This window comes from Ornithodoros turicata, chromosome 2 (assembly GCF_037126465.1).
Source record: "Ornithodoros turicata isolate Travis chromosome 2, ASM3712646v1, whole genome shotgun sequence".
In the NCBI taxonomy this organism is placed as follows: Eukaryota; Metazoa; Arthropoda; class Arachnida; order Ixodida; family Argasidae; genus Ornithodoros; species Ornithodoros turicata.
Genome location: NC_088202.1, coordinates 74,063,482 through 74,207,660, shown reverse-complemented (window position 1 = coordinate 74,207,660; position 144,179 = coordinate 74,063,482). Strand labels below are relative to the sequence as shown.

The window sequence follows — 144,179 nt, the reverse complement described above, 5'->3', positions numbered from 1 at the left end:
CACCTTTCCCAAGTGCCCGTGCAGACGAAAAACTTTCAAATCATGTTGCAGCAAATGGTTCTGAAACAGTTGCGCAGCATAATTAAAGCGGCCACTGAAAGAGGGCACCGATAGGTCCAAAACTGAAAACACTTTTTTTTTTTGCAATGTGAGTCAAACAATGAAAATTGAAGGACACTGGCGACTTGCAATAGAGGAGCTCTATTTCTCACGCAATCATAAGAATGAGCCTAGAAAAAAAAAAAAAGAAAGACTGCCGAGGCAGTTTCTATGATGGGTCAGTGCAGGTTGAATTTACATTGTGAAACCATCCAACTGCCATTCGAAAACAAGAATAGTTCAATGCTGAATTCGAGCTGGAAATGGGATGCATCCTTGTGGGATGTTCCAGCGACTACGCCAGATAGTGTTAGATTCCTGGCTGTGAAGATAAGCTGGGCTTATATAAAGCGAAAAGAAAATAACTGTCGAAATTAATTGCACTACGTTTACATATTAAATTATGCTCAAATACAATCAAACATATTGATGAAATAATAAAATAAACGAAATAAGAATAATAATTCTAACAATAAATAAATAAGATAATAAAATAAATAAAGACCGAAACGTGTGCAAAGTTATGCACACAACTCCGCGTTCCTGAGTAGGTTGCAAAAAACTGATTGTGCACTGCGACAGCTTTACCCTGCGACGCTTCAGCTTTGCCAGTCTGTCAAAACGAAACTACAGCCCTCGTCGTCGTATGCGACCGAGCGCCATCGGTATCAATTCAGAATATGTTTTGAGCTTGGAAACGTCTGTTGGCGTGTAGGATGATAGGATCTAGGGTGCAGTGATGCAGTCTGGTAAATTAGATGGTGCTTCCTGCCCTTCAGCTCCGCCGACCGTATAAAAATCTGAACGTCTTTGTGTTTGTGTAGTGAGGTCCTCCGTCACGCATTTTGTTCCTGAACCCGTGCACGAGCTCTGTTAGCACAAAGGTAAGCGGCGTGTGTCGGACGCTTGATCCTCAACTCCCAAGCGAACCAAGAGGTGTTCCCTGATATTTATCCATAGTTCTCTGAAGTGCCTTCATGATGTGCCATCATCCCGCTTGCACTAGACGGACTTACTTTGTCGGACAATTTAAATGAGAAGGTGCTACTGGATAAGTGACGTTCGTGATTTCTCATATGCATTATCAGATTTTGCCTGCTTCAAATTGTGTGACACATTATCTCCTTATAGTGTTGTCACTGTTGCTATATGTACACTGGATATTTGTAGTGTATCTGTTTTCATACCTGTTAGTGTGGATCAACTTTGGATAAGAAATTAATGAAGCAGAGTGGCGTTTTCATTGTTTTAGCTTCCTTTTTCATGCACCTTTCTTTCTTTTAAACGAGTTCGCATAGATAGTGTCTTCATTTGCAGCCAAACTGTCTCACATTCTTACAATAAATCTTCCAATTTATTGCTCATTGTCACCTCATAATTTTCTCGGCATATTTCAGCCTTTTCAGCTTCCTCGTGCAACAGTTTAACTTGAATCAGTTGCTTCGACGAGATCTGATGTGTAAGAATACCCTATACATGGGTGAACTTAGAAAAGTAACCAATTCCATTCTGAGGGCTTCCAATAGCTATATTCTCTGAAGTCCTTTGGTGGTTTCGATAAAGAGCTTCGTGGCGTCATTATTCTTCTGCTAATGATGATTATTTTGCAAACATACAGGGTGTTTGTTTTTATTCGCTACAACATTTTTATTAAAAACTAGTAGAGCAAAATAAATGCCATTTTTCAGTTGAGTTATATGGCCATGCGAACATTCGCTCGAAGAAAATCATGCAACTATATATGATCACGAATTACCTAAAGTTCAGTAGCTTTTTAATTAGGGGACTTCTCGCAAAGGCGAAATAACAGAACGGGATCTATTCGGCGTCGAAAGTAATTTCATGTTGAAAACACACAAACGCGCACGTGCGTTGAAATGATTGTCGCGGAATTTCGCTATGCAAATGAGCCGGAACATGAACTAAGCACGTTTCTGGCGCAGAAAAAGCGACATGCAACCCAAGTGGGAGGGCCACGTAATTTGGAGCGATGAAACTGATTGATGTAGGAGCTAATGGCCAGATAGACCGCTCTTCTACCCGGATAAGGCGAAGGTCGCATCGTTCTGCGTTTGCAAACTCCGTATTTCTTGTTTCGGCTCATTGCATAGCGAAATTGAGCGATGAACATTTCAACACAGGTGCGCATATAACACATATTCCCAAGCAGCACAATGTACTGAAAGTCGAGTGCAATAGGGGTGGACGGTATGTGTCTTATCAAATGTTCTTTAGTTTCACGAGTCTGTTCAAGGGCTTCCACCTACGCGTCCACCCCTATTGCACTCAACTTTCAGTACATTGTGCTGCTTGGGTTTCCACATGGAATGTTTTTCGACGAGGAACATATTCCTTTCCGTTTCCTCGCTTTCATGCGAAATCCCATAATTAAAGAGTTAATTAATCATTATTAGGCAATTATTGATCTTGTAATTACATACTTCCTTCCGGAGAATGTTCACCTGTCCATATTACTCAACTGCAAAAACGGCGTCTATTTTGCATTACTAGTTTCTAACTACAATTTATGTGACGAATAAAAGTAAACACCTGCAGAATGCTTCTTTGGCTTCACACAGCCACGTACCTGTGGCAGTCCGTACAACGCCCAAGAACACCGTGTACAAATTCAAAATATGGCATGTTTATTAGTGCAGCTGGTCCTTTATATCCGCAGACATTAGAGGTTGTCCTTTAATGACTGCTGAATCTCTCCCACTGCTGCTTCACCAGTCGATTCTCTTGGGGTGTTAATGGTGATAGGGTCCATGGCTGAGGCATAGTACTCTCCGTCATGGTAGCACCAACTACATCCACAGTACCCGTGAAACCCGACATTGTTTTGCATGGGAGGCAGAGATACGGAGTCGACACAGCAGCATAGTCCAATAAATCTATTGATTTATTGGACTATGCTGGACGAATGTGGACGAATTAATCGTCGGTAGTAGGCGCAAAGGCCAAGGAAGCTTCGAACGTCTTTCACGTTAGAAGGAACTGGGTAATTTGCGATGGCCGCCGTCTTCTCGGGGTCGGGGCGTACGCCGTCGCTGCTCACGAGATGGCCGAGAAATCTGAGTTCCTCGTAGCCGAATCGACACTTCTGAGGCTTCAACGTCAGCCCTGCAGTTCTGATAGCCTCAAGGATTTGCTTCAGCCGTTCAACATGTTCTTCGAGAATTCTTGCGAAGACGACAACATCGTCGAAGTACACGAGGCAGGTTTGCCACTTCAACCCGGCGAGAACTGTATCCATAACTCGCTGGAACGCCGCTGGCGCTGTGCACAGGCCGAAAGGCATAACCTTGAATTCGAAAAGTCCATCCGGAGTGACGAAGGCAGTCTTCTCACGGTCCCGTTCGTCGACTTCGATTTGCCAGTACCCTGTCTTTAGGTCTATCGAAGAGAAAAATTTTGCGTTGTGAAGGCGATCGAGCGTGTCGTCGACGCGCGGTAACTGGTAGACGTCCTCCTTCTTCATCTCATTGAGTTTCCGGTAGTCGGCGCAGAACCCTGAGTGTTCCGTCCTTCTTCACTAGTACCACCGGCGATGCCCACGGACTGGTCGACGGCTGGATAATGTCATCTCTTAGCATCACTTCTACTTGCGTTAGGATCGTTTCTCGCTCTTTGCAGGAGACACGGTATGGCATGCGGTGAATTGGACGGGCCTTTTCTTCGACGATGATGCGATGCTTCGCAATGGGCGTTTGTCTTACTTTCGACGATGCAGCGAAACAGTCACTGAAATCGTTGAGCATCTGGAGAAGGGTTTGCTTTTGAGTTGTATTGAGTTGAGGGTTTACGTCGAAATGTCCGGCCTCGTGTTCCGCGGTGACCGCGATGCGAGAGGCGTCCATCAGGCAAACATCCGTGGTGGTGTATTGGTCTACGATGACGGCTATCTCCGTGCCGTTTGCGAGGTGTTGTGCCTCCGGGCGGAACTTTGTGACCAGGAGTTCGACTGTTCCGTTTCTTACGGGCACAATTCCTCGTTCGAGGAGAAGTTGCGTGTCGCCTTCAGCCAACAAACAGCCAGTTGGTGCTCTGTCGCACGTAGCGGTCACAAGGACTGACGACAAGGGAGGCACGTTGATGTGCTGACTCGTCACGGCGGTTACGTCCGTGCTAGTGCGCGCTTCTCCGGGGTTATTCGTGCCCACCACTTGTCTTCCGCAGTTTCCGGCGTTTTGAGTTTCCGGCGGCGGCCATCGCAAATTACCCTGTTCCTTCTAACGTGAAAGACGTTCGAAGCTTTCTTGGCCTTTGCGCCTACTACCGACGGTTCATTCTGAACTTTTCAAGAATTGCATCACCCCTGAATGCCCTCACGAAGGACGGATCCACGTTTATCTGGAGTGAAGCCCAGCAACAGGCGTTTGATGAATTGAAGACGCGTCTACAGACCGCATCCATGCTTGCCCACTTCGATTCAAACGCCGAAACAGAAATACACACCGACGCAAGCAACGATGGTCTAGGAGCGGTGCTCGTTCAACTTCACGACGGCGTCGAACGTGTCATCGCTTACGCAAGCAGAACGCTAACCAAGGCAGATAAGAACTATTCGACGACCGAAAAAGAGTGCCTTGCACTCATATGGGCCATCACAAAGTTGCGGCCCTACCTGTACGGACTGCCGTTCAAGGTGGTAACAGACCACCATTCTCTGTGCTGGCTGGCTGGTTTAAGGGACCCCTCAGGACGCCTAGCGAGATGGAGCCTCCGATTACAGGAATATGACATAACCATCACTTACAAGTCAGGAAGAAAACACAACGACGCCGACTGCCTGTCCCGAGCACCACTCCAGAGACAGAAAATCGGTCTCGAGGACGACGACGCCTTCCTCGGTCTAATGAGCGCGACTACCATGTCTATCAAGCAGTACAACGACCCCTAATTGAAGACCACTCGTCGACTATCTGCAGGGCCGCGCCGACAATGTTCCTTCCATCTTCAGAAGATCACTCCCAAGTTTTTCCCTACGTAATGGTGTCCTCTACAAAGAAAACCACGCACCACAAGGCGCTACGTGGCTTCTCGTTGTGCCTGGAGACATGCGTCTCGAGATTCTTGAATCCCGCCACGACGAACCGTCATCAGGTCATTTTGGATACAGCCGGACACTGGCCCGTATAAGGGCAAAGTACTACTGGCCAAAACTGGCCAAGACCGTCCACCACTACGTAAGGACGTGCCGGGAATGCCAACGACGAAAACGCCGCCGGTACGACCTTCTGGGTACCTTCAGCCAATCGCACCCCCGTCGGCGCCGTTCGAGCAGATTGGGATGGATCTACTTGGGCCCTTCCCACGTTCGTCTTCCGGAAATCGTTGGATAATCGTCGCCACCGACTACCTGACACGCTATGCCGAGACTAAGGCACTTCCATAGGGCACAGAAACAGAAGTGGCGAAGTTCTTCATCGAGAACATCGTACTACGGCACGGAGCTCCGACGGCCTTAGTCACCGATAGGGGAACGGCATTTACAAGTAGGCTAACACAAGAAATCCTTCGACTCAGCCACACCGCCCACCGGAGGACAACGGCGTACCATCTACCATCGGCTCACCGAACGCCTAAACAAAACCCTTGCCAACATGATTTCGATGTACGTCGACGTCGAGCACAAGACATGGGACGAAATACTGCCTTACGTCACGTTCGCCTATAACACGGCTGTCCAGGAAGCAACGGGTTTCACACCGTTCCGCCTTGCACACGGCCATGACGCATCGACTATGCTGGACGCGATGCTGCCCCACGAACCCAGTGGTGAGGAAAACGACGCTCTGGATTTCACACAGCGAGCAGAAGAAGCCCGCCAGCTGGCCAGACTACGCATTGGTCAACAGCAACGCGTCGATGAAAGGAGATACAATTTGCGCCGTCGAGACGTACGCTTCAGTCCAGGCGACTTGGTATGGGTTTGGACGCCGATTCGACGACGAGGCCTTAGCGAGAAGCTACTCAAGCGCTACTTCGGTCCCTACAAAGTACTTCGACGCATTGGAGACCTAAATTATCAAGTGGTACCCGAGGGCAGCGCTCCGTCTCGACGACCCCCGAGGACTGAAATAGTTCACGTTGTTTGACTCAAGCCGTATACTAGAGCAGGTAGCGCTGTAGACAGGTCGGAAGGAGACAACATGACGGAAAAAAATAACAAAGAACGGCATCGAGACGATGCCACATCTACGGAGGGGGCAATGCCACGAATCATCTTCGAGAAACTTCCAGGACAGGCACGAAACGGTACGGGCCCGGATTCTCGCTCCGCCCTTCATCCCTTCATCCCGGCGCGTGTTGAAGAAGAAGCAAGAAGATTCCAGACACATCGCCTGCCCTCTGGCAAACGCACGTGCAGTTTCTAGACTTTTCGACGCGACGCTTAAAGTGACAGTCCGGTCGAAAACATAGGTCTGGGAAACACCGCCTTATGATTTCTAATACTCCTCACAGCAACTGTGCAAAATATTTCAGAAGAAATCGTATCGCACGATTTATAATCGACTTTTTTCTATGCCGCAGTTGGTCCCGAGTAAAAGCCGCAGCGAGCTCTCGCGTGACGTGCATAAGAGCAATGCCGCACGTGACTTGCGCATTCCTGTTTGCGCGATAGTTGATTATTGCATGCTAGCATTTGTCCATTATGATGTTTTTGAGTAGCAATCACGCGTTATGTAGACTAAAATGCAGAGTAGCGTCAATGTAAACACAGGTATCACGACGTAGCCTTCTGTTCAGTACACTCATAGACAAAAACACCTCTCTGCATTCCCAGCAACGGCGCAGTCCTCCGCTCCACTTTGTCCATTGTGGACGTCATGCTCACGTGACGGCTGACGTACATAGAGGATCGTTGGGGCAAGGAGTATGCGAGGGAGAAAGACGAAACCGGATGTCTTCAGAGGAGTATTTTTTATTCAATATCTCGAAAACCACGCCATTTTGTGAGCTGAAACTTTCCACCCGGCATGTAAGCTTCCGTGGCAGTTGGAAAAAATCAACTTCCGGTTTTCCCGGACTGTCCCTTTAGGGGCTGGAGCATTCACTCTTTGGACTCAGTTGTGTTCAGAGAGCTATCACTCTTGTGTTTCTGCTAACAAGTAAGTTAATAAACCGTTTGCTGTTTATTCGACGACTCGCCTGCCCATTTCGCTTCGTGACATTTCTATTGTTATTATGTTCTACAAATGTATTGATTTATTGGACTATGCTGCTGTGTCGACTCCGTATCTCTGCCTCCCATGCAAAACAATGTCGGGTTTCACGGGTACTGTGGATGTAGTTGGTGCTACCATGACGGAGAGTACTATGCCTCAGCCATGGACTCTATCACCATTAACACCCCAAGAGAATCGACTGGTGAAGCAGCAGTGGGAGAGATTCAGCAGTCATTAAAGGACAACCTCTAATGTCTGCGGATATAAAGGACCAGCTGCACTAATAAACATGCCATATTTTGAATTTGCACACGGTGTTCTTGGGCGTTGTACGGACTGCCACAGGTACGTGGCTGTGTGAAGCCAAAGAAGCATTCTGCAGGTGTTTACTTTTATTCGTCACATAAATTGTAGTTAGAAACTAGCAATGCAAAATAGACGCCGTTTTTGCAGTTGAGTAATATGGACAGGTGAACATTCTCCGGAAGGAAGTATGTAATTACAAGATCAATAATTACCTAATAATGATTAAGTAACTCTTTAATTATGGGATTTCGCATGAAAGCGAGGAAACGGAAAGGAATATGTTCCTCGTTGAAAAACATTCCATGTGGAAATATGTGTTACATGCGCACCTGTGTTGAAATGTTCATGAACAATGCTTCCTGACTTCCATGACTTCAATGTCACATCACTGAAAATATCCTTTGCATCGTCTACAGAAACGAGGAAGGTGTTCATGTCCAGCTTTCCTTTACCACAATCTGCCTCACAGTTCGCGGCAGCTCATTTATCATCACGTGAATTGACCAAGCTGATTTTTGCTAATTTAACTTGTGCTACTTGTGCCTCATCGGTATTAAATGTATAAGAGAAGTTGTCAATTGATGACAGGACCTAACCGGGCTGGGATAATGCTTCATACTTTGCTCCGTCCAAGATACCTTCAAATTTGTTTCTGTACAGTGACTGCCGGCAACCACTTCTCTAGTGTTCGGTTTACACTGCATTGTTGCGCTTTATGAGGTGCTCCCTGGAAAAGAAGCAGGAGTGAAGGAGACTGCGCCTTCAGCTACTGCTAAATGTTAATTACATCTTTTAGATTTTCTATTTCCCACTATCTGATGCACGACAGTATTACTAGCCAAACATTGCGCATTTGTGAAGGCACAGTGCGACTGAGAATATTACACCCAAGCTTAAATATGTGCTGTGATAGAATACAACATGTAGTGCATTGATCCAGTAAATTACCCAAATCACATTGAGTCTAATTCATTTTTGCAGGAATTCATTTATACTCATTGGAAAGCTCTACACATCTAATGTGACTATACCACAACAAACCTACTGGCGAATCGAAATGGAGAACCATTCCAATGAGAAATATCCTGCTGGGGCTCATTGGTTCAGTGAGACATGACGGGGGCATTCAATGAGTTTGAAGCTACCACTTCTCATTACATCTCATTAACACTTCCTGTGACTTCTCATTATATCTCATTAACACTTGCTGCGATTTCTCATTACATCTCATTAACACTTGCTGTGATTTCTCATTACATCTCATTAACACATACTGTGATTTCTCATTAAGACTCATTGAATATGGCACCATTTTCAATGTAATATTTGTCCCAAATCATCTATTGAGGATGAGAATTTTCGCAGTCACTGAATGAGATTTGTGTACATGATATCCAATAGGTTCAATGAGATTTTCATAGGATTTTGAATCAGACGGTTTCCAACAGGGCAGCATATATGCTTCAATACTCTGCATTTCTGGCAGTACGTACTGCCAGAAATGCAGAGTATTGAAGCATACAATATCCCGAGCAATGGCATTCAGCCACAAAAACTTGTTACAGAAGCTAGCTTATGTGCTGCTCGAACTTCACTGTCTCGCTATTTCCATATAGTTACAACAGGAGGAATACTGCGAAAGCAATTTCGGTTGATGATGATGATAACATATGCGGATAGCAACGACAGTTGGAACTGCCGCATGATATCGCGCAGATCGACAATCGTGTGACAAAAATCGTTGCATGGGTCCAGATTAATCATTCAGGGGGTTGATCTAAAGGGGCAATAAACTGCAAAAAATTCTCACTTCGGAATTAAAGATGTCGCTCGCTCCGTAAGTTTTCTCTGGCGTTATCTTGAGACCAACACAAAATGAACTGGATTCATCGGTTGCGTCGTTCGCGATTTATGAGCGAAAGAAACCGCAATTTACACTTTCCTTCTCCCTCTCAAGAAGGCCGACAATGCGGAGCGGCCACTCACTGGTCTCCTCAAATGATTTGTCCAACCATCGTGGGAGATCTTCTGAGGAGATCAATCCGAGAAGAGGCGAAATTTTTACACTTGCCAGCAGCCTGTAATACAATGTATGCTCGTGTGTCCGTGTCCTTTCGGTACTCATGCAACATATTTGACGGAACGTCGGAGTTGATAAAATATCTAACTGAATCTCGTATTTCTGCAGGTTACCGAGGTGGTCGAAGAATAATACACGACTGACGGAGTACTACGCTGCCACGAAGCAAGGACGAAGCCTACGGAAGTGCCAAGACACGTACAAGAGCTGCCCTTTATCTCTTTATTCTATGCTAGAATCTGCAACCCCCAAATGGAGCTGATAGACCTAAAGGCACGTTGAGTGATATCACATGCAGCAATGGATGCCCGGCATGGATTTTGGTACATGCGCTACAGCAGTACATATCTCGTTATCGAAAACGTAATATGACAAGTCATGGATGCCTAGTGATTGCGCCATACTTGTTACTCCATGAAGACGGCCAACGGCACGGGAATCGACGGAGACTCCACAAAACTTTCGGCATTATCTAAACGTGTGCGGGCTCTCAATTTTTACCACTTCGGGGCCGAATGGCTCTTATCTTCCCTTTCACGCATACGCCTTTATCGTTCGTGTTCACATAACCAATGAAAATCATTCAGTTCACAAACAGGACTTGGCGCCTCTTCAAGTTTCTGGTACGGTATACAGTGAAACCTCCCAGAGGAGGTTTCACCTCCCTTCGGACAAGAATCCAGGTCCCGTAGGTGTCCGTAATAGAGAGGTTTCACTTACTACCGACTACGTTACATCAGCAGGACTTCTGGTGGAAAGGTTCAAACTGATGCAAGCAATGATCCATCTGTCCAATATAACTCAGGGCGAACTGTCACAACTGAAATGTCTCTGGGTGGTGTTAGCTTTTGTCCTTCTTCGCATTCATCACATCACAGCACACATGCACATCACAGCATTTCTGAGGCAACAGTATGCTACAATCATGCTCGTATCTTCCTACTGCAGCATAATTGAAATGGCCCATCGAGCGGTGGGGGATATACGTTTATTTCGGAAAGGTCAGCCACACCGAAGGTCGGCTTGCTATTCCTAAAACAAAAATATGATGACGCAAAACCAAATAGAAGATGACGAGGATGGGGTAAAGTGAACGGTGCTATTGTGGACACACTGTGGGAATCACATCCTAACAATATGTCACAATTTTAATGTGTCTCGACGGTATATAGGAAATAAAGGGTGGTAAAAATGAGTTGGTGAGAAATGAACTCGAAGTGAGGGGTGACGTTTTGACCAGGTCGCAGTACATCTTGACGACAACATGAAGACCTGCTTCGATATGTAAAAAGCGCGCAAAAAGCTTTCCCAAAGTGTCGGCGGTGCAACGGACATTCAATGGGTGCCATTGTCGCAATGAATAAAAAATCTGTTTTCGAAGTAATTTTTCTTTACTTTAGTTTTCATAATTTGTGCAACAGCGAACGCTGATATTTCGAACATGCGTGGAGCGTTTGAGAGTCATTCGAAGTGAGTAGAGTCTTTAAGAACTAGCTGTGGGTATGCTACTGTAATAGGCTACTATCCATGCCCACGACATCAAAACGTGTGGTTCATGAACATAATGACGATATGTAGTAGTTTTACACGTAAGGTGAGTCAGCCTATATTGGCGTCCAGCAACATAAGACACGACTGGAGATACCTGAGTAGCAGTGGTTTATCCAGAGTGGTTTACCGAGCAGTGGTTTATCCAGAATCGCATGCACGTGCTGCAAAAAATGTGTGTGGCGGGAGGGAAGGAGTCATGCATTATTACATCTGCCTTGCAATAGTTTTATGCATCATTGCTGACATGTGGCTAAAGCTGGAATAACACAGGACACTCTGCAGGAAGTGCACAGCAAAGAAAGACAGCTTCTCCAAACATTGGGAGAGGGGGGTCTGGATAAATCAGTGCTGCAGAAGATCCCACATTGCAATCGTCTTCGGCCGGAAGCGAATACGAAGAAGAAGACGCTGTCAGCTGCCAAAAGATTATAGAAACAATTTGTCTGCGAGACATATATCACACGCGAGAGATCCGGGAACCCAGCCCTACTACTATACAGGGTGTTCAAAATTAAGCTTTCACTAGCACTTTATAAATAGGCGAACAAAAGAAAACTGGTGCTATTTTTTCTGTTCCTTGAGTAAGAAACAGGTGCTACATAATTAGCAGCACCCGTTTCTTACACAAGTAGCGTAAAGTTATCCGGTTTCCTGTCATCGCTGTGTTTGCGTAGCGCTCGTGAAAGCTTAATTTTGAACACCTGTAGACCCTTGCCATTAGTCATTGCCCGTGCAAACATGTCCAGATCTTACTTGTCTGTGTCCCGTAGCAACCGCATGACTCCTTCCGGTCCTGATTCGACACGAGGTTCCACGTGAAGGACAGCCCAAGGGCCCTGTTGCCATTGAATATACATATGGAATATCGAGATCGGGACCCATTTGCCCGAACGTTTAGGAGGTTCCACGCAGTGGTCTCCTGAGTAGCCTTGGCAGCCCTATTGAAAAAGCCTATAAGTAATTCATATAAGTCCTTTATAAAATTTTGAGTTCTATCTTAGCGCCGCGAAGCAACTGTGGCTATGAGCGGCGTACAGACGTGGACAGATGGAGAGAGGACAGGATTAAGGAGTGGGGGACAGCGGGTTAGTATGCGTCCTGGGCCGACTTCAGGGGGAACTTTGCCGGCTCGTCTGGGAAGTCTTTGGAAAACTCAGGGAAAACCTCAGACAGGATTCGAACCCGTGCCACCTCCCAGCCTCGCCGTGGAAAACGATCATCTTAACCACTTTGCCTGGAGCTGGTGATATAAAATTATATAGGATGATACAGGATCCTGTAAGCTCCTTATAGGTTATGTAGGAACCTATATAACTTCCATGTAGGTCATTATGGGACCCTATACGAGCCCATGAAGTAGTCATGTAGGAGCCATAATATCATATAACTTCTGTTTAGGTCATTATGGGATCCTATACGAGCCCATGCAGGAGTCATGTAGGACCTTTATTGAGGACGTAGGAGTTACATGGGGTCCTATATCATGTAGGATTCATATAGGGTCATATAATGGCCACATAGGAGTTATCCTATGTCGACCAATTATGAGTCCCTGAAAACCTGAAACAAGTTAGAACGTGCAACAACACATCTGCCCTCCGAAAATCAATATAAAATTTTTACTGCTTAAAATAACTGATATTGCATTCATTTTTGGGGCATGCATACAAGGTATTGGTCGACCAAACATACAATGATGCGTGCATTCCTCGGCATGCACACATTTGGCATATTACAGTACTTGAATACTATTTACATCAGATATGCATAGAAATTATTTTTGTATATTGCACACGCATGCATGTATCACCACAGCCGAATTCCATGCTGTATTCGGGTGTTCCCCGTACGCGCACTGTACAGGTAATATATGAGATACAGGTCCTACATCTCCTATGATATACCTATATTACCCCTATAAAACCTATAACTCCTGTAATACCGATGTCATTTATAGGTCCTATATCCAATAACATCATATGTATAAGACCTATGCATACAGGATTTTTCAATAGGGGGTGCTTTATGCAGGAGCAGCGTTGAGGACGTAGCGCGTGCCCGAAGGACTGCTGAAGCGGACACCACTGAGATGTTAACGCCCGTGCATGGGGGCCCTGGAACCTTGATAGAGATTTTGAACTTATCGATAAGCGTCGTAGATGTCCTCCGTATCGCTGCCAGACAATCAGAGCGCTGCCCGGCGAGTCGGAGCGTCGGTGGTACGTTATGGGCCGAGGATGAGCTGAGGCCAGTGGTTTATCCAACCCCCCAAATGTTTGGGAACACCCCTAACGTTCTTCCTGTGTACTACTGTTACAATGTAACTGCACCCCCAATTTTTTTTCACCCCCATCCCTCAGCTTGAGGTTCAAGATAAACTACTGGCTGAGGCGACTACTGTTTCGGGGACACAGGACGAGGACATCGGGGCAATGGGTGTCCCAACTCTTGGAACATGAACGGCTCTCCGGTGTCTGCGCACTACTCTGTCGAGACGTATATAGAATGATGCGGCTAGCTATTGTAGCCAATAGGTACAGTGCTGGACAAAAGTTTACGGAACGCGCGAGCGGCGTATTTTCTCTGGGCAGAGGCACCCTAGCGGCGAGCGGAAGCGGGCGAGCCCACTCGTTCAGAGGGATGAAAGAGTGCGCTTGTGGCGACCCACCGTGGTAGTAGTGGTAACCTTGCTTTTGAGTGTAACGAGCGCCAAAATGGTTTCGTTTTCAGTCTACTGCACCGAGCGCGAGTGGCTATCGCAGGACGCTAAGATGAATTGAGGCGACAACGGGCTGTAGTGCCCAGCTTTTTTCCTTTTTTATTAGACAAAAACAGAAGAAAAGAGCGTGTACCCTTGAACACACACACACACAAAAAAAAGGAGGCGAGGAAGACGATACTGTCTCAATACTTTGTCGGCCCCCCTTTCGCAGCAATAACGGAGGCCATGCGCACAGGAAGGGAAGCGTATAGCCGACGGACAAGGTCCACGTCTTCACGTAGCAAGGACCACTCTGCTTCTATAAATTCCCAGAGTGCGTCCTTGCTCCTTGTAGGCGTTCGTCTCTTGCTCATCCTATTCTTCAGGATGCCCCAGACGTTTCCGATGATGTTTAAGTCCGGGCTCTGCGTAGGCCATGTCAGCTGCATTACGCTGAGGTCGTCGAGAAGGCGTTGGACAGTTTTACTGGTTTTACTACGATGGACGGAGCTGCCATCGTACTGGAAATGGTAGCACCTATCCGGGAACGGCTCGTCCAGAGCATAGGGGAGCAGCGTCCTCTCGATGACCTCTGCGTAGGCCATGGAATTGAAGCGCCCTTCCAGTCGTACCAAAGGCCCGAGTCCGGCGTACGACAGGGCGCCCCAGACGCTCACCGTGTGCCGGCCACTGGACAACACTCTATGGATATACTGGGGCAGGTATCTAGCAAAGGTGGAGAAAGTATGTGGTCGTGCATAATAAAATGAAAATGATTAGGGATACTGAATAGGTATACCTGCAGTTCGGAGGCCGCCAGACCCGCCTGGACTGGTACCAACGCGTACTAAATGTGGCCTCGGTCTGTGACAAACGAATTGGCCACCGATCACGGGCGCCGCCATCTTTAAGGTAACGTGTGCCTTGACGTTAGCTGTGACGTGCGACCAGGACCTGTCCAGGATGCATTGCGTTCGCCCAGCACTCTTTCGTCTACGGAGCATACATTGGATGCCACCCCCGTGCTTTCATCCCTCTGAACGAGTGGGCTCGCCCGCTTCCGCTCGCCGCTAGGGTGTCTCTGCCCAGAGAAAATATTGACACGCACGCGCCTATACGGGCGGCAAGGCGCGTGTACGCGGTGGTGATAGGGCTTGCCGTTGTCGGCCTCACGTACGTGGGCAACGTCACGACTCAAGCCCTGGGCCGACTTCTAAGGGAACTGTGCCGACATATGTCTGAATGCGTCTGAGGAAAACCCAGGAAAAACCCCAGACAGCACAGCTGGCACCGGGATTCGAACCCGGGTACCTCCCAGTCTCGACGTGACATGGCCAGCACGCTAACCACTGAGCCACGGGAGTTGGTGTGTACGCGATTTATGCTCGCCGCATGATATACGTGCCTTTTCTTCTTCTTTTTAGTCATGTCTGTGGAAATGTTCCTCGTGGATGGATGGGTGACCGATCTATCCAAGTTGCCAAAACTTTCGAAAGAAAGCATGGCGTGGTTTGGCTTATCACAGCGAAATTTCACAAGTTACAACTTTTACATTGAGCAGTTTGTACACAAGGGGAGTGAAGATAGTATTTGGCTCACAGCCTGCGTTTTCACATTTCGGAGAATTCAGATTTTGACAGGAGCATATTTGGGACGCTTTACACATGGACAGTGAGTTAATTCATTCGTTCGTTCGTTTTTCCTTACAAACAAACAAACAAAAGAAAGAAACATTCAGTCAAGGTATGTACTTCATCAAGGCATCGTGCTACGAAGGTAAGAAGAAGGATGAGAAAGGAAATGACCCCTACGTGTCGCTGATCTGTTTGGCTGTTCGTGATGGCCTGTGTGCCTATGATCTGCTGTGGCATAGTTGCTTCACAGAAGCTCATCTTTACTACAGGGCGGCAACTACTTTTTTGTAGTTTAACTACTAGTGTAACTACATCATAGCAAAAAAATAGTTAAAACTACTTTGTAACTACTGCCGACCTGTTTAACAACATTTTTAACTACCTCGGCGTCTTGTGCGCATTGCTATACAGGGTGTCCGCTGTCCAGCCTAAAGTACACCGAGAGTTTAAACAGGACGATGCGCCCTACATGAAGCAGAACTGCTAGAGTATTCGATGCCCTGTGTTTCAATCGCTTTTTTTTTTTTCGCTTAATTATTCAGGCATTTATATTGCCTCATATGATTACGTTTCATCTTTTTTTTTACGTATGATTACATCTTCAAGTTTTTTTTAGTGACGACCCGAGGTGTAAGTTTGAAGTCTGTAGAGCGTGCCGAGAAACAGCAAGTGCAACCCTTCCCGCGAGTACGGCTCACGTAAACATTTGCTCCAGATAAAAGAGTCTCCACCTTTTCTCCAGTTAACCGTGCTGTCGATTTCTTATACCGGCATGTGACGCGCACAGCAGAAAATTTTATTTTGCCCATCCTAAACAATCTTGAGGAGAACTCCGAAGCAGGTTGGAGAAGTCATAAAATGCGAAGTAGTTGTGCCCGGAGTAACCTAACTGCTGTAGTTAACTACAGAAAAATGTACTTTAACTACTAGTTATAATTACATTCCGAGAGATAGCTTCTAACAACTTTTTAACTACTATGCAGTAGTGTCACTAGTTGTTTAACTACATGTAGTTAACTACTTCCGATCACTGTCCACAACCCTGAACCCCCAACACTGGGGTTTTTAACTTTTTTATGATGTTCTACCAACCCGCCCAAGTTTTATCACTGATTCACTAAACAGAAATCATGAGAACAACCACCAAATTCTCGGGCAAATGGCAATTTTAGTGACACGTGGGTCGATTTTGTTGTGTAGCCTAAGCTGACACATTTTGATTTTCAAACACTGTTGCCTATATTTACTGATTCTCAAGTACAAAATAAATAAACACTTGAAAACAAAGTTTCAGATGTGTACTTTTTTATATCATTTACACATTTCAACGAAGAGAAAAGGAAGGATAAATTCACAACAGCTCATAGGTTGATTTAGTCTGCAGTCTGCTGCTGCGTCGGATTCTCCCGCAACATGGCCGGCGCAGCTCAGTTCGACGAAAGCGCAACAGGTGGCGCTCATTTTTGAAAAGGGTCACCTTTGCGTACGTAAGGAATAGCGTGGTGGTTGTGCGCAATGCGCGGAGCTCTCTTTTTGTTTTGCGCGTGCGCAGAACCACCAACGCTATCGCTTACGTACGCAAAGGTGATAGCGCACCATGCACTAACTCTATTATTGAACAACAGTTTTCGTTCGATATCGACAGCTCCGGTCCCGGTTGCGACCCGGTTCTTTCGCTTCAGTCTACCTAGCTTACGGGCGTCGCTGGATTTTCCACTTTTCGATGGACAGTAGCTAGTCTGTCGTTTCACAGTGTCAGTAACAATGAAAATTTTGCAAGTTCGTGAAGGGTGTGTCTCCTATATGCAGTCCTCGGTTGTTCAGCTAAAGTGCCACTGCGGACTAGAAATATAATACTTATTTTATTTCGTATTTTAACCAACCCCGCTCAAAGACTCAATACGCAAAATATAAATGATGGCAGCGAACATTACGCGCTTCCATGAATTTCTTCCTTTTTGGTAAATATCCTTGGGACATTGGCCATGAACTGAGTAGCGAGCGGGTCATTTACATACATTCACTAATAGACCTCTACCCGAGAAACGTCATCATGACGTTGGTAGACAGACTGAAACCGAAACAAATCGGAATGCGCGACGGCTGGGTTCCACGAATGGCTTTCGGACGCGACCTTGTTAGCCCCTATAGCTTCGAGTGTAGTTCAACTCTACCAAATTGGTGGCGCTGTCGAACACTATGACGTAATTTGTTTACAAACAGGGAGAAGTAAACATCCTAACTTTTCAGCGATTTTTTTTTTTCGAGTAATTAATCGGCTTCGGTTTACATATTTCTTATGCGGAGCAATGCACCAATGCACTCTATGGATCAGTTACCGGCCTAACCGAACCATCCTCTGGACGTACTGAAGGACATGTGTGGTTTACTGGGCACTCGTACTCCTTTTCCGTTACTTTGTCATTATTGCTATCGCGAATGCGGCGAACCACGTAAAATTTGCTACATACCATTAACCACTTCAATGCACCAAAGTGGTAAATGGTATGCTGATGGCCCACACGTTGGTATCGTGCACGTTAAAGGGGTGATGTGCTGTACTTTAGGGGTTTATATTTGATTCACTACGACCGCAGCGAAACGCGATTAAATCCGTTAGTTGTCATTTTTAAAAGGCTTACAGCGTGGGGAGTAGTACATATTAAAGGTACTATAAAGCAGTCGAGGTCGAACCTATGCAATCAGCATGACGTGAGAGTGCTAGACTCAAAGGTTCAGCACAACAAGTAATATGCGCAGGAGTTTACTCTAAGTATTTTTAATTGGTAAATAAAAACGCAGTCAAGAACGTCGGGGCGACGCCTGGTGGGAAGAAGTCCTAATTTGTCAAGCAACCCTGTAAACAAGGAGACCGATAAACAGATGGCTTTCCTGTTGGGATTTGCAAATACTACCTTTTGAGAAAATGTAATTTGTGTTAGATAAAATAAACAAAAGGCCGAATCTTGCACTCAGTAGCTAAACGTCTATACCTGGGCCTTGTTTCAGCACCGTGGCGCTGCTATCGTACGTCGCTCTGTTTGGCCCAGAGTCATGCGCATGAGACATTTTCGCCGCCGTACTTGGCGGAGTTGGCGTTTCGTCGGTCTGCTTCACCACAGTGTTGCCAGTAGATTTAAATTTGCATTTTTTTCGGGAGCTATAACGTCTATGTGAGAAAATTTTGCGGCATTTTACTCCTGAGGACGTACACAGTTCAGGGCACACAAAACATGAGGTTGCACCTCGACTGCTTTATAGTACCTTTAAAGGGCACGCGCACTCCCTTTCTGTAACTTTGTTATTGGTACTGCAGGTGCTGTAGAACCATGTGAAACTTGCTGTCTACTACAGTCAACCCTCGATTTATGAACACCCTCGGTTCCCCGAAAAATCGTTCATAAATCGAGGGATTCATAAATCGAAAATTCCGTTAAGTGAGTACTATCGAGCAAATGGAACAGTATTTCCGAGTTGCTGTTGTGTTTATAATGCAATATATTGTGTAATTTTGCTTTGGACCATGCCTTCTGCTGTATCAGTCTCACAAAACACAGATGTTTGCGCATTCACACTCTGTTTATTATGCAATACTAAATAGTTTAATTTTACTTTGGACCATGACTTCCGCTGTGTCAATTGAGGTCAGGAACACTTCTGCAAAAGCCCGTTTGTTGTTCGGATTTCCAGGGGTTATGAACCGAGGGTGCAATACCTGGAAAAGGTTTTGTCTGTTCAGGCGTCATTCATAAGACCACGAATAATCCCTTTGAAGGTTTTTGTTGGCCTCGGAACGATCCGTTCATAAATTGAGGGCAAAAACACTGGGCAACTCCTAGTTGGTTCCCAGAAATTCCATTCATTATTCGAATATCGAGGTTCATAAAACGAGGGGAAAATGCATGTAAAAAGTTTTGTTCCTCGTGCTAGTGTTCATAAAACGAGGGAATTCATAAATCGAAGGTTCATAAATCGAGGGTTGACTGTATTTACCACTCACTACTATCGCAGCGAATTCTTTAGTTGTCACTTTTAAACGACTGTTACAAATGGGGGAGTAGCGCACTTTAAAGGGCACTCGTACTCCGTTTCCGTGACTTTGTTATTGCTATGTGGGTGCTGTGAACCATGTAAAATTTGCTGCCTACCATTTACCACTTTGGTACTGGTGGCCCACATGTTGGTATCGTTCATTTTAAAGGGGTAATGTGCTGTGCGTTAGGGCTGTATACTTCATTCACTACGATTGCAGCGAAGTGTGATTAAATCAGCTAGTTGACACTTTTAAGAGGCTGTTATAACCAGGGGAGTAGCATAGTTTAAAGGGCAACCATACTCCATTTTCGTGACTTTGGCATTGCAATTGCGGGTGCTGTGAACCCTGTAAAATTTTCTGCCCGCCATTTACCACTTCGGTGGTGGCCTACATGTTGATATCGGGCATTTTAAAGGGGTGCTGTGCCACGCCCTAGGCTTTATATTTCATGCACTTTTATAAGCTACAAGAGGACCAATCCGTCGTGTCGCCGGTTCCAAAGCCACAATGACGTTCTAATGGCCAGTTCTCACTTGGCGACGCCCGACGCGGCGTCGTGAACGGACGGCGGAAGTAGACGGGCATTTCCGCCGCCCCGTCAAGGCGCATGATTTTCATGTTCCCACCACAGTGGCATTCCGTCGCCCAAAGCAGACGAAAACTGAAGAGGCGTGGCCTTTCTCTGTCATCTTATTGGTCGTCAGTGTATCGTTCTCGCCACCTCTCGCCGACGTCGTGAAAGAGACCGGCATGGCAATTTTTTTGTCTCGACGTCTCTCCTCTTCCAACGCCGGAAATGCACGTCTATTTCCGCCGCCCGCTCGCGACGTCGCGTCGGGCGTCGACAAGTGAGAACTGGCCCTAAAATTCACTGCGATTGTAGCGCAGATGACCAAAGCAGCATCGTGCCCCTTTAATATGGACCAATGCTCTCGTATATCGCTGGTGTCAAAGTCATAATGATAACAACGTTTTAAACTTCACAGGGATTACAGCAGCTGTGGTCACAAATTTCTCAGAAAGCAACACCACATCCCTTTAATATGGGCCAATCCTCTCGTATATCACTGGTTCTAAAGTCATAATAACAAAAATGTTTGAAACTTCGCAGGGATCACAGCAGTTGTGGCCAATTTGAAAAAGTTAGTAGAATGACTTCACCTTTAAAACCGTCACACTGACTTCAACTTCAAAAGCCATCATATCACATCATAGCCCTTCAATCAAACTCAACATCCCATCGTATCATAGCGCTTCATTCAACTTCAATTTCAACATCACATCACCTGATAGCCCTTCATTCAACCTCACATCATTCTCCATGATGTGATGGTGAGTGAGGTCGGTGAAAGCCATCATGAATGAATTCACCGACCTATGGTTCAAGGTGACCACTTGTAAAACTTAGGAATACAGTGTATGAAACATAGTACTTGTAGAAAACAAACTTCTGAAACAACCCACATACTCACTCGCTTCATAGTCAAGGTGAAAAGGCTGATAGATTTGTTCTTATCAGCAGGACAGTTTTTAAGTTCTCATTACAATAACTCTAACTTTCCACCCCAGGACGTAAACTCACATGGAAATGAGATTGAAGAAGTGACTTTCCACGGAGTACAAGTTATTCGATACACAGTTACAGATACACGTTCTAGAAAGTAGTTGGAAACGGTAATTACTTACACGAAAAGTAATTTTTTACAGTAACTCAATTACTTGTAATTAGTGACTTTACAGCTCTGGTGGTGGCTCTCCTTCTGTTCATGATGACATCCCTCGTGAATGCCCGTGTTCGCACAGGCACGCACCGTCACGTCGATCGACGTTGTGAGGTCATTCTCGGCATGTAGGACAATTCCTAGTGACAGAATTTCACTCCGGAACACATTGAAATTATGCTTGTTTTCTACTGTCTTCATACTTTCAATAACAAGACGTGAGCACGGTGCTTGTAGTTCAATTCCAAAATAAAGATTGCCATGCAATCAGAGCCATGTTGTGGATGCCAAAATCTCCATACTATTTTTCTTCCTATTTCACTCTCTCGTTGGCTGTGTGAAACCTTTGCAGTGCAACCGTGGAACCAAGGAATGACTCCAAAAGTTATAATAGAAACGCATTATTTCTGAGCAGCAACTGTTACAGAAGTGCACGTGATAGAGTGGTATGTTACCGTAAAGCAGCCAATGCTGATGGCATCGCTCATAGTACTGGCAGTGCAATGATGATCGTGCCTATTCCGAGAAAATTCATGCCTTTTTGGGCCTCTTTTAGTGCCTTTTCAGGCGCCTAAAATGCGTTGTTTTAGTGCTTTAAACTCCGCTCTCATCATCCATAATAAGAACACGTTATCTCACCTACGGAACGACAGAACCGCCAACGCTGTTTAGCAGTCACGTTGAGAAGGAATACTAAAGTGTCTCTTGTGGCTGTTCCTAATCTTCCACCGGCCCTGTGCATGAACCAGGCAGATGATCACAAAATTCACAGCCGGATAGCTGATCCAAAAGCGCATTGGTGCACTGCTCCGCGTAAGAAATATGCAAACCGAAACCGATTAATTACTCGAAAAAAATCACTAAGTGTCCACACATTTTTTTTTCCTTGGAATATTTTTTTGCTAAAGGTCCCGATACGTAAAACAGAGGTTCTCTAAGTGTGCGAAGTAAAATTTAAAAGTTCGGATGTTTATTTAATTAGTGAGCGTATGCAAATGAGCTGTGCTCTACTCAGTTCATGGCCGATGTCCCAAAGATCTTTACCGAAAAGAAAGCTCTTCAATGGCACCACCCGTTTATGAATCATTCAGTCGGAGGATCTCTGTGAAGCACCTGGTATACACAGCCAAATCGAACAGTTGTATAACCGGGCCAGATACACATGCAGAACATGTACGGATATAAACATGTGCACAGCTACAGCATATGTTTTCACGATATATTCACAGGGATGAACATATAAATTCTGCTGCTTTCGGTCTTTACGAGCTTCGGAACTATCTGAATAGGGTATATTCTGTTTGGAACAGACATCGATTCGAAATTCGAACACAAAATTCGCTTTAGTATTCCGAATATTCTCCCGGGCCTACTCCTCACTTTGGGTTAGTACACAGTGAGCACAAAAGAGCATCCATCAATCATTCATTGGTGCACAGTGACGTCGTGGGTGCCGTAATGCTGTACAGCAGTGACAGGACACTCCACACAACACTTCTGCCACCGCTCGCTGTGGCGTGTAGCCAGAAAAATATTTTGGAAGAGGCTCTACAGGAGCTTTAGATGGAGGAGGAGGATGGATGGATTCATCCTCGTTTTCCCACTCCCAAATTTGTCCAAACGACTTCAGGGGGAGGAGGACGAACCCCTGAATCCCCAGGTGTATCAGCTTTATTTAACATCAGCAATTTGTTTAAATTTTTCTGGTGTTCACTTGTCAAAAGTGAAACATCGACTGTGTGTCCAGGAATATCTCTTACTCCAAATGAAAATGAGAAAAAGATCACTTCATAGATGTGTACAGTACCTAACGGGACAGCTTAACCTGCACTTGCTCCTGTTATGATATGCTCATTAGTGCAGGTTAGTAAAATATAAATGCGCTGAGCTACAATACCACTACCTGGAGCAGAGTCATATCAGCTAGAAAAACATCAGTGGTGCCAAATTGTGGTTATCAATGTAAAATGGCACTGTTTGCGAAATCACGAAACATTTTGTGGTGCAAATTGCAAATGTGTGAAATGATTACCCACATTGGTGGTGGTGTTAAAGTGCAGTCAGTGAGGCTGGCAAAACCCCATGATTGCTGTGCATTTGACAGCTTTAAATCTGAATATAGCAATGTGGACCTTTTGCCAATGAGGGGCATTACGAAACACAAAACTCAATTTAAATTAGGCATGTTTCCTCACAATGATTCTTCCGGATAAAAATATGCTACTAAATATGAACATAGAAAACATTAAGACACCTGTCTATGATGTGCCACATGTGAAGTAGCAGTTACAAATTTGCACATATCTAGACAAAGCCATCGAAAGTTACATGTGGGTATAAGTGACATGCATAGTGCTCTGGCCTGCTCACACGAAATTTTCATCACACAAAACATACCAATCAATACCAAAACAAACAGTACCTTTATTACATATGTACACAAAGCTGCAAAAATGTAGCTGGTGCCTTCAACAAAATACTACTACAATCATAAAAAGTATGCTAGTAACAACATGTGGTTTAGATTACTATAACACGACCAGTTTAGTCATCATCTGCTCCATGCAACAGTGGATCTTTAAAATCCACGCTCTGAGAGGTGGCTGATTTCAAGGTTGCTGAAGGTTTCTGGCTTACTTGACTCGTACTCTTTGGAGTTGGCTTCGACGCAAAAATGTCATCTGTAAAGTGTGAGAGGGAATAGCATGCTGATCACCTGACCCTGTCCTCAATAGTCACAGAGAAATTTCCTTAAAAGAAACTCAGCTAATTCTGATTCGCTGTGTGGGGGCAACCACCTGTCCTTGTGTGACATCTGCTCATGAGAATCATTTTGCAGCAGTTGGATAGGAACTTTTGACCTGCAGAAAATCTCCTCCTCTCCCGGAATTTGTGGTTCACAAGGAACCCACAATTTCCCTCCCTTAATGGGGCATAGAGGGCGCCTCGAACAAATTTTTTTTTTTTTTTTTTTTTACTGCATGACATGAACATACTACCTTCAGGAACTGTCACGCAAAGTATTTGCTTTCTGCATTTCTTGAAAAAATTAGTTTACAGGAGAGAGTACTGTGGCCGCAAACTCTCCGTGCTCATATTCGTGTGTGTGATGTTGACTGATGTGAGCACTTTTATTGGCTGGGAAAAAAGCGTCTGCTGCAATGAGAGAGTAGCGAGACCTGTCGATGACAAGCTACCTTGGCAGTGCCATACAAAAAAAAAGAGAGAAAAAACTGCACGAACAAGAAAGTGTGTGTCTCACTGTTAGGCTCATCAGATGACAGACACACTGAGAGAGGATGTTTCCTGACCTGCTAGATTGAAAGCTCTCTTGTGTACCAGGACATCATGCTGGATACATACATTTTGTGCAACATGTGTCCCAGGTAGAGGTGTGCGAATATTCGCAATTTCGAATATGAATATGCGGCTCTATTCTGCAAGTGGGCTTCACGACATTACACTCGAGTGTTAGGTGAAGCCCGTTTTACACTGTTTACAATATTCTGTCTACAACTTCTGTGACTTCGTGGTCAACACTGTACTCTGGGCGCTGTATGTTCCAGTAAATGTACACCCAACTTTCAGAGTTATGTTCAGAAACAGATGGAAATATGTGCAGTTTCTAAAAAACGTACAGGAAATTCACAATGTAAACATAGAAATGATGTGGGCGGCATGGAATATGTTGAATAACTCTCAGTGCAGTTCATCCCACTAATGCAGACTACCATATACAACACAGAGGGACCTTTCTCTCATGATATGTTATGTTGGGTGAAAAGGCTCACCGAATGAGCACACCACCACAAAATATTTCACCATGAGGTAATCAGAATTATTTGAATTGGGAATTTTCCGATTACTATTCGAATTTCATTCGCCGTCTGAAGAAATTATTCGGACTCGATTCACAGTGCAAGTTAAATATTCGTAAACTCTTCGCACTGGAAATTTTGCTATTCGCACAGCTCTACTACTCGATGAAAATATTTTGAAGTTATTCAAATTCTTGGTTTTCAATATTTGTATTTGATTCGCAGTGAGTTTCAGCTATTCGAAAACTATTTGCAGTGAGTTTCAAATATTCTATAACTATTCGCAGTCTAAATTTTGGTACTCGCACACCGCTAATCCCAGGGCCTGAAGCCTAATTTTGACTTCTCAGATATCATCATGAACATCGAACATGCACACAATGAATGGTTATTATAATGACAACATTATCATGCACACAATAAATGTCAACCACACACAGGACTTCTGTGGGTTCACAAAGCTGAACAGTTCAGGTTTGCAAGTGCTCACTTTGAAGCATCTATGCCACTTTTCTCGGCTGACCGTTTAAAAGTCAAACCCTCTTTCTCAGTATGCTGTTTGTTTTCGCACATACAGTAGCTTTAGTAGAAGCCACATGTGCATTGTGAATTGCCAATGTACTCTGAAACATTTTTGTCTGTTCTTACCCTGTATTCACACGAGTCAGTTTTCTGCCGGCAGCAAGTTGGGAAGGAGTGAGGGGATATCCTAGATGAATGGGGTCACTGCGCGTCTGAAGACGCCCGCTCGTACTCTAGCATTCACACGAGTCAGTTTTCCGATCTCTTCTGTTTCCGTTTTTGCGCTTCCATTGCGTCTGTGTCTAGCGTAGGATGGACCAATGAACGAGAAAACATATTGCACTTGCACTCTTTGTGAATGACGCAGAGTGCATTCACACAAAAAAACATACATACATCAAAGAATACATACTGAAGAAGCGTTATGGAATGTAAAACAGCCTAAATCCAGATCTCCGTGTGGACGACCCAAACGCCTGTCAGAGTATTTTGAGAATGGACCTTGACACATCTGATTTTATTTTCCACAAATGAAGCGTATCTCGAAGCTGAGCACCAATATAGGCGCGATAGCGTGCTGCAGGTAGGCAATAATTAAGTAAATGCATTAAACCAATTCAATTTTTATTTTCCTTTAGCATCCAATTACAGTCGACCCCCGTTTATCCGGACTTCATTTATCCGGATCCCGCGGTAACCGGACAAAAGGCACGGGAACGGATTTTACTCCATATATTTTGTTCTCGTTTATCCGGACTTCAGCTTCCGGACTCGGACAAGAATTCCAGGGAACGAAAGTCGAAAATTCTCGTAATCCAGCTTCAGTTATCCGGACTACGGTTAGTATGAGGAGACGCTGACCCCGCTTCGTTACCCTTTTCGCTGTTTTGGGGTCATGACCATCTGTCGTGGTTGGGGTTATTCCCGTCACACGTCAGGGACCTACATTCCTCCGTAGGGGAGCTAACTGTGCACGATGACCCCCTTTTCTGTTTGTGTGCGTTGGGTCACGTTGACCAGTCCAGTCATTTGGAAATATCTCGAGCAACTGTCCGGTTCTAGAGGGGAAAACTCCAACCCGAGGGCCTGCTGCTTACGGCCCGTTGGCGGATGAAGACATTCCCCTAGCTGAGCTGCAATCCCTGATGCAGAGGCTCACTGCGACTGCCGTACATGATGCTACGGTTACTGACTACGTTGACGTTGATAAGGATGATGACGCGTGTGCAGCTATGACTGATGACGGTATGATTGCTGCTGTTGCCTCCAATGATGTGCAGCAAGACAGTGCCGATGACGCCAGTGAGAAACAAGGCTCCGACATTGACACTTTGCGTCCGCACTGACATTCTTCGAGCAGCGCAACAGCGTGGCTCAACTCCATGCAATTAGCAAAAGTTTGCAGGAATCGAGTTCCTACACTACTATGTAACAGCTGTCATTGACGAGATTTCTGTGTTTTAATTAAACCTTGCTCTGTAGGACGTTTCTATTCGGTCGTTTCATTTATCCGGATGCCCCGGTATCCGGACGATTTCGCCGGGAACGGCACCGTCCGGATAAACGGGGGTCGACTGTATTATGTTTTTATACATTTATTGGAAAGGTACAAGCAAATGATTATGTGTAGCCACGGTTTGTCCAGCGAAAGAAATACCCGTGTTTATAAAATTCATACTTTGTATTTCGTGTCTGTTTTGCCTCACGAAAAGAAAAAAGAACATCCTATGCAACACTGCATTGTAGGCATCCATCTATGCATTGCATAATTATTCCGAAGCTGCACCGGTGTGTCGTTGCACCACTTTCGGGGTAAAGCCAAGCTTCGTTGGCGTTCCAATTCAGAATTGGCCACAGTACAGTGAATGCCGTTGTATAGGACACATGCAGAGCAATACTCGTGATATGAAAAGCAAGTATGATCCGTGTCCGCTGCGTCACCTTCTCCTTCTGCTGGCAGCAGACGCCGTCAGTTGTCAGAATCTGTGCCAGGAGGACAAGATGTCCGGCTGCCTCCGACTGAAGCTCCTGAGACCAGAAAGTGGTGACGCGGCGAAAAGCGCCAGTCTCGTGGCACCAGAGAGTGGTGGCATTCCCTGCCGCCTGAGCGTCAGCCGGCAGAAAACTGACTGGTGTGAATACACGGTTAGATCTGGTATGCCTTATCACTGGGGCAGTCACGTCTCTGTCACATATAGAAACACAAGAACGAGTGCCCATGTCACAATTTCACAGTTCAGTCAACATTCTGGGGGACGGAGCTAAAACCAGTGAAGCAGCATCTATTGACCGTTTACAGCAGAGTTATCTGGGCGCCGCCATCTTACCGCACGTGACCTTGCGCGCCATTGCTTGCCTTCTCTTTCGCCTGCCTGTTGGCACGGAGCGCGCAGTACGGCGGTGCAACCCAGAGACGCTTTCCCCGATTTAAAACTTTTTGCAATGAATTCCGGATGGAAGGATGACACGACGCTTTGGCCGAAGCTTAAACGGTCAGGTGAGTGCACTTTTTTTTATATAACTTAAGTTGCATTTGTTAGATTTAGAGTGATATTTCTGCCCTTGTGCGTCCCACTATGCTTGAGTTACTACACATTTCGGCATTTTTTTTTCTTTTGTTGCGCATACGTTACGTTATGGATACGTTCATAATGTAATATCATAAGATCGTGATTTCTTGCTTTTGTACAACTACCTGAGGAAGATATGCATGTACAAGGGCTGTCATGTTTTCGTTATGAAGTAGCACACTTTTATTGTTGATTTCAGATGTATACAACTACGTGATCAACGAGATAGAGGGAGACGGAAAGCCTGCGCTGAACTACAGAGGGTTTGCAAAGGGAACGAACGTGTTTGACAGTGGCCATGTCGGTGTAGTACTGTGCCAGTGCAACGATAGTGTATGCATTTTAAAGGCTGACATCAAGTCGACACAAACAGTGAGCAGAACGTATAATATAGAGATTCGCTTTGGGCCAACTTTGGCGGCAACGTGCACCTGTAAAGCGGGTTTGAGCAACAGGTGCAGTCATATCTATGCACTGCCCATCAAGGTTGTAGAGGCGACAAACATCTACATATTTTTCTTTCTTTTCCTATTCAAATTCCAGAGGCGACAAGCAAGGGGTTCACGAATGCTTCGTGCACTGACAAGGCATGTACATGGAATCATTGTACTGCAAGGAACGTGACCCCTGCAGCTATGGAGGAAGTTTATTCTCACAAGCAGCAGCCAACACCTACAGCAGAGTTTGGGGCTCACACAGAAATGCTCCGCCACTTTGAGGGCTGCATCGCTCACCCTCGCTGACTTTTCCGGTTTGAAATCCTTCCTCGGAAGATTCGGTACGCACCGTTGTCGTATCAGCTTGTTTTTCTCTCCTTGTGGGAATCCGTGCATTGCAAAAGGCCTCGAACACGGGCAGTCATTGTGTAGCGACGGCTCGTGAATTTGACAAACTGCTTCGTCCCACGCGATCAGATCTCTGTCATAGTTTCTACACTCAATCACGGAACAAGTCTTCCTTGTGCTTTTCCACATTTTGCATCGAACTGTAGCAGAGCGGCTGAAAAGCTCGGAAGCACTCACAGAGGCAAAGGCACACAGGCACCCGCAGCAGGCAAGCAATAGCGGGGCTAGTCTAGTGCCATCTATTAGCGCCTGAAGCAACTGGCTGCTGTAAACAGTCTATATGTACTGTTACCTTTTTCAAGTAAACCGAAAAAATGATGGAGAGTAACCTGTAGCATTTATGCTGCTATGTCATAAAATCTGCATTTCTAGAAGAAAGAAAAGCGTACCTGTGTCATCATTGTTGTCTCCAAAAAGGGATGTGTGCTTGCTGCTTTTCAAGACTGGTTTGGATGAGGGCGATGAGAAAATGTCATAGTCGTCTTCGAATATGTCCTGCTTCTGCGGAGCTGGCTTGCTTAATACATCTTTGACTGTAGTTGTGTCATCCTGTGGATACGGACTATATCAGCAACTTCTGACATTCGTCACAACCCCAACAACACCGAACGTCCGTCGGATGTACATAACAGATCCGAATGTCTGCAGTCCCTAGCTTACATCAGTCGGATGTTTCTTTTAAGACCCGGGTCTGCCCAAATCGCTAAGCGCTGCCCACTGTGCCATATGGCGCGCAGGGGAACGTCCAGACAGGATTTATCACGCACGTCTGGGACAAAAAGCAAGAAAGTGCGGCCAGCATAGGTGTAGTAATAAATGAAGTTCAAATATGCCATTTACAATTCAAAATAAAGTGTCGTTTTCACTGACGGATGCTTAATTTGTGAGAACATCGCCGGTGGAAGTATCTAACGGCGTAATTTCAACCTGAACGCCTAGATGGTGGTAGCGTCGGCTCCTCTGCTCCTTCCTGCTGTGTGTGGCGGGTTTGCCTTGCCGTTGTGCCACGTCTGCGTGTGTTTGAGGAGTTCATAGTAACAGGAGTTACTGTTGTAACTACAAGGCACGACACGAAGTGTACGTCAACTACTGGAACGTAAAATTTGGAAAATTTGGTTTATAATGACTCATCGTAGGTCAATGTTTTACTAAAAGCTGCAATGAAAGTTTCGTCACACTTTGTCAAATGTGCGTGAGGAAGTTTCCGGCGGTGTTTCGCATGTTGCTTCGACGGCTTTGCTCACACCTGTTGACACGACACTTGGAGCTGCAAAGAATGGGCAACTGGAGGAAACAACCACTTTCTACACAGTGCATGTTTTTGCATGCTAAAACAATGTTACCGATGCACAAGTCTGAGTATTTCTTGACAAATGTAGAAGTTCGTAAATTATGTCAACATTAAGTCGGCCTTACGAAACAAAACCGACAGACCTATAAAAAACCAATATACGTCCCCTGCACTGCCCATTTTGATCCGTTAATATCCAAACGGGACATCCCTGGGCGCTACAGTGGCACTGTTTTTCTGTCTCATTCTGCCCTTCTCTCACACATAAGATGGACCTAAAACGGATGTACATGGGATGTCCGAATGTCCGTTCTCGGATATTCCCCGGACATCCATAGGAGTGCAATGCGTTGTTGGGGAATGTGTCACCTCAAAAGCTCAGTTTTACTGTACTCCCCTTCTGCATACAGTAACACAAATACGAAGAGAAATGTGAAATTCCATGATCTTTTGCGCCATCATTAGAAGCTCTTTAACCATATCTTCATGCCATATGGTACTTCTTTCATGATATGTACTGCATGAAGGTGAAGTACTGCAAATGTATTTTTATACATGATGTATTAATTTTCGCGAATTGCGCATTCTGTCATTTGCGAAGTTATTCAGGAGTACTTAATTTCGCGATTCCAGGGCTGTTTCCTTTTGCGGGATAAACATCAAGCTGTGTTCGTGAGTACAATTTTACAATGGGTGAGCTGATGGAAACAAGCAATTTGATCATAATATCAGAGTTATCATTACATATGCCGAAGATCGTAGCAAACGGGCTCGGCTGTACCATTTTGTAGCAATATGCAGACCTAAGAACTAGAAAGCTACACAGGAGGCTGCATCTTGAGGAAGCTAGCCTTAAGTGCACAGTACCTGGAATAGGGATGTGTGCACTTTTGTCTCGGTCTTAGCTGACGCTGCTGGGCTATCTCCTGAAAGTAGAGTTTTGGTCATGAACAGCCGTCACCAAAAGCCAGACGAAAATGAGATAACACAGTGGATGCCTTTTACAGCGATAATCATGGATGTCATAGGACTGCCCATATCTGCATAATCTCTCTAACTACAGTTCTACATTTTTTGTGTTTATGACAAGGCAAACCTGGTGCACAGTTGCTGGGCACATATTTTTTCCCAATACAGTTACCAAATTGACATTGTAGCTGGCATAGCCTGAACATAAGCACTCTTTGTGATATTTTATTTTTCCCTTTGCGCTTGGCACACCACCCGCCTAGCTTCACTAAAAGCCTATACTTAGAGCCTGAAGTTTTCGGGAAATATTTTTTCCTACATTCGGGGGGTAAAAATCAGGTAAATAAACATGTGCACTAAATTCATGCAAATTTGGTTGATAAAACTTCCAGTACGCTAAATTTGGGGAGAAATGTGGCTCAGTTACTCAAACTAACTGTAGCGGTTTGGTACAAACAGTGATGTAACTGCATTTTTCTACCAAACAAGTAAGTTAGTGCATTCCTACAGACATCCCAGTGAGGGCAATTTGCCGGGTAAAAATCGGGTTTCACCCTAAAGAGGCAACCTTCAATTCGGGGTGCGAATTCGGGGAAGAATCGGGTAAAACCCTAAAACTTCAGGCTCTACCTATACTGCAGGGCAAGGACTTTCCAAGCAACCACCACTCCTCCCGAAAGGTGTTATAACACTAAGGATATATCTAAAACACAGGCAGATATGGGTGTCACTCTCCTCTACAGAATTTCAATCCCACCACCAAGCATATTCAATGTGTAGAGAGATAGAAAGCTATCTTATATTGCCAACCAGAAATATTGCTTTTGACGTTTTTGGACTGAATGTCTGAGCCAGAGAGAATGCAAAGGAATCTGATCATTGATTGAAAGAGAAGTCATGCAAACGTCATGCAAACTCTCTTGGTCCAGCTTGGTGTCTAGCAACCTATATGCTAAGTATGAGGGTCCACTTGACTCAAAACAGGTGCAGCTATTGCAGCTATTATGTAGAAAATTCCATTGTATCAGCCATTACACTACATGTGGGTAGGCACTGCATTTGCCCCTTCGGCAAAGAGATATTAAAGTTCCTACCTGATCCAAAGAGAGCATCTGAATCCACTGCTGAGGGCTCAGCAAAGATGTCATCAATTGGTTTGTTTGGAGGTGAGAATAGGTTTTCCGCTATAGAAGACTTGGCTGCTTTGGGACGAGATGAGAACAAGCCATCTCCAACAACAGGTATTGTTACTTTGTCAGAGGCAGAGAACAGGTCGTCTTCATCATCATGTGCCAGCTGAACCTGGGAAACAAAATGCTTTATGCACCTTTAGATAGAATAGTGTTTGGAAGACACCACACAAACACTGATCAACGCTAATACGTAAATAATACCTAATGAATACATTATACATACAAAACTTACGATATGAACATAATGAGTAATATTAAAAGTAAACTACATATATATCAGACACATGCATAGCTATAATGAACAGCATTGCTAAAAATATGAGAATGTATGAAGTACTGTAGCTGTACACATATATTTGGAACTTGCACAATGGTTACATGGAACAGGTGTGAAAATAGAAGAAAAATTATACTAAGTAGAATCTCAATGATGCGAATCAACTAAATGAGCACACCAAAGTGCAGGCAATGCACACTTGCTATGTACATATTTTCTCTTTACTCGCAATCAGAGAGGTCCCCGTTGCTTTGCTTGTAGGGATTAAAGCTGCAAATATGCCGGTGGTTGTACTACTAGCAAAAAAGCGGAAAACTGTAATTCAAATTACATGCTCCGCTGTGCTTCTGGAAGAAGTTAAGCAAAATCCCTAAATCCGTGTGCAATACCCCTCTGAACTGCAATATGCTGGCGTTGTACCACTGGCACCAAAGTGGAAAGAGTAATTCAAAACACATTGCTCCGTTGTACGTCTTGCGGAAGTTAAGTAAAATTCCTCAAAGCGTGTGCACTCCCCCTTTAAACTGCAATGTACCGATGGTTGTACCACTAGCACCGAAGCATTAAACAGTACTCCAAATTACATTGCTCCACTGTGCTTCTGGCAGAAGTTAAATACAAGTCCTAAACGTGTGTTCACCACCCCTTTAAACTGCAATATGCCGGTGGTTGTACCACGGGCACCGAAGCAGTAAACAGTAATTCAAATTACATTGCTCCGCTGTGCTTCTGGCAGAATTAAATAAAATTCTTAAAAGCATGTGTGCCACCCCTTTAAGCTACAATATGCCAATCGTTGTACTACTGGCACCAAAGCAGAAAATAATACATATTTCAAATTACATTGCTCCACTGTGTTCCTACAGAAGTTAAATAAAATTAAGTTGCTAAAATCGTGTACGGCGCTCCTTCAGAGTGTCACGTACCAGTGGCAGTGTTGCTAGCACCAAAGCAGCAAACAATAATTCAAGTTAATTGTTCTGCTGTCCGCAGTGTCCAAGCAGAGGAACTATCTGAGTGAGTGATTGCCACTAATCGGCCTCACACCCCTCAATGGCCTCATTAGTAAGTGCCTTCATAGCAGGCCACACACGCCTCAAAGTAACTCATGTTAACACGGTTCTCATGACCCTCAAGGCCTCATTGGTGAGTGGCCTCATAACAGGTCTCATAACCTTCAAAGGCCTTATCAGTGAGTGCACTCATGGTAGGCCTCACAAGTGACAAGGCCTCACGAGGGGCAAGGCCTCATGAGTGCACTCATGGTAGGCCTTATCACCAGCTTCCTTTTACTCACCCTCACTTCATGGGCATGAGGGTGAGGGTGAAAGCACCCATGTGGCCCTCATGAGTGAGTTCGTCGAGCTATGGTGCCGGCACAAGCATGGAAGATGTGCCCAGCATCTCGCCTGTTCATATCATCCATCATGGCTTTGCGTTTGTGAGACATTTTAGCAGACCAAAGTTTGATCAGCAATTGCCTTGGAATTAGGCAGCGCACATGTGTGTGTTTATGTGTGACGAATGGGTGTCCTCCCTATAGCCCTTATACTGAAGTTCAGGGTGTACCCCACTAGTGGGTTGCACCTGAAACTGTAGCAGTGTCAGTTGTCTTGTGGGGGTGGCAACCTTTTCCTCATCTTTTCATACTAGCTGATGCCTCCCTATTTGCCATACTATTACTGTCACACTATTTTTTCATACTACTGCCATACTATTTCTGTGATTATCAAAAAGTGGTTGTATGTGCTGTGTGTGCACATTGCAGAAAACTGGGCTACTTGAAATCATTATTCAATTCAATATTCGAAGTAAAATATTTGCAATAGTACCATATTCGATTGGTATTCAACATTTTTACTATCCGCACAGCCCTTAAAGGGACCATGAAATGATTTTTGCAAATTCTGAGTACTCTGCAGGAAGCCGTTCTCATGATCCCTTACTGTCGTACACACATAGACTTTTAACCGTATTCAGTACAACAGGGGCGCAGTTATCAGAGAAAAATAGCGGGGCGTGACCGCTGGACACAAGCCTTCGAAGCGGGCATACGTCATCGTCATCCAATCCTTAAAGCCAACTGTAAATGACGAGGAGGACACACCCTGCCGGACCACGTGGGTGCACGGTTTCGGTTTGGACAACAACGACGTCGTATATCTGCCGTCGAAATCACTCGAAATTTGGCGATAGGCAAATTATCAGCAATGGAGGAAGAGATTATGTGACACACACAACCGTCTATGGGTCGTTCGGTACACAGCAGCTCGTAAAATGTCACTGACGGAGGTATGTTCTGACGAAGAAGTAGTTCAAGGACGAAAACGTGCTCTGGTAACCATGCTGACAGTCAACGGCTATATTACATTTCTCGTAGGATTCTGTGTCAACGGTTAGATACAATCTTGTCTCCAAGTCAAATTAAAACATATTTCATGACGAAGTATGCAAGCTTGTTTGCACATTTTGCAGTTTACTCGCAAAAGCCGGTCCGTGAATCGGCAACATGTTCTGTGTATGATGTCACGGCCAGTTCGCCTTAGAGGCGGGCTGTAACAGCTGCCGTTCACGCCCGTGGTTAATATTGAATACTTTGGCTATTTGAACCATTTTCAACTTCATATTCCACAGAGTGAATGCTTTAGTACAGGGGAACAATTTAAAAATGATCGTGGGTTTGTCAAATACCCTTTCATGGTCCCTTTAATGACTGGTGCGCAGCAGTGCTAATTTTATCACTAGCATCACTGCATTTGTCTGTCTACCCACGTAAAACCAGAGTGGCATTATGCTCCAGAAAATATGTTACAGATAACTTAGCAGCACAAATGCATGTGCAATGCTGAGCACATGCAAAGGCATATACAATGAAACCCGCGTATAACGATATTGACGGTAATCGCGAATTCCATCGTTATACGGGGTACATCGTTAAACGAGGGCTGACCTAAATAGCGCGTCCCCGAAAAGTCGCGCGCCACCCCACGTGTAGCAAAAAAGAAAGAAAAGAAAAACAAACAGATGCAAAAAAAAACAAAAAAAAACGCGAAACTGTGTGACATCGCAGTGGCTTGGGAAAACAGCAGTCAGAACTCATAAAGGGAACCAGACAACATAGCAGGACAACTTCTGGCAACACTACACGTCACCATTCCTCAAGTCAGCTTCACCTAACGCCTGCGTGCTTTAGGAGAAGCTCGCTTTAGAACACTGTCGCGCGACTTGCGGGTGGAAAGCACGTGCTAGGCATTTTGAATCATCTCGCGAATTTGAGCTGCATTGGCCAAATACGGAGCCATAAAAGCGTTACCACCTACCTCTTTCACTGACAGTATTGAAAAATAAAAAGTCTTGCCTCAATTTTTATTTTGGTTTAATTCTTTTGATGTGAATTTCGGATGATAAGAATTTTTTCCGCTACCCCGTGAGATTCGTAGCATCGAGACTCTACTGTATCTTATCGCCGCGTGGTTACGCGCATGGGACAGCGTCCAACATCGTTATACGAGTACTCGGAACGCGGTCTCCATCGCTATACGCAGGTCGTTTCCCCATAGAACCAATGTATATTTTGACGGTAAAATAATGAACCATCGTTTTACGAGGGATATCGTTATACGCGATATCGTTATACGCGGGTTTTACTGTACAACAAGAATTTCATACCTGTGTTCGAGCAGTGTCTCGTGTCCTAAGAGATTTTACTGGTTCTGGGACAGGCTTCAGGGTGTTTTCCATGACAGCAAACAAGTCCTCTTCTTCAGTGGATGGAGACTTTACCATGCTTGCCTGAGGAACAGCCAGAGAGGAGCTTGGTTTGGCTTCTGCTTCTATGCTGTCTGAAAAATGTAAAAGACACATGTACATGAAGGCCAGCAGCTTAAACATGACAGTTGCATCTCTTACAGAAAGACTAACACAAAAATAAGAATAATATTCTGAGGCAGTCAGGCGTGCAAAAGACAGACTAGCACAACTGATAACACATTGAAAGCATAAGGGACAGGAAGATGATTGCGTGATTGCCAAGTTCATTCCAGTTCAGAAACACATACTTTACTCTCAAAATAAATTGTTACGCATTTAAATGTTTGACAGAGTGTCCAGGGGCCCTATACTTGTCAAAACTAATTGACCTCGATTACTGTACGTCACGCCGGACATCACGTCATTGGCACCACCACCTCCTGCTCCGCCCACGTTGCTAGGGGCAACCACTAAACATCTGTGTTTCATGCTTCTTGCGCTGCTACTGATCGACAGTTGAACCTACTATTTGGCGGGAAAGTGCTAATGCCACAGTGACCAAAGCTATGCTGCCAGTGCGCTAATTTTAGACTCCTGCCATCGTCTCCTGAGATTTGTTGATGCGCTAAATTGTCAATATATATATACTTTTCGTGTGAGGAAGTATCGTTACAAACCATCAAGAGCAATATAATTTGTCCTTGAATTGGCTACCGGAAGCAGTTTGTGGATCGACCAATAGGAATGGTTTTGGAATTTTGTTTTTTTATTTCCTCTCAGTATCCAAGGCGTGAGCTCATTAACATTAGGAACGTCATTGGTGTCAGCTGTCACGTGTGCGGTTACTCTGAATGGTTAAAAAAGTACAGGTGTGTGAATATTCGAAATTTCAAATATCAATTGAATAACAAATTTGAATTATTCGTATTTGATTCGAGTAATAGGTATTCGATAATTTTTGAATATTCAAAACCATTTCTGGACGTCTCCAGGGTAAAAAAAATGGGACCAAATATTCCGCAATTTCAGTTTCCGCATAGTTTCGTTTTTCGTTCAAGCGAATTGCCATCGGAGCATTTCAGCATGGCTACCTCTCCCCTCCTCCCGTGCTGTGGTAAATGCGGTTTCACTTGCCGTTCAAGACATGTCATGTCTCTGACACTGAGGACGACATTGAGCCTTGCCAAAACAGTTCAGTTTAGCGAATCGCTTCATTCAGTTCAGTTCAGTCTAATGAATCGTTCAAAAGAATCGCTCATTATCCCAGTCATAAGCTACGTCATACCGTCACGTGGCAAATAATGACGTCACAGTGTTGCGTGTGTGCCTGGGCCGTGGCAGGCCTTACATATGTAAGACGCACAAGTGATGCGTAGATTGCTTTGTTGTTCTTCGTTTATTTTCTTCACTCAGCATTCAGTTGTTTTCACACATTGGAAGGGCTACATTTTTTATCACAGTTATAGATGCTGGCACTGTTAACCTGCGAAATGTTTGCGCATAGTGAAAGTCAAGCAGAAAGTCCTGAGATACCAACGAGGGACCAACACCAAACATCAGGCAGCCAAAGCAACAGCCAGTCAGCTGATATGCATACAAAAAAATCTGTCTGTTCCTCGAAGAAATGGGTCTAATCATTGGACATTAAAACACATTGGTATTGTGGAAAGTTTGCTTTGCTCGATGGCGCTATTTAAATTCTTTTCTGAAAGATTGAATTTTCGGATCCTGAAAAATAAGTTTTGAGACTGGATACAAGCAGCGAGCAGAACAGTGAAATAAAAGTTGCGCAAAAGGGCTGCCCAACTGATGCTAATCAATGCTACCGCCTATCAAACATCAAGTATGCTGAAGTAGCCACATTAGTGTTCGCACAACACTTCACACAACCACAAATAAACACTGGCTTCTCCCCAAGCACAGGGTGTGGAAGACATTATTCACCAAATATGTTAATAACTTCCTCGAGCTACATCCCAGGAACAATCAATGTTGCTTAAGCAAGTGCGAAACATGATATCCCACAAAATTACCCGCTATGATGTCACTACATTGGAGTCCAGTTGCACCCTCCAAGCGTACCTGTTTCCAGTGGAGCGGATATTGTTTCCTTAGGCAATGGTGATTCCTCTTTTGTTGAACTACTGTCTGGAGAATCAGGTGGAATGTTGCTTCGTCGACGCATACGAGATGGAAGGCGCCGCTTAGTTTGTATCTTGGCTCTGTCCTGAAAAATGAGCAAGCATATCTCGTAAGGTGAACTCATAAATTTTCATCTTACAACTTCGCACATATGGGACTGTGACAGCACCTTCTACTGCACAGAGAAGAGCACTGCGGCTGTCCAGACTCAAAAACTCAAGCCTAAAGAAACGCTGTCTTATATTGTTCAGAGTCATTGAGAAAATGTCTGAACCGAATTTGTAGCCAATTAGAATAAACCAACGTTAGAACAAAATCAACGGGACACAGGAAAGAATTCAGTACAAGCGTAAACTTGATAAGGGCAAAAGTGACACAAAAACAGTGACAGTAGCTTCAGAAGCACCGCGAGGGCTTTATGGAAGGTATTGAAGGAGAACATGGCAGCCTTTTAATTACAGTGCACAAATAAACAATAATTATGTATGTACATAGAAAAAGCTGGATTTGCTGTACGGGCTTTCACCGGCACACAATTCCCAGCAAGTGGAGTCGGCTGGTAGTAAACTTGGAATAATATAGTTCGAAACACATGCACTTTTGCCAAAATAGCAAAAAAAGAAAAATATATGTATATATGTAATGCTGTATTGCATTTATAATTGCATTTTATAGCGAGTAGTGTCAATGCAATCATGGATGCCACTGTCAACAACATGGTTTACTTTCTGCCAAGCATGGAAGCCAGCAATTTGAGATAGAACTTGCTGATTAGGTTTTGTCACCTCAAAAAAGTCCTCTATCACCCTTATCTCAATAGCGTGCCACTGTGACATTAGCAATGGTGCAGGAGCTCATGTTTGTATCACTGCAAAACCAAAACAACATGCTGAAAATGCTGATAGTTTTCCTTCTTAAAGTTAGTCTAGTTTAAAAACTATGAGGTTCTGCTGAACTCAACTTTACATAATGCATCCACTCACGGTTGGATACAATTATACAACCAGTCCCGAAAACTCGACAACAACTACAGATTGTTCTCTTAAAATAATGCATGCACTTACTTTGGTAGCACTGGCTAGTGTGCTGGCTTTATCTACTGGTTCATCGAAGCTCACAGATCCTTCTTTCGTGTCTTTTAGAGCTGGTCCTCTCTTGTGCTGTAACTGAAAGCAAATTAGCAAAGTTGTCAGTGCTATCTTTTCTAATCAGTACTGTAGCATAGAACACTGCACGGACCACATTCTTAGGCCTGGGCCAGGCCCCCTTGCCGGTCTTCCTTTTACCCACCCGGGCTTGGCCTAATGGCTCCATACTTGGCCCGGGCATGACCCCAAGCACGAAGAATCTCTAGGTTTCCCGGCACAGGCCTGGCCCAAGAAATTTATGGGCTACCTGACCTGGCCCAGCACAGCCTAGTGTAGTGGGCTGTAAAAGTTGACAGTGACTAACACTGGGGTAACATTGGTTCGAGCCTGACCTAGGCCCGGCATTGTATGGGCCCATGCCCCAGCTCAGGCCCGCAAAAAGAAGGCTACCCGGCACAGCCCATGGGCCAGTCTAGGCCCGTGCAATGTACACAGCAAAATTATGAGTCTTATTACTGTATTTACATGACTGAAAGGGAAGTTCCTTCCAAAAGATAAAGTACAAAAAACAGAGGTTGTGCAGGAATCGAAACCAAGAAGTGGCACATGATGAGTTAGGGTCTATTCACACTATGCAACGTTAGTGGTGCACAGCTAGACAGTGCAACCTGGCTGCCAGAGTTGTAGTACGGATCGCCCCACGAGCGATTCCTCTTGCAACCTTCAGGTGCAAACTGTCTATTACTTGGCTCCTCCTTCGAAGACATCCAGTCGCAATGGCTGTCTGTTGTGGCGTCACTTCCGGGATGTAAATTCTGCAGCCTAGACGGCACGGGTCACGGAAACGCGCTAGCTGCATGTAAGCTCCGACGGTGGTTCGTGTAGAATATTTCAGCAGAATGTTGAGAATGTATTCTTCAATACATCATGGCAAACTGTTAATTGTATTTTCAGTTCTCGCCCTCGTATGATTGGACAAAGATGATGATGACTGACGTTTTCTCCGCCCTCTCACGAGTTTGTTCAACACTAAGATGCGGCGAGTTGCTCAACATGTAAAAGGAGACCTACTTCGTACAACTTATACTGCATGCAACCGTTGCGAAGTTGCATTGTGTGAACTGACCCTTAGACCACACATTATGTGCAGTCAAACTGTAGGTTCCAAATGTGTTTAGGGAGGGAGAATGTAAAAGAAGGGGGAACTAGGGAAGGGGATTGGATGCTAAGGTTAGAAGTGCACAAGATGGGCCTTGCACAATAAAAAGTGCCCATGCCCATTGTCAGCAATAGAAAGTCTGCATCATGTTTGTGCACCAGTTGCACCTGCTAGCCACATATGGACAAGCTCTGAAGATCTGCAGAAGTACCTTGCTTGACTGCATAATGTGGACCTGCTGCTGCACAGATGCACCAGGACACAGAAGGTGAACATTGTGAATTTTTTTTGTTATTAGAACTAGAGCGGTTAGAGCTAGAGCGGATAGCAAAAAGCAAAATTTCCACTGCGAATAGTTTATGAATATTTCACTTACACTGCGAATCGAATCCGAATCATTTCTTCAGACGGTGAATCCAATTCGAATAATCAGAAAAGGTCCGACTCAAATAATTTTGAATACTTCCGTAGGAAAGAACAACTTCGATTAGCCAACGAGAGCTTTAAATGTCCGACGTCATAGGGATGAGCCCAGACACGACCATCTCTATAATACACGACCATAACACTCGCCCGCTCGCCTATGGGACTTCCGTCCGCGCCTCGAGGAGCGGAAGTGCCGTATTTACGCGCGGAGCGCCTGCAAGGGCGCCACTTGCAGGACCCAGAAGAGCGCCTGTTGTAGCTCAGCTGTGTGCAATATGAGTGGTCCTTGTGGTTAATTCTTCGTGCATACATGTTTGTGTATTGTCTCAGGTTCTCTGTTCATGTAGAGCTAAGAGTTCTGAAACTAAATACTCAGAAATAGGCTGTGCTCTGAAGCGTAGGTGGCATGTAAAAGTGTGAAACCCGCGCACTATGTGCCGTACATACTACACATAAACTTGGCAGCAGCAGCTTGTGTGTTGGGGCAGTTATCATGCATTTATGATTGTCAGACGCAAGCGTGTTCTGACTTTATGTTTCACGTGAGAGGCGTGCCGTGTTAACATACAGGGCAGTTACAGAGAATGGGTGAATGCGACCGTAACAAGAAACTGTTACTTGCAAAGAGATGACTGACACCTGTTATGACGTCCAACAGAATTTGTATAAGCAAGCACTTCAGTTTTAAATCAGCAGTTGCTTGTTTTGTTTTCCTACTTATTGGTCCCTTTTTATTTTACTTTTACACTTTTTTTTTCTTCTTTTGTGGTTTGCCATTACAATGCTCTGCTAACCTTTATTATGCTGTTCGGATAGAAGCCACTCTGAGAATTTTTCTTGATGGTGGCTTTTCTGCGACGCTACCTTTTGGTGCCTTTTTTGTGTTCGTTTTGCACTCCTGGGAGATGCAAGGCTGTGTAAACTTTGTAAACGTAGGTACTGTAGCCACGGTGCCACGTCTGAGAATTTTGCGCTTTGCGCCGATGCTAAAGTCTTCGGCCTTGAAATGCCGAGAACACGCACAGTTCGAGCTAGCATGCAGGCGAAAAACGATTTTAGATGGACAGTTCTTCGCTGTTGTTGCAGACAATGGTCGCGGCTGATTACTTTGTTGTACGAAGCATCTTTATCAAATTTAATGCAAGCCTTTGCTCATCGGCACCAGTGAAGATGCTGTTCTCCTTTGCGAATCTGATTGTACGGCCGAACACAAGAATCCTAAGTGATGAAGTCAAAAACTTCTAATATTAAAATTACCGTGATAATCTAACAAATAAATGCTATTTTTCCTTGCTGACTTGTTGTTATGTTCATCGTTATTTCTGTAATTCGATCCAGATGACATCTTCATCACAGTATTTATGGTGCTAGTTACGGCATTTAAATACTGTATATTTTATATTTAAATACTCCTATCGAAAAGTATTTATGAAGAGTATTTAAACACCCCTTTCAACAAAGTATTTTGTATTTATATTTAAATACTCAAAAAATGCATTTATGTCCACCCCTGGTCAGAGGCCACGGTTCATTATTCGTTTTTTTTCAGAGAGAGATGTGTAAAAGGTACTCAGCTATATTAGATAAAACTATTTATGGTACACACTGCCATCCAAAAAGTGCACCCTATATGAAATGAAACAATTGCAATTTGCAATGAAGTTACTTGTGTCAAGGCCCCGCGATATATTTCGAGCCACTTCTCCCGTAAGACAGCATTTGAGCAAAACTCGTGGAATGAAATATTTGTGTTCGACACTGCTTTCTTCGGCTTGCGAAGCGGGATGGTGCAGTACACCATCACGTCTGCACCATGCACAAACCATGCAGTGGAGACAAACACTGTCCATCGCGTGAAAAATAGCAAAAACCAAACGCGAATGACGGCAGCAACGGTATCCGCATAGCATGCGTCGTCTGCTGAGGGTCCCGTATTCAGCGTCACAAACGCGCGGCGGCCGCTTGGCGAAACTACATCAGTGGCGCTGGGGCTAGGTGCGAGTGTGATGGTCGTGTATTATAGAGATGGTCGTGAGCCCAGAGAAACTAGTGCCGAAATCAGTCGGCCGTAGAATGGAAAAGATTAAACACGTGCGCGGGCACCCGGGACACCTGACAGGTGACCCCGGACACTTCGTTGTCGTCTCCAATTTCTTACAACCCCATGGCGAAATATTTTGTGGTGTTGTGCCCATTCAATGATATTCTGCGCGCTGCAAACTTGTGAGCTTTTTCACCCAGCATAACATATCGTGAGAGAAGGGTCCCTCTCTGTTGTGTATGGTAGATTGAATTAGTGGGATGAACTGCATTGAGAGTTAGTCAATGTCTTCCATGCAGCCTGCTTTCTGTGCGCCTCCTCATTTCTGTGTTTACAATGTGAATTTCCTGTACTTTCCTTTTTTTTGGAAACTGCACATATTTCCATCTGTTCTGAACATAACTCTGAAAGCTGGGAGTACATTTACTGGAACAAGCAGTGCCCAGAGCACAGTTGTGTTGACCACGAGCTCACAGAAGTTGCAGACTTTAGTGACAGAATATTTATATAAACAAGAGTGCAAACAAAAGTGCATTTATATAAACAAAAGCGATCTACTGGATTTGGCTCCCCTCGTTGTATATGCTTGACAGAATATTGTGAACAGCGTAAAGCGGGCTTCACCTAACACTCGAGTGTAATGAGGTGAAGCCAACTTGCAGAATGGAGCAGTACACCAAAGGAACAATGGCTGTAAGTGAAGTGGGCTTCACCTAACTCTTGGATATAATGAGGCGAAGCCCACTTGCAGAAGGGCGATAGCAATACCTCACTTCAGTACTATTCGAAAAATATTCGAAAATTTCGAATACTCCAAATAGGTTGCAAACAGCATCAGATATTCATTTCGTATTCCAAATTTCGAATATTCGCACAGATCTAATTAGAACCCTCATGCGTGAGGATAGCAACACTGCATCAGGATGTGCCAGTTCTGCCACTTTAGTGTCTTCGATCACATGTTCGTTAACGATGCTAAAGGCAAATATTGAACCCACTGACGCCAAATGATGTCGACCTGGTGAAAACGTCGAACACCAAACTCTGAAAACAAGAAGGTGTCTTTGCAACAAAAAATTGTTTTTGTCTAATAATGCACCCACGGTACATATATTTCACTGCATAAAGGGTGCATGTTATGCGCAGAGGGCGAGTTTTCTGCACATGGGGCCACACGTCAAGTCATATTTCCGATTCCTGCTAGCCTCTACATTACCTGGACAACACCTCTATCTCATTTTTATGCAGAGCCACAAATATACGTGGCCACGTGGCTGTACGAGACACGTCTTGGTAGCATTTTGCAGCACATACATTTCGGGTAGCACGCGGTTACAGAAGTGCCTAAGTGAAGGAGACAAAAGGAGACGTGGCATTCTGGGTGTTGTGTGCATAACATAAGTGGGCTGGGCAGCTTGAGCGAAATGAGAAACTTCATATAAGGGAACCACTATCAATTACACCTAGTCAGAAAAGACACAGACGTGTCAACTTACAGAGCTTGGTGGTGAACTACCCTGCAAGTCATCATTCTTGTTCACTTCTGGGGGATCACTGCAGCTTTCTGAAGAGAACAGAAGGTTCAGTCAATACAGATTTGATATCAGCCAACACCTTTCTCTACCTTGATGGGGAAATTGGAAAACAGTTAAGTAAAGACCAACACATAACGGATTAATAACGTATGCAGATATAGGGTTCTGAGAAGGACTGAAGAAAAGAGGGAAGGTCTAGTGTGGCACGAGAAGATAAAATAATGCATGTTTGGGTGACAGCCTATCACACTGCTGCAGTCAACGTTAACCTTAATGTGAGTACAGCTCACGATTCAATATTATAAGATATACAAAACTAGTGCTGATTAAATATTTTGCCCTGTGCACTAGGATGCCCTTCCTAGGCTAAGGCGCGTCCACAAATGTGTTGCACGTTATCACTTTTCCAGTACATCTAATTTTATCTGCAGTGATGACACAAATTTGGAATTTCAATCTTTTAACTTGCTCGCAAGTTGCATGTACAAAATTTCTATGGGTATGCATCGGTAAAATGCAATTTTATTTTTACATACCTCCGTCATTTTACAGGACACTTTCAAGTTGAATTTTAAGTTCAGTCTCTTAACTATAACTGACAATTTCACCAGGAAAAGTCACACATTTGAAGAAATACATGGTCCATAATTCTCATGTCACACTGAAGTTCAAACAAACCAGGTTTCCGTAATACATAGAGAATAATTGCAGGGATTAACAAAGTCACCATGATGAACTCAAGTGTGGGGTACATCAAATATTTATTTCTAAAAAGAAAAGAAGAAGAAAAGTGACACAGGGACTTTATTTCAAGCGGCAAAACTGTACCAGAAAATTAACACGACGTTCTTAAATGCAATTAATTATAATCTCCCATTTGTACTCTGCAGCTTGCTCAGCAAATCTGCAAGTGATGTAATGCAAGAAGCACCCTATATGTGTTATTCTACAGAACACTGAAAAGTATCAGGTAAAAATTGTTGGTACAATCACTCCAGTATGAAAAGGGAACACTAATCAATAAAGTCCTTTCCAGCAAGTGAGTGCTGTGTGCATGTATGTCTGTGTGATTTTTAATGTGATAGCATTATCGTGGTACAGTCAAACTCCTTTACAACGAACGCCGTTATAACGAACGTTTTTTCGCGGTCTGGTCAGGCGCCCATAGGATTCAATGTATACTTTGGACATTTATAACGAATTCCTTTACAACGAACGTACCGAAATAACGAAGTGAGTTTGAAGTCGGGAGGGCAAAATTCGCGCCCTTTACAACGAAGTTTTGCAAGCAGATGTTGAACTGTGAACTTTTTTAGGGCGTTTCTCATTCCGACGCAGCGCGCGGCACCACAGTTGACGGTTCCGCGGGTGTCATAAAAGGCGGGGAGAGAGAACAGGTGTTCGTCCTCCTGGCATTTGTCCAACAGGATGACTTCTTCACGTGGGTGGAGCCATAGCCTCCTATATACTTCAATGCCTGCCCAGTCGAAGCGGAACCCATGCGAACCGGCCGTCCACTGTAGTGGCGCCACATACACAGGGTATGATGATCATATCGCTCTGTTTTCTGGCGCGTGATGTTTCGGTTTCGTGTGTGACTGCAGCGTCGTCTGCCTGCCAGCTTGTTCTGTCTGTCTGGTGTCAACCAATACCCTCATCTGCTTGCAAGCATGTCACTATAGATATGAATTGGGAAATTTCTATGCTCTTCGTTTATTTTGAGGTATCAAGTCAAACATCACGCGCCAGCAAGCACAGCGATATGATTATCACAACCCCAGGCAAGTGGCGGCGCCGCCGCATAGTGCGCTGAACGGCCGTTCTGCCTCAACTGGGCAGGCATTGAAGTATATAGGAGGCTTAAGTGGAGTATAGGAGTATAGGAGAAGTATATGAAGGCTAGGAGTATATAGGTGCTATGGCAGTCGGGATTCGTGGACCTCGCTTGCGCGACCTGCTTCTTGGGCGCGGGCTGTACATATCGTACGAGGACCGACACGCGAGACAACGGTAACGCTGCGCCATCTCTTAGGCGAGAGCAGAGGCTTGGAAAGTGCCTGCCCTCCGCGTCCTTCTATTGGCCAGCATCCAGGAGGCGGAGCCTCCCTCACTCTTGGTCAGCAAACGCAAGGATAGTCGCGGAAAAAATTCGTATCAAAATAATTAAACCACAATAAAAATTGAGACAAGAAAATAGACCACTGACTGTTCATTTTCCATTACTGTCAGTGAAAGAGGCCCGTCGTAACGCTTTTGTGTCTTCGTTTTTGGCCTATGCTGCCGAAATTCGCGAGATGATTCAAAAGGCCCAGCAGGCTTTCGACCCGCGAGTCGCGAGCTTCTCCTAAAGCACACAGGCGTTAGGTGAAGCCGACTTGCGGAATGGTGACGTGTAATGTTGCCAGAAGCTGTCCTTATATGTTCCCTCCACGTGTTCTGGTCGCTGTTTTCGTCACACAGCTTCGCGGCCTATTGTTGCAAGGGGGGTAAAAGGTCAAAACAGAGATAAGGTTTCAGGTCTATTGTAGGTTGAATGTCTGTGGTGCGTTTTGATCAGAGCAACGAAATTCTACCAATAAACAAGATTGCTAGCATTTTAAGGCGTTTTCCCTTTGAAACATCCGCTTTAACGAAGTTACCTTTACAACGAAGATTTTCCGCAGGTCTCCTGAAATTCGTTATAAAGGAGTTTGACTGTACCCTCAGGATTTTCTGTGCAATATGAGCAAAATCTCACTAGTAGTGTTGAGTGGTGATACGTGTGATAGTGGGAGACAAGATCATGTCACGGGTACCACATTGGTACCGGCCTATGCGAGGGGCATCAGCACATGGTGCAGCCTGAGAACTCACTGGCTGGTTCACTGACTAAATGGCTGGCTACACTCGACCTAACCTAACACTTGAACCGAGTCCAGACATCCTTAAACTTGGTGTTAATCATCAACCACGTGTTATCAACGGCTCTGTGTGACCCTGTTTGACGGGAAATCTCGCTATCGTTCTAAATCTCGTCGCTAAATCTCGTTGGTGAAACCGGTTCTAAGGCATTCCCTGGTTTGGTCAGCAGCCACAGTAGTGAACGGAACAGTTTTTTCTAGAATGCACATTACTCTCTGTAGTCATCCCAGGAGAAAGCGTACAATGGTGAATAACCTCATCCAAAAATCTTACTGGCTTTTACACCTTGTGTGAGGATGAGGACTGTGCAATACTCAACTTCAGTATCTAATGTGGAAAGTGGGATATGCCATTCATGGCACCTAAATTCACATATATTTTATCCATGCAAAAAATGTGAAAAAATGTGAAAAAAAAGAAGATTAGCTGTGCAGCATTTCTTAGGAGTTCACCGAATCAGCAGCAATTCTATCACATTACACCTTGTTGCACCAGCAGATATGTTTTTTGTGTGTCAAAATGCCTTTTTTATAGGCTGCACTGAAAATATTACTGCTTTAAATTATTACTAATGAGCAATGGGACTGCAAGTCACACTCCAGTCACACTGCACTGTGCTGGACCTCACCTTCTAAAACTGCTGATTTGCCCAGCTTGCTTCTCAGTTCTGCTCCGAAAAGGTCCGCCCCTCCAAAGGGAAGCACGCCTCCCACAGGCTTCTTCTTTTCCGTACTGCTGCCCGTGTCAACCTATAAGTCGATTCCTGTTTGACCGACTCCACGAGAGTATAGCATCGAATTATTCCTACATTTTCTACTGTGTGATAACTTGGAGCAAAACAGGTGTTCTGCTTTCGCCCCTCCTAGAGATGAAGTGACAATGTCTTAGAGTTGTATCCGTACAACACTTCATGTACTGTTTTGTGTAACTCATGTTTGATAGCAGAATCTCAGTGAAACAGGGGAAGTCAAGTCCGATATGAAATGTAGCACAACACAAAAAGCAACACTGAAGCTTCCTTAGTTTAATATATACAAGCTTTCGCGTGGGGAACCACGCTTCATCAGGTACAAGGTGTGAAGTTCACGTATACAAATATATATAGAGTTTACAATACGCAGACACCACAAAAGGACACTGAAAAACAAAACAAAACAGAAACAACTGGAAAGCTATCAGTTTTATCACTATTTGACTAATGGGGGTCAACGCGGTGGGAAGGGAGGAAAGCAGAACCTCTCATAATGGACACCAAGGTCATGGTGACGCATCTTCGCAGAAGGCAACCTCCAAAAGTGTGAGAAATAGGTGGGACTGTCTGGATGGAAGGGTAGACTACGTGTGTGTCAAGGGAAAAGATGTACAATCCAGAGATGTTTTGAGCAGCTAAACGACGGTGTACACATCAAGAATTAAATCAATTGATACAAGGATCCAGGCCTGAGATTTAGACCCTGGGTTTGAAGAGATTTGAATTTGGGTATTAGATAGGATTCCTTGTGTTTACGTTTAATATCGGTGCTAAATCGAGATTCTAAAATAATAATTTTTAGGTCGTTTTCAAAGTTGTGGTCAGGGAGGTTGAAATGGATGGATACTGGAGATTGGCGATTGTTACGAATATCGAATTTATGGCTGCAGAATCTCTCTCTCATGGTTTTAGAGGTCTCCCCAATGTATTGGCATTGCATTTGTAGGAGAATACTATATAACATACATTGGATGAATTACAATGGAGGGAATGATGTATTTTGAAAATAAAATCAGAAACTGTGCTTCATGCTATAGCACTTGGTAGGATAAATTTAAAAGTTTGGCAGCGTGTGCCACCGCATGGATAACAACCAGGCTTGTTCTGAGTCATACAAGAAGAAGTGAAAATGTTACGTAAGGTACTGGATCTGCAAAAAGCAACTTTTGGAGGGGATGGGAATATTTCTTTCAACTTATCGCCACCATAAAGAATATTAAGCTGTCGTTTAAGAATAGAATTAGTATTAACGAGTGCCTTATGGTATCTCCCCCCCCCTCCCCCCCAAATGCATGCCAGGGAGGCTAAAAAAGCCCCGAAAAGCGGCAGATATCAGTGTCACACCTACGGTTGCCACCTGTCCAAATTTCACCCCAACAGTTAGGAAATTCAAGGCTTGCATTCGGTGTCTGGGTGAAGGTGTAATCCGGACATAAAGTGTTCGGGAATTAGCCAAGTCGTAGTAAAAACTATACAACTTCCGAGTTTTTCGTTTGTGTCATCGTTACCAAAGATTGAGAGATAGCTAAAATGAGCAATCAAAGCTACGTTAATACACATGAAGATACTGTAGAGAACCTATTAGAACCCTCTGCACCCAGTGCTCAGCTTTCAGGACTCAAGAATTTCATACGGTCTTTCACAATCCACTTCATCCAATCCTAGACGGGTTGAAAAATGGAGGGCTGCACGGCAGTAACAGCTCCCCATAGAACGCATAGTTTGAGATAGTTCCCACAGCACTGGGCACAATGCAAATGAGATTGACAGGACCAATTGAAGTGCAGCGTTATGCACTCCAGCCGGCCAATCAGGGGCCTTCCTGGTTGTCTCGCCTTTCAGCGTGACCGGTCTGGCATCGACATCTACTGGTTTTCCACCTGAGGACTAGTCATTTGTAGTCTGAGATAACTAAAGCAACACTTCGTTGAAAAAAAGAAAAACTTTTCATACATCATATTGATTCAAAGGTCTATTTACAAAAAGCCAACTGCGCTGCGCATGCAACCTCCCACGGTGTTCGGTGTTGGCCGAAGGAAAAGGTGGCAACCCCAGTCACACCTCCCCTGCCCCTCTCACCCCCCCTTGGAACGGCTCTGTGTGTAGCTTTAGTAAAGGACAAACCTTGTCTGATGCGAAAAGATCAATGTCAGGGCCGTCTCCAGTTGAATTCTGAAATAATTTGTCTTCCTCGTCAAATAGGAAACGACTGCTAGTTCGTGCCTGAGGTAAAAGGAATTCAATGTTAGCATAAACAAAATCACTCACAACACAATCAAGCATATGGGAAAAATAGCGTACGACATGCTATCAGAAATCACAAAATAATGGAACGGTTTAACTTGGTGATGTAGCACAAACCTTAAGCGACTCCACTGGCTTAGCCGATTCCTCATGAGCTGGGGATGGTTCAACGTTCTCCTTGGACTGAAAGTAGATAGATTCCCAATTTCATTTAGGAGCGTGAACGTTGGTCATTTTGAGCTTTAACGAACTTATAGATTGCTTTGTAAACAATTTTTAGCTACATTTACTCCATATTTCTTTTTTACATTATTAAAGGCATGAGAGTAACGATATTCCGAAGCAACACATCATCTTGCCCCAATATTGGACCAATATTGGCAATACTGGCCCAAGATTAGTCCAATATTGGGCAAACATTGCCAAGATGGTCCAACATTGGGCCAAGATGTTTTGCTGCTTGAGTTTAGTCATTTACAAGAGTGGCAGACCTACTTACTGGAACTCCTACAGTTGGACTTTTTATTTTTGGAATGGCTACATTTGCAGCTGTTGTGATTGGGCTACGCTATACTGCATTACGGTGGCAGCATGACATGACTGTCTCAAAGACATTACTTGCTAGTTACACGTCATCATCAACTGCATCAACAGCTTCTGGAGTTCCATAAACGAAACAATGACATTACAGCAATATGCGTGCGTAGGGTTGCAAGCAGGAGAAATCATGTTGGTACTGCGCGACAGCTTCACTGTCAATGGCAACAATCATTAGCCTTGTCTACAGCAATGCTACAATCATATTAATTGGCTACAAACACCTCACATTCATGGAGGATGCGCACAATGAGAGCTTTTTGAACATGCTTATATGTTTTTGAATAATGAGTTTGTGAAGCTTTAGTCTGACTCAAAATTGTGAATGCTGGAAAAGTCGGAGCGATTTTATGGCTTCCAGATGTATGAAAAATCTATCTGCAACTGTAGAAGGTTTGGCCAAGTTATAAATATTTGTTTTCCATGTTTTCTTTCTCATCGCAAGATCTCAGCCTAGATTTACAGCCAGATAACTGGTGTGTACCATGTCGACAGACCCTGAAACTTCCAATATCGACGCAACTTCAAACTGTGTCCCATGAAATGACGAAATTTTTTTTTTTTAATTTGAACATTTAATGACAACAGATGGCTAGTAGAGATCTGAGACTCTCACTAAAGGCAGAGATGAGGACAGGCATGAAATTCTAATGAACCATTTAACTCATGCTAATAAGCTCGTGTGCTAATGAAAGTATGAACATGGCCTAGTTGCGTAGCTTTACAAAGAATGATCTCCAAATGTACCGTTCTTCTAAAGGACCCACCTGCGGTTCAAAGTTACCAGCTCGAACAGTGCCAAGGAGGTAGCATGCTACGTGCAAGGGAGCAATATTTGTACTCACATGTATTCTAAGTCACTGTACACAGCCGCAAACGAAGCTTTTTACTCTTAAGTATCATACAATCAGTCCAAATTATCCAGCAGTCTTTTAAGTCCGTCTTTTAGAGCACTGCAAAGGGCCAGGCTGGCCCGAAAACCCGAGCCCGGCCCGGCCCGGCCTGCGGGCAGAAATCTGGCCCCAAAGTCGTTTTTGACCACTGCTCGGGTTCAGTTCGAGAGTTCTCGGGCTTCAGTCGGGTCGAGCCTTCGTGAGCCATTCTTTTGCATTATTTAATCCTCAACATTCATTTTGAAAACAAAGCAACCATATACCTGGATCCTCCCTCCGTCTTTCTGCTAAAACGCTACAACATGGGCATTGAGTTATTTTTTACTCTGCTACGTTGAGGATCTCGCCCTCGCTGCAGCATGCACCGTAGACAGGTGCACTCGACTTGATGCCCACATGTTGTTACAAGCACAAACCGCATCAAAGGGTGGCTTGTGCATTCCAAGTATGCATGGTTTACGGTGTTTGCTGTGTACAGTGTAGATTGAATCTGTTGGACGGATCGCATTGCACATCCACCTGTGCAGCTGCGAGCCGGGCCTCGGCCGGGCTTTCGGCAGCCGGGTCAGGTAAGCCTCCGTGGCGTCGGGTACAGGCCGGGTCGGGCCGGTAAGTTCAGTCCCGTGCAGTGGTGTGCCGTCTTTACTGAATGTCACCAAAGAAGTCTGAAAATATCTACCTGCACTGCAGTATTCTATGTGTAATGCTGTGGCTCGCTCTTTTGAGTTCCCCCACCAGGAAACATTTGTACGCTACTGGCACACTCAACTGAATGGAAGTGAGAATGTGACTGGAAAATGCTGCAGACGATTGCAGAACTTAGCCAAAACAGTGCATTAATAACTGCAATGAGCCATACCCCTAAACTCCATGTAGAACTTTGCACACTGTGACTGCTCTGGCTGTCAGCCATTTCTTTTGTCTTGCCAGAGAAAAGATCATCATCAGGTTCGTCGTCATCAAACAGAGATATCGACTTTCTGGGCTTAATCACAGACGTGGGTGATGCCTCTGCAGCTGGCAATGATGGCTTGGTCACCTGCAGCTTTAGCAATATTAGTGGACTCTGCGTTCAATTCAATTTAATTTCTGTGTTCATGTTTTAGTTTTAGAAACTGCATAAGTTAACATCAACAATGTACTCTAAGAAAGCTTTTATTATAGGCAATCGCTCACCTGATTACTATTTTCTGCTTTGACTGGTTCATCCTCTTCATCTTCAAACAGAAACAGACCTTTATGGGGTGCTTTCCTGAAAAAAAGTCAATAAAATAATTTTTACTAGAAAATTTGCATCATTGCAGTATACGAACTGCCATTTCGGATTCAAAAAGATCAGACTTCTTAATTTTTGAGACAACACCATGGGCACCACACAGCTCTCTGAGGAAACAGTATACAGTTGAGCCCACTTATAACAAACTTCACCGTCAGCTGCTCGTTATATCCGAGCGTTCGTAGTAAGTGGAAATTCTCCAGAAAGGCCACAAGGTACAGGGTAAGCAAGCGCACGGGTTTATTTACGGAAGAAGTCAGTAATTCGCGCCTGCGCTGCAAAAGCAGACCCAATTACGGCAGTCTCCAACTTGCTGAACGCTCCCAGGTGGTCATCGGCGAGGCCTCTCGTGCACCTCTTAGTCGGCGTCGCTCTTGTTGGAATGTCACGCGTCACACGCTCTGACCTCGTTGACAATGCAATCGTCTGTATACGGCTCTGCAATCTCAGTGTCGTCGTCCGCACTAACAAAGTCATCCCACACAGTGTTGGGATGCCCGCCACCTCCGTGTTGATGACGCGCTGCCACAGCTCTCCGTGCGTTTTTGTTTCCCCTTGTTGTGACACTTCCATGACAGCATCGTTTTCGTCAATGGTCTCCACAAAGCCCGCCGTCTGAAAGCATCATCGCCCCACTGACGGGAATGTTTCGAGAAGGTCGCAGTTCTTCTTACCCCGAGACAATTCCGTAACAATTGCGACCTTCGTTGCTATGTCCACAGCTTTCCGTTTCGTGCCACGTGGAGACTGCGTGGAGTCTGCCATGCTGCAACCACCTTGAACAGTAACCACAGGAACACTGGTGTCCCGTGGTGATGTCGAACGTTCGCACACAGAGCGGGGGCAAGGGGGTTCAGCATGCGCCCTCGCGCTTTCCCACGCTTCCCTCCTCGCCCTCCTTCCAGGAGGCGTCCAGGGAAAGCGGAGAGGGTGATAAGGAAGCCTGTCGTGGGGTGTTCCCGCATCTCCGCAAACGCGTTCACAGTCCGTATTCATTCATTATAACCGAGTCGCGTGCACGCTTTTGTTCGTTATAGCTGAGAAAAATTGCCATACATATAATGTATGTTTTGACGGTCGCCCCATTTAAGTTCGTAATGAGCGAGAATTCGTCGTAACTGTGACCTTCATAAGTGGGCTCAACTGTATTTCAATGCCGCAATGATTCAAAACAGCTCAATTTTTCGTGTGCATTTCAGCTGGGACTTGCCTCTTAAAGGTACTATAAAGCAGTCGAGGTCGAACCTATGCAATCAGCATGACGTGAGAGTACTAGACTCAAAGGTTCAGCACAACAAGTAATATGCGCAGGAGTTTACTCTAAGTATTTTTAATTGGTAAATAAAAATGCAGTCAAGAATGTCGGGGCGACGCCTTGCGGGAAGAAGTCCTCAATTTGTCAAGCAACCCTGTAAACAAGGAGACTGATAAACAGATGGCTTTCCTGTTGGGATTTGCAAATACTACCTTTTGAGAAAAATGTAATTTGTGTGAAAGAAAATAAACAAAAGCCGAATCTTGCACTCAGTAGCTAAACGTCTATATCTGGGCCTTGTTTCAGCACCGTGGCGCTGCTATCGTACGTCGCTCTGTTTGGCCCAGAGTCGTGCGCATTAGATATTTTCGCCGCCGCACTTGGCGGAGTTGGCGTTTCGTTGGTCTGCTTCGCCAGTATTGCCAGTAGATTAAAATTTACATTTTTTCGGGAGCTATAACGTCTATGTGAGAAAATTTTGCGGCATTTTACTCCTGAGGACGTACACAACTCAGGGCACACAAAACATGACGTTGCACATCGACTGTTTTATAGTACCTTTAACAAACAAGAGGCACAACACAAAGTGAGCCTCAGATTCTGATAGTTCTGGCAGCTTCGGCGGTGACTGTGCGGACACAGTCAGCTGACAGGAATAACAAAGAGTTCATTCTGCCATAAAACTGAGAGGTTGTAGAAATATATTGCATAGCCATGAATTGGATAACTTAGCCTATATGCTGTAGGTGACAGTGCTGCAGTGGTAATAATACTACTAAGTGATCCCGAACCCTCCCATGAACTTACGTTGCAGGAGGCTTGGCACCAGAGGAAAATAGCTCATCAGAGTCTGTGCTTGCAGTAAACAAAGACTTATTTGTTGGCACACTTGTCCCCTTTGGTTGGACACCACCAGTAAAGATGCCTTCTTCTTCCTCATCATCAAAGAGGAATGAGGTTGTCTTTTTATTTGGTTCTGCCTTCTTTGTGACAGAGCTGCCAAAACACAAATCAAAGCCGAGTCACATTTACAATACACTGTAGCCCTAATGTGTAGCAAATGAAACAAAAGCAAAAAACAAATTACTGCACATGAAGTGCTAGTGGGAAAGCTACACGACACAGTTCTGTAACCTCTAGGGCTGTGTGAATAGTGATGATCAAGTTCGAATCCAATATTGAAAACTACCAAATCAAGTATGAATAATTTTGAATCGAATGATCCAGTAGACATAAATTTTATTTTGAATGAAGAATATGAAGTACACTCAAGTTCCTTATGAACAGGTACTGCTTGTTTTGTAAATCACTAGTTGTTCAAAATGCTACGGTGACAGGTCAGTGTGACAATTTGTGACCGTGTTACTGCAAACTGAAAAGCAGCTGTTCACTAGCAGCAAGTAAGTGGTACAGAAATATACATTTGAGCAACTGCACATCAGAAAGGGGTGAGGGTGGTCTGACAGAAAAAGAAAGGCTGATACTTTATTTGAACACAGTATTTGAAACGGTATTGAATATATTCAGATATAGCTATTCGATTCGACAATCGAATCCAATATATAGCTACCCAAGCTGATATTCTGAAGTTTTAAATATTCACACAGCCCTCATGATTCCCCACAGAATACCCAACTCATGGCGTATCTGTTCCTCCATTTGTAACGTTATGTATACCACGACAACAGCACAAGAACACAGGTACACCACTTGGTGGCACATTGCTTTTGTAATTTATCATTCTTGTATGCATCCACAATTATGCCTTTGAAAATGAGGGAGCAAAACTTTGGCAATACTAGGAGAAAAGCTTGTTTTGAGGTGGAAAATAAAAAAAGGGGCTTCAGATGAACATGAGAAGCCGAGCAGCTGTGCATAATGTGCAGTGCTTAGCATTCTTCAGTGCCCGTGTTAGCGGTTCAATTTGCACTTTGGCAAGTCACTTTTCCCTTTTCTTTTTTTTTGCTGGTTAGGGGAGGGGGGGCTACTCATGTCCTTATTGCTTGTAGTGAATTGTGACTTTTTTTTGGCTTCTTCGGTATTTAATGTGCATGGCATTCACTGTATTAAGAGGTGCTTGACTTATTAACACCTTTTACTTTTCCCCTATCAAAATTTGCACACAACCAAAAGGAGGGTGGGCCCATTACGCGTATTTGCAGGCAAAAAAAATTGCAGAAAGAAAGGACGTGCTACTGGTTTGCAGGAGAAAATTTAATTTTAATAACCAGGTGAAAGGAAAGAAAGATAAAGGCACTTTGACACTATAAATGGAACAAACCTGCTCCCATTTATGCAATATACTTTCCCCAAGTTCTCAATCGATACACTAAGATCCAATACTCCCATTATGAAATCGCAAAGTGCCAAAATGCTCAGAATTTAGAAAGGATATGGCGGGAAAGCAAAACTGAGACGATTACAATGAAATTGTAACAACCTGGACGAAAATAGGTCGTCCGCGTCATCATCAAAGAGTCCACCAGTAGTCGAGACAGGAACTGTTGCTTTGTCTGCCACAGCAGGTGCTTTTGGCTGAAAAATATGAGGCATATGCGACTGAAACCCAAAGGGTAACATGGTGAATAATGCTATTCATCAGTGCAATGCGTGCATGCTTAGACTTGTGTAACAGAAGACTATTCTGTGTGTTGCCATTGCCTGATTGCCCATGACAAGATTCGCAATGCAGGTTTATCTGCAACAATCACTATTATATTTGCTGCAATGCAGTGGTATTTTGAAAACAGTGGCTATCTTGTGATGGGCAGACAACTTCACAGCATCACTGAGGGCATGCTTACCTTGACAGTTTTGTCACCATAATTCTGAGGGCCACTTGACTGTGTCTGTTCAAGGAAGGGAACCAACATACATCAGATGACAAATTGTAAGTGATAAAAATCAAGCATTATTCAGAGTACAGCAAGGACTAATAGGAGCACGGTACCTTTCTTTCAATAAACACAATTGTTCAGATGTGGTATAATGTGAAAAGGGGCAACCCCAAAGTGCCATCAAGCCAAATTAGCAATGCACCTAACTGTGATGTGTGTTTTCTGTGTCACGAAGGAACACAGAAAGCACAAAAGAGTGTTCACAAAAGGGGCAATGTGCAAAAATAAAACAAGGAATTACAGAAAGGTGCAGGAGCAGCATTTAGAAGAATAACCTAACAAAGTGAGAAGCCAATAATGCCTAAGCAAAGTTGGTGATAGCTACACAATGACATGTCACAACAAAGAGACTTGCTTGTACCACTGCAGTAGTTTGTGTAACCTAAGGTGTACTAGCAATATAGTAGTACATGAAAGTTGTGAGCACTGTAAGCATCCTGTAGCTAGGGGACAATCTTTTAGGCTGTTCAGTTTCTGCTACATGTTGTCCAAGAATCACCGAATGATTTTTTGAACTTCTAGGAACCATTGGATCAGTCCACAATATTGAGCAGTCCCAATTTTTAGTAGAGTGCAAACACTCGCATCTTTTCCCCAAAGCCTTTATTTAAAATATCAGAGCTGGTCGAAAAGATGCCAATGCATACATGCCCTGACACAAACCAAGGTAAGGACACATTTATGGCTTCTTCTACGAGTACAGTTTAATAGAGATAAAATGGTGACAGGTACAGTCATGACGAATGGCATGCTTAATGAGACTGCCCTTCCCCCCACTTTTTACCGTTCACAAAGCTCAATCTAGTGCTGCATAATAGGTTGGTAAGTGGCAGTTTGCTGGTTTGTTTGCAATCCGTTTACAGTGTTGACATAGCTGTGTGCATTTTAGTGCTCACGGGGCTGGCGCTGACGTGGTTGCTGATGGCACAGAAGCACAAAATATTGAAGCGTTCCTTGAAGAAGTGGCCCTCAATATTGAATGTGAAAATTCATTGGTTCTATGGTCAGTTGGAGGTTGCCCAAAACATTAAAAAAATACAAACTGAAGTTGCCCAAAAAGTCAATTTGCAAACAGTGTAAGGCTTTACTGTTCATCTAGCATTCATTAGTGTGTACAGTAGCCGATCGATTTTCCGGACTTGGTGGTGACTGGAAAGAGTCTGAATAAAACAGCAGTCCTAAAAACACGACAAACGGACGGTAAGGTGGTCCGATGATCACTACGTTCAACATTATTTAATCACAGCTGCACCAAAGAAGACTACAGTAACACCCTCTCGCATCTGGCGCTTGTGTATCATGATTAGAGCCTGAAGTTTTAGGGTTTTACCCGATTCTTCCCCGAATTTGCACACCGAATTGAAGGATGCCTCTTTAGGGTGAAACCCGATTTTTACCCGGCAAATTGCCCTTACTGGGATGTCTGTAGGAATGCACTGACTTACTTGTTTGGCAGCAAATGCAGTTACATCACAGTTTGCACCAAACCAGTACAGTTAGTTTGAGTAACTGAGCCCGATTTCTCCCCGAATTTAGTGTACTGGAAGTTTTTTCACCAGTATTCACACAAATTTAGTGCATATGTTTATTTACCCGATTTTTACCCCCCGAATTTTTGAAAAAATATTTCCCGAAAACGTCATGCTCTAATCATGATATCTGCTTGCATTTGCGCGAGCGTTATAGGTTCGTCAGACATATTTGACAATAGCGACAATACGTTCACCATGCCTGCAGTTGATGGTTGTGGACGGTCACGGCGATTGTCTGCAGAGTTTGACTCACTTTCCGGCTGCACAATTAACCGAACAGATGTACCCATAGCATCGAAAGCTGATGAACAACGACAGCATGCACAAATAGAAACTCGGGAGAGCGTCCAGACTCCCGAAAGTGTCGATGCACAGGCACGAAAGCTGCAGCCGTGCCACTGCCATGGTGTCACCTAGAGGTACGGTCGGTTCGGAAGCCTTAGAACAGTCTTGCCTAGGATTCCAATTACCAATCCAATGCAAGTGCACAATCCAAAATGGCGGTTTCGAAGTAGCCACCGCAGTGCTGAAAACAGCAGTGTTTGATGCTTCTCCACAACCGTTTTGGTGCGGAAAATCAAACCTTCGGGCTTCGATCTGTCCGGAAAAACAGTCGATAAATGTATTAATCGTATGGCGAAGGTCACCGTTCCCCGTCGGAGTCCACAGGATCGAACGAGTCTGAAGAATCTGTCGGCTACTGTATTAACCGAAAAAGTTACATGTACCCATTTTTCTGTACGGGATGGCTGACCACTGGTGTGTACTATTAACCTGTGCTGTACATTTTTTAAAATCAGCCATGGCATGTCAGTGGTGCATGTTCTTTGCGTGAAGCAGAACTGCATAAAACGGAGAAACGACTGAATACCTTGCTTGGTCCAGATAACCACAGGTCATCGTCATCATCTGCATCAAACAATTTGCTTGGAGGTGTAGGGCCTGCTCTTTTAGGTTGGCCTGCTGCATGTAGTATTAGTCACACTAAACAGGTTGTTTCACACCAAATTAATAACATCCAAATTCAGTTAAGACAAAATACCTTCTTTCTGTGAGAGCTATGTTCAGTGTGATATGGGCATTCCCTTTGAACATCACAAACAGAAGTAGATATGCATAGGAACTTTACCTTTCTTCGTTGGAGGCACACTAAACAGGTCATCATCGTCAAAATCCTCAACCACACTCTTCACTGGGCTAGGTTCCTTTTTCCCTTCCCTTTTAGCTGGCTCGAAAACTTCTAGAAGTAACCAGAACAACTATGCTATGTGCTGTGAAACATAATTTGATGGAGCATTAGAAGTAAAACTTCAAATTTTAAAATTTTGAATTTCAACATTCTGACTCCGGGTACAGAGTGTGACTCCAGAGAGAACATTTTGTCAAAGATGCATTGAAACATAAACCATGTTATAGGAAAATAGAGGACAGTGCCTGAGGGGCGACCAGTGGCCATATCCCAATCTTGAATGTGGGGACACTGATGGATACAAAAAAGGTAAAAATTTGGAATGAAGTATAGTTGCAAATGAAAGGATGTCATAGAGGATGTGCCTTGCCTAATTCCCTTTAGCTTTATCCTATCAATGTATCTTGAATTTCTAACAAAATACTTCTTTGCATTATTTTTGGCAGCATGCTCAACTTTTTGTTTGAAGGCGTACACATAAAATCCTCATTAAGGGGTCTCACAAGCGTAAAATGTGCAGCATACTGCTCACTCCACATGGCGCAGTCCATAATGATCAGTCTATGATTTCAGGATGAGATCTAGGTCACAATTCTGGAACCAACTTCTTCTGTCACATTTCTGTATCATTCACAAGATATGCGTCATTTCTCATTTATGGGGCTCACAAAAAGTCATCTTGATATTCTGCTGTACAGTGTATAGGTCATGTTAAATAGTACATTTTAAAGCTTAAGTATCCCACAAGACTGCAAAAATCACAACAAGAATGCATTAAAGGAACGGTAGATTTCACAATCTGGTTTTTAGTTTATATTCCTATTAAGGTGATCCCCATTCAAACTGGAGTATATGAAACGTTGATTACCTTTTCTTTCGCTTTCAGCACTGCCCTTGCTTTCGGGTCGAGTCACAGTCTTCACTGCAGGTGAAACATTATTATCTTCTTCGTTTTGAGGATTGGAATTCAACCTTGAAATGGCTTGAAAGAGTGGTTGTCCTGCACCTAGAAAAGAAAATGAGTAGAAACGTGACACAGCAGAATTAAAATAGGATTCTGTAATATGTTTAATTTTCTGTGGGATTTGAACATGTTCATACAGTATAAAATTAATGCACTGAGTATTTCATGGTCCCTGCAAAGTATCTTTTCACAGCCTCTGAGAGTGAACAAGCGACTGTCAAGCTGTTCATTTACCTCTTCTGATATCCTGAGAAACATTTTAGAACAGGAACAGTTTGAAGTACAGACAGGAACCAAACATTTAGATTTCCATTGTTGCAATGATCTTCAAGGTTTTCTTTGACTAATCATTTTCAATAATTTCTTCTGAACTATCAATTTAAATGCAAGTAATAACGTGAATTGTGGAAAAGACAAGAGTTACTTTAATTTGCGAAAGCACCAACGAAGTGGACTACCTATTCACTTCACTTCATGTGTCTCCTGGAACTCAAAGAAATGTTGCCTTTCTGAGAGTAAATGCGTAAGCTAGCTTGCTTGTTCTACTTTGTGCATCTAAATTTTGGCATCACCAGCTGGAGGTGCCCTCCTTTTTGCAGCTCTGTTCTTGTAGATATCCATTATTTACAACTTCAAAAGACACCCTTTTAGTATACTACTGTATACACATTCTTCATTTTCTAGTAAAATATGTAGCCACTTTCAGTGAAATAAACAAATAAACAGAAAATGTCATCATGCCACAAATGTCTCCATATCCTGATGACGACCAGCAGAAATTATGTATCATTTGCAGAGGAGTGCACTTTTGAACTCTATCAGTAGAGATGAAATTTGAAAACATTGCCTTCTTGACAATTATCATTTTTAGGCAATGACATTCTGCACACCTGTATTATAAAAAATGCAGTAGCTGAATGTCCAAGTACATAAATGAACATGTTTATTAGAGATGTGCAAATATTCGAAATTTCGAATATGAAACAAATATCTGATGCTGTTCGAATTCCATTCACAACCCATATTCAGCATTTGAAATTTTGGATGCGTATACGAAGAGGGGAGTCAAGTCCTGTAGATCACATAAACAAAATACAGAAGCCGACACTGAAGATTTTTGTTTAAGTTTAATTTGTACAAGCTTTCGCGTGGAGGTCCACGCTTCCTCAGGTACAAAGTGAAGTGGTGACACACATAAGTATATATAGTATAGACACTGCTGTACAAAGAAAGGGAAGAGGAAAGGAGATATGGTGCCACATGTCTGTGTACAATGAATAGCTGGGCAGACGGATAAGTGACCTCTAACCGTTTAAGAACAGTAAAAGGTGTTGTTGTGAACAAAAAGGCTCGCCAACCCAGTTTCGCGGAAGGGGGGTCAGGAGTATGGGAAACGAGTGGCCCAGAATGGACAAAAGGGAAGGTTACGGATTATCTAACGGAGTACCAGACGATGACTGAAAGTGGGGATTCAAGAATTGTGCACAAATAAATATAGATATATAGCTACTAAATTTACATAAGCGGATATAACGAGCCAGGACTAAGATTCAGACCATTTGGTGTGAGACACTTGAATTGCGAAATTAAGTAGGACTCTCTATTCTTACGTTTAATGTCGGTGCGGAACCCAGATTCTAGCAATATAATTTTCAAATCAGTTTCAAAATCGTGATTAGGTTGATTGAAGTGAATGGCAACAGGAGTTTGGCGGGCATTTAGGATATCAAATTTGTGGCCATAAAATCTTTTTCTCATTGTGTTGGAGGTTTCACCGATGTATTGTGAATTGCACTTGCTGCAGAATATCAAGTAACAAATATTGGGTGAATTACAGTGGAGTGAATGACGAATTTTCAAACAGAAGTCACCCAAAGTGCTACGGGCAATGGTGGACGGCGCGATAAATTTACAGGTCTGGCACCGTGTACTACCACAGGGATAACAACCCGGCGAGCGCTTCATCATGCATGATGACGTGAGGATGTCGCGCAAATTTTTCGATCTACGGAATGCTACTAGTGGGGGAGTGGGAAAAATTTCCTTTAATTGCTCGTCAGCATGTAATATATTGAGGTGGCGTCTAAGAATGGAATTGGTATTGACAAGTGATTTATGATATGTGGTGGATAAAACTACATTACGTAAGTCCTCTTTACGTTTCGGGGTGAATAAGGACTCCCTGGATAGGCTAGAGGATTTGGCAAACGAGTCATGGATGAGTTCAAATGGGTAATTTCTTTTTTCGAAATCAGATACCATTTGCTGAGCATGTTTTACAAAATCAGTCTGATCTGAGCAGATTCGTTTCAGGCGCAAGAACTGACCATATGGAATACTCCTTTTCTGGTGATTGGGATGATAGCTTTCATAGTGGAGATACTGGCGCTTGTCCGTTGGTTTCTTGTATAGTTCAGTAGTCAGCCTACCAGATTTACATGACACTGTCACATCAAGGAAGTTGATGGATGACCTTGAATAGTTACAGGTAAATTTAATTTTGCTATGCAGAGAATTGAAGTGATCAAAAAATGACTGCAGAGATGCCTCATCACCAGACCAGAGGACATTTTTGTCGACGACATTTTTGTCCTCTGGTCTGGTGATGAGGCATCTCTGCAGTCATTTTTTGATCACTTCAATTCTCTGCATAGCAAAATTAAATTTACCTGTAACTATTCAAGGTCATCCATCAACTTCCTTGATGTGACAGTGTCATGTAAATCTGGTAGGCTGACTACTGAACTATACAAGAAACCAACGGACAAGCGCCAGTATCTCCACTATGAAAGCTATCATCCCAATCACCAGAAAAGGAGTATTCCATATGGTCAGTTCTTGCGCCTGAAACGAATCTGCTCAGATCAGACTGATTTTGTAAAACATGCTCAGCAAATGGTATCTGATTTCGAAAAAAGAAATTACCCATTTGAACTCATCCATGACTCGTTTGCCAAATCATCTAGCCTATCCAGGGAGTCCTTATTCACCCCGAAACGTAAAGAGGACTTACGTAATGTAGTTTTATCCACCACATATCATAAATCACTTGTCAATACCAATTCCATTCTTAGACGCCACCTCAATATATTACATGCTGACGAGCAATTAAAGGAAATTTTTCCCACTCCCCCACTAGTAGCATTCCGTAGATCGAAAAATTTGCGCGACATCCTCACGTCATCATGCATGATGAAGCGCTCGCCGGGTTGTTATCCCTGTGGTAGTACACGGTGCCAGACCTGTAAATTTATCGCGCCGTCCACCATTGCCCGTAGCACTTTGGGTGACTTCTGTTTGAAAATTCGTCATTCACTCCACTGTAATTCACCCAATATTTGTTACTTGATATTCTGCAGCAAGTGCAATTCACAATACATCGGTGAAACCTCCAACACAATGAGAAAAAGATTTTATGGCCACAAATTTGATATCCTAAATGCCCGCCAAACTCCTGTTGCCATTCACTTCAATCAACCTAATCACGATTTTGAAACTGATTTGAAAATTATATTGCTAGAATCTGGGTTCCGCACCGACATTAAACGTAAGAATAGAGAGTCCTACTTAATTTCGCAATTCAAGTGTCTCACACCAAATGGTCTGAATCTTAGTCCTGGCTCGTTATATCCGCTTATGTAAATTTAGTAGCTATATATCTATATTTATTTGTGCACAATTCTTGAATCCCCACTTTCAGTCATCGTCTGGTACTCCGTTAGATAATCCGTAACCTTCCCTTTTGTCCATTCTGGGCCACTCGTTTCCCATACTCCTGACCCCCCTTCCGCGAAACTGGGTTGGCGAGCCTTTTTGTTCACAACAACACCTTTTACTGTTCTTAAACGGTTAGAGGTCACTTATCCGTCTGCCCAGCTATTCATTGTACACAGACATGTGGCACCATATCTCCTTTCCTCTTCCCTTTCTTTGTACAGCAGTGTCTATACTATATATACTTATGTGTGTCACCACTTCACTTTGTACCTGAGGAAGCGTGGACCTCCACGCGAAAGCTTGTACAAATTAAACTTAAACAAAAATCTTCAGTGTCGGCTTCTGTATTTTGTTCATTTGAAATTTTCGAATATTTTGCAAATAGTACTGAAGCGAAGTGTCGCTATCGTCATTTTGCCAGTGGGCTTCGTCTCATTAGATACAAGAGTTAGGTGAAGCCTACTTCACGTTACCGCCCTTGTTCTTTTGATGTACGGCTCTATTCTGCAAGTCAGCTTCACCTCATTACACTCGAGTGTTAGGTGAAGCCCACTTTACACTGTTTACAATATTCTGTCACTAAAGCCTGCAACTTCTGTGAGCTCATGGTCAACACTATACTCTGGGCACTGCATGTTCCACTAAATGTACTCCCAACTTTCAGAGTTATGTTCAGTAACAGATGGAAATATGTGCAGTTTCTAAAAAAGTACAGGAAATTCACAATGTATTTAAAAATGGATTACCAACTTACCCAGATTTTAACATTATTCACAATGTAAACATAGAAATGAGGAGATGCACACAAAGCAGGCTGCATGGAACATGTTGACTAACCCCAAATGCAGTTCATCCCACTAATAATGCAGTCTACCATACCCAACACTGACGGACCCTTCTCTCACGATATGTTATGCTGGGTGAGAAGGCTCACAAGTTCGGAGCAGAACATCATTGAATGAGCACAACACCCCAAAATATTTCACCATGAGGTATTGTAAATTATTCGAATTGGGCCTTTTCTGATTATTCGAACTTGATTCGCCGTCTGAAGAAATTATTCGGATTCGATTCGCAGTGCAGGTGCAATATTTGTAAACTATTCGCAATGGAAATTTTGCTATTCACACAGCTCTAATGTTTATTACCATAGTTTACACGTTTAAGGTCATGTTCCCTTACTTACACAACTACGCTTATATATGGCAGCATGTGCACTCACATGATCAGCTGTATGGCTCTAATGGTAGGTGAAATAGAAATTAAACAGATTCCAAATTAACAATAAAGGGATAGGCATTTGAAGTAATGTTCTTTCAAAGCAGAAACATCTAATAGCAGATGTTCAACACACCTCCTAGCATGGAGACCCCACCAACAGGTATCTTCTTTCCACTCTCCGTGTAGCCCGTATGCTTTGGTGTCCCTGGAATGCAAAACTGATAACTACCTACTCATCCAAGAGGGAAAAAGAGAGAGATAGGGAGAGAGGGGGAGGAGAAAGGAAGGAAAAGCCTGACTGAGGCTGTAATAATATGAGCACGAAAGCTGTCAGACATAGCACCATCACTTTATTTTTATGCCCTCCATTCATTGACCAATTGCACTGCTGCTGAGGCACTTTACCCTGTTGCTTTCAAGTTAGGCAGGGTCATGCAAGTGTTAAATTATGGGTATGAAATGTTTCTGTCAAGTTGCCATCATATTTCAGTGTTGTGCTTTAGATATACCATAACTACTCGCATAAATGACACACTTTATTACCCCAAAGTGTTGCTCTACAAAGTGGGAACGCAATGAGTCCAGGGAATGAAGCACTCTTTGGAATAAAACTTTAATATGTACAGTCGCCGACCGATTTTTCGGACCCCGATTTTTCGGACATGCTCGATTATTCGGACTCGTTCGCGGAACGGCCACGGGTCCCATAGAGATGATGTATAAGAACGTCCAAAATTTCGGACGTCGTGCAGCTCCGTCGCTCGATATTTCGGACTCTGTTTGCCCAACCCGCGAATTTCTCTCATGGGGTGACGGAAAACATTGGTATCATCTGAAATTCGTATCAAAAGAAATCAACCAACTAGAATATTAAAGAAAAAAAATAGGCAGTGCTGATTGTTGATTTTCCATTCCTGTGAGTAGAAGAGGTCTGTCGTAGCGCTTTTGCGTCTTCGTTTTTGGCCAACGGCCCAGCACGTGCTGTCCGCCCGCGAGTCGCGCGACAGCGCTGTAAAGCGAGCTTCACCTAAAGCACGCATGCGTTAGGTGAAGCCGACTTGCGGACTTGATGACGGCGGTGCCTCTGTCAGTGTACTTACAGTGACGAAATGTCGCTTCGGGAAATAGAAGCTGATGTTATCAGGCAGAGCTGGAAGCGCGTTAGGAAAGCATCGACAAATTTTTCCCGCCTACTAGGGCTTAGTAAAGTTTATTTTGAAGCGAAATTCGTTTTTTCGGACTGCTCGATTATTCGGACTCTTGCGCGATCCCCGCCGAGTCCGAAAAATCGGACGGCGACTGTATTTACAAGCTTTCGTGCAGAACCTGCACTTCTTCCTTCTGCCTGTCTTTACCCGATGAAGTGCAGGTTCTGCACAAAAGCTTGTGAATATTAAAGTTTTATTCCAAAGAGTGCTTCATTCCCGGAACTTATTGTGTTCCCACTACTACAAGACTGGACTGTGTATTTTCTTCCTTCATTGCACAAGTGTCTCTACAAAGGGGGTGCAATAAACAAGCAAAAAAATATAAAAACTTAATCTCCACACTAAATGCTTCATTTCTCAAGGCATTTTCATGTTGGCACTCTTTCTAGGTGGTCTTTCATTTATTGTAAAGCTTTCCACGGTAATCATCAGGTACTGTGCTGGAACGCGCCACTCGCCACCCATTGTCACTTTCCTCGTTTTTCGTCAGATCCTGACCCGCGATCTCTATTCACAGTCGTTGCTAAACCGTCTTGGAATGTGCCCTTGGAAGGGATAGGTGCCAAAAACGTCAAACAGTTGCACTGAACAATCAACAGCTGCAGTCGTTTCTCTTGTGTAGTTGTTTATGCACCTTGGATATTGGTACTGAGTATAGATGATTGCATATACAGTGTATACTACTGTTGCATAAATGTACCAGTAACATACCAGCCAATTTTCACACCCCAAATTCTGGGAAAAATAAAATCCAAAAGTACCCAGATAAGATACCTATAAGTTTTGTGCCTAGGAAAAATAAAACTAAAAGGAAAAATAAAACTGGCTTACTGATTGCAGGCTCCTCTTCCTTAGGCTTGCTTTCTGTTTTAAACAGGTCACCCTAGATAAGGAAGAAATACGATGACTGGCACAGGCAAAACTGCCGTTGCACTGAGCTGCCTATTCCATACATAACAGGATCATGGAAAGACTCGAGAATGTACATGTCGGGAGAACTAGAAATTATGATTACAAACCCTGGGACACACACTGGCGCAAAAGCACGAGTGCAGCGCATAATCCTGGAGCGCAAGAGAGCTTTCAATCTCGCAGGTCAGAAAACCTGCTCCCCTCAGCTGCAAGTTTTCAAAGTCATGTGCCTCACCAATATACTGAAGCAAGCGCACTTGTTTCTTTCTCTCTTTTTGCGGTGCCGCCCGCCCCGTGTCTCGACTGGTCGCTCTCGCTAGCAGACGATTCTCAGTGGCCAATGAAAAGTGCTCTGCCACCTGACGGCATGAGATGCGAGGAGCCGCCGGGCCGGGTCAACGCCACTGCATGCTCTCTTGCAAAGCAATTTTCTCACTAAATTCGCGCTTCCCAAATGAAATATTTTGCGCGACGGTTCCCGAAAGTAGTATTCTCATACGACACAGCAAAAAGATATATGTTCCAAGTGCCTTCCATGCTCCTTTACAGTGAATGCCGCATCCATCATGGTCGACAAAAAACAGAGAGAAAAAACGAGAAAGGAGGCGTTTCCTCACCCGGGACTCGCCAGAACCACCACCAAAATGATCGAGTTTTAGCGAGTAGTACACTAGTGCACGCAGATACAGTTTGATGATTCTGCACAATGCACGAAGCTCTCTTTATGTTTTGCGTGTGCGCAGAACCACCAGCGCTATCTCTTACGTACGCAAAGGTGATAGCGTACGATGCACTAAAACTTGCTGTTACCGGTACAGACCAGTACTGTTCAGTCACCACCTGCCACCTGAGCTTTAGGGCGAGCTTTTCTGTTGCTAAGTGTGGTGCAATGCAGGCGACGTGGGTGCCTGGTTCGTTGACGCATCAGTCAAATTATATACGATGTGGACTGCTTTCACGTTCGAAATAACAAACTTTTTTATCAATAGAAACCGATGGGCAATTGACAGGACCTGCGAATTCGATTGAGCTATGTGAAAAAAACTAATTATCGGAAGTCGTATTAAAGGAAGTCTCCTGTATGACCTTAGCAGTCAATCAAAGGACTGTATAGGGGGAGTTGGTACAGTTTCACAACAGGGATTCATACTGGGAGATCGTTGCATAAGTTCGCCGTCAACTGCCTTGACAAATTTGGAAACACGTTATCTTGGGTCCCCTATCTTGCCCCCTTAGATGGTCGATTTCCTGCCATTTGTGGTTATTTATTTTTTTCACTTGTTATCTTTCGAGGCACGCTTGTTTTCCCTTGGGTGATACCTACAGGGGGTAGGGGCCTCGTCAAGTCTCCCGCGACTTTTTAGCCTCTGCTCCCAATCACTTGTGTGATGAAATAAATAAATAAAAATAAATAAATACCGTTGTTGCTCGTGTTTTATTCATGTGGGCGTAACCTGCACAGGGCTGAATATGTAGATGGTGTTGATTAAAATTTCCCCAGTTGCGAGTCTACAGGCCATTTGTCTACTTCATGTTTTAACCTTCTGTCCTCGTCTCTTGCTGCAGTACCATTATGAACTCGTGCAGAAAAAAAAAAATTGCACCATCTGGGAGCTACACGGTTTTACACTTTGTTTAGGACTACCTTCTTTACTCCTGCTCAGGAACATATTTGTTAAAGCATCTTCAGCCTCCATGAGCACTAATTCATTCAGCAGAGATGATGAGATGCATTCATATAATGTGCAGTCCATTCATAACTAATGCACAAGAACAAAACCTGCATACTCATAAGTTTCACTCACATTCATCATGTCTTTGTCATTGTTTCATGTTTACAACTGCATAACTTTCTTTCCCCATCGTGTTACTAGTGTCGGGAGGCTTACATATACCACTTGTTGGCAAGCGGTTTATGCTGCAAAATGTGAGAGAATAAACCCTGGTAGTGCTGCTAACAGAAGCAGACAGTACTTTCAAAGGAATTCCGAACAGCGAACATAAAATGTTATTTGACTTTTGTGATTACCCTGAGGGGACAGGGTGGAGGTATACACTTTTTCTTTTACTGTCCAGGAAACTCAGCTTCATAAATTATAACAACTGAGAACAATTACAGAATTCCTGTAGGATCTCTGACACTACTAGTAAAAATGCCACATAATCCAGTAGCTTCTATTACATGAGGTCGTGCCATCAGGGTTTCACCGTATTAACACACTATACAAGTCGTAAAATTGATCAAATGAATAGATGATAAGAGTCACCTCCTCTTCTTCATCATCAAACAACTTTCCAGGTCTGTAGAAGGCCCCCTTTTTCGTTTTGAATGGAGAATTTGATTCCTCATCAGAATCTTGATGTCCTGTTGGCTCACTGAACAGGTCCTCTACACCGCGTTCTACATTGGATGGTGTGTCCACTAAAGGATGTGAGAAGATCACACTGTAGCAAACAAGTCAGGGCTGAACAGAAGGTGTTGCATTGCCTCTTAGGAGCTACATAGTACTACCCCATACTACTCCTTTCTTTTTCTTAATAAACATATCCCCCCCCCCCCATACTACCCAGTGCGATAGTGTCACTTGCAGAGTGGGATATGTACGTTACAACAATGTGGGAGAGGAAAAATGTTTAAATGTCAGAATCTTGATAAATACTTCTACCAGTTCAAACGTGTGTGCGTTAGGGATGCAACGATATCGATATTCATATCGATATTATCAATATTTTTTCCTGACAACAACATTGATATGTTAAAAAATATTGATATTTTTATCGATACCGATATCAATATAAATATCGATATTTAAACAATATAAATATCGATATTTAGTCTACACAAATATCGATATTCTAGAAGCTGAAGAGAAAAGAGCGAGACTTTACGCTCAGCCGAGTGGGACGTAGACTCCTTCCCGCAATGTCATTCTGGCAATGCACCCGGAAACCTACATGGAAATCTCAAGACATCGAGCTAAGAGCACTTGTAGTTACTGAGTGTACAAACTACATTTCTTCTCTCTCTTCGATTCCTGCAGAACCTGAACTGCTACAGGAGGTCTTGTTCATTGAGCTTTCGTGTAACTCATTTTTTGAAGCAGTTACTTTCCCATTGGCCCATACCGGGCTTTCCTGGTTCGCGTGTGTCCGGGGGTTATTGGATCATTTGACCTGACTTTCGTGTGTGAAGTCGATTTTCGGCGTCAGCCCACACCAAATGCAAGTCATAAAGCGGAATTAATGTTGAACAGCATCGGATCCGTCTTTGTCCATAACACTGTAATATTACAGATTGTATCCGCATCCGTAAGGACTCTTCGTATCATAAATCATGACTTTGTGGAATAGTTTGCAGTCAGCAGCTGGTAACATACATACACTTTTGCCTCTCCCTGGCGTGTTTTTCAAGGTAGCTTTATGTCTGCAGATATCCCGATGAATGGCTGTCTCGGGATGCAAGTAACTCAGTGATAATGAGGCTTGAAACACAGAAGACGACAAAACCCACAGCCTCATTAAGGTCCAAAGGAATGTATAATCGGCGAAATGGTGCAGTCCAAAAGGGTGCCAGCGGTTGGAATTGAACCCATACCCTCCGACTTTCTGGGCCGAAGATGTTGTCATTACACCATACAGGCCTCCCCCACCCACGGAAATATTAACGAAATGTTGCCCTCAGCAGGTGGGACGCTCCTCGACTTTCTGGATCTTATTGCTAAAACTGACATTTTGCCGGAGAGAGACGCTCTCTCAATGACACGCCAATACGCCCAGAGCTCTTTTTGCGTTCCCGCAACCTCTGCACCGTCAGAGCGGATTTTTTCAGCAGCAGGACAGATAATATCTGAAAAGAGGAGTCGCCTGAAGCCAAAGATGGCTGATCAGCTCATCTTCCTTCACCATAACAGGTACTTGCTTACTTAGCAAATATGGCAAGACAATTCGGGATTTTGTTTCTGGTTATACTTGCACTTTTCCACCTCATGAATGGGCACAAATGTGTTGTCCTCGCTTTGTAAGCTTATGTTAATAAATTCCCCCCTTGAAAATTGTATGCGGGACACAGCGTTTTTATGTCGGTAGAGTTTTCCCTGTGTGTTTTCACGCGCACTCGCTAAGGTTGCTGATGTATTTGACTTGGATTATTGCAATAAGAGTGGAAGTGCATCCACTCCAGAAACGTAAGTTCCTAGCCTGCCCATTTTGTTCTTTCCCTTTAATTTTGTTTTCCCGATCACAAATCAGCACGTCAGTACAGTGAGTTGGTATGACCATGGCCGTTTCGAGAGATTTTTGTCATAATGCGGAATTGTCATATTCATCGGGTGGATTTACACAGGTTTGTAGTACAGGTTTGTCGTACATGGCTCCCCAGAAGTTGGTCATGAAGTGCGCATGCCAGGGTGTTGCGATCATATTAACCAGGATTCACTTATATGGCTTTCTTTTTTTCAACGCGTCATTAACTGATAAGAATACAAGTCGAGATGCTTCCTGTCTACTCAAGATTAACGGGGAGGCCGCAAAGCTGCCGCTACAATAAGGTCCCGGCTTATGAGCTACTGTTTGCCATTTTGGGGCCACATGCAGCTATTGTTACATTACTCGCTAAGCTAGCGCGTCAGTTGCCTTTATTATGCAAGAGCAGTTAGCACGGATCAATTAACATTTGGGAAGCTACGGGTCCAATTCATGCGGCGACTAATAACGTCGCTCAAAGCATCTCAAAGCTGTAGATGAGGTATCAATTTGTTGATTTTTTCTTGCGAATATTGATATCAAATTTTGATAATATATTGACATAAGCATTGATATTACATCGATAATATATCGATATTATACCGATATTCAGTATCGATATTTTAGCGAATTTATCTGTATTTTTTTGTCAGATATCGATAATTATCGATGTCGAAATTGCCGATATTTTTGCACCACTGGTATGTACTGAACTGAACTCAACTTGAGATAGATAGCAAATACTGTGACAGAAATACCAAATGACTAAAAAGGGGGTGCCACATTGGACAAAAAAAAGAAATTGCAGGTCAGTACTACAGCACTATTTCAAGATACTGAGTGCCACATGTGCTAAGCTCGATAAAATTTTTGTTAAACTTGATAGGCGAAGTCTTCATTCAATTAACAAATTTCCAAATCTCATTGGATATTTAGCATAATGGTTTTGTAACAAAAATGTGAGCATTTTGACTATAAATTTGGACTGTTCAGTTATGCAGAAATACCTTTATGGCTTCTAGAAGTACCAGTGAAATAGAGCTATAGTAATTTATGTTGTAGCCAGATTAAATCGTACGGCACATTGAATATCCACACGAGATTTAAATTACGTATTTTTTTCATTTTGATTACTCTGTGTGGCATCTGGGCTAAAAGTCTGCTGCCATCCTTCCGTCCATTGTCTGTTATACCAGCTCTAACGTCAATTACTCAACACGATTAAGTACATTCCATAGATGATTTCACAACGTCCTTTCATAACATCATAACATCCTTTAGCAAACAGCCACAAGTGCTGCAAAAACTTCAAATTCAAAACACCCTCTTCTGTATTTGCCAAACTGGAGTATACAAAGGAAATCTGCCAGTATATGGAGTAGAAATTCACAAGCACGTTCTAGAGTGTGCCAATAAGATCGCTTTTGGCACACTGTACAAAACTCCAATGCTTACCACTCTTTTTCGATGACAGAGATCCCCTCTTGACATGAGTTGTTGCTGTCGTACTTGACAGAAAATTATCTTCATCTGACTGAAGCTCACTGCTGCTGGTACTTATCCTAGTTGTCTTCCGAGGTACAGGAACTTTTTCCTCAAACATCTCTTCTTCCTCACTTTCTTCCTCCTTCCTTCCAAACTCTCTCTGCATTGTCTCGGCCATGCGGTTATCACTGGAAGCCATTTTATCCTCATCCTCCTATAACAACAAAAATTACAGACACACATGGATGTTGGACATGGACTTGAGCACGGCTTGTAGGATCGAACTAATGTGTCTGCACTGAAACATACCGTCTCTACATCACTGTCAGACTTTTCACTCTCATATTCTCCTCGGCTGCTCTTTTCGTCTTCTGCACATAACGAAAACAGCTGTGAGGCATCGATCTCACACTACATGTGACTCAATGATAAGGTTTGTCCACAATTTATGCTAAACAAAAGAGCAATATTTGAACCCTCCTCAAAAATGGAAGGCAGTAAAAACCTATGTGTGACCTCATCTTTTAGTACTGTAGAATCTTGATGAAACGGTCACGGACGATACGAGGTTTGGGACGATACAAATTCTTTAATGGTCCCGGTCAGGATGACTATTCTTCCCATGTATTATAGTTCGGATGATATGAACGCGTTATCTTGCCTTTACGGGTGATACAAACGAGTCAAGGATGTGACAGAGCTCGTTCACCCGTGATGCGCGAGCGTGCGGGTCATGCAGCTCCTTCTTTGAAAAGGGAGAGAGATCCTCATCATCCTCACCACAAACTCCCTTACATCATGTTGTGCAATGCAGGCAATGAATTTGGTGGTGGTGGAGGAGGTAAGGTCAAAGGGATTACACGGCCCGGAACGTTATCACATTATCTCTGTTTTGACATTTTTACTCCCCTCTCAACAATAAGCCGCGAAGCTGTGTGACATCGCACTGGCTTACGAAAACGGCAACAAGAACACGTGGAGGTAACATATCAGGATAACTTCTGGCAACATTACGCGCCACCATTCGGCAAGCCGGCTTCACCGAAAGCCGGCGTGCTTTAGAACATTGTCGCGCGACTCACAGGTGGAAAGCACGTGCCGAGCCTTTTGAATCGTCTCACGAATGTGGGCAGCATTGGCCGAAAATGGAGACACAAAAGCATTACGACCGACCTCTTTCACTTGCAGTGATGAAAAATGAACAATCACTGTCTATTTTCTTGCCTCAATTTTTATTTTGGTTTAATTCATTGATAAAAATTTTGGCTGATACCAATTTTTTCCGCTACCCCGTGAGATTCGTATTATCGAGATTCTACTGTAGGTAATTTGCTACTTTAATCTAATAGAAAACAGTATGCCGTTATGAAGCATGCGTTGAGCTGTGAACAACGCATGCCTCGTAAAGAGGCAGTATAGGCAGCTCCACACATCTGAAAATGATTATGACCACAAGGCAGTTACTCCTTGGCAAATTTCGGAGTTCAGTAGGAAAGATCTCCCCCGAAATAAATAGCACTGACCCCATAATGTTCAGAGAAGTAGATTTTTCAATACAATTTTTTAACACATTTGGTGAAACACCCTGTATGTAACCAGATAAAACTTTGAAGACCCTAGGTCAGAGTTAAGATGAGCCCAAAATGAGAATATTTTTATCGCAGAACTGATGAGCTTCGAATGAGCCTTGTCACCATTTTGAAAGGGAAAAACGCGTTATATCTGATTTACAAACAACCCATTGCAACTCCAAGTCATCACCCAAAAATTGCAATATTGTGGTGCGATGTGCACATAAGCCAATGCTCACACATAAATAGTCAATTGAAATTGTACCTTCAGCCAAGATATCCCCAAGGCCAACATAATCGTCATCCAGGAAAGCCTGCGAGCCAATTAGGTGCGGCAGAGGTCTATCCAGGTATGGGTCCTTGGACCGAAGTATGGGTGAAAGAGCCCTTTGCTTTGCTGGAATGCCTCCTTCATCTTCAGACTCATCAGAATCCGCTTCTGCTGGCAAGTCCAAAGGCTCCAGGGCTGATCGGACTACATCTATTCCCAGCTGGCAGGCTTTGGTTACTCGAGCCAGAAGTGCAGCTTCTTGTTCCTCCTTGCTCTGAGGCTACAGGTAGCAAAACGAGTGTGTGTGATAAGCTCAGGGTAACCAAATCGAAATTAAACTTTTATTTTGATGGGGAGGAGCATTTCACCCCATTTTCCAAATGCACAACCAAATTTAGGAGGTAGGGTAGAACCCCCAAAGCCACCTTCTGGCTATGCCACTGGGTGGATTGAAGTCTCAAATGGGACATGGCGTGGCACAGAGATGCTGTGATAAACAGGTAGCACGGTACCAAAGCTTTTTGCAAAAAGAGGGTGACTACGTAGGCACATAACATAGAAGTCCTAATGTATAAATAAAATGTTTCAACATTAAATGAGTGTGTAATATTTTTCCACAACTGGAAAACTTATTTATTGTATGACCCTTGCATATATGCATAGAGACCGTAAATAACATCGCTGAGCAGATACAGAACACAACATGGATGCTTCATGGAAATTTGTGGAAAACAGATTTAGTACCAAAGTAGTGTTGACTTGAGCGACTTGGTTAATTACGACAATATTCAGGGCCCGGGACCGGATGAGAATACAACACACACACACAGAGTTGGTAGAATGTGATTGTGTGTGTTAAGTTCTTGTCCCTCTCCGATGCCATGAATACTGATGAGATGTACGCTTCAAGAAAATTCAGGATTTCAAGCTTGCAGTAACTATGATTGTACTGTAGGGGGCTGTCTAAAATCAACACTCAGTGGTTTATCTCATCTCAAATCTCCAGGTGTTGCGAGACTATTTCTTTCAAGTAATAAACATGTGCAGCACAGGGTCCACCTTCAAATACAATATTGGCACAACACTTTCAAGCGCAACAGAGGTAACATGGGACGGCGAAGTACTAAGTGGCGATTTTAGCTAACCATGTCCCCAACAGTACAACGTGCAACAAAGCAGTGATTTACATGCAGTATGGAAGTGTACACTGAACTCTCTGTATGTCTGGCAATCCAAAAGCTGGCTACTGTGTAATCTGGACTATTTTTTCCCCAAGAAAACCTGGGCACAGAAAACTACCCTAGTCTTATAAGCCAGTCAATGAGCCATATTTTTTCCTTAGTTTTCTCTTCAGAAAATGGGGTCGGCTTATACACAGGATTGACCTATGACCCAGTGTATACAGTATATGTGTCAATATACCAATGTGGCAACATCTGACATGACTTATCTACAGTAGGAAAGTTCACACCTAGAAATATGAGAGGCGTCCCATACGTTCTCTGCCTGACACAGATGGAGAGCATGCACGGATACAAAATCTTAGCATAGAATGCAGGCACTCTCCAAGACTGACGGCACCAGAAATGGAGCATGTGTGCCATGAAGTTTTCCAGTGGTGGGTGTTGGTAGGTAGCGGTTCGCTCATTTGAACTAAAATGGAGAAAGCGAAGGCATGTACAGTCATCCAATATTTGACTCGGAAGGGCCTAACTTCAGCATGCATCCACAAAGAAATTGTGATGATATCAGGGAAAGATGCCCCATCCTGCAGCACAGTCACGTGAGCCACAGAATTCAAGCAAAGGTAGGACATTCTTGAAGATGAACTCCATACAGTGAGGCTTGTGGAAGTGACTGCACAAGAAAACATCCATGGTGCGCATGACAATGCCATGGCAGATCACTGAGTTGACATCAAGACCACTGCTCAGGTCACAGCATACCGAAAAGCGAAGTTCAGTTCATCTTGACCAGTACCTTGACATGCACAGACAGATTTCTGTCAGATGTGTCATAAGATTGCTCACATCTGATTAAAATGCACGGCCTACACCACATCCAGAAACAAACTCCACCTGTTCTGTGCACAGCCTGCAGGCTTCTATGCTTCATTTGTGACTGTGGATGAAACCTGAGCACACCGCTTCAACCCAGAGAGCAGAGCCCAGTCCAAACAGCAGAAACAACCCTCTTGCACACTGCTGAAGAAGGTTTGGTCTGTTCCATCACCACCCAAAGCGAAGCTACGGCTTTCTCTGACTCAGAGGCTGTGCTGCTCACCGATTGCCAAATGACTCTCATCAGGGGCTACTACCCAACAATGATGGATTGCTTGTGGAATGTAATAAAGACCAAATAATGTGCTATGCTACAGAAGGGGTCCTCTTGCATCAGGACAATGTTCCCCCAAACTGTGCCGCTGTTTCAACAGCTGCAATCCACTCCTGGGTCTTTCTGTGGTCAACCATTTCTCATGGTCACTAGATCCAGATGTTAGCACGGACTAACTGTGCAGAGTAGCCTTAGTTCATTCACATCGGCCACCTCTCCTTGGGTTGGGCCCCAAACTTATGGGGTGTACCCACTTACATGATCAGAGATTTCTGCTTTCATATACCTCTGTGGGAGATTGAGAATACTATCTAGTCACAGGATTTTTGCTCAGTAACATGTTCAATGTATATTTTTTTCATTATGCAAATAGTATGCAAGACTACCACAAATAAATAAGTTTAACTAATGCTTACAGCCAGATCATTCTGCATAGCTCTGCCTTCTCCTTCCTTCGCCTCTTCATCGTACACTCTCTGAAAGAAGGATGATATATTTTAGTCACATAACTGCTTGTTTTTCCAGCTTTCTCTGTCACTGTCAGGTTCACTTCACGTGTCCACTTCAGTTTTCACATACTTACGTTTTCTATAAACTGTAGACTACTGAGGAGGTTGAAGTCATTGACCACGTTGTTAACCTTTACACCAGACACCTATAAAACATGAGATGGTAATTGTTTGACTGAGCTTATATACTTAAAATGCTTTTATACAAATAAGGGTTATGCTAATGGCTACATGTGAGGCAGATTGTTCCCACAATTCCAAATGCTTGTTCTACTCAGTGAAGGCAAAGCTGCTCTACAATAAAATCTTAGGAGGGTACGTGGATTACAAAACACTTACCGTTGTTTCATGAACGAGACTATCTAGGTCTTTACCAACATCACACGTCCTAGAAATGATGTCTTCTGACATGCATTGAAGGTAGGCGAGGAGCTGAAATAGATGCAAAAGATGACATATTAGATTTGTTGCATTAAAAAGTATGTTGGTAGTTTTTTGTGTCTATGAAAGGTCACAATGGCCTTGACATTTGCGTTCGCTCACACACATTCCTATGCACTTAGCTGAATTCCTTCGATGGACAGACCAAGAGGAGCAGTGAGAAGCTACTTATTATGGCAGACAAGTTGGGCCATTCCTTTCGATACCTCTCCCCCTTTCATAATCATAATTCCTCTCATATAATCTATGCAATAAAATCTGTGCACAGCTGTGCTCTTCACAAAGTATTTTAGGAATACAAACCTGCGAGTCATCAGCTAGGGTCCACTTGGCTGCTCGCAGCCGAATCTCATCTGTGGTTAACGGCTTCTCCCATGGCTTAACTTGGTCGTCCTCAGAGTTACATGCCTGTGAAGACATACCAGTTATCAATGTAAACGCTTTCCACAAATTTTGCTCGCCCCAATGTAATAGGCACATTATGGATCTGGCTGGGAGTGCAGTGGATAAAAAAAATGTTTGTCTTACGATTGGGGCTTGTGTGCTAATAAGCTGTTGAAAAGGTAAGACATTTGTTCAAGATTCCTGTGCTGTTCTTTGTAATAAAGACAGTTAGTTTCAATTTGGTTTATTTTACCAGCTTCCTCCACAAGACTAGGATTCATTTCAGGTATCCAATTCATTTTTTGCGTCCCCTTCCAGCACCCTAGGCAGGTATGAAATTACACAGAGAAGTTAGTTTCCAAGGCCTTTGCCCTTGAAAAGCAGAAAAATCTAGTCATTTCCGAGTGTAGAACAAAATTAATCACCATGTTCAGATTTAGCATATGTTGCTGCAATCCTGAAGACATTAAGCACATGAAATGTAAGTGGTGTTCTAAATGACAAAAATTAAACAATGTGAAAATTTAGTAATTTCAAATGAACTGGCTCATGCTTCTTATAATTCATTTTGTCACACTCTCAGGAAGACAGATTATACAACAAGCTGCCTGAGTGGATAGCTTGCTTGCATGCACTGTAAACAATTAAGAATATGGAATGTCTATTAACCGTATAAGAAATTTGCATTATGGGTAGGATACTAGGCTTTTGGAGTCTAATTTTTTACATATTCAGAGGATGTTTTTTGGAGTTTATTGTGTTCCAATGATTCAGAGTTTTTGTCTTTTATTTATCATATCTCTGTTAATATCCAAAGTTAGGGGAAAAAGCTACAGCTGTGAAACGACATATTCACAAAAAGAATGATATGCCGCCTCTCCAAAACACTCACTGTAACACTGTGGAACTTGCAGACAACTCAACCATCTGGTGACGTAAACACCTCGGAACCCTGGTACTCCTCTACATAATAGTTAGGCAGCTTTTGTTTGCATCCGACCACGCTGTCAGTGTTGCAACATCAAGCTGCCCTTTGAGGAAGACAATTTGTGTATAATGTAAAAACCCCCGAGATTAGGGAACACGAAGGGACAGACACAACACGAAGTCTCAAAAAGTGTTGTGTTCGTGTTGTGTCTGTCCCTTCGTGTTCCCTAGTCTCGGGGTTTTTACATTATGCATCATCTTCACCAGCTCGCTTGTTTCCTAGCCATTTTTTCATTGACAATTTGTGTGTCATCTGTGTTTCCTTGTCTACTTTGAGGAGAAAGTATAATTCAAAGAAAAAGCTCTATAGGCACTGGTCACTTTCCAAGCAGACCAGGAAAATAGCCGAAATGGCCTCAAAATGCCCTCATATCGAATAGTGTCACTAAATAAGGTACCCTATTCAGTGACTCAAATGGTGAACGCCTTCTAAGCAAGGATGGAGTTCACCGCATTACACGGACGCTTCGCGAAAGACGGCTGCACGGTGGGTCTGGCTTAACAGAGCCACCCTTCCTCGTCGCAGAGGTTGGTAACCCGTGATGCGAGATAATCTCAACACCAAAGGAAATGACCCAACCAGTCATCAAGGCATGGCTTTTCTTGCTCAGTTCTCGACCATTGGAAACCATGCATGCGGAGTTTTCTTGGATAAATCCAAATTGCTTAAAATTTAATGGGCATACGTTTTTCGGATAAATCGGAGAACCTGGAACCTTAATTTTTTGGGTATGGTCAGTTACACGGTGTCGGATAGCTCTATAATGACGAGGTGCTGGTAGTGTCATGCTGGTGCAATGCTTCACCAATCTAAGTGAAAGTAAGGACGTAATGTACTCTTTCTATACTGAACTCTTTCTATACATTTCTAATCAGATTTTATGCTTTATCCAAACGCCCAAAAGTCACATATCTCAGATGCAACATTTGATCAGCCTGTTAGCTTAGCCAAGATCCCATCGAGGTCTAGATTAAGAGGTAGTTACCATTTCAAAGCGGAACAAGAATGCAATACAACGATGTACCCGTAGATGGAACGCTTCGATGGCACATCTGTCACTGAAGAGCTAATGCGGAATGAGCTCGTCAAAGGGAGTACACCAGCTTTTGCTTTTTGCTTCGCCTTGTAGTTTGTTTTGTGAGATAGTCGTGTCCTTTGGATGTAAAATACTTCTTATCTACGTTTGGGATATTTGGTTTATAGAATCCTTACGCAATCTCAAGTGACGTCCGTTAAGCAGTCCACTATCGGCTGACATAACGCGTGCTGTACGAGTGCCATAGCAGAATAATTTCTACGATTTGTACGCTCTACTAGTTCAGAAGATGGAGACAGCAAATTCTCATCCTGATGTTACGGTGAAGTTACGAAACGTGTGAATAAACTGTGTAGGCATTGGATTGCATTGGATGAAGCACGCCCCCTTCTTTCGTCATTTATTGACCATTGTAAAGAATGCTGGCAGACATACTGCTGTTTCCAAAGAATCACTGAACTGACTCGAGACCCAAAACACCAAAATCTGGGAACACATGGGGATATGTTTACATACCGAGCTCATGTCATCCACGCAGTTTTCACCGCCTGCAGAAAACGGAAACGAGCAGAAGTACCGGAAGAGCAGGGATCGGCAGGGATTCTCAGCTACGGTGGCTACCATGGTGGCTACGGTACATAATCCATGACGACATCACTCTCTCCGCCGCGCCGTCATCGGCGATCCCTCGCGCTGCTCGAGCAGACGACAGATGACGTAGGCGCGGCGACAAGCCCATTTCGGTGCAGGACATTTCGGTGCGGACGTTTCGGAGGACGGACACTTCGGTGCACGTTCTTTTCTCCGGGCAAAACGAAAAGAAAAGTTACAGCAAAAACGCTTATGCAAAATGAATGTGGCATGTCGTGTGACACAGCTGTATGCGCAATGGAACACTCAGTTTCTTTTTGTGTCGCTTTATTTCGCTTCACTTTTAATGACTGACACTGAAAGACCACGTACGCACTTTTCGCTGATAAACCTGATAAACACTATTCACACGGACAGTCGATAATTTGAAGATCTGTCGTTTAGCAACGACACTTGCAGTTCTTTGCGTTGAAAGCATTTAAGGTGCGGAACAAAAACGTCAGTAAGTACTCCAACAGCGGTTGTGCCTCATATGCACCAAATGCTCATAACCTCCAAACGCTCATATGCACCGAAAAAAAGTTGGCGGTTTTGAGCGTTTGGTGGAAATGAGCAGGAGGGGAGAACCTGCTCATAAGCACCAAACGTCCAGAACATCCGAATGCTCATATGCACCGAAAGGCGGGAGACCACAAAGGCCGGGTCTTCCTCTCCCGCATTTGGAGCAAGGTCATAGGGTGAGAAAGGTGGAATGAATGGCAACTACCAAGGCCGCTTAATGTGTCAGTTTGAAGTCTATGTAACAGCTTGGCCCTGCTTCTATATGTAGCCAGAACAAATAGCGCCTCCTCGTTTATGGATTTCAATTCGAGCTCTATTTTCATAGACATGGAGGCAGCCTAGGATAAAAGACTTGATTCTAGCTCGAAAGGCACTTGACTCCCAGGGCTGTAGCAACAAAGAACGTGGCCTCCTCCTAACATATGTCCGCGGGCTCACTTACAATGCAGAAGCTGGAATACGATATTTATATAGGGTTTATATTAGATTTTCCCTCTCCCTCGCGCGCCCCGCCCACCCGGAGCGCGCCAATGGGAGGACGCGTGAGCGGCGTCGGCTGAGTGCCATCTGGGGGCAGAGGTTCGAACGGGTTCGAAAATCTCATGTACCCAATAACGGAGGGGGAATGGAAACGGCACGTGGCAAATCTGGCCAACAGGAAGGCCATGGGTATCGACGAGGTACCCAATGAGTTCCTAAAGGCCCTGAAACCGCTAGCAAGAAATGCCCTCAGGGAACTTCTAAATAACATCCTACACACAAAGCAATTCCCCGCTGAATGGAAAAAGGCAAAGGTAAAGCTATTATACAAAGGAAAAGGAAAAGACAGTAAGCACCTAGACTCCTACAGACCAATCACCATACTAAGCAACGTCTATAAACTCCTGATGTCCATCCTAAACGATCGAATCAGGGACTGGTGTGAGAAAAAGACCATGTTCAGCGAAGCTCGAAACGGCTTTCGAAGGGGGCGTCGAGGGAGCGATAACATTTTTACCCTGACGCAGGTGATTGAGGCTTCGATGGCGGACAATGCCAAACTACATCTTGTATTCCTGGACTTAGAAAAGGCCTATGACCGTATCCCGCACAAGAGGCTATGGAGCAAGCTCCGGAAGATTGGGATGGACAATGAAATCGTTGATTTCCTTCAGAATGCCTACTCCAACTGCATAGGTATCTACTCGCTAGGGAACTATCAAACCGAAGAAATACCGATTTCGACAGGACTGAGGCAGGGCTGCCCCCTCTCGCCAACACTTTTCAATCTGTACATATATGACCTACTACAGACGTTGGAAAATACAGGCCCAGGACTCCTGTTCTCGACAATCACAACAGAGGCTAGGTTAGAGACAACAAAGATCACATGTCTAGCCTTCGCCGACGACGTCGTCCTACTCTCTGACTCGCAAAAAAATATGCAGGAGCTCCTAGATATTTGCGGGAAGGTGGCCAGAGAGGACGGCCTTAAGTTTAGCACCGAAAAGTCGCAGTGGATGGGATTCAATGTGCACAATCCTCCCACACTGGTCCTACAAGAAAGCTGTCTAACAAGGTGCAGCTCATACAAGTATTTAGGCGTCACTATCAACGCTGATGCACAGTACCTAGGTCTGCACGAGAGGCTCGTCATCACAAAGTCCAACCGGCTGAAGGGGCATATGTGGAACCTTGCGAAGAATTCCTTCAATCCATATACAGTAGGCCGTACGCTGTGGAAGACCATGGCGGTACCAGCAGCTACACATGCAAATGATGCCATCATATACAACCCTCAAACTCTAAAGATACTGGACAGACACCAGTACGAATTGGGGCGATGGCTGCTGGGGGGCAATTGCGCGACGGCTAACTTGGCAGTGACTGGTGAAATGGGATGGTCCACGTACCTGGAACGGGACGCCCGAGCGAAACTCACCTACCTGACGGCTTGTACACCTCCCAGACCAATGTTATGCAAGGAGGATCTATCGTTATATAAGGTATCGAGGCTTAAAAACTAACTGGGTCCGAAGAGTTTCAACCCTGGACAGAACATACAGCGAAGGGACCACACGACACCTGGCAAAGTCGGAAAGGGAGTGGGCCCGAACAGTCCGAAAAGAGATAGCAGCTAAGGAGGAACACCGCTGGAAGGAGGCAATGTCAAAAAAGAGGAGCCTAGAGACGTACGCGGCCTACAAGCAAACACCGGCACCTGTAGCAGAGTATAGAGGAGACAGAGACAGCGCCCTTCTATTTCAGGCCAGAACAGGGTGTCTCCTCACTCAAAAAAGAACTCATGAGCTCTTTGAAGACGGAGACCCCTATTGCTTGCTCTGCGGGAAGGAAGATGAAGATCTGGACCACATCCTGAAGCGCTTAGGGACCTCACCTCCCGAGAGGAACTGGTAAAACACGAGGAGAATAGGAAGGTGGTCCTGGGCTTCGAGGACTCCCCACCAGAAAGCGCACGCAGACGGACCGGAACCGAGCGGCCATGCGAACGGCGGGCTCTCCCACCCAGCGCAAGCACCAAGCGCCACCTACGAGAATGGGAGCGAAGAACACAGGCAGCGAAGGACAACCTGCCTGTGTAGTCGGTGTAGTTATGGTGTAGTGTAGTTGACTTTACGGCGACAGCCAAGTTACTCCTGAGGCACTTGATACAAGCGCCCACCCTGTCTTAAAAGGGTTTAGGTACTGGAACTAACTAACTAACTAACGTAGACGGGGACGTGCTTTTGGCGATGCTACATCCACTAGGTCGTTCCATCCACCACGGCCCTGAGTTGGCCCGTGAGATGGCGCTGCTCGATCTGTGAACCCAGTGCCGTGTATGCCAAAGGGAGTCTGGCCATTAGGAGGAGCCTAAAAAAGGGCCTCGACCTGTCAATCAAATTGAGTGCTTTTCATTGGCTGCTGTTTTCTATGCGGGCCGCCATAACACCAAAATTTTCCCGAAAATGGCGGCGTAGCTTGGAACGGCGAAGCGAGGATTTCATGACAATTTTTTTTCACAAGTTACGTCAATTTTATTCCGTAAGTGTACAGTCTGTTGCAATTATCTTGCAAGTCACCTTTAAATTACGCTCCAGTGTCGATGTTTACCTGAAAATAATATGTTTCGTCGTCCTTGTTAGGCCTAGTAACCACAGCGATCACAGGCAAATAGCGAGAAAAACGCTACAAATGGCCAAAAATTTTCATTTTATGACATACTTTTATGCATATACACACCTTTGCCCGTTCTTGGTTCAGTCTTGTTATGTTTCATAGTTAAAATACGTATAATACCGGCAGTCTGTTCCAACTAGCGGTTCTGCCGGCCAATCAGTTCTGCTAGCAAGCACTTCTGCTTCTGCTACTTCTGCCTTCTGCTATTCTGCGTCTTCCCGGCGTGCCCCTCACCATCCAGATGGCGCCGTTAAAAGTGGACGCAAAATCCATTGTTGCTAGGTCGTCAGGGAATATCCTATTCAATCTAATCCAATCCAGTTTCCCGAAAATGTCGGCACCCAGTTAATACAGGTAATATATAGCTTGGATAGCCTGAGGTTAATAGCGAACTGTATTGTGGCTCGTGATTGGCCAGAGAGCTCAAAAAGTGGGTGGAGCTCCAGGTATAGGCATGTTCCATTAATGGCCAGACTCCCTTTGGCATACACGGCTCTGTGTGAACCCAGTGTGAACCTAGGGACCTGGGACCTAGGGACCTGTGAAATGGTCGGCGATAAGTACTGAGTCATTATCCCATTTCTGTCTCTCTTTTTTTCTTCTTTTTCTGTTTTCGTGGAATGAATTGACGGACTTTGACGGCTCCTGTGTTCGCTTGTTTTTGCTTTTAATAAACGTTTCATGATCGGCGTCCTTGAGCGATGCCCGCGTTTGTTTGTTTGTTTTTGCTTTTAGGGAACGTTTTATGATGGCTTGTTTTTGCTTTTAAACGTTTTATGATAGGCGTCCTTGAGCGATACCCGCGTTTGTTTTTGCTTTTAATGAACGTTTTATGATGGCCTGATTCATTGTCTGTTAGGCACGGACTTCGAATGGCGCGTTTGCGGCGTCCTTGAGCGATGCCCGCGTTTGTTTGTTTTATTAAATATATGGAACACGCGCTGTTAGAGTGATCTTGATAAGACGTCCGCGGAATCGTTGCGCCCGTGTTTGAGTGATAGTAAGGCGTTCTTTGGCGTGTGTGCCCAAGCAGCAAAATGTACTGAAAGTCGAGTGCAATAGGGGTGGACGGGTAGGTGGAAGGCCTGTGAACAGACTGATGAAACTAAAGAACATTGATAAGACACATACCGTCCACCCCTATTGCACTCGACTTTCAGTACAATGTGCTGCTTGGGTGTGTGCCTTCCCTTTTATTGAGCATGTCATGCGATTCGTGTGGTGGTGGTGGTGATGGTGAAAGGGCTTGCCGTTGTCGGCCTCACGTATATGGGCAACGTCACGACTGACGCCCTGGGGAAATGTGCGTCCTGGGCCGACTTCTAGGGGAACGATTCGTGTGCGATGCGCTGTGGACCGGGACACGGCCGGTGAGAGGTATACCCCGTTTTTGTTTCTTTGTCGTTTCGCAGGACAATGCGTCATTATGGACTGTTTCCCTCTGCGTTTTTTTCTCTCTCTCTGTTTCATTCCCCCTTTTTGTCTTCGCTGCGTCATGCGACACGTGTTGTTACGAAAGGAATTTGATGAGATGCCACTCCCGCAGTGGCGTATCTAGGGTGTGGCAGGTGTGGACAGGTGCCATGGGCGCCAGGTGAACAGGGGCGCCATTATGTGGTCGGGTGTGAATGTGCCAGGTCGGGCACTCAACCTGGCACATTCATAAATGATCTAAAGCACCCGCCATTAGAGGGTCGTAGTGTGAAACCTAGTGCGGACCACACGAAAACGCATCCCCAAGGACATCATGTTAACCACGAGGTAGCTAAACTGGGCGCGTGACGCATTTGACGAGAACGGGGCACCGTGAGCTAACCGAACCAGCTCAGTGAGCGACTGTCACGGCACAGACCAAAGCAGCCTAAACAAAAGGGAGATCCCAGTACCCTGCACGGTTACTCGAGACGCGACAGCAGCATTTGAGGATGTTTAGGTAGCAAGCCGATCGCAGCAGTGGGACTTTGTGAGAGATATCTGAGCAAAAAAATCGACCCGAGGAAAAGAGTTCGTATCGGGCGGACCAACAAGAGGGTCGACCTGAACCCGTCTGTCGGGCTAGGGCAGGTGTAAAGTGATGTGACTTCCTGGAGATGAGAATGTCTTCCCGAACTTTCGGGTTGCGGTCCAGATAATGCTTACGATCGCGGTTTCAATTGCCAGCTGTGAGCGGTCGTTTAGCAAGCTAAAGCTGATACTTTCGTATTTAAGAGCATCAATGGGCCAGGACAGGCTTTCCGATCTTGCTGTCCTAAGTGTTGAACGAGAAGAAACAGAAAAAAATTGATTTCAGTGACATTATCGAGAAATTTGCAGCAGCAAAAGCCAGAAAGGCCATCATGTGACGTTAGTGGGCCATCGGCATGTGTAGTAGTTCTGTGGATTTCATTAAAGTATTTACAAAACATGACAAACTGTGTCCTCGATATGTGCCTGAACAGGGGCGCAGACTCACTGGTTGCCATGGGCGCAGGTAGCTCTAGATACGCCACTGCATGCCCGTGCCGTTTTTGTGCGTATGTTTAGATAATGCCGACAGAAGACTCTGGTTCTTTTCCCCCTTTTACTGAACATGATGCCACACATGTTGTTACAGAAGGACTTTGACGAGACGCCCAGGCCGTTTTTGTGCGTATGTTTGGTAATACTGGCTAATGACGAAAGAAGACTATTTTTTGATGGTTTCTTTCATTAAACTTTTGGTGGCACCGTACCGCTGTCAATCGACTGGGCGCGCATCATCTTCCTATGTGAAACCAGGAGACGAATGCAACTGACCACAGCAGGCTTTTTCAAGTGCGTGCTACAAGCAGAGACGACTGTATTCTCAGATTCAGCCCAAGTCTCCGAAGGCGAGTCAGGAAAGCCGTAAAATACCAAATTATTGCGACGAGAGCGGTTTTTAAGGTCATTAAGGCGGACGTTCAAGTTATTGACTGTCCCAGAGAGATCATTCACCCTAGACCGGACTGATGTAAGCTCGGAGGAAATCGCGCGTACAAATATATATGTTGGCAATCCCGTATTCAGTAAGCAGACAGACCTTGCAAGGAGGACTCGTTCCAACATTCTCTCACGACTATCGGTTCTTTGGCTCCCCCACAAGATGTTGTGTGCATTGAAATCTCCAAGCAGAATGAACGGCGAGGATAGCTGGTCCAAAATGTCTTCTATTTGTTTCTGTTCAACAGCTATCGATGGTGGAATATAAAGAGAACATATAGTTGTATCATTATCTAAAGAAATCTGAATAGCAACAGCCTCAAGTGTTGTGTTTATTGGAATGTGCCTTGCAGGAAGGTGTTTTAGTGTCAAGACTGCGACACCTCCGGAAGCCCGTGCTGTGTTGGATCGGTCCTTCCTAAAGAGATTCCGTATTGTCTGAATGGATTAGGGTTACAGGGGTTAGATAGATAGATAGACAGACAGATAGATAGATAGATAGATAGATAATTTTATTTTACACTCAAGGTATTGAAAATCAGGGCAAAAAAGCCATTTGGCTTGACTAGGCCCTGCCTCCCTTACATTACATTAAATACTTCATATAAACCAACAAAGAATAAAAAATCCGTGCAGCTTTAATAACAAAAATACAACGTGCAACCAGAAAAAAATACAATAAATAGCTTTTTCATACTATAATCTGACAAAGCAAAGATATCAGTATCAACAGAAGCCAACATAACTTACAGGATAGGAAGCTGATAAGTGATTGATTGTTTACCATAATTTGTTCTACTAAACGGCAGGCGAAATTTTTGGACAGTCCTTAGTGAATACGTAGATCTATACTGATTTATCGAAATAATGCTTAAGTGTTGATTGTTTGTCCTTGTCACTTGTTTGCAAACGATTTTGCGCGGATTGACAGCCGACCCCCTGACCTCAGACTCATTTTGGGACCATGGGACACACGAAAGCAGATGTCCGTCTTGCGACCCTTCATCAAATTCCTGCAAACTACCGGCCTGATCGACTCTCTCTAAAGCCCTGTCAGCGTCGTCAGCATCATCCTCATCACCATCCTCTCATTTTCCCCCAATAGCAATGGGGTAGCATTCTGCTCAATGAGCGGAAGTCATCCCCATATCATCGTCATCATGTATTTCTTTCTCTCTCTCTTGTCATTGTCATCGTTTTGTAGAACTGTAATACGCGATATTTATACAAAGAATTTAGTTTTAAAGTCTCATACTTATGAAAAAGGAACTCTGCATGATCAGTGTAGGACAGACCAGCAACTATACGCAAGACTCTTTTTTGAATCATATTAATTTGATTTTCATTCGACGTGGTCGTTCCCCAGATCAGTATGCAATAGGAAAGTAAGGAGTAAAAACGACTGTTATAAAGCAAGAGGTAGAAGAAGATACCTCCACTTGTTTATCATACCAGATACTTTGCAAAGTCTTCCTTGAATATATTGCACATGCTCATCCCACGATAAGTTGTACGAAAAAACTACGCCGAGAGTCTTCACGTCATTTACATATTGAATTTTCATATCTCCGTACCATAGTGGTAGATTCATGGTTACCTGTTTATTTTTAGGTCTAAATATCACCGCTTTTGTTTTAGAGACATTTATGTGTAAACAATTTCGTTTCGCCCAATTTCTTACTTTCTCGAGTAAGGCATTAGCCAAAGATATTAAACTGGTCTCATCGGATGATGAAACAAATGATGTAGTGTCGTCTGAATAAATAAAAAAGCGTGCATTGGCATCGATGTTTATGATATCGTTTATATATAAAATGAATAATAAAGGACCTAATATACTGCCTTGAGGAACTCTTACTTTTATAAGGAGCTCGGAAGATGTATACCTACTTTCAACGAGACAAATTGTTTTCTACTACTTAGGTAGGAATCAATAAGGTTTAACGCCAAACCTCTAATACCAAAGGAAAAGAGCTTCGACAACAATGTTTTATGATCGATACAATCGAAAGCTTTGCTGAAGTCTAGAAAAATACCCAGAGTGAGTAAACTATCTTCAAAGATTTTCAAGATATGCTCTTTCTGATACAGAAGTGCAAGCTCCGTTGACCTTCCCTTCTGAAAACCGAATTGCTCTGGAGCAATAAGGCCGAATTTTTCAGTGAAATTTGAAAGACGGGTGTGAATTATTGTTTCTAGGACCTTAGAGAAGATAGGACGTACTGAAATGGGTCTGTAGCTTTTTAAATCATTTTCATCTCCACCCTTAAAAGGGACAACGACTTTGGCAGTCTGCATTAACTTAGGAAACACGCCTGTACTTAGTGATAAGTTATAAATTAATGATAAAGGGTAAGCGAGATAAGCACTAACGTATTTAACCGGACGTGCCTGTATGTTATAGGCGTCTATACTCTTTGAAGGTTTTAGTTGCATAAGTATAGACCGCACTTCGGAAGCATCTGTCGGGAAAAAAAATATAGTATTATCATTAAAAGTGATATTTTGTGAAGAGCATATTCCTCCAGCATGCACTCCAATATTTACAAAGTGTCGTTAAAGACGTCAGCAAGCTCATCATCAGAAATAACTTCTCCATCAACAAGAAGATTATTAATTTCATTGTAGTTTCCAGTGCTGCCTAGTATAGACTTCATTTACAAAGTTTCGAAACTTCTTATATTCTTCAAACTTAGTTAAATTCTTGGTTTTTAAGAAATCATTGTATAGTGCATACTTCTTCCGGATAAGTGACAGTAATTCATGAGTGACCCAAGGTTTCTTTGCACGTTTAGCCTTTCGCATATTTCTAGAAGGAAAACAGTTATCATAAATTTGTTTCACAAGTGAAAAGAAAGCATTATAAGCAGCATTAATATATTGATAGACATTCAAATATTCCCAATCCACAGCATCTAAACGTTCGCAGAACATGCCCAACGTAGCCGAACTAACATCTTGGAATGTAATTGTGCTAGGCATAATTTCTTTGGATGGTTTGTAAACACCAGCTACTATTGGTAGATGGTCACTTATATCGTTCGCAATACAACCGGAAATAATTTTATGTTCATCGTAATTTGTGATAAATACATCAAGTAGTGTGCTGGTAGAGTCAGTAATGTGAGTTGGAGTTTGAATTTGATTTGAAAATCCATAGGAATTGAGCAAGGCAATCAAATCATATCTACTGCGTGAATTACCCAAGACGTCAATATTAATGTCACCACTTAGGGACAAACGACATTTATTTTCACATGCATATGAAAAAAGTATCTCGAGCTGTTCGAGGAACGTTGGGACACTACCTTGCGGAGGGCGATAAACAACGGCAAGTATTGCGTTTTTGTACTTCACACATTGTATTTGACAATCTGAATTGGATATACAAAATTCACGCAGCAAGTTGAAGTAATTTGAGCGAACCAGCATAGCAACCCCACCGCCAGTGGAGCTTTGGCGATTTAAAACAAAATGATTATAGTTAGGCAAAAGGAAAAAGTCATGATCAAATTTGTACCATGTCTCTGTGATCATAATAACATCTGTATCTACAGACAGAGCGTCAAGCAATAGGGATAAACTATCATGTTTGGCTCTCATCGATCTGGCATTTATATGAAGGAACAGGTATGATGGCACAACATCATTGAACAAAGAGCTTTTTACCTCATTTGGAAGGTGTGCAGTTTGCATGTCTAGGTGATAGGCGTAACATTTTAAGCAATATTGTCGAGATGAGCAACATGGCTGATGCGAAATTGTTTATCTGACTCTTTTTTTTCATGAACACTGTTCCCTGCTTGTGCCTAACGAACTTAAAGTGAAGTTGTCTGCCGAGCATTCTAGCTTTGTAGAAAAGATCCCTATTTGTCGTCGTTAGGGTCAGTTCTCACTTGGCGACGCCCGACGCGACGTCGCGAGCGGGGAGGAGGAGGAGGAGGAGGAGTGTCGTTGGGAGGAACCCGAGAGGTCTGCCTGCCTGATTAGGCGGCATGTTTCTCGGGAAGGGAAAGGTGGTGGAGAGGAGGAGAGGAAAGGGTGAAGTGGAAGGGTGAAGCTGCGTCCATGGGCCGACTTCAGGGGAACTGTGCCGGCATACGCCTATTACACATCTGAGGGAAACCCAGGAAAAACCCCAGACGGCACAGCCGGCCCGCGGATTCGAACCGCGGACCTCCCAGTTTCCAAGCGCACGCGTTACCGCTGCGCCACCGGAGCTGGTGTCGCGAGCGGGCGGCGGAAATAGACGTGCATTTCCGGCGTTGGAAGAGGAGAGACGTCGAGCCAAAAAAATTGCCATGCCGGTCTCTTTGACGACGTCGGCGAGAGGTGGCGAGAACGATACACTGGCGACCAATAAGGTGACAGAGAAAGGCCACGTGTTAAGTTTCTATGATCGTCGAGAACACCCCTCTGCTGTTTGTATTTTTTTATTTTGTTTTCCAGAACCCGGTTTACTCAGTCGCCTATTTCCTTCCAGAGGGTTTTGTCTAAAGAAACTTTCATTGACGCACTGCCCCGTGAATAGATGCGGATTATCTCCAGACGTCCGTGTATGAATGGGCATTGTGACATGCGGAACACTGTCGTCTGTCTTCCCCCGGGGACTCCAGAAACATGAATTGAGACCAAACTTGCCATATGTAGGGAACTCGTTTCCTGCGAGCCCTTTTATGTTTTTGTATACATTTCGTTTTGAGACACTAATGGGTTTTGGATTTGTAACATTGTTTATTTGTGACAATTATCGAATTCTGGGAAGTATACTTTGTAATTTGCTCGCTTCAGGATTGGAGCATTTTGGAGACCTTCGGTAACGGACCAATCCTGGGGCTGAGAAATGTGAAATTTGCATCTTTGATTTTGTTTGTGCAATTTGTGGGCGGCACCCTGTTTTTGAACAAAAAGGCCCGTCGCCCATGTGTAGGGTCTTTGATCTGATCTTTGTCGGACTTTCTCTTCGGAAGTCGTCTTGCTGTACATAGATGTAAATAAACTTCTTCCGCTGCGACCTGGACTGGCCTTGGCTCTCTCCGCGGACCGGACTCGCGTCGTCCCACCACCACCCTTCACGACAACTCTCTTCCCCGGGACCCGAGGAAGAAGTTGACTGGCGCAGTCGACAGGATGGGATTGACAGCAGCGAGGTGAGCCGACACCAGCCTGGCCTTTCATCAGCAGGATGTCGACGAACGGAGGAGGCAACATCTACGTGAGAAGCCTGTGTCGCCGACGCTGAGTCAAGGCAGCAGCGGAATCACGGAGCGGTACCTTGGAGGGAGGCTTCGTGGACAGCAGAAACAGCGACGAACAGGAGGGCCATATCTACGTGAGAAGCCGTTTCGTCAGGGCTGTCTGCTGTGAGACCGGCGTTATCTACGCGAGAGGCTGGGAACCTTAGCGGTTACCAAGAAGATCCAGAGGTGAAGGCGAAGAGCGGCAACATCGACGTGAGAAGCCTGCTTCGCTGGAACGGAGACGTGCCGGCATTATCTACGTGAGAAGTCGGAGACCAAGGTGGTCAGCAACGGAGACGACGCCCGGGAGGCAGCGGTGAGCGGCGCAAGTTAGCGGCGAGCGACATCTAAGTGAGAGGCTCATCACCGGCTGTGGAGTGTCTGTATCAAACGAAACGTTCTGTGCTGAAAACGTCACGCTTTTGGATTCACCAGCAATCCGGAGAAGTTATCGGCGTGGGAACATCGACGTGGGAAGATCGAGAGTTGACGGTGAGTCCCCTTTGCTTATCGGGTTCGAGGGCTCACCATGTCTGTAGTCACTAGAGGTATGTCTAGAAACGGGACTACGGATCCCGTTGACGATGCTGTTCAGGATGAAACGGGTGTAACTAACCCAGTGTCAGACGCGGAGGTGCCCGACAGCGTATTGCAAAAGCTACGGTTAGAGGTAGAGTTGTACAAGGCTAAGCTACAGATCGCTCAGCTTGAAAGTGACCGCGCAAGCATAAGTAGTCGATCGAGCACGAGTAGGTCCAGGGTAGGCGAGTACGCTAGGGACTTAAAGGGTGTACTGACAAGGATGCCTGAAATGGAGGCATTAGTACCCGCGTGGTTCACGGCGGTCGAGACCATTTTCACTAATTTTGAAGTACCGGAAGATGTGCAGGGTCCGATCTTGTTGACCTATCTAAACGAAAAGATGAGGGCCGTAATTGCGAGGCATGGCAACGGGCAAATCCTAAAGTATGAGGAACTAAAGCAAAAAGTTCTAACCGAATTAAGGTTGACACCGGGCGAATACAAACGCCTTTTCTTTCAAGCAAGAAAGGAAGATTCGGAATCGTGGGGTCAGTTCGCGACGAGGCTCGAATCTCTATTTGATCACTATGTAACTAGTCGTAACGTTAAGTCGTTGAATGACTTGCGCGACCTGGTTATTTCTGATCGGTTGAAAGCTGTAATGCCCGAGGACACAAGGTCTTATCTAATGCTCACAGAGGCGGACTCGTGGTTCAGGCCTAGCAAGTTGGCAGAGCTGGCGGCAAACTATGACGACAGCAAGAAGGGCCATAAGCCCCAAAAGAACCAAAACCTTCCTACTGAGAGGAGGGCACAACCGGGGGTAAAAGAAAAGCAATCAACAGCGAGTAGCGTCAGTAGCAAACCCAGTGGTTCCCCAAGTCGTAACTTCAGTCGCGGAAGCACGGTGAAATGCTTTCAGTGTGGTGAAACAGGCCACTATAGAAGTCACTGTCCGAAGACACCACCAAAAACGGGGTCAGTCGAGGAACGAACGTCTAACCTAAAGGGAAGGGGAGATGACAGCGCCGTGAATAAGGTCTCCCTATTGTGCCAGGAGGTTAGAGAGGCGAATGGGCTGGGAGAAAAGGACCCTCCCACGATGCAGCTTTGCATAGACAGCACAGTGGTAAATGCTCGTCTTGACTCCCGGGCCGATGCAACGACCAGCTCCGGTGGCGCAGCGGTAACGCGTGCTCTTGGAGACTGGGAGGTCCGCGGTTCGAATCCGCGGGCCGGCTGTGCCGTCTGGGGTTTTTCCTGGGTTTCCCTCAGATGTGTAATAGGCGTATGCCGGCACAGTTCCCCTGAAGTCGGCCCATGGACGCAGCTATCCTCCCCCCGAGCGGATTCCGCTCGGTCTTCCACTTCACCCTTTCCTCTCCTCCTCTCCACCACCTTTCCCTTCCCGAGAAACATGCCGCCTAATCAGGCAGGCAGACCTCTCGGGTTCCTCCCAACGACACTCCTCCTCCTCCTCCTCGCCGATGTAACGGTAATTCGTAAGGATGTGGTGCCCGATAAATGGCGGGAAAAAGGGTGTCAAGAAGTGAAATTGAGAGGCGCCTTTGGTCATGTCGCAGAAGCTGAGCTAATGGAAGTTCCGTTAGGTTTAGAATCGGAAAGAGAATGCACTCAGCAGGTTCTGACGGTATGCGCGGTAACAAACGAACTGTCTGCCGGTGTGGATGTACTGCTAACGCCGGAGGATTACGAAGAGATAAGGCGAGTCAAGCAGACTCTTGCGGAGGAAGCCGAAGCTATGATGTCGGACTTCGTGGAAAATGGACAGGGTCCCGAGGTCTTTAAGGATTGTAACGAGAAACAATGTCAGTTTGAGGAAGGGCCAGGTGAGGGCGAGCAGACTAATGACGCTCACATTGAGCTAAGTGTAGTGGAAGCAGTCGCGGAAGACCAAATTGGGGGCAGCGTAGAATCGCGCAAGTTTGCTTCTGAACAAAGAGCTGACGAATCACTCAATGATTCGTGGGAACAGGCTAAGGAATGGACCCATGGCATGGTGGTAGCTGACGGCCTGTTGTTTCATGAGGAGAAAACTGATTCAGGGTTGTGCAGGCAGCTAGCACGCCGAAAAGAGGTGCTCACCTTGGCGCATGGCTCGCCCTGGGGAGGCCACTTTTCAATGAAAAAGACTAAGCAACGCGTGAAGAGCGCTTTTTGTTGGCCGTCTGTTGTGACTGACATAAAGAAATACTGCCAATCCTTCCACAGTTGACAGGTCTTCTCCCGAAGCAAGGAAACCGACCGCGTTCCCATTACTCCGCTCACTCGACCGGAGAGGCCATTTGAAGTCATATATATTGACTGCATCGGACCGCTGGATCCACCGTCCGCTCGCGGGCATAAGTATGCGCTGAGCGTTGTAGATTTAGGCACGAGATGGCCGGAGGTGATCCGGTTAAGAACCCTAACAGCTAAGGCTACGTGCCAAGCCCTGATAGAGCTATTTGCGCGTTACGGGACACCTGAACTGATCTGTTCTGATCAGGGGACGAATTTCACGAGCAAGCTCACCCAGGAATTGACAGCGAGGATGGGCGTGAAAATGCGGTTTTCTACGCCCGACCATCCCCAAAGTAACGGCTTGGTCGAGCGATGGAACGGGACGTTTAAAGCTATGCTAAAGCACGTAATCGACACGGAGGGCAGAGAATGGGACAGGTATGTACCATGCCTGCTATGGGCGTACCGAGAGGTACCTAACGAAATCACGCAAGCCTCTCCCTTCGAGTTGATGTTTGGTCGAGTGCCAAACGGCCCATTGTCCATCTTGAAGCAGACGTGGACGGGTGACTGGACCCCGCCCATTGGCTTAAATAAATCTGCTGGTACATACCTGGCCCACTTGAGGGAACGTATGGCGTCCATGGCTAAGGATGTTAGCGAACGAATTGCTGCCAAACAAAGGGAGTACGTGTCCCGATATAATCTAAGAGCTCGAACAAAAGAGTTTAAGCCAGGAGATGCTGTTTTGATATTGGAAACAGACAGCACGAGCAAGCTTAAATCCAAGTGGAAAGGGCCGGCGACAATAAAAGACAAAAAGCGTCCTGATAGTTATGTTGTAACTTTGGAAGATGGGACGGAACGCTGGATCCACGCGAATAAGTTACGACCCTACGTAACTAGAGTCAATGCCGTTGGTGTAATCTTTGAGGATGACGAAGAATTTGGTGACGTTAACACAGTTCCCCAACTGGCGGAATTGAGAGGGCAAAAAGGAGTTAGCAGTATATCTTCCGACCTCACTGATGCGCAGAGATCGCAATTGGCGGAGATTATCTCTCGATTCCAAGCCGTGTTTGATGACAAGCCGGGAATATGTAAAGTAGGTTGTCATCGTATTCAACTAATGGATGACGCGAAACTGAGTAAGTCATTCCCGTATAAAGTACCTGTGGCACTACGACAGGAGGTAGACCGGCAAATTGACGAACTTTTAAAGTGGGGGCTTATCTACCCAGTCGAGAGCGAGGTGGCACATCCCGTTGTGTGCGTTGCCAAACGAGACGGCACCATGCGAATGTGTGTTGATTTCCGAAAACTAAATTCAGTAAGTCTGCCAGACCAGTTTCCTATGGAGAATGTTTCCGAATTGATCTACAAAGTTTCTAGATCAAGATATATTTCAGTTCTCGACATGACCAGGGGATACTGGCAAATCCCTATGGAGCCGGAATCGAAAAAGTACACAGCCTTTGCGACCCCCCAGGGATTATACGCATGGAACGTTATGCCGTATGGGCTGAAAAATTCAGCGGCGACGTTCCAACGAGTAATGAATCGCATATTGAGTGCACACAAAGAATACTCTTGTGTGTATATCGACGATGTGGCGGTGCATTCGGACACGTGGGAGGACCATGTGAAACACCTGGAGGCAGTGCTCTCTGCACTGAAGGAATCTGGCCTGACAGCCAATGTAAAGAAATGCAGATTTGGAGAAGGGAAAGTGAAGTACCTAGGCCACTGGGTAGGCTCTGGCAGACACTCGCCAGACCCGGAAAAGGTCGCGGCCATCACTGAGCTAAGGAGGCCTGCTGATAAAACGCAGCTTAGAAGTGTCCTTGGTATGTTTAATTACTACAGAGACTACGTACCAAACTACGCCGAAATGGTATTGCCTCTGACGGCACTAACTAACCGTAGGGTTCCTAACAAACTACCATGGAGTAGCGAGGCGGACGCCGCCTTTGAAATGGTCAAAAGAGAGTTGGCGAAACTTCCAGAGCTGACTCCACCGGATCCGACACGAGGTTTCATCCTCACAACTGATGCATCGGAAAAGGCAATTGGGGCATGTTTGTCTCAGAACGTTGAAGGAAAGGAAATGCCCATTGCCTTCCTTAGCAAAAAGCTAACTAGTGCTCAGTCGAAGTGGTCCGCCGTAGAACGTGAAGCATTTGCCGTTATTTGGGCTTTAGGCCGACTCGACACCTGGCTCTTCGGAGCAAAGATAAAAGTCAGGACTGATCACAACCCCCTGACGTACCTTTCCCGCTCTGCGTCTACAAGTGCTCGGTTGACCAGGTGGTCTTTGGGCCTGCAAAAATATGACCTCGAAGTGGTGCATATTGCAGGGACGCTTAACAAATGCGCAGATGCCCTATCGCGATTAGTGTAGTATTCGTTTGTAAGCTTGGTGTGGTGAGCCATCGATTCGATGACACAGGGACTCACATGTTGTTGAACTGTAGAGAAAGTGTTAGATTGATTATGACAATTTTGAATTTGGTGCTATGTACGCTTTCCAGAACTTGTTCAATGATTCCCAGTCCATTTTACTTTTTGTTTGCTATGTTGTGCTTGCTAGAAGCCCGCACAACATAGTTAAGGGGGGAGGTGTTAAGTTTCTATGATCGTCGAGAACACCCCTCTGCTGTTTGTATTTTTTTATTTTGTTTTCCAGAACCCGGTTTACTCAGTCGCCTATTTCTTTCCAGAGGGTTTTGTCTAAAGAAACTTTCATTGACGCACTGCCCCGTGAATAGATGCGGATTATCTCCAGACGTCCGTGTATGAATGGGCATTGTGACATGCGGAACACTGTCGTCTGTCTTCCCCCGGGGACTCCAGAAACATGAATTGGGGCCAAACTTGCCATATGTAGGGAACTCGTTTCCTGCGAGCCCTTTTATGTTTTTGTATACATTTCGTTTTGAGACACTAATGGGTTTTGGATTTGTAACATTGTTTATTTGTGACAATTATCGAATTCTGGGAAGTATCCTTTGTAATTTGCTCGCTTCAGGATTGGAGCATTTTGGAGACCTTCGGTAACGGACCAATCCTGGGGCTGAGAAATGTGAAATTTGCATCTTTGATTTTGTTTGTGCAATTTGTGGGCGGCACCCTGTTTTTGAACAAAAAGGCCCGTCGCCCATGTGTAGGGTCTTTGATCTGATCTTTGTCGGACTTTCTCTTCGGAAGTCGTCTTGCTGTACATAGATGTAAATAAACTTCTTCCGCTGCGACCTGGACTGGCCTTGGCTCTCTCCGCGGACCGGACTCGCGTCGTCCCACCACCACCCTTCACGACAACTCTCTTCCCCGGGACCCGAGGAAGAAGTTGACTCCACGCCTCTTCAGTTTTCGTCTGCTTTGGGCGACGGAATGCCACATTGGTGGGAACATGAAAATCATGCGCCTTGGCGGGGCGGCGGAAATGCGCCTCTACTTCCGCCGCCCGTTTGCGATGTCGCGTCGTGCGTCGCCAAGTGAGAACTGGCCATTAGGTTTTCGTTTACGTACACATTCTCACGGTTGATTTTCCTTCCTCGAAGTTTCCCTCTATTCGTGAGCCATTGTTCACAAATAGTTCGATATGTAAAACGAACTAGGATAGGTGGAATTCTGTCAGGTTTAGAAGGCAGTCTATATGTATTGCTACGATGACACTGATGTCTGGTTTTGGTACCTCAAGGGCGGCAGCAACCTCGGAGAGTTTGTCCAGTAGATTTTCTTTCTCAGTATAACAAATACCGTGTATCTCCAGGTTGTTCCTTCTGTTATACTGCTTGATAGCATCAAGAGCATCAGTGCCAACTGTGTTGCTCTCTATCTTATCTATTCTTTTCCGCAGGTCGCCGATTTCTTGTTTCTGGGAGCTAAGATCAGCAAGTAATGTGTCATATTTGTCAGATATCATCTGTAGTGACGTTTCCATCTGTATGAGGGTATCGCTCATGTAATTCACCCTGTCTTTTACTGGGGCAAGTTGAGTGAGCATGAGGTTGAGATATGCTTCCTGCAAGCAAATACAGGTGGCACGGTGTGTGTCACAAAGATCGTGAACATCGTCTATATTTGTCAGCAGGCCTCGGCAATTCCACAGAAGGATATTTCTGGGATTCATTAAGATAATTAGGAGAAGGAAAAGGAACACCTGCATTGTGTAGTGTGTGTATTTTGTGTAAATTTCGGGTTGTCTCTGCATGGCTTTATGGAGCCTGTATTCTTGGTGCGGGTACTTTCTGCTGCTCCTTATGCTTTCCTCTACCTCTACCACCTGGCTTCTCCCGCTTGTCCTTCTAATGAGAAGAACCAGCTGGAAGACGCGACGAGGACTTCCGTGATGAGCGGTCATCGTCGTCAACTTCCATGGTTATGCTTTGGGACGGATAGCTTGTAATCTCGCCCCAAACAGAAGGGGAGCCAACAGCCTCTGATGAGGTTGTTGCCGTCCCGTTTGGGCTGGCGGTTTGGTCAGCCTGAGGGGACACTTCCGTGGCCCTTTTCTTTGGGGAGTGTGGAGTGGAGGTCCAGGAGTCTGGGTCTCCACGGATACTCCGAGTGGTCCACTCCCCTGCGCACCACTTCGGGGAAAGTGCATTTTTTCTGAAATTCCAGTTGTGTCTTAGCTGCTTTATATGTGATTTTTGCTCTGTCTTTATTTTTAAGATTTGCTTTTCTTCTTAAAATGGGAGCACAACCTGGAGTAGACGGGGTGCTCGCCACGATAGTTTGCACACTCTACGTTGCTCTGGCAAGGCTCTGGTGTGTGCTCTTTCTCGGCGCATTTTGGGCATGTTGCATTTCCCCTGCAGGTCTGCGAGCTGTGTCCAAAGTGCTGGCATTTAAAGCAGCGCCTTTAGCTAGGAACATATGCTCTTACTTGACAGCTGATGTATCCTGCCTTCAAGGAAGATGGAAGTTTATGGAGCTGAGAGGACAGGACTACATGCTTAGTTGGGATTTCCCTGTCTTCCCTGCGCATTTAAATTCTTTTTGCGAGCACAACTCCTTGATCTTTTAAGCCTTCTTGTCTTTCACTAACTGAGCATGGGAGCAATTCATCCACAGAAATCATGCCTTTTACAATGTTAAGAGCGCGATGTGCCGTGACAGATACAGCCGCATCGCCAATTTTTTTCAGTGACTGAAGGGCTACGCTCTGTTGTTTTGTCTGAACTTGAACCTGGATGTCACCTGTTGTCAGCTTGTTGGCATCATAGGATTTCTCTATTAACTGCTCAAGAGCCTTTGCAGTCACAAACGGAGAAATTTTTTCGAGTGGGCAGTTCTGGTCCTCTGAATGTATGATCAGATACTTTGGGAACCACGGTTCTTCAGTGACATTAAGAAAATTCATGGTGAGTACTTCGTTGCAGCTTCTTCTTTCGGGAGGCCGATCGCGTCTTTTGTAAGTTTGATTGTCCATGTAAGTATATGTGGTATTCAGTGCAGTAGGTGTGTCGGCCACCACCGACCCCAACCAAGGGAACGTGCTCCGCACACTAACACATCCTTCTGCACTATACCCAAGTGCAGCTTCAACGAAAGATTGAAAGAACTGCCCAAGGTTGATCCTTGCCGCCAAAGAAGGTGAGTAAGGAAAAGACAGGAAGGAGGAGGAGATGAAAGGACAAAGTAAGGAAAATAGGAGAAGGCGACTAGCTGAATAGTCCTGGCCCGGCCTTCCAGGACCACCCGTCTATGGGAAGCAGGGGCCAAAGTGGTGTGTTGCTCTCCCAGAGGGGCCCCGAAGGGTCCAAAACAACCTCTGGGTTCACTCAACCACCAGGATTCCCTTTCCCCAGACACGGGACAGCCGCGCACAGCTATACGTGGGGGGTCAACTCTCCCGCGGCGACCCTTCCGTAATTGCGGGAGAGGGCTATTGCAGCAACACTGCCGGGCGATGGGGGCGCCACTTTCCCGACGCCTGGTTGAATACATTTGGAGTTACCTGAAGATATCTGCAGTCAGAAGACGTCTGGAGTCACCTAAAGTCACCTGACGACGCCTGAACTCACCCGAAGACGTATGAAGTTGTCTAAAGTCACCAGAAGACGGATGGAGTGATATGAAGATGTCCGGAGCCACTACAATTCACCTACAGTCACCTGAAGACGTCTGAAGTCCTCGAAGATGTCTAGAATCGCCTGAAGACGTCTCGAGTCACCTGAGGACGTTTGATGTTACCTGAAAATAGTTGAAGTGACCTGCAGTCACCTGAAAACGTTTGAAATCACGTAGAGTCGCCTGATGACGCCTGAAGTCACCTGAAGACCCATGGAGTAACCTGAAGACGTATGGAGTTGCCTAAAGTCACCCGAAGACGTCTGGAGACACCTGAAGTCACCTGAAGACGTCTGGAGCCACGTCAAGACTTCTGAAGTCACCTGAAGACGTCTGGACACATCTCAAGACATCTCGAGACGCCCGGAGGCTGAGGTGTCCGCGCGTCGCAGTTAGGGAAGAGAACACATATTGACAGCCCACGGGCTCGGCGTGACGCCGCCGCCGCCGGTCCTTCAACCTGCTCTATGCCGCCGGCTGAAAAATTGCCCACGGGGCACACTTCCACTACAGACATCTGAAGATGCCTGGAGTCACCTGAAGTGACCTGAATGTTCACCCGAAGTCACGTGAAGTAACTGGGAGACATCTGAAGAAATCTGGAGTCACCTGATGCCGTTTGAAATCACCTCAAGACGTCTGGAGTCACCTGAAGAGGTTTGGCACAACCTGAAGTTACACGAAGACGTCCGTAGTCACCGAGGTGTCACCAGTCATGCCAAGGAAGGTCATCGGTACAGAAGGTTCAGTGTCGCACGAATAATCCATCCACGATGCCCCACTTAAAGAAAAATAACATTGGGAACGAAGAAATTTGTTGACAGGAGAAAAGATTATATGTTCCATGAGCTTAGAGCAGTGCTTCTCAACTTAGGTTAGTCGTGGGAATCCGTGATCATGGCTCGTGAGTTCAAGGAACCCACTGCTACAGCGTAGAGGCAACTGTTACTTCAATAATTCAAGGACAATGATGCACTTACAAAGTTCAAGAGCTCAGAGACTCCAGGGAACTACTGTAGCTCCCTAAGCTGTGAGTTGGGACTCCCAGGCTACATGTGGCAGTTTTGGAGGGGGCTCGTCAAATGGCTAGGGAATTTGAAAAACGGGAACAGCACATGACGTCATCAGACCATGTTCGGCCCACTATTTGCCGCCACAAAAACAGAAACGGAAAGAACTCCTGGTAGAGAACTTCGAGATCAAACAAACAAGGTCAGTACTGTACAATTACACGGTCTGTAACAAGCAGAAGATACATGAAGAAATCGGAAGGCGTCTGAAGTCACCTCAAGTCTCCTGGAGTCACTCGAAAGCACTCGAAGTCGCCTGAAGACGTCTACCGCGACATATAGACATCTGGAGTCACTTGAACTCATGTGAAGTCATGGGAAGACATCTGCAGTCATCTGAAGTCACTTCAGGTAACCTGAAGACACCTGAAGTCAAGTGAAGACGCCTGGAGCCACTTCAAGACATCTGGGATCACCACGTCTGCAGACATCTGGAGACGTCTGGAGTTCCTTGATGTCACATGAAGGCGTCTAGAGTCACTCGAGGACACATGACGAAGTCTCGTGTAATCAGCCATATTTGCCACAACAAAAACAAAAACAGAAGGAACTCCAGGTAGTGAACTTCGAGATCAAACAAACAAGGTCAGTACTGTACAATTACACAAAAGTCTGTAACATGCAGAAGTTACCTGAAGAAACTGGAAGACGTCAGGAGTCACCCGATAACACTCGAAGTCGCCTGAAGATGTCTAGCGCCACATGTAGACATCTGGAATCACGTGAAGTCACTTGAAGTCACGTGAAGTCATTTGAAGACATATGAAGTCACCTGAAATCACTTGAAGTCACTTGAAGACATCTGAGGTCACTTGAAGACACCTGAAGTCACCTGAAGACATCTGAAGTCACTGAAATCCCTTGAAGTCACATGAAGACATCTGAAGTCACCTGAAGACATCTGGAGCGACGTCAAGACATCTGGAGTCACCTGGAGTCACTTGAAGTCACTTTAATACGTCTGGAGCCGCGTGAAGACGACTGGAGTCAGCTGAAGCCATCTGCAGACGTCTGGAGTCCCCTGATTTCAATGAAGGTGTCTAGAGTCACTTGAAGTCACATGATGAAGTCTCGTGTAATCAGAAACCACCTGAAGTCTCCTAGAGTCACCGAGGCGTCACCTGTCATGTCAAGGAAGCTCATCGGCACAGAAGGCTGAGTCTCGCACGAGCAGTCAATCCTCGAAATATGCTGCCACCACTTAGAAAAAAAAATATTGAAAACAGAGAAATTTGTTGACAAGCGACCGGATTACATGTTCCAAAATCTTAGAGCAGTGCTTGTCAACTTGGATTATTCTTGCGAATCCCTGATCATGCGTCGTGAGTTCAGGAAACCTACTGCTGCAGCATAGAGGAAACGGTTACTTCTATAATGCAAGGGCACTGATGCAGGTACAAAGTTCCAGTAGTCAGATACTGCAGGGAAGACCATTGTAGCTCCCTAAACTGAGTTGCGATTCCCAAGTTACTTGTGGCAGATTCGGAGGGGGCTCATCAAATGGCTAGGGAATTTGGAAAAGGAGAGTAGCATATGATGTCATTAGACCATGTTCGGCCCTCTATTTGCCGCCACAAAAACAAAAACAGAAACAAACCCTGGTAGTGAACTTCGAGATCTAACAAACAAGGTCAGTACTGCACAATTAATCGAAGGTCTGTAACAGGCAGAAGTTACCTGAAGAAACTGGTAGACGTCAGGAGTCACCCGATATCACTCGAAGTCGCCTGAAGACGTCTAGCGTCACATGTAGACATCTCGAGTCACGTGAAGTCACCTGAAGTCACCTGAAGACACCTGAAGTCACCTGAAGTCACTTGAAGACACCTGAAGTCACTTGAAGACACTTGAAGACACCTGAAGTCACCTGAAGACGTCTGAAGTCACTTGAAGACACCTGAAGTCATCTGAAGACGTCTGGAGCCACGTCAAGACATCTGGAGCCACGTCAAGACATCTGGAGACACCTGGAGCCCTCTGGAGTCACTTGAAGACACTTTAATACGTCTGGAGCCGCCTGAAGACGACTGGAGTCACCTGAAGCCATCTGCAGACGTCTGGAGTCCCCTGATTTCAATGAAGGCGTCTAGAGTCATTTGAGGTCACATGATGAAGTCTCGTGTAATCAGAAACCACATGAAGTCTCCTACAGCCACCGAGGCGTCACCTGTCATGTCAAGGAAGCTCATCGGCACTGAAGGCTGAGTCTCGCACGAACAGTATATCCTGGCAATATGCTGCCACCACTTACAAAAAATAATCTTGAAAACAGAAATTTGTTGACAGGCGAACGGATTACATGTTCCAAAATCTTAGAGTAGTGCTTCTCAAGTGACTTCAGGTGACTCCAGATGTCTTCATGTGGCTCTAGACGTCTTCAGGTGACTTCGAGTGACTTCAGGTGACTCCAGATGTCTTCAAGTGACTTCAGGAGACTTCAGGTGACTACAGACGTGTTCCGGTTTCTTCAGCTGACTTGCTACAGATATTCGTGTATTTGTACAGCCTTGTTTGTTAAATCTCCAAGTTCACTACCGGGAGTTCCTTCTGTTTTTGTTTTTGTGGCAGAAAATAGTGAGCCGAACATGGTCTCATGACATCGCGTGCTGACGCACTCCGAATCTGCCACAATTAACTTAGGAGTAGCAACTCACAGCTTAGGCAGCTACAGTTGTCTTCGCTGCAGAACCTGAGCTCTGGAACTTCGTACGTGCATCATTATCCTTGGATTATTGACGTAACAGTTGCCTGTATGCTATAACAGTGGGTTCCTTTAACTCAGGTACCATGATCACGGATTCCCCCAAATAACCTACTTTGAGAAGCACTGCTGTAGGCGCATGGAACATATAATTCATTTTTCTTGTCAATAAATTTAACAATGTTATTCGTTTCTATCTGTGGCAACATGGTTCCAGTATCAGTTGTTTGTGCGAGACTCAGCCTTCTGTGCAGATGAGCTTCTTTGACATGACTGATGATGTCTCAGTGGCTACAGAGTTCTTCATGTGATTTCTTGTTGCTACCGACCTCATCAGGTGACCTCGAGAGACTATAGACGCCTTCGTGTGAGATCAGGGGACTCCAGACATCTGCAGGAGGCTTCAGGTGACTCCAGCCGTCTCCAGATGACTTCAGATGGCTTGACGTGGCCCCAGACGTCTTGAGTTAACTTCGAGTAACTTCAAGTGACTTCAGGTGACTCCAGATGTCTTCAAGTGACTTCAGGAGACTTCAGGTGACTACAGACGTGTTCCAGTTTCTTCAGCAGACTTGCTACAGACCTTCGTGTACTTGTACACCCTTGTTAAATCTCGAAGTTCACTACCGTGAGTTCCTTCTGTTTTTGTTTTTGTGGCAGAAAATAGTGAGCCGAACATGGTCTCATTACATCGCGTACTGTTCCCCCCTTTTCAAATTTTCCTAGCCATATCACGAACCCACTCCGAATCTGCCACAAGTAACTTAGGAGTAGCAACTCACAGTTTAGGCAGCTACAGTTGTCTTCGCTGCAGAACCTGAGCTCTGGAGCTTTGTACGTGCATCATTATCCTTGGATTATTGACGTAACAGTTGCCTCTATGCTATAACACTGGGTTCCTTTAACTCAGGTACCATGATCACGGATTCCCCCAAATAACCTACTTTGCGAAGCACTGCTCTAAGCGCATGGAACATGTAGTTCATTTCCCTGTCAACAAATTTAACAATGTTATTCGTTTCTATCTGTGGCAGCATGGTTCCAGTATCAACTGTTTGTGCGAGACTCAGCCTTCTGTGCAGATGAGCTTCTTTGACATGACTCGTGATGTCTCAGTGGCTACAGAGGACTTCATGTGATTTCTTGTTGCTACAGACCTCATCACGTGACCTCGAGAGACTATAGACGCCTTCGTGCGAGATCAGGGCACTCCAGACATCTGCAGGAGGCTTCAGTTGACTGCAGCCGTCTCCAGGTGACTTCAGATGGCTTGACGTGGCCCCAGACGTCTTCAGTTAACGTCGAGTAACTTCAAGTGACTTCAGATGACTCCAGATGTCTTCAAGTGACTTCAAATGACTTCAGGTGACTCCAGATGTCTTCATGTGGCTCTAGACGTCTTCAGGTGACTTCGAGTGACTTCAGGTGACTCCAGATGTTTTCAAGTGACTTCAGAAGACTTCAGGTGACTACAGACGTGTTCCAGTTTCTTCAGCTGACTTCCTACAGACCTTCGTGTACTTGTACACCCTTGTTAAATCTCGAAGTTCACTTCCGGGAGTTCCTTCTGTTTTTGTTTTTGCGGCAGAAAATAGTGAGCCGAACATGGTCTCATGACATCGCGTGCTGTTCCCCCTTTTCAAATTTCCTAGCCATATCACGAACCCATTCCGAATCTGCAACAAGTAACTTAGAAATAGCAACTCACAGTTTAGGCAGCTACAGTTGTCTTCGCTGCAGAACCTGAGCTCTGGAACTTTGTATGTGCATCATTATCCTTGGATTATTGACGTAACAGTTGCCTCTATGCTATAACACTGGGTTCCTTTAACGCAGGTACCATGATCACGAATTCCCCCAAATAACCTACCTTGAGAAGCACTGCTCTAAGCGCTTGGAACATATAATTCATTTCCCTGTCAACAAATTTAACAATGTTATTCGTTTCTATCTGTGGCAGCATGGTTCCAGTATCAATTGTTTGTGCGAGACTCAGCCTTCTGTGCCGATGAGCTTCTTTGACATGACTGGTGATGTCTCAGTGGCTACAGAGGACTTCATGTGATTTCTTGTTGCTACAGACCTCATCAGGTGACCTCGAGAGGCTATAGACGGCTTCGTGTGAGATCAGGGGACTCCAGACATCTGCAGGAGGCTTCAAGTGGCTCCAGCCGTCTCCAGGTGACTTGTGATGGCTTGACGCGGCCCCAGACGTCTTCAGGTAACTTTGAGTAACTTCAAGTGACTTCAGATGACTCCAGATGACTCCAGATGTCTTCAAGTGACTTCAAATGACTTCATGTGACTCCAGATGTCTTCATGTGACTCCAGATGTCTTCATGTGACTCCAGATGTCTTCATGTGACTTCAAATGACTTCAGGTGACTCCAGATGTCTTCATGTGACTCTAGACGTCTTCAAGTAACTTCGAGTGGCTTCAGGGGACTTCGGATGTCTTCATGTGACTTCAGATGACTTCATGTGGCTCTAGACGTCTTCAGGTAACTTCGAGTGGCTTCAGGGGACTTCGGATGTCTTCATGTGACTTCAGATGACTTCATGTGGCTCTAGACGTCTTCAGGTGACTTCGAGTGACTTCAGGTGACTCCAGATGTCTTCAAGTGACTTCAGGAGACTTCTGGTGACTACAGACGTGTTCCGGTTTCTTCAGCTGACTTGCTACACACCTTCATGTACTTGTACAGCCTTGTTTGTTAAATCTCAAAGTTCACTACTGGGAGTTCCTTCTGTTTTTGTTTTTATGGCAGAAAATAGTGAGCCGAACATGGTCTCATGACATCGCGTGCTGTTTCCCCTCTTCAAATTTCCTAGCCATATCACGAACCCACTCCGAATCTGCCACAAGTAACTTAGGAGTAGCATCTCACAGTTTAGACAGCTACAGTTATTTTCGCTGCAGAACCTGAGCTCTGGAACTTTGTACGTGCATCATTATCCTTGGATATTTGACGTAACAGTTGTCTTTATGCTATAACAGTGGGTTCCTTTAACTCAGGTACCATGATCACGGATTCCCCAAGTAACCTACGTGGAGAAGCACTGCTGTAGGCGCATGGAACATATAATTCATTTCCCTTTCAACAAATTTAACAATGTTATTCGTCTCTATCTGTGGCAGCGTGGTTCCAGTATCAATTGTTTTGTGCGAGACTCAGCCTTCTGTGCAGATGAGCTTCTTTGACATGACTGGTGATGTCTCAGTGGCTACAGAGGACTTCATGTGATTTCTTGTTGCTACAGACCTCATCAGGTGACCTCGAGAGATTATAGACGCCTTCGTGTGAGATCAGGGGACTCCAGACATCTGCAGGAGGCTTCAGGTGACTCCAGCCGTCTCCAGGTGACTTCAGATGGCTTGACGTGGCCCCAGACGTCTTCAGTTAACTTCGAGTAACTTCAAGTGACTTCAGACGACCCCAGATGTCTTCAAGTGACTTCAGGTGACTCCAGATGTCTTCAAGTGACTTCAAATGACCTCAGGTGACTCCAGATGTCTTCATGCGGCTCTAGACGTCTTCAGGTGGCTTCGAGTGACTTCAGGTGACTCCAGATGTCTTCAAGTGACTTCAGGAGACTTCAGGTGACTACAGACGTGTTCCAGTTTCTTCAGCTGACTTGCTACAGACCTTCGTGTACTTGTACACCCTTGTTAAATCTCGAAGTTCACTACCGGGAGTTCCTTCTGTTTTTGTTGTTGTGGCAGAAAATAGTGAGCTGAACATGGTCTCATGACATCGCGTGCTGTTCCCCCTTTTCAAATTTCCTAGCCATATCACGAACCCCCTCCGAATCCGCCACAAGATACTTAGGAGTAGCAATTCACAGCTGCAGAACCTGAGCTCTGGAACTTTGTACGTGCATCATTATCCTTGGATTATTGACGTAACAGTTGGCTCTATGCTATAACAGTGGGTTCCTTTAACTCAGGTACCATGATCACGGATTCCCCCAAATAACCTACTTTGAGAAGCACTGCTCTAAGCGCATGGAACATATAATTCATTTCCCTGTCAACAAATTTAACAATGTTATTCGTTTCTCTCTGTGGCAGCATGGTTCAGTATCAATTGTTTGTGCGACACTCAGCCTTCTGTGCAGATGAGCTTCTTTGACATGACTGGTGATGTCTCAGTGGCTACAGAGGACTTCATGTGATTTCTTGTTGCTACAGACCTCATCAGGTGACCTCGAGAGACTATAGACGGCTTCGTGTGAGATCAAGGGACTCCAGAGATCTGCAGGAGGCTTCAGGTGACTCCAGAGATCTGCAGTGGCTTCAGGTGACTCCAGCCGTCTTCAGTTAACGGTCGAGTAACTTCAAGTGACTTCAGATGACTCCAGATGTCTTCAAGTGACTTCAGATGACTTCGGATGTCTTCAAGTGACTTCAGATGACTCCAGATGTCTTCAAGTTACTTCAGGTGACTCCAGATGTCTTCAAGTGACTTCAAATGACTTCAGGCGACTCCAGATGTCTTCATGTGGCTCTAGACGTCTTCAGGTAACTTCGAGTAGCTTCAGGGGATTTCGGATGTCTTCATGTGACTTCAGAAGACTTCACGTGGCTCTAGACGTCTTCAGGTGACTTCGAGTGACTTCGGGTGACTACAGACGTATTCCGGTTTCTTCAGCTGACTTGCTACAGACCTTCGTGTACTTGTACAGCCTTGTTGGTTAAATCTCGAAGTTCACTACCAGGAGTTCCTTCTGTTTTTGTTTTGTGGGAAAAGCGTGTGAACGATTATCTAATCGCGTGCCCGACAACGTCGTAATCAGCGGATTGTTGATAGCAGTGACTAAAGCTACGGTTTTCAGTAGATATCGGTGGCACGTGTTGGCAAAAGGGGGCAGGGCTCTCTGCTTAAAAACGATGCCGCGTTTGGCAGGGGGGGCGTTTTTCCCTCGGGACGTCGCCAGGAGCTGACCGCTTTGGTTTGGCACGGAAAACGGTTTCATCTTGCACCCGGCGTTCTGTTGGTATGTTATTAAATGACTGTTAGTATAATCAGAGTTGGGTTTACTTCTCCAGCAGACGGATTCCGATAACTGGCGCCCAACGTGGGGCACGGCTCCTGCTCGTCGGAGTGCGTATTTCCTCCGGTAGGCTTGTGGGAGAATCTGCCTCGGGACTGGGATTGTCGTCGGTATGGACTGGAGAAGGGTATCTGTTTTTTTAGAAGGGTAGCCAATTTCCCTCTTTCTTTTTTCTTGTTTCACCGTGTGTTTTCCGTTGCCGGTCTCCCGTACCTGGCAGACCTCGTACCATTACATGGTTACTGCATCCCGAGTTAGACCTACAGTCCTGTAGTCCGGTGGTCGGAAAAGCCATGTCCTGTCGTCCGAGCCCTTGCAGCGCAAACGGGGCAGGATTGCTTCCTAAAACTACTTACAGTGCCCCCTAAACTTGTCGAGTCGGCACCCCGACCCGAGGTGCAAGCGGAGCGTACCGAAGTTGCTGAAGATCATATCCCAATAGCGCCTCGATATAGTTACCTGGCCTATTCGGCAGGTCGCCCTCCGTTCCCATCCCGCTCCCGAGCTTACCTCTAACTTTCCAGGCTTGTTACTTGCAGGACCCGAGCATACCACGAAAGGAACCGCGTCTGGCGTGTTCAGCGGGATTTCCCCGGTTGAGTGCCCGCTTATCGCGGGACTGAATGAGTTGTCACTCTTTGTTACAGCACGAACTTGTCCCTCCGGATTCTCGATTCCATCGAGTTCCGCGAAGGTCGAGCAACAGGCAGGAGTCATCTCCGACTCGACGTGTCAGACAGAGGTCAGGCCGTGTTCACCCCATGCCCTGTATGATGCAATTATACGTTGCCTTCACCTGCTTTCCTCGGGTGATGCGCGTAATGGGCATTATCAGTCACTATTTCCTAGTGCTCTGCATTTTTCCTTAGCTGCTCGTGCCCTTTCCGTCTTCGCGGTCGCCCACGGTAGCTAAGTGATCAGAGGGCTGGGCATATCCTCTTCTAGGGAGAGTCCTCCCCACCATTGTCTGATTTCCTTTGCCTTTCCTTTTTTTTCAGTCATTTTGTGGTGCCTCAGCAACGCGGAAAGCGATCGGCGAGTAGCCGCGCAGGATGGACATGGGAGAGCGTCCGCCGGCCTCGAACAGCGCCGTCCAGAAACGAGGGCTCAGCTGGCCCGGGGAGGGTCCCGAATGTAAGGTCGGTGGCGACTTGGACCGTCGTGGAATCTGGTCGTCCCGTATCTTGGGCATCGCGCTCGAAGTGGTCATCGCAGCCTCGCCCGCTCAGAGGAGATGATTCACAACAGGTTCTGCCGCCATTTCAGGGACTCACGCTTCAAGATCGCCATCCCGCGGACCCCGTCATACCCTATACAGAGGATGAGCATCGCCTTTTGTGCCCCGTTTGTCGGGTTCCAGAGTTTCACCGAGGGACTCATCGTCGCGGTTCCCTGCATCCCGCCAAAGTAGAAGATGCCCGAGCGCCTAGACTGGCGGAAGTCGACGTCGCAGCCGCTCTCACTCTTCTCCAAAGAGAAAGACCGGAACGTCTCCGAGCCCCCGAGGAAGTGGGAGACCTGCTCATTGACATCGACAGGGAAGCGTATTTCGAAACCCTGACCGATACAGAAGAGCGGCGGCGGCGGCTGCAGAAAACCCCGAAAACCCGGTGCGTTTCCTGTACGGACTCCGACGCCGACGGCGACTATTTGTAAATTGTACACATCGCCTTCGGGGTAGGGCGGAGAGTGGTGAAATGTCCCAGAGAACAAGGTTAGGTTGGAACACGCACGTAATTTCGAAGTTCTTTACTATGTGCTTGGATTGCAAGCAAGGGTGGGTCAAATTTGACTACCCCTTGGACTGTAGATGAGACGGAACGTTACGAAGTTATAGTTGAAACCAGACAGATATTCGGAAAATGTGTTACGCCATATACAGCAAGAGGGCAACAACTGTTAATTTGAACGTTCGGAAACTGTCGCACAAGGAACAGTATGTCCAGTCGCACTGTTAATGTCAATGTCGTTCTTTCCCTGTCTGATGTAGTATGTGTCTCGACCCACATTCGAAGCACATCAAAACAGTCCCTTGCGTCAAAACAGTTGTCATTTAGGAGCCTCCACTGGTAATTCATATGCTGTTGGTAAACACGGTGCGTAGAATTGATCCACTGTACTGAACTGTCAATACGATGTGTCGTGCTATGTGTTGCTGTAGAGATGTGTAATGCTAAGGCTGAGACATACACTGAAAGCAGGAACACAAACAGGCTATCTGTATTTCAATGCAAAAGTGAAGACCATGTTGAACTTATTATATCTTCATACAGATAATAAGTACTACAAATGTCAGCACACACTAGTAGACAGGTCCCAATAGTTATTATACTCTAGGAAATTTTTTGTAATTTTTATTATATTTTGCAACATCAACAACCGCAACAAACTTGCAGGCGAGTCAACCGAATGACAGGTGTGGCCTGACTTCTATCGAAGGAAAATGAAAATGATTTGTAATAAAGAGACAGAGATTGTAATCGAGCAGCATCGCTTTGACACTTGCATGGGTGAGAGACTGACTTTGAGGGCTGGCTGTCGCTGCATCGAGCTCTTCTGAGTGGGCATAGAGGACCTACAGTCAGGAAACACGTGCGTGTTGTTCACACTTGACACATGTATTTCAATCAAAACTGGCAAATTAATTCTGTATGTCTTAAGCTGGGTTGCACTAGTGCAGATTAGACCTCCGTAAACTTGAGAGTGCAGTGCCATGGACTGTGCAGGCAATGGCTCATTTGTATATAATCTCTAATTGAATGCAAATTCTAACATTTAAATTTTACTAGTGACACTTTTGGAATGTCTGTTTTACGTATCGGAACCTTCAGAGAAAAATATGTAAAGGAAACTTTGTTGGCAATTGGTGATTTTTTTCAAGTTATCAGTTGGCTACAGTTTACACATTTTTCGTACAGAGCAGTGTCCAAAGCTCTCTTACTCAGCTCACTTGACGTATCTATCGCATGTTCATTTGTCAGTCACACAAAGTGACAAAGGTTAAGAGCGTTCACACAGGCCAATTTTCTGCACGAACTGCACATTCATGACAGACTCAAATTGGAGGGAATCTGTCACTCAACGAAACCTTCAGAAATTGGTTATGCATTGGCAAGTCGGCGAGAGGAGCATTGTCACATGACTTATGCCCTCACTTCCAATGGTGATGCAATTTTATTTGTGTCATAGTGCCGTACTACTATTATTAGAGTGCAGGTGTAGCTGAAAAATAATAGTCCTTAAGAGGTCACAGCCGCAGAAACATTCCAGTTGGCATTTCTTAAGAGAATGTTGTTCTCTTGGTGAAATAAGATGATGTGAGATTGTTTGTCTGCGGAGGAGCGTAGTTCATACTTGTGTATACGCAGATGGCACCGCCTCGAAGTTGGTCTGTTGGTCTCTGTGAACACTGCTTAAAGAACAGCCACAAGGCATGCTTTGGAATCCTTCCCTACCTGACTTGTAAACAGCAATGGCTATGATGTCATTCCGCAGGTGAGACAGCACGTTTGCATCATGAGACGACACGAGTGCTGTGCACCAGTTCGGTAGAGAAGACGAATGAAAAGTGCAGTGTCTCTTCCATGTGACCCTGACACACAACTGACAGCAGCCAAAGAGCACATTTGTACAATGCTTCACACAAGAAATATGTAAACAGAATCCAACTAATAACTCGAAAAAGTCACTGAGTGTCAATGCAGTTCGTTCTCAGAATATTTTTTGCTGGAGGTACTGGCCCACTTGCACGAAACTTCTGCTAGGATGCTAACCTTGAGGCATTTGCTTTGACACAGCTCTGGCAGTGCATTTCGCTTATAGGAAAGTTTATGTCAGTAGCATGTGACACAAGTACTAGCAAGGCTGTGCCAAAGGGAATTCCTCAAGGTTAGGACCCTAGCAGAAGTCTAGTGCAAGCAGGCCCAGGTACTTACCCAAAAGTGTCCAAAGTAAAATTCAAAAGTTTATATATTTAATTAGTGAGTATATGCAAATAAGCCACGCACTGCACAACCCATCTTTAGCGATAAGAAAGCTCTCCAATAGCACCAACTCTCTATGAATTATTCAGACTGGGAACCTACACGAAAGAAGTCCAAAAGAAATGGGACGTGGACAACAAAAGGAGTAACAATTAAATGGGGTGTTTGCACTTTGGAAGTTTATTCCATGTGGCAGCTGCAGTTTTTGGAATCTAATCTGCAATATTGTAAATTGTGGTAAGCAGACTTCTGGTAGGACTCACATGATGTGAGGCCATATTTAGGTATGTTTGGTATCCGAGTGGTAGTGACTCTATTAGTAAACATACTGATACACATAACAGATCCTTCTAATTTAATAGACGCTACCTGCAGTAATCAAAATGCATGTAAATTCTGTAAAAATATGCCTTATGAAAGAATATCAGGTGCCCTGTCTAATCCATATGTATGAAAAGGGGGCCGTTCCCCCAAAGCCCTGAGATCAAGAGGAAAGTGTTCTCCTGCACCCACCTTCCAACGCCTGCATACATACAAACATACATTATATCAATGTAAACAAAGGGGTTGTGTTGATAGACCTGGTGGTTATAATGTTTTCATTGCCATCAAGCATACTTGTGTTTCATCAAAAGTTGACTGCATTGAAAAGACAGAGTTTTGTTAAAAACCTTACACCACTTGTTTTTCTTTGGTTTGTCTTTCCCTTTTTTTCTTTCCTGGGGATAGGAAGCCGCCATAGCAGAGGCTAACCTTTCCCTACTACTTTTTAATATAATAAACATATCCTCCCCCGCCACACACACACCACTATCTCTTGCTTTTACGAAAAGTGTGCTTTGCAGTCTGTATGATAGATGAGACCTGCGCTGGGTATCTGCAACCACGTATAAGACTATGCAGTATAATAATAATACATAATAACAGTATATAATTAGTTATATTATTAATATTAGTTTAACAATAATAGTATATAATAATAAACAACAAATATAACAGAGCATGTGTGGGCTTCATCATTTCACTCAACTAAATGGTTGCTGTGGCTGCAAGACATGAGCTTTATTAAACACAATTGTGTTACAACATTGTGTTTCTTCATGTGTCTTTCAGATAGTACAGCAAAGACAAGTGCTATCTGGTCTTAGAAGCAGGAAGAATGACAGTAACAAACAAACAATAATGTCTTTTTATGTATTTGTCCTTTCTATGAGCTCCAGCCATAGAACATCAGTTCTCTCATGTTCAACAGTTGCCGCTTGCGTAGATCCTGTCGTATGAATGTGTGTATGAGTGAGCGAAAATGGAAGAGTGAAAAGAGGATGAGTGAGAGAGAGTGGCTGGTTTGTCCCTTCAGATGACGCACCCTTGGAAGTCGCTGGAGAGGTCTGCTAGCTTGGCTCAATTGGTAGAGCCCTGGACCGGTAATCCAGAAGATGTGGGTTCGAGTCCTACAGCTGACTAGCCTTTTCAGCGACTTCCATCTTTCATCAATAATGTGATTGCATGACAATAACTTGACCTACAATCACTGATAGAACAGCATAAATGCAGGCAAGCTGGTGGACAAACTGCATGGCAAACAACCCTGAGCAATGGGCAAATGTTGAAGACAACACGAAAAGACTGCATCCTGTCATGTTGGTTTCAGAGTACGTCCATTGATGAGGCCTGATTGCCACAAAGCATGACCTAGAAGATTTGCAGAACAGTCTGCGTAAACTTCTAAAGTACATTTTTTGCGGGTTTCGAAAGATAGTGCAGTACAAAAGCAATTGTCAAAGTTCATCAAGCATCATATTGCTCTGCCCTGAGGGCATAAATAAACAAATCAGAAGGAAGCAGCATAACGAAGCAAAACGAACGGACTGGACCTGCATGCAACTTTTTCATATGGGCATATGATTGCAAGACGTTGCGTAGAAGACCAAATTACAGTAGACTCATTAATTCAAGCCCCAGGTCATTACATATTTTTGTTCAAATTGTCATAAATTACTCCAAATATATGTTGCAGCTCTCATTTTTTGCCTTTCCTCTGAAAAAGTGCTATTATGAGTGGGGACACAAAAAAACAGGCATAAGTTAACGAATGCAACAACACAGGGAAAAGAGGCGCTGACGCCAGGAATCGAACCTGGGTCTTCTGATTTCCGGTCAGATATGCTAACCACTACACCACTCCAGCACGCCGCTTCTCTTGAGCCATTGAGTGCCTCAATTGAGTGATTGAGTGATTTCTGTGCGTTGAGCCTTACATGTTTGTGTCGTCCCTAAGTGTGGTCTGCCTCGGCCAAGTCTCGTTGTTTACGTCGTTAATAAGTTAACAACTGCAGAGATATTCAAAAGAAGCATGTCGATGGTTACTAGCTTAACATGTCAGTCCTCAAAACTAAATGTCTAATGTCAGGTAAAGCCCAAGCAGTAATGGTGCCTTCCTTAGGAGACAGGCATCTGTAGGTGATCATTAAGTTCAAAGGAGGGTGTCTCAAGAGATGGCGTCAGTAACAGGCGGAAGCCATCTTCTGCCCGTAGGAGGGTTTCACAAGGGAAGGAAACATGTTGATTAGGCAAAAATGCCGTTCAGTTAATACGCTTTTCAATACCCTGAAAACTGTGGGCTAAACATGGAGGTGACATGAAGTTTGTGTGAAGTATGCAAAAGTATGAATTATCGTAGCTCGAAGTAATCAGAGAACACCTACATTAAAATGTAGCAGGTACCGGACGAGTTTTTGTCGGTTGTTTGAGGTCTATGTCTATCTTATTAACTGCCGTGAACTTGCCTGGGCTATGCTTGTATGGCATTAGCACCAGACATCATAAAACGCAATATATTTCCTCTTTCTTGTGCAACGATGGCCCGCTTAAAGACATGTCCTGAAGCTCATTAACACAACTGTTACCTGATAGCCATAGTACTGTACATGTTCATTGCATTGCCCTTGGTGGTTTGTTTTTCTTTTTGTTTGCCTTTCTTTGCTGGAAAATGGAAACCCGCCATGGCGCAAGCTAACCTTTCCCTCCTATTTTTTACATATTACATAATAAAGATATCCCTCCACACCCACCCTGGTGACCTTATACGACTAACCAATAGATGTCCGTGTTGTTGAGGCTGTGTGTTCTTCGAGTTTCCCCTACAATCTGAACGTTATAGCAGTGAGTGGGACCAGAATTTATCAAAACCATGCTCTAAAGCACAGAAAAATCAACACTTAAAAAAAAAAATCTAATCGATTTAAAGCTTTCTGGCAGGTGTGTACAAAGCGTATAGAAAGACCAAAAAGTGGTAACTCTAGTGATATGGTGCTACCATAATTGATATGTTGTTTGTGCACAGCAAACTGAAATATTAAAAGGCCATTATTAGCGGGAAAACATGGGGAATACAGTTGTAATGTTTTTGTATTACACGGAATTAGGGACTTCACTGTTGCCGTCTAACTGCAACGACATGCATGATGCCCAAGCAAGTAATTTATCCTGCAACATGTGGGGATTTCGTGGAAACGACATTGCTGTGTGACATTGCAAGTATTACTCTAGTGACATGAATAAATAATCTCTTTTGTTTACTTGTAATGAAAAAAGAGGAGAAATTGAATATGTCTCCCAACTTGTTCTGCTGCTCCTAACATAATTTCTCCCCCCCAACACACACACACTCTCTAAAAATACTGCTCATGTGCTCTGCTCGCATGTTCGGTATTCGCTATGAACATGTTCGCTGTTCAGAAGTCCACTAGCCATATGTTCACTAGCAGTCCACTATTCACAATTATCCCAGGATCATGCACAGAGAATCCTAAGGTTGTATCCATCCCACAGCTCTGAACACAAGTGCCGCCAAGGCAGCATTCCTAGTGTTCGGTGCCCAAAGTCCCAACACCTTCACTAAATTGAAGACACTGCCGTCTAGTCGAGCCCTTTTTGTTTCATAACCTGGCACCTGGCAGTGCATGTTACTGTTTTACAGAGCTGCAGTGCCTTTGCATTTGTGAGCTTCATGTTGTACTTAAAGCTCAATTTATGTGCATACATACATACAGCATGTGATGGTGTGGATATGATCAAGATTGGGTCAAGTGGGTGCAAACTCTGGCACTACATTTTTTAGTAGACCCACTCCCTTACCTTGATCAGTAAATATGTGAACCTAGACACCTTCCCATCGTGATAAGTTAAGAAGTTTCTAAGTTTGCTAGATACCCCTTGTAAAAACCGTTGTATGACAGCTTTCCTAAATAATAAAAACAAGAGAAATGTGTCATGTGCTAGTTGCAAAAACAGAGGGCTCCCAGTAATACCCAACCAGCAGTGGCCCCAGCGAAAAATGAAAAGCAAGTTGTAGTCTCATGACCATGCCAAATACATCTTGTCACTATTCCTAACCAAAGTAATTTAGACAGGTTGTTCTGGAGCTACAATTCTAGTTATGACAGGTAATGGTCAATGGTTGTCTCCAATGAACAATTCCGTGGTGAATCTGGTATGTGAATGTGGTATGAGTAGGGTTCTTAGCTTTCGGGTTAAACCCGATTTTTCACAATAGTCCCCCCTCGAACAAGTTTTCAAGAGTTCGGGTAAAACCCGATATCTACCCGAAATGCTCGGGTTCCTTCGTCTTGTCGTTCTCGGTAAACCGTCCGAAAAGTGAATCATAACATCAGCAAAGACAGCTATTTGTGACAACCTATTTGTCCTCCTTCTATAATCCCCTCCTGCAGGAGTGGAAGACGAGCTTTTGTGGGGCTCAAGCAAGTGTTTTAATACGACAGACATTCACTGCCCCAGTTTACGAGCGGAATATAAAGATTCTTGTTTCTCGTCCACGTGTAAAGCAGGGGCTTGTTTCATATAGCTTTCGTTTCACTCAATTTTTTTTGCGTGTTAGCGCCGTGAAGCAACTGTGGCTATGAGCGGCATACAGACGTGGACAGATGAGAGAGGACAGCAGGAAGGAGTGGGGGACAGGGGGTTAGTATGCGTCCTGGGCCGACTTCAGGGGGAACTGTGCCGACATTCGTCTGGAAAGTCTTCGGAAAACCCAGGGAAAACTTCAGACAGCACAGCCGGCGGTAGGACACTCAAAAATGCCCCGATGACATATCAAATAGAGATCGTAGCGCCCAATTTCTCCCCGAATTCTCGTGTGTTAATAGCGCCCGATTTTTACCCCCGAATTTGAAAAATCATAAAACCCGAAAACAAAGAACCCTATGCATGAGGTGTTGCATAAACAGGTGACGGGTGAAACTGATGATCTTTCGTTCTGAGGTGATAACCACTATTGTCTCTTTGTCCATTACCATCAGAGTCACGAGCAGAGATGAGAGTTGACCATGAGACACAGAGATTATCATAGCCATGGGATACAAAGTGAAAAATAAAATCAGATAACATAATTTACACCACAAATGGCGATTTCAATATTGCTCATGGAACGTGCAATGTGGGCATTTGCTAAGTCACAAAGTTACAAAAGTAATGTCTTGCTGAGCTGCGTAGTAATGAACTAGTCTAAAACAAGTAACATAATACTTGCGTTCAGTTCGTGCAGTTCAAACGAGAAAACAAACATTTCAGGAATAAATGTGTGACAAAGTTGGTCAGTTCTGGTTGGGTAATATTAAGTGAGACACAAGTAGCTATACCTAAATGTTCCAACTCGAAGCATCCCTTCTCTCTGCAGAAAACAATGCGAATGCCATTCCTCATGATAAGATGACCAATGCAGTGATACTGACTTCATTATTGTTTTTGCTTTTTCTGGTAGATTTTGTAGAAGTACGCTTTTAATTCATTTTAGTCTTGCTATTTTGGTGCACTTGCTATCTTTAGGTATGCATGTGTTCATTATGGATAATGTTTTCTCGAGTTCAGGCCACAGTTCCCTGTTATCAGTCAGAAACACTGAATATAGCAATATAAAAACCTGTGTACATTCTTTGTCATACTGTGTACATTTATCCACAACATTTAGTAATGAAAGGCAACTGTAATCGACTTTTTGCCAACATGTAACCCCAAAAGGAAGCTGTATCAACACTATGGTTATAAAAGCTTATAAATATTGGTCAGAAATATATGTGAAGTGCACTGAAATGCACCATAAATACAGCCTGATTACGTGTTATACCCGATACCATCCCAGAGCCTGAAGAGTCCCTGTTAAACCAAGTATCGCCCTGAATTCAATCACGTTTCAATCACGAGCTAAACCGGGTGCACATTATTTGGATTTGACGCTCAAGACCACTACATGCAACTTTCTCTTCGAGAGAAAAAAGACAAAAGGAATATAACCTGAAAACGTGAGAGCTCTAGTCACTATTAGTGTCTCTAGTCGGAACTACACACACAGTTTTTGCGCACGCACTACGCACAGATTTCACTACGGCTTTCACTACGGCACATTGCTTTTGCAGATTCACTTCAAACTTCTTTACACGCCGCAAGGACCCATTTTCAGTTTCTGTCCCACTTTCACATTCGAACATTGTCAACTTCCATGCCGTGTATTAATGGCAACGACCACCCAAATAGAAGCACAACGTCGCTCTCATACACTGAAAACACCGGCTCTCTGCTGACTCACGCTTTCAAACACAAGGAGCATAAATGTAGGAAGAACTTGCGCGTTACTTAACGCGTAATCTCAAGGCACGTCAACCAGCAAGCCAAATCTATCTGCTTCTTTTCGCTCAACCCATCTGTCCCAACCCAACACCACAAAACGTAACACCGCCTACAGCCGCCATTATGTCAGCAGCAGCGTCTTGCGCCAACGCGACGCATCGGGTTTCCAGGGTTTTCTGCCGCCGCCGCCGCTCCTCTGTATCGGTCAGGGTTTCGAAATACGCGACCCGGAAGAGCTCTGAACTACGTCAAGCTTTGTGAATTGGACTGCCAACGGTCTGTGCCTGGTGGACCTACCGAACTGTTTTTCCGCGGAACACTTCTTGCTTATTTAAGTTCCTTAACGCGTGCTGCGTCTTTGTCTTTTGTTTTGATGCACTTCTTGTTTGTTTAAGTTTTGTCTACGATATCTACTAGCATGCTTTCCCCGGTTATTATTTGAACTGCACATTGTTTTTGGGTGTGGGGAAATGTGGGAAAAGCGTGTGAACGATTATCTAAACGCGTGCACGAGAACGTCGTAATCTGCGGATTGTTGATAGCAGTGACTAAAGCTACGGATTTCAGTAGATATCGGTGGCACGTGTTGGCAAAAGGGGGCAGGGACTTTCTGCTTAAAAACGATGCCGCGTTTGGCAGGGGGCGTTTTTCCATCGGGACGTCGCCAGGAGCAGACCGCTTTGGTTTGGCACGGAAAACGATTTCATCTTGTACCCGGCGTTCTGTTGGTATGTTATTAAATGACTGTTAGTATAATCAGAGTTTGGTTTACTTCTCCAGCGGACGGATTCCCATAATTTTTATGGCAGAAAATAGTGAGCCGAACATGGTCTCATGACATCGCGTGCTGTTCCCCCTTTTCAAATGTCCTAGCCATATCACCAACCCACTTCCGAATCTGCCACAAGTAACTTAGGAGTAGCAACTCACAGTTTAGGCAGCTACAGTTGTCTTCGCTGCAGAACCTGAGCTCTGGAACTTTGTACGTGCATGATTATCCTTGGATTATTGATGTAACAGTTGCCTCTATGCTATAACAGTGGGTTCCTTTAACTCAGGTACCATGATCACGGATTCCCCCAAATAACCTACATTGAGAAGCACTGCTGTAGGCGCATGTAACATATAATTCATTTCCCTGTCAACAAATTTAACAATGTTATTCGTTTCTATCTGTGGTAGCATGGTTCCAGTATCAATTGTTTGTGCGAGACTCAGCCTTCTCTGCAGATGAGCTTCTTTGACATGACTGGTGATGTCTCAGTGGCTACAGAGGACTTCATGTGAGTTCTTGATGCTACAGATCTCATCAGGTGACCTCGAGAGACTATAGACGCCTTCGTGTGAGATCAGGGGACTCCAGACATCTGCAGGAGGCTTCACGTGACTCCAGCCGTCTCCAGGTGACTTCAGATGGCTTGACGTGGCCCCAGACGTCTTCAGTTAACTTCGAGTGGCTTCAGGGGACTTCGGATGACTCCAGATGTCTTCAAGTGACTTCAGATGTCTTCATGTGGCTCTAGACGTCTTCAGGTAACTTTGAATGGCTTCAGGGGACATCGGATGTCTTCATGTGATTTCAGAAGACTTCATGTGGCTCTATGCGTCTTCAGGCGACTTCGAGTGACTTCAGGTGACTCCAGATGTCTTCAGGTGACTCCAGATGTCTTCAAGTGACTTCAGGAGACTTCAGTAGACTTCAGGTGACTATAGATGTGTTCCAGTTTCTTCAGCTGACTTGCTACAGACCTTCGTGTACTTGTATAGCCTTGTTAAATCTCGAAGTTCACTTCCGGGAGTTCCTTCTGTTTTTGTTTTTGCGGCAGAAAATAGTGAGCCGAACATGGTCTCATGACATCGCGTGCTGTTACCCCTTTTCGAATGTCCTAGCCATATCACCAACCCATTCCGAATCTGCCACAAGTAACTTAGGAGTAGCAACTCAAAGTTTAGGCAGCTACAGTTGTCTTTGGTGAAGAACGTGAGCTCTGGAACTTTGTACGTGCATCATTATCCTTGGAATATTGACGTAACAGTTGCCTCTATGCTATAACAGTGGGTTCCTTTAACTCAGGTACCATGAGCACGGATTCCTCCAAATAACCTACGTTGAGAAGCACTGCTGTAGGCGCATGGAACATATAATTCATTTCCCTGACAACAAATTTAACAATGTTATTTGTTTCTATCTGTGGCAGCATGGTTCCAGTATCAATTGTTTGCACGAGACTCGGCCTTCTGTGCCGATGAGCTTCTTTGACATGACTGGTGATGTCTCAGTGGCTACAGAGGACTTCATGTGATTTCTTGTTGCTACAGGCCTCATCAGGTGACCTCGAGAGACTACAGACGCCTTCGTGTGAGATCAGGGGACTCCAGACATCTGCAGGAGGCTTCAGGTGACTCCAGCCATCTCCAGCTGACTTCAGATGGCTTGACGCGACCCCAGACGTCTTCAGGTAACTTCGAGTAACGTCAAGTGACTTCATATGACTCCAGATGTCTTCAAGTGACTTCAGATGACCCCAGATGTCTTCAAGTGACTTCAAATGACTTCAGGTGACTCCAGATGTCTTCATGTGGCTCTAGACGTCTTCAGCTGACTTCGAGTGACTTCAGGAGACTTCAGGTTACTACAGACGTTTTCCAGTTTCTTCAGCTGACTTGCTACAGACCTTCGTGTACTTGTACAGCCTTGTTAAATCTCTATGTTCACTACTGGGAGTTCCTTCTGTTTTTGTTTTTATGGCAGAAAATAGTGAGCCGAACATGTTCTCATGACGTCGCGTGCTGTTCCCCCTTTTCAAATTTCCTAGCCATACACAAACCCACTCCGAATCTGCCACAAGTAACTTAGGAGTAGCAACTCACAGTTAGGCAGCTACAGTTGTCTTCGCTGCAGAACCTTAGCTCTGGAACTTTGTACGTGCATCATTATCCTTGGATTATTGATGTAACAGTTGTCTCTATGCTATAACAGTGGGTTCCTTTAACTCATGTACCATGATCTCGGATTCCCCCAAATAAGCTACGTTGAGAAGCACTGCTGTAGGCGCATAGAACATATAATTCATTTCCCTGTCAACAAATTTAACAATGTTATTCGTTTCTATCTGTGGCAGCATGGTTCCAGTATCAATTGTTTGTGCGAGAGTCAGCCTTCTGTGCAGATGAGCTTCTTTGACATGACTGGTGATGTCTCAGTGGCTGCAGAGGACTTCATGTGATTTCTTGTTGCTACAGACCTCATCAGGTCACCTCGAGAGACTATAGACGCCTTCGTGTGAGATCAGGGGACTCCAGACATATGCAGGAGGATTCAGGTGACTTCAGATGGCTTGACGTGGCCCCAGACGTCTTCAGTTAACTTCGAGTAACTTCAAGTGACTTCAGGTGACTCCAGATGTCTTCAAGTGACTTCAAATGACTTCAGGTGACTCCAGATGTCTTTATGTGGCTCTAGACGTCTTCAGGTAACGTGGAGTGGCTTCAGGGGACTTCGGATGTTTTCATGTGACTTCAGATGACTCCAGATGTCTTCAAGTGACTTCAGATGACTCTAGACGTCTTCAGGTGACTTCGAGTGACTTCGAGTGACTTCAGGTGACTACAGACGTGTTCCGGTTTCTTGGCTCACTTGCTACAGACCTTCGTGTACTTGTACAGCCTTGTTTGTTAAATCTCGAAGTTCACTACCGGGAGTTCCTTCTGTTTTTGTTTTTATGGCAGAAAATAATGAGCCGAACATGGTTTCATGACGAAAACCCGAGACTGGGAAAAAGACGAAAAACAGACGACACAACACTGTTTTTCGTTTCACTGTTTCTGTTTTTCGTCTTTTTCCCAGTCTCGGGTTTTCGTCATGGATCTTAGCCACCAGCTCGCTTGCTTTTTAACCATTTTATGGTTTCATGACATCGCGTGCTGTTCCCCTTTTTCAAATTTCCTAGCCATATCACGAACCCACTCCGAATCTGCCATAAGTAACTTAGGAGTAGCAACTCACAGTTTAGGCAGCTACAGTTGTCTTCGCTGCAGAACCTGAGCTCCGGAACTTTGTACGTGCATCATTATCCTTGGATTATTGATGTAACAGTTCCCTCTATGCAATAACAGTGGGTTCCTTTAACTGAGGTACCATGATTACGGATTCCTCCAAATAACCTGCGTTGCAAAACACTGCTCTGAGTGCATGGAACATATAATTCATTTTCCTGTCAACAAATTTAACAATGTTATTCGTTTCTTTCTGTGGCAGCATGATTCCAGTATCAGTTGTTTGTGTGAGACTCAGGCTTCTGTGCAGATGAGTTTTTTGACATGACTGGTAATGTCTCAGTGGCTACAGAGAACTTCATGTGATTTCTTGTTGCTACAGACCTCATCAGGTGACCTCGAGAGACTATAGACGCCTTCGTGTGAGATCAGGGCACTCCAGACATCTGCAGGAGGCTTCAGGTGACTCCAGCCGTCTCCCGGTGACTTCAGATGGCTTGACGTGACCCCAGACGTCTTCAGTTAACTTCGAATAACTTCAAGTGACTTCAGATGACTCCAGATGTCTTCAAGTGACTCCAGATGTCTTCAAGTGACTCCAGATGTCTTCAAGTGACTTCAGATGACTTCAGATGTCTTCAAGTGACTTCAGATGACTTCAGATGACTCCAGATGTCTTCAAGTGACTTCAAATGACTTCAGGTGACTCCAGATGTCTTCAAGTGACTTCAAATGACTTCAGGTGACTCCAGATGTCTTCAAGTGACTCCAGATGTCTTCAAGTGACTCCAGATGTCTTCAAGTGACTCCAGATGTCTTCAAGTGACTCCAGATGTCTTCAAGTGACTCCAGATGTCTTCAAGTGACTTCAGATGACTTCAGATGTCTTCAAGTGACTTCAGATGACTTCAGGTGACTCCAGATGTCTTCATGTGGCTCTAGACGTCTTCAGGTAACTTCGAGTGGCTTCAGGGGACTTCGGATGTCTTCATGTAACTTCGAGTGGCTTCAGGGGACTTCGGATGTCTTCATGTGACTTCAGATGACTTCATGTGGCTCTAGACGTCTTCGGGTGACTTCGAGTGACTTTTAAGCGACTCCAAATGTCTTCAAGTGACTTCAGGAGACTTCAGGTGACTCCAGATGTCTTCAAGTGACTTCAGATGACTCCAGATGTCTTTAAGTGACTTCAGATGACTCTAGATGTCTTTAAGTGACTTCAGATGACTCTAGATGTCTTTAAGTGACTTCAGATGACTCTAGATGTCTTCAAGTGACTTCAAATGACTTCGGGTGACTCTAGATGTCTTCAAGTGGCTCTAGACGTCTTCAGGTAACTTCGAGTGGCTTCAGGGGACTTCAGATGACTTCATGTGGCTCTAGACGTCTTCAGGTGACTTCGAGTGACTTCACGTGACTCCAGATGTCTTCAAGTGACTTCAGGTGACTCCAGATGTCTTCATGTGGCTCTAGACGTCTTCAGGTAACTTCGAGTGGCTTCAGGGGACTTCGGATGTCTTCACGTAACTTCGAGTGGCTTCAGGGGACTTCGGATGTCTTCATGTGACTTCAGATGACTTCATGTGGCTCTAGACGTCTTCAGGTGACTTCGATTGACTTCACGTGACTCCAGATGTCTTCAAGTGACTTCACGTGGACCCATATGTCTTCAAGTGACTTTAGGTTACTCCAGATGTGTTCAAGTGACTTCAGGAGACTTCAGGTGACTGCAGACATGTTCAAGTTTCTTCAGCTGACTTGCTACAGACATTCGTGTACATGTATAGCCTTGTTAAATCTCGAAGTTCACTACCGAGAGTTGCTTCTGTTTTTATTTTTATGGCAGAAAATAGTGAGCCGACCATGGTCTCATGACATCGCGTGCTGTTCCCCCTTTTCAAATTTCCTAGCCATATCACGAACCCTCTTCGAATCTGCCACAAGTAACTTAGGAGTAGCAACTCACAGTTTAGGCAGCTACAGTTGTCTTCGCTGCAGAACCTGAGCTCTGGAACTTTCTACGTGCATCATTATCCTTGGATTATTGACCTAACAGTTGTCTCTATGCTATAACAGTGGGTTCCTTTAACTCAGGTACCATGAGCACTGATTCCCCCAAATAACCTACATTGAGAAGCACTGCTGTAGGCGCATGGAACATATAATTCATTTCCCTGTCAACAAATTTAAGAATGTTATTCGTTTCTATCTGGCAGCATGGTTCCAGTATCAATTGTTTGTGCGAAACTCAGCCTTCTGTGCAGATGAGCTTCTTTGTCATGACTGGTGATGTCTCAGTGCCTACAGAGGACTTCATGTGATTTCTTGTTGCTGCAGACCTCATCAGGTGACCTCGAGAGACTATAGACGCCTTCGTGTGAGATCAGGGGACTCCAGACATCTGCAGGAGGCTTCAGGTGACTCCAGCCATCTCCAGGTGACTTCAGATGGCTCGAAGTGGCCCCAGACGTCTTCAGTTAACTTCGAGTAACTTCAGGGGACTTCAGATGACTTCAGATGACTCCAGATGTCTTCAAGTGACTTCAGGTGACTTCAGGTGACTTCAGGTGACTACAGACGTGTTCCAGTTTCTTCAGCTGACTTGCTACAGACCTTCATGTACTTGTACAGCCTTGTTAAATGTCGAAGTTCACTACCGGGAGTCATCTCTCTTTTTGTTTTTATGGCAGAAAATAGTGAGCTAAACATGGTTTCATGACATCTCGTGCTGTTCCCCCTTTTCAAATTTCCTAGCCATATCACGAACCCACTCCGAATGTGCCACAAGTAACTTAGGAGTAGCAACTCACAGTTTACGCAGCTACAGTTGTCTTCGCTTCAGAACCTTAGCTCTGGAACTTTGTATGTGCATCATTATCCTCGGATTATTGACGTAACAGTTGTCTCTATGCTATAACAGTGGGTTCCTTTAACTCAGGTACCATGATCACGGATTCCCCCAAATAACCTACGTTGAGAAGCACTACTGTGGGCGCATGGAACATATAATTCATTTCCCTGTCAACAAATTTAACAATGTTATTCGTTTCTATCTGTGGCAGCATGGTTCCAGTATCAATTGTTTGTGCGAGACTCAGCCTTCTGTGCAAATGAGCTTCTTTGACATGACTGGTGATGTCTCAGTGGCTATAGAGGACTTCATGTGATTTCTTGTTGCTGCAGACCTCATCAGGTGACCTCGAGAGACTATAGACGCCTTCGTGTGAGATCAGGGGACTCCAGACATCTGCAGGAGGCTTCAGGTGACTTCAGATGGCTTGACGTGGCCCCAGACGTCTTCAGTTAACTTCAAGTGACTTCAGAAGACTCCAGATGTCTTCAAGTGACTTCAGGTGACTCCAGATGTCTTCAAGTGACTTCAGGTGACTCCAGATGTCTTCAAGTGACTTCAGATGACTCCAGATGTCTTCAAGTGACTTCAGGTGACTCCAGATGTCTTCAAGTGACTTCAAATGACTTCAGGTGACTCCAGATGTCTGCATGTGCCTCCAGACGTCTTCAGGTGACTTCGAGTGAATTCAGGTGACTCCAGATGTCTTCAAGTGACTTCAGGAGACTTCAGGTGACTACAGACGTGTTCCGGTATCTTCAGCTGACTTGCTACAGACCTTCGTGTACTTGTACAGCCTTGTTTGTTAAATCTCGAAGTTCACTACCGGGAGTTCCTTCTGTTTTTGTTTTTATGGCAGAAAATAGTGAGCCGAACATGTTCTCATGACATCGCGTGCTGTTCCCTCTTTTCAAATTTCCTAGCCATATCACGAACCCACTCCGAATCTGCCACAAGTAACTTAGGAGTAGCAACTCACAGTTTAGGCAGCTACAGTTGTCTTCGCTGCAGAACCTGAGCTCTGGAACTTTGTACGTGCATGATTATCCTTGGATTATTGATGTAACAGTTGCCTCTATGCTATAACAGTGGGTTCCTTTAACTCAGGTACCATGATCACGGATTCCCCCAAATAACCTACATTGAGAAGCACTGCTGTAGGCGCATGTAACATATAATTCATTTCCCTGTCAACAAATTTAACAATGTTATTCGTTTCTATCTGTGGCAGCATGGTTCCAGTATCAATTGTTTGTGCGAGACTCAGCCTTCTCTGCAGATGAGCTTCTTTGACATGACTGGTGATGTCTCTGTGGCTACAGAGGACTTCGTGTGATTTCTTGTTGCTACAGACCTCATCAGGTCACCTCGAGAGACTATAGACGCCTTCGTGTGAGATCAGGGGACTCCAGACATCTGCAGGAGGCTTCAGGTGACTCCAGCCGTCTCCAGGTGACTTCAGATGGCTTGACGTGGCCCCAGACGTCTTCAGTTAACTTCGAGTGGCTTCAGGGGACTTCAGATGACTGCAGACGTCTTCAATTGACTTCAGATGACTTCAGGTGACTCCAGATGTCTTCAAGTAACTTCAGGTGACTCCAGATGTCTTCAAGTGACTTCAAATGACTTCAGGTGGCTCTAGATGTCTTCATGTGGCTCTAGACGTCTTCAGGTAACTTCAGGCGACTCCAGATGTCGTCAAGTGACTTCAGGAGACTTCGGGTGACTCCAGATGCCTTCAAGTGACTTCAAATGACTTCAGGTGACTCTAGATGTCTTCATGTGGCTCTAGACGTCTTCAGGTAACTTCAGGCGACTCCAGATGTCTTCAAGTGACTTCAGGAGACTTCAGGTGACTCCAGATGTCTTCAAGTGACTTCAAATGACTTCGGGTGACTCCAGATGTCTTCATGTGGCTCTAGACGTCTTCAGGTAACTTCGACTGGCTTCAGGGGACTTCGGATGTCTTCATGTGACTTCAGATGACTTCATGTGGCTCTAGACGTCTTCAGGTGACTTCGAGTGACTTCAGGTGACTCCAGATGTCTTCAAGTGACTTCAGGTGACTCCAGATGTGTTCAAGTGACTTCAGGAGACTTCAGGTGACTACAGACGTGTTCCAGTTTCTTCAGCTGACTTGCTACAGACCTTCGTGTACTTGTACAGCCTTGTTAAATCTCGAAGTTCACTACCGGGAGTCACCTCTGTTTTTGTTTTTATGGCAGAAAATAGTGAGCCAAACATGGTTTCATGACATCGCGTGCTGTTCCCCCTTTTCAAATTTCCTAGCCATATCACGAAACCACTCCGAATGTGCCACAAGTAACTTAGGAGTAGCAACTCACAGTTTATGCAGCTACAGTTGTCTTTGCTTCAGAACCTTAGCTCTGGAACTTTGTATGTGCATCATTATCCTTGGATTATTGACATAACAGTTGTCTCTATGCTATAACAGTGGGTTCCTTTAACTCAGTACCATGATCACGGAATCCCCCAAATAACCTACGTTGAGAAGCACTACTGTAGGCGCATGGAAGATATAATTCATTTCCCTGTCAACAAATTTAACAATGTTATTCGTTTCTATCTGTGGCAGCATGGTTCCAGTATCAATTGTTTGTGCGAGACTCAGCTTTCTGTGCAGATGAGCTTCTTTGACATGACTGCTGATGTCTCAGTGGCTACAGAGGACTTCATGTGATTTCTTGTTGCTTCAGACCTCATCAGGTCACCTCGAGAGACTATAGACGCCTTCGTGTGAGATCAGGGGACTCCAGACATCTGCAGGAGGCTTCAGGTGACTCCAACCGTCTCCAGGTGACTTCAGATGGCTTGACGTGGCCCCAGACGTCTTCAGTTAACTTCGAGTAACTTCAAGTGAGTTCCGATGACTCCAGACGTCTTCAAGTGACTTCAGATGACTCCAGACGTCTTCAAGTGACTTCAGATGACTCCAGACGTCTTCAAGTGACTTCAGATGACTCCAGACGTTTTCAAGTGACTTCAGATGACTCCAGACGTCTTCAAGTGACTTCAGATGACTCCAGACGTCTTCAAGTGACTTCAGGTGACTCCAGATGTCTTCAAGTGACTTCAAATGACTTCAGGTAACTCCAGATGTGTGAGAAAGCAGTAAACCTGGGAGGCAGCAACAGTGCGTGTGCACGGGACGGGTTTATTCCGAAAGTGGGGCAGGTGCGCCAGAATGGGTGCGCACACAACGAGGTTAGCATGTCGACTTCTTCTAACACCCCCCCTCGACAGGTTATTCCTCGATGAGCCCCATCCGTTGCCTTAACGCCTCCAGTGTCGGTCGTGGTAAAGGTTTCGTCAACGCGTCCGCGATGTTGTCAGCGGACTCGCGGTACTGAAAGTTGATGATGTTGCGTGCTACTAGATCACGTAAGTGATGGTGACGGACATCGATGTGCTTTGTCCTGGCGTTGATCCCTTCACTAAGGGCAAGCTTAATGCAGCCCTGATTATCCTCGAACATAGGTGTCGGTTGATCAATGACTAGTCCGAAATCTTCCAACAATCGACGCAGCCACAAAACTTCCTGTGAAGCATAAGCCGCGGAAATGTACTCTGCTTCGGTGCTCGACAGAGCAACAGATGACTGTTTTCTGCTGGACCAAATGACCGGGCTGTCTCCAAGCAGGATGATGTAGCCACTTGTTGACTTGCGGTCAGTGACGTTGCCGGCCCAGTCTGCGTCGACATATCCTGTCAAATCCAAGCTTTGTCTACCTGTAAGGTCAGCTTAAAGTCTCGAGTATGCATCAGGTACCTGAACAGCTTCTTCACGGCCCCCCAATGTCGCTGACGCGGACTGCCCACTCGACGACAAAGTATGCCAGTTGCGCAGGCGATATCAGGCCGTGTCGTCGTGCTCAGATACAGCAGCTCTCCGACTGCTTTCCGATACAGATCGTTGCTGGGCAGTAGGTCTTCTTCCCCCGTAAACTTCAGATAGTCTGGATCCATTGGTGTGAAGCTGATCTTAGCAGTACTGAGGTTATATTTCTCCAGCAATGCATCTATTTTGTTCTTCTGATGTAGCAGGAAACAGTCGTGACGTGGTCTCTCTATCTCGATACCAAGGTAGTGGCAGACATGTCCAAGGTCCTTCAGCTCAAAGTGCCTATTCAACTGATGCCAAATTCCTGTTATGGTAGGATTGCCTCGATGGCAAATTAACATGTCGTCCACGTATACAAGTACGTATAGCCGGGATCCGTTCACTACTTGGGTGTACAAACAGGGGTCTGCCTGGCTCCGTGTGAAGCCCGCTCCAAGTAGTACTTGATTGGCTTTGATGTTCCATGCCCTGGCAGCCTGTTTAAGTCCATACAACTACTTCTGAAGCTTACACACGAGATGTTCCTCACCTGGAGCGATGAACCCTTCCGGTTGCTGCATATAAATGTCTTCGATTTCGCCATTCAAAAATGCGGTTTTTACGTCGAAATGACGAACTCTCAGGTTCTCGGCAGCTGCCACTGTTAAAAGAATCCGCAGTGCGGTGAGCTTCGCGACTGGAGCAAACGTGGCATCATAGTCCTCTCCAAACCGCTGTGAGAACCCCTGAGCGACCAGTCTTGCCTTGTAACGCTCAACGTTGCCATCTTTGTCCCGTTTAGTTTTAAAAATCCACTTGCAGCCGAAGGGCTGCTTGCCCTCCGGTAACTGTGCAAGAACCCAGGTGTTGAGCTATTGAAGCGAATCGATCTCATCGACAGCAGCCTTTATCCATTTGTCCTTGTCAGCAGCTGGCAACTTCTGCATGTCCTTCCAGTTAACTGGATCGGGCTCGGATGCCGCGCAGGCTACCTAAGAAAGACGGTCCGGAGGTACTCCTTTGTTGCTCCGACTCAAGCGCCGTGGTTGAACGGGACCATCCCCATCAGCTGCGGGAGCAACTCCATCTGCCATCTGAACATCCGCACAGGACCCTGGTACAACTCTGTCAGTCACCGGAACATCTCCAACGCTGTCACCGCGCAAGGGCGAGCTAGGAGGGCGAAAGCTAGGCAGCTCCACTTCAACGTCACCAGAAGACGACTGCTCCGAACGCTGTGTGCCCGGACGCCGGAAAGCGGGTGATTCTCCACAGAACGCTTCGATGATCGGGCTTTCGTCAACGATCACACTGCGTGTCACTTTGACACTGTGACTACCTTTGAGAAGCACCCGGTATCCCTTCTGCGTCTCGCTGAAGCCCACTAGCACACCCTCAAGAGCCCGAGCGTCCCATTTGTCTCGCTTCTCCTTAGGAACATGAAGATAGGCCGTGCTCCCAAACATGCGCAAGTGTTCCAGGTGGGGCTTCTTGCCAGTCCAGATTTCGTAAGGAGTTTTCGATACCGCTTTGCTAGGCAGCCGGTTCTGAAGGTAGCAGGCAGTCGTAACAGCTTCGCCCCAATATAACTTTGGAAGGCCTGCCCCGAAAAGCATACTCCTTGCGCTCTCACAGAGTGTCCTGTTCTTTCTCTCGGCGACCCCATTCTGCTCTGGATTGTACGGAACTGATGTCTGGAATGTTACACCGTATTTGCGCAGAAGGGCCTGTGTCTTGCCACTGGTCTACTCTGTCCCATTATCGGCGCGAATTATCTGCGGATGACGCCCAAACTTCGTGTTCATCAGGGCCAAGTACTCCTCCAGCTTTGTAGCTACCTCGTCCTTAGATTTCAGCAGGTACAGGACAGTGTATCGCGAAAAATCGTCGATGAAAGTGAGGAAGTGCTTGTTTTTGCTAGGCGTTAGAGTCCTCATGGGGCCGCAGACATCCGTGTGGACAAGCTGCAGAACAGCTCCCGCTCGCTACGAAGTCTCTTTAGGAAAGGATGCCCTCTTCATCTTTCCTTTGATACAGCAGTTACATTTTACCAAGTGGTCGCAGTCACCGATCAGGATCCCATCTGCCAAATCCTCCTGCTGTAAACGTTTGACTGCTACTGCGTCTCTATGCCCGAGACGAAGGTGCCATACGTGTACGCACTCTCGGTGACTAGACGTCCGAGAGACATTGGCAGCCGTAGTACTCAAAGTGGACAAGCGATAGAGGCCATTTTCCACTCTTGCCTTAGCCAACACCTCCTGCCTCCTAACGATACAGTGGTCTCCTTGAAATGTCACCACGTTGCCTTGTTGCGTGAGGCGCTTGACAGACAGAAGATTACTCTCGAGGGAGGGTACGTAGAGTACATTCTTCACCTTGACCGACTTGCACTTGGAGTCAGAAATGCGACACTGTAGAATGCCATCACCGATTCCATTTGAAGAAATTCTCTGACCATTCGCCACGGTAACAGTTTCTGCTGCCTGACGATAATTCTCCGTGAAGAAATCCTTGTCGTTACACATGTGGCTGGTAGCGCCAGAGTCAACGTACCATGGTCTACCTGGCAATTCGGGAGCGGCGAGAAATGCAGTTTCAGACGATGACGAGCGGTCGGACGCTGCTACCTTAGCGCGTTGCCGAGGCTTCCTGCACCCCTTCAAACGGGGGCTGTTCCACTTCAAGTGGCCTACCTCCTTGCAGTAGTAGCAATGCCTCCCACCGAACGAATGTTTCCTACTGTCGTCTCTCTTCGTTTGAAGGGCAGTTCCCGAAACAGACGTTGAACTACTTGATGCTCGCTTTTTCATATACTCGTCCACGAGTTTTCCTTTGACGTACTCCAGCGTCAGGTCGTCGTCGGGCCGTGCGTCCAGGGCTGTCACGAGCGCCTCGTAGCTCTCTGGGAGACCACTGAGACAAAGAGACGCTACCTGGAAATCGGTGGTCTCCTGTCCGATGCCTCTCAGCAGCTCGACTAACTCCAAGGTACGCCTTATATAGCCTTGCATGTCTTCGTCCTCCGCTAACTTGGATTGGTAGAGCTTCCTTAGCAGGTAGAGCTTATTGCTAAGGTTTGCTCGCTCATGAACCTTGCGTAGCTCTTGCCACATCGCCTTCGCTGAGCCGCAATTACAGATGTGCACAATCTGATTGTCCTCAACGCTGAGGCAAATCGTGCTCTGCGCTCTCTCATCGCCAGCCGTCCAGTCTCCAGAAGGTGTCTGTGGAGTAGGTCCGTCCACGTCCGTCCACGTTCCTTCCCGGGTCAGCAACATCTTCATTTTGAACTTCCAGACCTGATAATTGCCGTCCGCGAGCTTTGCAACCGTAAACTTGACGCTGTCTCCCATATCCACAGTTCTAGTGTTCTGGGCCCATAACCTGTGAGAAAGCAGTAAACCTGGGAGGCAGCAACAGTGCGTGTGCACGGGACGGGTTTATTCCGAAAGTGGGGCAGGTGCGCCAGAATGGGTGCGCACGCAACGAGGTTAGCATGTCGACTTCTTCTAACAAGATGTCTTCATGTGGCTCTAGACGTCTTCAGGTAACTTGGAGTGGCTTCAGGGGACTTTGGATGTCTTCATGTGAATTCAGATGACTTCACGTGGCTCTAGACGTCTTCAGGTGACTTCGAGTGACTTCGAGTGACTTCAGGAGACTTCAGGTGACTAGAGACGTGTTCCGGTTTCTTAGCTCACTTGCTACAGACCTTCTGTTTTTTGTTTTTATGGCAGAAAATAGTGAGCCGAACATGGTCTGATGACATCGCGTGCTGTTCCCCCTTTTCAAATTTCCTAGCCATATCACGAACCCACTCCGAATCTGCCACAAGTAACTTAGGAGTAGCAACTCACAGTTTAGGCAGCTACAGTTGTCTTCGCTGCAGAACCTGAGCTTTGGAACTTTGTACGTGCATGATTATCCTTGGATTATTGACGTAACAGTTGCCTCTATGCTATAACAGTGGGCTCCTTTAACCCAGCTACCATGGTCACAGATTCCCCCAAATAACCTACTTTGAGAGGCACTGCTGTAAGCGCATGGAACATATAATTCATTTCCATGTCAACAAATTTAACAATGTTATTCGTTTCTATCTGTTCCAGCATGGTTCCAGCATCAGTTGTTTGTGCGAGACTCAGCCTTCTGTGCAGATGAGCTTCTTTTACATGACTGGTGATGTCTCAGTGGCTACAGAGGACTTCATGTGATTTCTTGACGCTACAGACCTCATCAGGTGACTTCGAGAGACTATAGACGCCTTCGTGTGAGATCAGGGGACTCTAGACATCTGCAGGAGGCTTCAGGTGACCCCAGCCGTCTCCAGGTGACTTCAGATGGCTTGACGTGGCCCCAGACGTCTTCAGTTAACTTCGAGTAACTTCAAGGGACCTCAGATGGCTCCAGATGTCTTCAAGCAACTTCAAGTGACTTCAGATGACTCCAGATGCCTTCAAGTGACTTCAGATGACTCCAGATGTCTTCAAGTGACTTCAGGTGACTCCAGATGTCTTCAAGTGACTTCAAATGACTTCAGGTGACTCCAGATGTCTTCATGTGGCTCCAGACGTCTTCAGGTGACTTCGAGTGACTTCAGATGTCTTCAAGTGACTTCAGGAGACTTCAGGTGACTACAGACGTGTTCCGGTTTCTTCAGCTGACTTGCTACAGACCTTCGTGTACTTGTACAGCCTTGTTTGTTAAATCTCGCAGTTCACTACCGGGAGTTCCTTCTGTTTTTGTTTTTATGGCAGAAAATAGTGAGCCGAACATGTTCTCATGACGTCGCGTGCTGTTCCCCCTTTTCAAATTTCCTAGCTATATCACGAACCCACTCCGAATCTGCCACAAGTAACTTAGGAGTAGCAACTCACAGTTTAGGCAGCTACAGTTGTCTTCGCTGCAGAACCTGAGCTCTGGAACTTTGTACGTGCATGATTATCCTTGGATTATTGATGTAACAGTTGCCTCTATGCTATAACAGTGGGTTCCTTTAACTCAGGTACCATGATCACGGATTCCCCCAAATAACCTACGTTGAGAAGCACTGCTGTAGGCGCATGTAACATATAATTCATTTCCCTGTCAACAAATTTAACAATGTTATTCGTTTCTATCTGTGGCAGCATGGTTCCAGTATCAATTGTTTGTGCGAGACTCAGCCTTCTGTGCAAATGAGCTTCTTTGACATGACTGGTGATGTCTCAGTGGCTACAGAGGACTTCATGTGATTTCTTGTTGCTACAGACCTCATCAGGTGACCTCGAGAAACTATAGACGCCTTGGTGTGAGATCAGGGGACTCCATGTCAAGTATATTCGGACAACGTGTCCGACAGAAGTTTGTTGGACAGTTAGTTTTGGTTTTCTTCCTCCTTTTGTCTGTTTGGCCTGCCGCCGCGCGCTTTGAGCGGACCGCGCTGGCTCGTTCACTAAAAACCGTAGTTCTCTATCGAACAGTACTGGTTGCCTTTCTCTTCTCCTGGCATCCTACCCAATAGGTTATGGGCCCAGTACACGCTGGACAGTGAGACGACGAAGCCTTCCACTGACCAGGTGTACCTCTACATGGGTGCTGAGGACACGTCCGACGGCAATAGGAGCTTTGCGTTGACCCGGCACATTGAAGTTGACGTCTAGAACACATCTATCAGTGCGACGAAGTGAGACGACGACGTATACCACTGGACAAGCGCACATCGCAGATGAGGAGCTAAGCTACAGCGACATGGCTTTGAAAGACGAACTCCGAATTCCGAAGCTGACGTCAGAAAACTATCATGCCTGGTCGATCCGAGCAAAAGCTGCAATGGTACAGAAGGACTGTTGGGAGGCAGTTGAACCCGGATACCAACAAGCACCCTTGACTAATGAAGAGAAGAAGGTTAACGATAAAGCCCTCACGTTTCTCTTCCTGGTGGTCGAGGACAATTACCTTGACGACATCGGTACCTGTACCACTGCAAGAGATGCGTGGAACATCCTACGCGAGATCCATACGAAATATGGTCTGCTACATATCCTTCAGCTTCTCCGAGACTTCGTCAATGTGAAGAAGGACCGAGAAGAACCTATGAAGGACTATTTGAGCAGATTGATGGATCTGCATCGGAAATTATCCAACGGGGGTTACGAATTCACTGACAGGGAAGTCGCCTTGGTGATGTTGATGGGGTTGTCGGAGGAGTATGAACCGCTTATTCTGAAGCTCGAGCAAGACGAGGCAACGCTCACAACAAAGGCAGTCAAAGCAAGGCTCTTGATCGAGGAGAAGCGAAAGCAGAGGCGAGATGCAGAGAATACGGCAGACACCGACGGTGAAGCAAAAGCCCTAGTAACTAAGGAAAAGTTTACCAAGCGTGGCAAAACTTCGGAGGAGAAGGCGTGGGACAAGAGACATAGCGGAAAGCCAGGAGCGAAATGGGACCCGCCGAGAAGACGCGTAAGGTGCTACGCATGTGGGAAGTTTGGACACGTGGCCAAAGATTGTGACGCAGATGATGCTGAAAATGGAAGCCGGCTACGTCCGCAGGACGGAACAGGCTACGCGAAGTTGACTCACGTGGCACTCTCTGCGACACGCACGAGGGTAAAGAGAAGTTCTGTTTGGCACTTAGATAGCGGTGCTACGGACCACATGACGTCGGAGAGAGCGAAGTTTGATAGGTTTTCGCCTTGCACGTCAGCCGTTGAAGCGGCAAATAAGGAGATCATGCAAGTTCTCGGAAGAGGAGATATCAACTTCCAACTTTCGGAAGAGCACGGCGGAACTTTAATCAAGCTCAAAGATGTGCTATATGTGCCTGAGTTGGATGGTAACCTTCTATCCGTCGGAAGAATTGAAGAGTTAGGATTTAAAGTCACTTTCGATGATGGAAAAGCGGAAGTGAGAGGAAAAGACAACGAATTGGTCCTGTTGACCAGGCGTACGGGGAGGCTATATATTGTGGACGAAGACTTCCTTCCTTCAACGAGACTGTCCAAAGAAACGCGTGCGACAAGTGGTCTATGGCATCGGCGTCTAGGACACCTCCACCAGAGCGCTGTGCATCAGCTACGTCCGGAGGGAACTGACATTGAGGAGGAGAGGTGCTCAACGTGCATGCAAGGCAAGCTCAAGAGGAAGAGCTTTCCAGTTGCTGATGCCTCGACGCGAGCCACAGGACCGTTGGAGCTGGTCCATTCAGATGTCGGGAACATCACACCCCCATCGAAAGGAGGATCACACTATTTCGTCACATTCATCGACGACTACTCGAGGTACACCGTTGTGTATCCGATGAAAACAAAGGGGGAGGTGCTTAAGAAGTTTGATGAATACAGGCGAATGGTTGAAAATCTCCACAACGCAACCATTCAGATTCTTAGAAGTGACAATGGAGGAGAGTACACAGGAAAGGAGTTCCGGCAGTACTTGGTCCAGTACGGGATTCGACGACAGCTAACGGTACCTGGGACGCCACAACAAAACGGAGTAGCGGAACGGATGAACCAAACACTACTCGACATGACGCGATGTTTCCTGATCGAGTCGGGACTCCCCAAAGCACTCTGGGCGGACGCGATCGTCACAGCTGCCTACGTTCGTAACAAGTGCCCATCAAAAGCAATCGGCTCTCTCGTGCCAGAGACTCTATGGTTCGGAAGCAAAGCCAGCATCGACCATCTCAGAGCATACGGCTGTAGAGCTTGGGCCGTACAAAGCAAACCACGCAGTAGGAGAACGAAGCTGGACCCAAAGGCAGTGGAGTGCGTGCTCGTGGGTTACCCCGAAGGAGTTAAGGGCTACAAACTGGGATTGGAGAAACAATGAATTCTTTTTGGGACGAGACGTCGTTTTTGATGAGAGCACGTTCCCGTGTAAAGTGGAAGCGGGGACGCAGCCCGTCAGTGGTGACAGTGACGTAGTGATCGTAAGCAGTAACGCCGAGGACTGTGAGACGTCCATGGAGTCACCAGCGTTGGAAGAAGTTGTCTTAAGGCCGGTCATCGAAGAAGCGGGACAAAGTCTGGAGGCGTCACCGCCAGAAGCTGCACCGGCTGCGTCGTCACCGCCGGCAGCTGAGCAAATGTTGGAAGCGTCACCACCACTAGGGGCGCTAAGACGGTCCGAGCGGCTGGCAGCCAAGCCCCGGCCGAATTACTGCTGTGTAGCCAAAGGAAGTGGTGCCGTCCCGGACCCCGCAACTGTGGAGGAGGCATTGCTCATGCCTGACGCAGAAGACTGGCGGAACGCCATAGAGGAAGAGTTGGGAAATCTGAGGAGAAACGGCACGTGGGAAATTGTCCCAAGGCCCAAAGGCCGTCAAGTCGTGAAATGCAAATGGGTATTCCGGAAGAAATATAACGAGGTTGGTCATCTGGAAAGGTATAAAGCCCGCTTGGTCGCTTGCGGTCATTCTCAAGTTCAAGGAGTGGACTACAATGAGACCTACTCCCCTGTGATTAAGCTGACATCTGCAGGAGGCTTTAGGTGACTCCAGCCGTCTCCAGGTGACTTCAGAGGGCTTGACGTAGCCCCAGACGTCTTCAGTTAACTTCAAGTAACTTCAAGTGACTTCACATGACTCCAGATGTCTTCAAGTGACTTCAGATGACTCCAGATGCCTTCAAGTGACTTCAGATGACTCCAGATGTCTTCAAGTGACTTCAGGTGACTCCAGATGTCTTCAAGTGACTTGAAATGACTTCAGGTGACTCCAGATGTCTTCATGTGGCTCTAGACGTCTTCAAGTAACTTCGAGTGGCTTCAGGGGACTTCGGATGTCTTCATGTGACTTCAGATGACTTCATGTGGCTCTAGACGTCTTCAGGTGACTTCGAGTGACTTCAGGTGACTCCAGATATCTTCAAGTGACTTCAGGTGACTACAGACGTGTTCCGGTTTCTTCAGCTGACTTGCTACAGACCTTCGTGACTTGTACAGCCTTGTTTGTTAAATCTCGAAGTTCACTACCGGGAGTTCCTTCTGTTTTTGTTTTTATGGCAGAAAATAGTGAGCCGAACATGGTCTGATGACATCGCGTGCTGTTCCCCCTTTCAAATTTCCTAGCCATATCACGAACCCACTCCGAATCTGCCACAAGTAACTTAGGAGTAGCAACTCACAGTTTAGGCAGCTACAGTTGTCTTCGCTGCAGAACCTGAGCTCTGGAACTTTGTACGTGCATGATTATCCTTGGATTATTGATGTAACAGTTGCCTCTATGCTATAACAGTGGGTTCCTTTAACTCAGGTACCATGATCACGGATTCTCCGAAAAAAACCTACGTTGAGAAGCACTGCTGTAGGCGCATGTAACATATAATTCATTTCCCTGTCAACAAATTTAACAATGTTATTCATTTCTATCTGTTCCAGCATGGTTCCAGCATCAATTGTTTGTGCGAGACTCAGCCTTCTGTGCAAATGAGCTTCTTTGACATGACTGGTGATGTCTCAGTGGCTACAGAGGACTTCATGTGATTTCTTGTTGCTACAGACCTCATCAGGTGACTTCGAGAGACTATAGACGCCTTCGTGTGAGATCAGGGGACTCTAGACATCTGCAGGAGGCTTCAGGTGACCCCAGCCGTCTCCAGGTGACTTCAGATGGCTTGACGTGGCCCCAGACATCTTCAGTTAACTTCGAGTAACTTCAAGTGACTTCAGATAACTCCAGATGTCTTCAAGTGACTTTAGATGACTCCAGATGTCTTCAAGTGACTTCAAATGACTTCAGGTGACTCCAGATGTCTTCATGTGGCTCGAGACGTCTTCAGGTAACTTCGAATGGCTTCAGGAGACTTCGGATGTCTTCATGTGACTTCAGATGACTTCATGTGGCTCTAGACGTCTTCAGGCGACTTCGAGTGACTTCAGGTGACTCCAGATGTCTTCATCTGGCTCTAGACGTCTTAAGGCGACTTCGAGTGACTTCAGGTGACTCCAGATGTCTTCATGTGGCTCTAGACGTCTTAAGGCGACTTCAGGTGACTACAGACGTGTTTCGGTTTCTTCAGCTGACTTGCTACAGACCTTCGTGTACTTGTACAGCCTTGTTTGTTAAATCTCGAAGTTCACTACCGGGGGTTCCTTTTGTTTTTGTTTTTATGGCAGAAAATAGTGAGCCGAACATGGTCTCATGACATCGTGTGCTGTTCCCCCTTTTCAAATTTTCTAGCCATATCACGAACCCACTCCGAATCTGCCACAAGTAGCTTGGGAGCAGCAAATGAAAGTTTAGGCAGCTACTGTGGTCTTCGCTGCAGAACCTGAGCTCTGGAACTTTGTACATGCATGATTATCCTTGAATTATTGACGTAACAGTTCTCTCTATGCTATAACAGTGGGTTCCTTTAACTCAGGTACCATGATCACGGATTCCCCCAAATAACCTACGTTGAGAAGCACTGCTGTAGGTGCAGGTAACATATAATTAATTTCCCTGTAAACAAATTTAACAATGTTATTCGTTTCTATCTGTGGCAGCATGGTTCCAGTATCAATTGTTTGTGCGAGACTCAGCCTTCTGTGCAGATGAGCTTCTTTGTCATGATTGGTGATGTCTCAGTGCCTACAGAGGACTTCATGTGAATTCTTGTTGCTGCAGACCTCATCAGGTGACCTCGAGAGACTATAGACGCCTTCGTGTGAGATCAGGGGACTCCAGACATCTGCAGGAGGCTTCAGGTGACTCCAGCCGTCTCCAGGTGACTTCAGATGGCTTGACGTGGCCCCAGACGTCTTCAGTTAACTTCGAGTGGCTTCAGGGGACTTCAAATGACTCCAGATGTCTTAAAGTGACTTCAGGTGACTCCAGATGTCTTCAAGTGACTTCAGGAGACTTCAGGTGACTACAGACGTGTTCCAGTTTCTTCAGCTGACTTGCTACAGACCTTCGTGTACTTGTACAGCCTTGTTAAATCTCGAAGTTCACTACCGGGAGTCACCTCTGTTTTTGTTTTTATGGCAGA

The 144,179-nt window shown here is 45.1% G+C and overlaps 1 protein-coding gene and 2 non-coding genes across 5 annotated transcripts; 1 reads left to right on the top strand and 2 right to left on the bottom strand.

The window, feature by feature from the left end:
* Positions 1-23,704: 23,704 nt before the first annotated feature.
* On the bottom strand, positions 23,705-82,353 carry LOC135385572 (WASH complex subunit 2-like). Of its 3 annotated transcripts, none has more exons than XM_064614965.1 (30): positions 82,261-82,353; positions 79,640-79,744; positions 79,235-79,327; positions 78,970-79,041; positions 78,803-78,862; positions 76,047-76,332; positions 74,520-74,581; positions 74,181-74,424; positions 70,751-70,905; positions 68,403-68,454; positions 66,497-66,568; positions 61,330-61,467; positions 60,402-60,512; positions 60,144-60,235; positions 57,648-57,692; positions 57,284-57,378; positions 55,651-55,839; positions 53,489-53,564; positions 53,172-53,357; positions 50,940-51,005; positions 50,703-50,801; positions 48,456-48,576; positions 44,888-44,955; positions 39,742-39,843; positions 38,618-38,762; positions 36,455-36,627; positions 32,410-32,617; positions 31,214-31,272; positions 29,445-29,604; positions 23,705-23,981 (listed from the first exon to the last, which is right to left on the bottom strand). In XM_064614965.1, exons 1-30 carry the CDS (start codon positions 82,267-82,269, stop codon positions 23,845-23,847), a joined length of 3,480 nt encoding a protein of 1,159 aa, XP_064471035.1. In that variant the 5' UTR covers positions 82,270-82,353; the 3' UTR covers positions 23,705-23,844. The 3 variants fall into 3 exon arrangements, with proteins under 3 accessions (XP_064471035.1, XP_064471037.1, XP_064471036.1); XM_064614967.1 differs by having other exon boundaries at positions 53,172-53,351; XM_064614966.1 differs by having other exon boundaries at positions 60,402-60,509.
* A 34,925-nt stretch (positions 82,354-117,278) lies between these two features.
* Positions 117,279-117,351, top strand: Trnat-ggu (transfer RNA threonine (anticodon GGU)). The gene has a single exon. It is a non-coding gene; the product is annotated as a tRNA-Thr (tRNA).
* Positions 117,352-118,004: 653 nt separating this feature from the next.
* Trnas-gga (transfer RNA serine (anticodon GGA)) lies at positions 118,005-118,076 on the bottom strand. Its single transcript has one exon. It is a non-coding gene; the product is annotated as a tRNA-Ser (tRNA).
* Between the last annotated feature and the right edge of the window lie 26,103 nt (positions 118,077-144,179).

Coding starts and splice junctions, on each gene's coding strand:
- LOC135385572 (XM_064614965.1), bottom strand. Junction 74,582..76,046: donor TGGGGATATCTTGGCTGAAG/GTACAATTTCAA, acceptor CGTTATGTGCAG/AAGACGAAAAGAGCAGCCGA. Junction 57,379..57,647: donor ATGGTGACAAAACTGTCAAG/GTAAGCATGCCC, acceptor CATATTTTTCAG/CCAAAAGCACCTGCTGTGGC.